This window comes from Tauraco erythrolophus, chromosome 23 (genome assembly GCF_009769465.1).
Source record: "Tauraco erythrolophus isolate bTauEry1 chromosome 23, bTauEry1.pri, whole genome shotgun sequence".
Classification (NCBI taxonomy): domain Eukaryota; kingdom Metazoa; phylum Chordata; class Aves; order Musophagiformes; family Musophagidae; genus Tauraco; species Tauraco erythrolophus.
Window position 1 is genome coordinate 1897313 of NC_141487.1, and position 137431 is coordinate 2034743.

At 51.6% G+C, this 137431-nt stretch overlaps 7 protein-coding genes across 10 annotated transcripts in view; 3 read left to right on the forward strand and 4 right to left on the reverse strand.

Annotated features, from left to right (window-relative positions):
* ATP13A2 (ATPase cation transporting 13A2) overlaps positions 1 to 3587 on the reverse strand; it is a 12788-nt gene extending 9201 nt beyond the window's left edge. The window contains 4 exon segments of the mRNA XM_086625500.1: positions 111 to 270; positions 738 to 792; positions 1636 to 1878; positions 3232 to 3587. Coding sequence (XP_086481626.1) covers positions 111 to 270; positions 738 to 792; positions 1636 to 1878; positions 3232 to 3587 — 814 coding nt within the window.
* Positions 3588 to 8290: 4703 nt separating this feature from the next.
* On the reverse strand, positions 8291 to 20106 carry SDHB (succinate dehydrogenase complex iron sulfur subunit B). Its single transcript, XM_086625630.1, has 8 exons — positions 20017 to 20106; positions 18908 to 19035; positions 17486 to 17571; positions 14154 to 14290; positions 13718 to 13834; positions 11372 to 11473; positions 11041 to 11163; positions 8291 to 8505 (listed from the first exon to the last, which is right to left on the reverse strand). The coding sequence occupies exons 1-8, from the start codon at positions 20089 to 20091 to the stop codon at positions 8428 to 8430; spliced, it is 846 nt and encodes a 281-aa protein (XP_086481756.1). The 5' UTR covers positions 20092 to 20106; the 3' UTR covers positions 8291 to 8427.
* Positions 20107 to 20589: 483 nt separating this feature from the next.
* On the reverse strand, positions 20590 to 30904 carry LOC104369686 (protein-arginine deiminase type-2). Its single transcript, XM_009980420.2, has 16 exons — positions 30813 to 30904; positions 29158 to 29344; positions 29008 to 29077; positions 28773 to 28834; positions 28573 to 28690; positions 27820 to 27945; positions 26856 to 27034; positions 26561 to 26664; positions 26280 to 26391; positions 26094 to 26201; positions 23688 to 23839; positions 23262 to 23406; positions 22405 to 22498; positions 21520 to 21605; positions 21218 to 21346; positions 20590 to 20828 (listed from the first exon to the last, which is right to left on the reverse strand). Exons 1-16 carry the CDS (start codon positions 30902 to 30904, stop codon positions 20595 to 20597), a joined length of 1998 nt encoding a protein of 665 aa, XP_009978722.2. The 3' UTR covers positions 20590 to 20594.
* A 6314-nt stretch (positions 30905 to 37218) lies between these two features.
* On the forward strand, positions 37219 to 47494 carry LOC104369623 (protein-arginine deiminase type-1). 2 transcript variants are annotated; one of them, XM_086625576.1, is made up of 16 exons: positions 37219 to 37310; positions 39208 to 39382; positions 39858 to 39927; positions 41246 to 41307; positions 42014 to 42131; positions 42253 to 42378; positions 43017 to 43192; positions 43279 to 43382; positions 43712 to 43835; positions 44568 to 44675; positions 44763 to 44914; positions 45722 to 45866; positions 46163 to 46264; positions 46360 to 46431; positions 47027 to 47152; positions 47261 to 47494. In XM_086625576.1, the coding sequence occupies exons 1-16, from the start codon at positions 37219 to 37221 to the stop codon at positions 47492 to 47494; spliced, it is 1986 nt and encodes a 661-aa protein (XP_086481702.1). The 2 variants fall into 2 exon arrangements, with proteins under 2 accessions (XP_086481702.1, XP_086481701.1); XM_086625575.1 differs by having other exon boundaries at positions 46163 to 46256; positions 46352 to 46431.
* A 1591-nt stretch (positions 47495 to 49085) lies between these two features.
* LOC104384232 (protein-arginine deiminase type-1-like) lies at positions 49086 to 54661 on the forward strand. 3 transcript variants are annotated; one of them, XM_086625584.1, is made up of 16 exons: positions 49086 to 49177; positions 50752 to 50932; positions 51003 to 51075; positions 51157 to 51218; positions 51312 to 51429; positions 51516 to 51641; positions 51930 to 52108; positions 52193 to 52296; positions 52368 to 52479; positions 52560 to 52667; positions 52883 to 53031; positions 53167 to 53311; positions 53402 to 53496; positions 53783 to 53876; positions 54209 to 54337; positions 54428 to 54661. In XM_086625584.1, exons 1-16 carry the CDS (start codon positions 49086 to 49088, stop codon positions 54659 to 54661), a joined length of 2001 nt encoding a protein of 666 aa, XP_086481710.1. The 3 variants fall into 3 exon arrangements, with proteins under 3 accessions (XP_086481710.1, XP_086481711.1, XP_086481709.1); XM_086625585.1 differs by having other exon boundaries at positions 53402 to 53495; positions 53797 to 53876; XM_086625583.1 differs by having other exon boundaries at positions 51930 to 52296; positions 53402 to 53495; positions 53797 to 53876.
* A 2523-nt stretch (positions 54662 to 57184) lies between these two features.
* Positions 57185 to 66034, reverse strand: RCC2 (regulator of chromosome condensation 2). Its single transcript, XM_086625570.1, has 12 exons — positions 65687 to 66034; positions 64031 to 64124; positions 62166 to 62309; positions 61451 to 61582; positions 61245 to 61333; positions 60861 to 60975; positions 60453 to 60619; positions 58884 to 59064; positions 58689 to 58794; positions 58490 to 58562; positions 58272 to 58349; positions 57185 to 57879 (listed from the first exon to the last, which is right to left on the reverse strand). The coding sequence occupies exons 1-12, from the start codon at positions 66032 to 66034 to the stop codon at positions 57775 to 57777; spliced, it is 1632 nt and encodes a 543-aa protein (XP_086481696.1). The 3' UTR covers positions 57185 to 57774.
* Positions 66035 to 76768: 10734 nt separating this feature from the next.
* On the forward strand, positions 76769 to 97501 carry ARHGEF10L (Rho guanine nucleotide exchange factor 10 like). The gene is given in 30 exon segments (XM_086625501.1): positions 76769 to 76789; positions 78097 to 78181; positions 78379 to 78558; positions 78665 to 78692; positions 78934 to 79019; positions 79187 to 79270; positions 79689 to 79846; positions 80602 to 80718; positions 82576 to 82684; positions 83044 to 83133; positions 84088 to 84194; positions 84426 to 84503; positions 84588 to 84767; positions 84982 to 85098; positions 85190 to 85282; positions 85532 to 85705; positions 86372 to 86482; positions 86484 to 86518; positions 87083 to 87267; positions 87365 to 87480; positions 87668 to 87795; positions 87884 to 87984; positions 89036 to 89157; positions 89426 to 89512; positions 89630 to 89859; positions 89970 to 90124; positions 91878 to 92023; positions 94905 to 95079; positions 96770 to 96892; positions 97017 to 97501. Coding segments are annotated over 30 exon segments (3906 nt in total).
* Positions 97502 to 137431: the final 39930 nt, after the last annotated feature.

Sequence of the window (137431 nt, forward strand, 5' to 3'; positions counted from 1 at the left end):
AAAAAATAAATAACCGAGCTGATCCGAGGGGTTATTTAACAGATGCCACGGTGATGGGCTCCTGGCTGCAGCGATGACGTCCCCGGGTCAATCCCAGGAGGTGGCTGGACTCGCTGTCCCCTCCGCCATCCGCGCCGGCTGCCGGCAGAGCCGCTCGGGATCACCTCCGCCGCGCAAAGCCGGGGGACGCCGCGGGTACGGGACACGCCAGCGCTGCCCGGTCACCCTCCCGTGGCACGTGACGGTCACACCAACGATGCCAACAAAACCCTGGGGAAAAAGTTGGCACAAAACTCAGCGGCCGGGGAAGGGAGTGGGAGCTGGTGCGGAGCCAGAGCCAAGTGCAGGCAGAACTTTCCCGGCCACTTTTCCCCACTTATTGGCTCCAGCGTGGCCACAAAATCTCCTTTTTTAATTTTTTTTTTCTAGTTTTAACGATGCCCAGTGCGGCTCAGCACCTCAATTCCCACTGGATTCCTCCGATGCCCAGCCTGGGAGATGGCAACAGCCGGAGCTTATCGCCGTCGTCCTCCCGGGTGGGATTTTTAATCATCACCCTCCGTCCCGTGAAGCTGAACCCGCTTCCGCCCTAAATCCACGCCGGATTACAAGCCGCAGCGTCCTGACTCCTCCGGGATTTTAAACCACCGACGAGATAAGACGTGGCACAAACACAAACCCAGGAGCCTGTTCCCACCCTTGGAACCGGGATCAAGTTTCCAGGAAGGTGCTCAGACCGGCTGGAAAAGCCACCCCCGGTTGGATTCCTGCCGCTCCGACCCCAAAACTCGTCTGCAAGGTGACAAAAAGCAATTAAGTAAAATCATCCCCTGCTTTTGATGACCACCAGACTCGGGGAGGGGGTCTCCATCCCACCGAACGACCCAGGGGTAGCCAGCTCCCAAACACGCGGCGCCGCTCTACGGGATAACTTTGGGGTTGAGGAAGAGGAGCATGAGCCCAAGGGATGGTTTATTGAAACAAAAACCCTCCCGGGAGCTCGTCGAGGAGGGCCCACGTCCCATCTCCCCGCTGCCGGCGTCAAAGCCAGCAAAATTCCAGGTTAAAGGAGGCCGGGAACGGGCGCGGGAGGGTGAGAAGGAACTTTGTGCCACCCTTTGGAAAAGCAGAAGGAAGGCGGGGGGCGAGGGGTGCCTCCCACAACGGCTTTTCCCCAGCGCTGCCTGCAGGAAGAGGGGGGGAAAAGTATCGGAAACGATCCCAAAATAACCTAAAACCAACCCGATTTTCCCTGCACCTCCCCGAAGCAGGCCGGGCAGCGCGGAGCGCAGCCCACCTCTGCCGTCGGCGACGCCGAAATTCATTCCCATTTTTTTCACCCTAATAAAGCCGCCAAATCTTTTGGACGAGCGCCCGAGCGTGGCCGCCAACCGGCTCCGTCCGGCAGAGCCGCGGCTCTTGCACAACCCCGTCCCCGTCTCCGGAGGCTTTTCTCACCTCCCGCTCCCATTCCGGTGGAAAAGGCTCGACTCACCGCGTCTCACCCTGCCGGTTGGGCGAGCGGAGCCGTCGTCGCTCGGGATGGGGGCGGTAGGGCCGACATCACCTATCCGGCGGACGCATCCGGGAAGCATCCGGCAGAGGGGAGGGCCAAGCGCCGCCGAGCTGCCTTACCGGTCGGAACCGCGGCGCTGCGGCCGCACCTCGTCGGCAAACACGGCGCGGGGGCACCCGGCCGGCCTTCCGCCGGCGCGTTTTATCCCTGAGCTCAGCCGGAGAAGCCTGGGAAGACCCAGGAGCCCCGATCCCTCGCCGATGCCAAGTTTCGCGTGGCCAAAACGCCGCGTGAAGCCCTTGCTCGGCTCCGGGAGGATTTCGGGTCCCGTCTCGCACTTTTCAGCCGACCACAGCGTGTCCCTGGGTTGAGGAGCGGGGTGGGGAGGGGGGAAATTAGGGAGAAAGGTGCTTGGGGTGCCCTGATGTCCAACACATGTCCTAGCAGGGGAGGATGTTCTACCTGGAAACCTTGAGCTTGCCCATCATGAACGTCCCTCTGCAAAGCGACCCAGCCCCGTCCGGGGACCCTTTGCCGATGCCGGTGCTGGTCCTCGCCCTCCGATTTCCCCCTGAGACGCAGCTTTTCTCCACGAGCTCCCTTTGCAGCCACGGCCCTTTCATAAGCACCTTTCTTCAAGCGATCAAACCCCAAGGGGACTTTCAGATCTCCCCCCACTCTTGTGGTCCCCTCTAGATACTCAAGGCTTCCTGAGCACTGCTCTCCATCGACCCATCTGTCCGTCCATCAATCCCAACCATCCATTCCAACCATTCATCAACCATCCATCCATCGATCCATTCCATCCCATCCCAACCATCCATTCATCAACTATGTGTACCACTCCAAACATCCATTTCATCCCAACCATTAATCCATCAACCATCCATCCATCTCAACCATCCATCCATCCCAACCATCCATCCATCCATCCATCCCAACCATCCATTCCTTCCTAACCATCCATCCCAACCATCCATTCCATCCCAACCATCCATCCATCTCAACCATCCATCCATCCATCCCAACCATCCATTCCATCCCAACCATTAATCCATCAACCATCAATCCATCTCAACCATCCATCCATCCCAATAATCCATTTCATCCCAGCCATCCCATCCATCCACCCACACGTGTTTGGCTAGAGGTTGCACACAAGAAGAGGAAGGTCCACCCAAGGAGGTTACTGCTCCAGCCAGCAAGGTCTGGTGCTGTTTGCTCAATGGGATGGGTTGGTAAAGTCAATCCAGGCCCTCAGAGATGGGGAAATGGAAAATCAGGATGAGGCAAAAGTAAGGAAGAGGAACAAGGCAAGGAAAAACGGCGACTGGGTCACATAGGACAAGATGTAACTCAGGAGAATCCTTCCCGAGCAGCATTCAGGCTCCAGTTGGGATGGGAGATGTCATGGCCAGCTGCAAGCCCCGAGCCAGTGAAGTTTTTGGGATGAGACAGCACCGATTCTCCTGCTCTTCCCACCAAACCAACATCAACTCATCCGCACCAGCAACTGGCGAGAAACGTGTCGCCCCGCTCGACCGCGCAGCCGGGAGGCGAAGTGTTCTACCAGGCGGTCTGGTCCTACCCACACGCCGGCAGCATCGGCCGGGCGAAGCGGCCAGGCCGGAAACCGCCCCAAGGCTGGAAGAAAACAAAGGACAAGATAGGTGGATACAAGGTGGGGACGTGGAAGACGGAGATTGGGGCTCTACCGTGCGGTGACCTCAGGAGAACCGCTCTCGCGCATCAAACCCTTGAGACTGGGTGAGGAAACGGTGTCCTCGTAGGTGAGGTGTCCCGCCCCCCAGCAGCACTGCACCTCAAACGGTTTCGGCTGGGATTTGTAGGGAAACGTTGTCCACGAGGAGGACGCCAGCAGCAACGGCCAACGTTTGCTTGCCACAGGCTGGTCGAACGGCACGAGGTGGTGGAACCCTTCCGGCAGAGAGAGCTTCTCCTGCCCTGACCCTCTCCTGACACCCAGTTTTGCAAGACCTCGCCCGCAACGCCGAAACCACCGGCCGAGCCGGAGATAAGCACCCGGCAGCTTCCGGGGAGCATCCTCCATTGGGCAACCGCCGGCAAGAGGAGCGAAAACAATGGCTTATACCCAAACTTCACATTTTTCCTTAACCCTTGGTTACATAAAGGGCTCCTACCTCCCTCCCTCATCCCGTTTGGTGGTTTAAGCCCGGATTTGAGCATCTTTTGCCCCTCGTGCCAGGCTGGCAGCGTCAGACCTGGGTACTCTTAAATCAGGCAGCGGAGGGGAAAGCACGGCAGCCGTCACACTCCTCCGTTCCTGCCACAAACTTCTTACTCTCTCATCCCCCGTGTCGCCTTTGAGAAACTCCTCGGCACCGACCGGGGCAAATTTGAAGGGAAAACAGGCAAAGGTTTGAGGCGGATGTTCCACTTCCGTACGCCCTGCGATGCGAAACGCTGCCGACCGGGAGGGCCGTGGGGCATCGCGGATGCTTCCTGCAGCGCCAGGTTGAACCTAAGCCGCGTTTTTCGTCTCTCTGGAGGATTTTTCCAGCAGCGACTGGCAAAGGGGCTGTTGGGTGTCGTCGGGCGGCGGGGCAATGCCACTTCAGGGCTCGCTACCCGCCGTCGCGTTGCATCCTTTACCGGCGCAAAAAAACTCCGGGAATCGCTCCGTCGTGGGGCCGGAAAGGCAACGGGGTTCTTCGCAGCCTTAAAAGCCATCCCGTCTCCACGATGCGCGAAGAAATATGCCGGAAAGGGATGCTCTGCTCCAGCTGCGGACCCTGATGGGCTCGGAAGCCCCCTGAACACCGATATCGGAGCAACCTGCTCATAGGGGATGCAGCCCCTGATGGGCCCCAGGGATTCAGTTGTCCCAGAGCATCCAAAAGTGATGCCGTGGGGTTTGGTTATCCCGACGCTCACGGGGATTAAATGGGAGAGCCGGTGTCCGACGGGACACGAAGCAAACGAGTTCCGCGGCGTTAACGAAGCACCCGGCAGCGAAAGAGCGAAGCCGGTAACCGAGGCCCTCGCGGAGCGTTTTCCGGCCCCATGGGCACCCAGGGTGGGCAGGGGCTCCCGTGGGACAGCGCTGCATCCCAGCTCTGCTCCCAAATCTGCGATGGTGGGGAGGGGGCAGCACCCCCGCTCTGCGCTGTCCCAGCGCTCCTTCTTTCGGCGAATTTTGCTGGAGGGGAGAGTGAAGTGAAAAAAAAAGGGGGAAAAAATAAAGGAAAGGGGAATAAAATAAAAGAAGAAAAAAAGTAAAAGGAAAAAAAAGAGTGAAAAAAGGGGGAAAAGAGGGGGGGAGAAAGGGGAAGGGGAAAAGGGGGGGGAGGAGGGAAGAAAGAGGGGGGAGAAGGGGGGAAAGGGGGGGAGAAAAAGGGGGGGAGAAAAGAGCAGGGAGGAAAAAGGGGTGAAAAGAGGGGGGGAAAAAAGAGGGGGGAAAAGAGGGGGGTAAAGAGGGGGTAAAGAGGGGGGAAAAGAGGGGGGGGAAAAGGGGGGGAAAAAGGGGGGGGAAGGGGGGAAAGAGGGAGGGGAAGGGGGGGGGAAAGAGGGGGGAAAAGGGGAGGAAAAGGGGGGGGAGGGGGGGGAAAGAGGGGGGGAAAGAGGGGGGTGAAGGGAGGGGGAAGGGGAGGGAAGAAGGAAAGGGGAGGGGGAAGAGGGGGAAAAGGCGAAAAGGGCAGCCGCGCTCCGTTCCGCCCCCTGCGCGCACCGCCCCCCTCACAGCGCAGCCCCTCGCACAGACACGGGGCGGGGGGGCGGGGGGGGCCACGCAAAACTCACCCGTGGGTCCGCACGATGCCGAACCCCACAGCCCCCCCACCGCCAGCCCCCCCCATCCACCCCCCGCGTGGGTGCGCTGACATGAGCTCATGGCGGGGGGCGCGGGGGGTGCGGGGGGTGAGAGGGGTGCGGGGGGTGCGCGGCCCCCGGGGCCGGAGCCCCGCGCGCACCCAGCTCCGCGGCGCGCGGCGGAAGGTCGGCGCGCGGGAGCTGCTGGGATTTGTAGTCCTCCCCCCCCGCACCCCCGGTGGTGCCCCCCCCTTTTCCACCCAAAACGGGGCTTTGCAACCCCGCCGGGCAGGGGAATGCACTGACTCTGCCTCACGCGGGGGGGGGCTGCACCCCCCCCAACATAACACCCGGAAGTCCTGCCCCGAAATGGGCTCTGCACCCCCATATACCTGCAAGGAAATTGCACCGGGGTTGCCCCAAAAAAGGGCTCTGCACCCCCATATCCTGCAAGGAAATGCACCGGGTTTGCCCCAAAAAAGGGCTCTGACCACCCCATACCCTGCAAGAAACAGCATTGGGTTTCTGCCCCAAAACTGCACCCCCATACCCTGCAAAAAAAGCATTGGGTTTTGCCCCAAAAAAGGGCTCTGCACCCCCATATCCTGCAAGGAAATGCACCGGGTTTTGCCCAAAAAAGGGCTCTGCACCCCCATATCCTGCAAGGAAATGCACCGGGTTTTGCCCCCAAAAAAAGGGCTCTGCACCCCCATATCCTGCAAGGAAATGCACCGGGGTTTGCCCAAAAAAGGGCTCTGCACCCCCATATCCTGCAAGGAAATGCGCCGGGTTTTGCCCCAAAAAAGGGCTCTGCACCCCATATCCTGCAAGGAAATGCACCGGGTTTTGCCCCAAAAAAGGGCTCTGCACCCCCATATCCTGCAAGGAAATGCGCCGGGTTTTGCCCCAAAAAAGGGCTCTGCCCCCCATATCCTGCAAGGAAATGCGCCGGGTTTTGCCCCAAAAAAGGGCTCTGCACCCCCTATCCTGCAAGGAAATGCACTGGGTTTTGCCCCAAAAAAGGGCTCTGCACCCCCATATCCTGCAAGGAAATGCACTGGGCTCTGCCCCAAGAAAGAGCTCTGCCTCCCCAAAAAAGGGCCTTGCACCCCCCATCTTGTAAGGAAATGCACCAGGTTCCACCCCAAAAAGGGGCTCTGCACCCCCACACCCTGCAAGGAAAGTCATGGGTTTTGCCCCCCAGTAGGGCTGGGCACCCCCACATCTTGCAGGGAAACGCACCAGATTTTGCCCCCAAAACAGGCTCTGCAAAGGAAATGCACCAGGTTTTTCCCCAAAAAAGGGCTTTGCACCCACCACATCTTGCAAAGAAATGCATCGGGTTTTGCCCCAAAAAGTGGTTCTGCACCCCCACATCTTGCAAGAAAACACCTCTGCCCCCAAAAGGGGCTCTGGCCCCCTTTTCTCCCCCTTGGGTTGCACCCCCTGCACCCCCAATGCAGGGGTGGGGAGTGCGCCCAGCTCCCACCACAGCAGAGCTCCCTCCTGGGAAGCTGCTCCAAGGGGGATTTTGAAGCCAAGAACCAGGTGCAGCCCCCAAACAGCACCCCTAGAGTAGGCCCCCCCCCCCAGCCAAATTTGGCTTTGGGGGGCTCCCATTGCTGCAAGAAACAGCCACAACCCGCGAGAGCTCAGCCAAAAAAGCGAATCGCTCTCCTCTCTGTACCTTGCACAAGAGAGTTTCGGGTCTTTTTCCAGGAAGGGAGATAACAATTAACTATTTTCTTTGGATGGGCCTCAGGTAGAGCCTGTGCTTCCTCCCGAAGTGAAAAAAAAGTGGATTTTGTTCTAATTGGAACAGAAAAAAAAACCCTCAGGCAGCGCAGCGACAGTCGGAAGCTCCTCCGCACCCCACTGCGTTTCCGTCCGACCCTTTTCTCCGCAAATACGCCAGCTTTTAAACAAAAAGAGGTAAAACCCACTTTGTCTTCCCCAAAAAAACATGTTCACTAAAGTGAAGGGCATAGTGGGAGAGGAGGAAGAGGATCACAAAGCTCTTTGGATTCCAGCTGCTGATGGGATCCCCTTGGATTGAAGCAGGGAGGTGGGATTTCCAAGCGCAGGGACGCAGAGGGGATGGAAATATCGGCGTCTGGGAAGCGACAACGCGTCTAACGGCGGCAGCGGGGTCTTTCCTACAGCCCACGGCTGGCTCGAGACATGGAAAATAGGGATAATTCAACGACACGGAACAGGAGCCTAAACCACGTGGATTTTATGTGTAAAAACCTCTGACTAGAGCAGTCTGGCTCGCATCAGCTCTTGGGAACAAAGTTCTTTTCCTGGAACTAAGTTATTTCTGCAAGGGAAAATGAAGGCGGCAACATCGGGTTGGCTTCTTGAGACACCCATAAGGCTCTCTCACCACAGGGTAAGTAAATATATGGAAAAAACAGTGGCATTTTTTGGGGATAAACCTTTCCAGAGCGGTACACAACTGTTTTTACACCTCCTCAAGCCACTGGCAGCATCTCGGTTACTGCCACCACGTCTCAGAAGCAGCATCATGAAAATTTCTAGTTGTTTTTACTACATCTAGACAAAAAAAAAAAAATCAATCTATTAAATAACAAAACGGAGAATCCTTCCATTCTCATCCACTTCCCTGAAGCGCAAAACAACTGCTTCAAGCAACAACCCACCGCAAACATCGCAAGTTTGAGAAATCTGGAGTTAAAAAAAATCAAATCACTTGTACTAGGGCAAAGAGAAAGCTTCAACCTCGTTCTAATAAATTTCATCTTTTGGAATAAAAATAAACATTTCAGCAGGGCAGTGGAAAACACATCGTTCCTGGTGGCACTGCCACCAGTGTTTTGCCACCTGCTTGCACCCTGTGAGCTCCAGGTCCTCACTCTGCTCCTCACCAAGGAGTCCAGGGGATTTGAGAGCAGATCCCTGGGATCCTACGATCGAGGCAGCAGATCAATATTGTTAATCAATTAACAACTCTGATGTGTTCTTTACAGTTATTTATTGGACATGCAAACCTATGGGAAAAACACCGAGCTCCCTGCTGGAATCTCCTCTTCCTAAATCAGGTGTAAATTACTTCCAGGTAAAGCACGTTTGCGGGTTGCGCTTCCAGTTTGGGAACGGCGTTACGCAGCGGTCGCCTTCTCTTTGTAAGTCGCCATCATCTTCTTGATCTCAGCAATGGCTTTGCCAGGGTTCAAACCCTAAAAGGGAAAAGTTTCAGTTAACTCCTCTGGAAATAGGCATGTTAGAGCATCCTCCCTCCCTTACCCCGATTTAAGTCACAGTAAACTCATAAATATACTGTTACTCATAAAAAAAGCTGGCAGAGGTGGTGCTCAGCATTCCTTTTCTGTTGTTTGTTTTTTTTTTTTTCCTAAAAAGCTGGTGTCCAGTCTAATAATATGCTTCCTTTCAAACGCTGGCGGGTTCCAGGACACCAAGGGACAGCCCTGCTCCAGGCAGGCCGGGCGTTATGGTACGCAGAGCCCCTCGGTTACGGTGTGCTGACGCAGGTCTGCCACGCTCCAGCCTCAATTTTTGAGGGAAGAGCAAGTCAGCCTGGAGTAAAGATGCCAACGCTCCAGCTCGGAGCTCTACCCGGAGGCTGAACCCACAGCGCTTCCCGTTGCTTGAAGAAAAACACTCCTTTGACTTTGGAGGACCAGTTTGAATCAGCAACGCGAGGATCAAAGAGAAGAACGAGCGGCTGAGCCATAGGGACTTTCAAGAAAAGCTCCAGCAGGACCGAATTCACTTTTAGGGGTGTTACGAGATGATTTTTCTTGGAGACAGCAAACTGCCTCGTAAAAGCTCGACAGCGACTGTACAGAGATGCAGTTTTTCTCCTCGTTTGAGATAAAACACGCCGCGTGTCGGAGGACACTAAAGTGAGCAAGAACACGGAGTCACAAGACGAAAGCGCTCCTCACACAAAAGCCAGCTAAGCTTCCGAAAGGTTTTTTTTTTCTACAACACAGACACAGGTCATGTGGCAAAGGCCTTAATCCTGCAGCTCTGCGACCAAACGGAGCGTGCCTAATCTCCGAACGAGAAGGGGCTCACGACCGCTCTGCTCTACTGGTGTGATCACAGCGGCGGCGCCGTGGGACAGAGGATGGAGAGGAAATCACCCGGGCGCTGAGCTCACCACGCGGTCTTTCAGAGCCGACGGAGTCGACAGCCAGGATTAGAGCACGCGAGTGGAAACGTGTGATTAACCATAAAGGTGTCTCAAACTCGAGTGCCCAAGTCTCAGCGTGCTGTTTCCCTGCGCTACGCACATTCCGGAGTATGGCCAGATCTTTGAGTCGAAGCTTCACCTTTAGCTGAACTACGGGTGACACCAGATCACGAGCTGGCTCCCTCTACAAAGAGGGAATTATCTGTAGTCAGTGAATCACTTTCGAAAAACACACCCCAAAAAAATCCTCCTCCTGACCAACACTCGTCAACCCACACCTCTCATCTCATTTTCAACCCACCCAAACATTTGCTTTCGTATTATTTCACTGCTCAAGCAGAATTACTCCAGCAAAGGCTGGCGAGGAAAACAGCACGGTTGGCAGGAAAGCAAACTTGATAATCTGCCCAACAACTGGCACGAGGTCATCGCAAGACGAGGAAGTGGCACGCTCTGATTTGGGAAAGCGTGCTCAGTTCTCCAAAGAAACACCAGAAAGCACAGACTGTCTGGGAAATGCCCTGAGGTCAGGACGTCAGCATAAAACACGTCCCTCAAAGGCGCTGAAAACTTCCCGTAGCCTTCGTTACGCAAGTGTCACGACAGATCAGAGACGGCCCGCTGCCGTCGGAGTTTAAGGTTGCGCCGTGCGCGGGTTCAGCGTGCCACTCACAGGGAGCGCACCACCGATGGCACTATGCCAGAGACACCTCCCCGATCCGTTTCTGGCAGCGCCCCTCGCACCACCAGCGCCCTACTGCATACTGCATTCAGCTCTGGAGTCCAAGAAGGACATGGAGCTGCTGGAGCGGGTCCAGAGGAGGCCATGAAGATGATGCGAGGGCTGGAGCACCTCTGCTCTGGAGACAGGCTGAGAGAGTTGGGGCTGTTCAGCCTGGAGAAGAGAAGGCTCCGGGGAGACCTTCCAGCACCTTCCAGTGCCTAAAGGGGCTACAGGAAAGCTGGAGAGGGGCTTTGGACAAGGGTGTGTAGTGATAGGACACGGCGCAATGGCTTTACACTGAAAGAGGGGAGATTTCGATTAGATATAAGGAAGAAATTCTTCGCTCTGAGGGTGGTGAGGCACTTCTCTGTTGCCCAGAGAAGTTGTGGCTGCCCCATCCCTGGAAGTGTTCAAGGCCAGGTTGGATGAGGCTTTGGGCAACCTGGTGGAGTGGAAGGTGTCCCTGCCCATGGCAGGGGGTTGGAACTGGATGATCTTTAAGTTCCCTTTCAACCCAAACCGTTCTGTGCTTCTACGATTCTATGATTCTACTGTCATAATCCTAAATCCTGGCAACAGATGGGTCCTAAAAGTCACAGCCTCGCTCACGAGGAAGAGATGTTTCTGGGATGCTCCACGCAAAGCTCGCTGCGTCCTCTTGTACAGTCACTGCTGGTAACACGCTGTTTTCCAAACAGCTAAACGAGCCGAGGCAAACTCAAGGAAAACAAAAAACTAAGTGGGTATTTTCCTCTTGGTCTGAAATTGAAACGAGGTGCTCAGAAACAAGCCAGTAACCCCAGGAGGGACACGGGCAGGACGTACACGTACCTTAGGGCAAGTCCTTGTGCAATTCATGATAGTGTGACAACGGTAGAGGGAAAACGGGTCTTGAAGCTGTGCCAGGCGTTCCTCTGTGTAGTCATCTCTGGAGTCGATCATCCAGCGGTAGGCCTGAAAGTCAGCGGCATTTGGCACACCGAACGCGCCGGCAAGGTGTGGTAATCAGCAGGAGATTTTTAAAAGCAACACCTAACTCGGGAATTCCGGTCCAGGATCTGGACTACGTAATATTATCCCACGTACGCTCGCAAGTATTTGCGCCGCTTTTAGACAGGGAGTCCCTCAGCAGCCCCACGTGAGAAACGGGATCCATCCTTACCTGCATCAGGACCGCAGGACCCAAGTACTTGTCCCCGTTCCACCAGTAACTGGGACAGCTGGTGCTGCAGCAGGCGCACAGGATGCACTCGTAGAGTCCGTCCTGCACGGGGGCGGGAGACCACAGTCAAACCACTCCAGAAAGCCACCACGAAGCCTTTTGTAAAGACGGGGTTTACACGGAACGCGTCCGTCCCTCACCAGCGACTCGCCGCAAGAGCGGCTCCGAAAAACCTTACGCTGGAAGGAAGCGATTCCTACGTGCAGGTCCTCTGAAACGACATGCGCGCAATCCTCCTAACTCGACCCATAAAATAAACCAGGGATTTGTGACAACAGGGTGGGGGAAAAAGCATAAGCCGAAGAAAAGTGCGAAAACTGCTTCATCTTCCTGCATTCCTTCCTTCCAGCCTGTCCCAATCAGCGGCTGAGGAAAGGAGCAGATCTGTAACCAATTAACAATTCAAGGCCGTGTTAAAGAGGAGAAGAAAGAGCAAAGTCTGCCCAACAGCCCAGGGGAGGAGAGCTCCGAGTTTAGCATGTGCTTGGAGGGGATTCCCAAGCACTTCCAGAAGAGGAATCGTGCGAGTCTTTAGCCATTCTGCCATTTTTCACAGAAACGAGGACCTTTTTATTTTGGGCACTGAACAATGTTAGATCTGCCCATCATCACTTCTGTGTAGAAAAGAGTTAAAAGTCTGACAAGCAGAGGTCTCCCCAGTCTCCTAGCTCAGATCAACATCCCCAGGCTAAAGACAGAGTCTAGTCTGGCTTAAACTATGTATTTCAAAGTTGGTTTTAGGGCAAGGGTCTCATTAAATTTATTTTAGAAAGATAACACGATGCCAAAAACTCCCGGGAGCTTGCAAAAGGTTTACTGCCTTAGAGGGACTGCTCTTTTGGAAAGACTCACCTAAGCTGTTTAAGTTGAAGTTACCTTCTTGCTCTGAATTTGTTTTATTTCTAATTGTAACATTTCAAACAATTGGTCATTTTTAGTAAAAGGTGGGAGTTTTTCAGCTGACGCTGTATCCAAGTTCCTCCTGCACACAGGAGGAGCAAGAGAAACCAGACATAGAGCAAGTTTAGTAGTTGTGAGACATATTCAGGCAGCTCTTGCAGCCACTTTTAGGTTTGCTTATTTCTACTTGAGCGAGAAAGAGACTTCAAGGATGCTGCTTTACGAACACCATGTGGAGGGAGAGACCCTTTAGTCCTTATATATGGATCCAAGGACATTATGAAGTGGTGCAGGAGAATTAACAGTTGTCCTTGGACAGAGACTCTGTAAAATCCTGCGCTTGTTAAGACGTCACAGCGCCAGTTCCGTGGTGCTGCCGACAGCTCGGGCACATGACGGATCTACTCATCCAATGTTAACTCCACAGCAAACACATAATGGAAAACTCTCAAGGATCGCCGCAGAGAATCAGGCTGCAGCTCACGTGTTTTCATTGAGTCCCCTTTGAACAGCCTTCCCCTTTGCTGTTCACACTCACCTCCCTCTCACCACTCACCAAAATCTAGGCTGCCTGCCCGCTTCGTGCCTACTCAGCCGCAGCTCCGCAGCGACGATTCGCAGCGGAGCCTTTAAACCGTGGAGCGAGCGATGGATCCATCAAGACAGATCAGCAGCAAAAAGAGAAACTGCTGATTTAATGATACTTAACAGTGGCAGCCAAGGAAATCCAGACAAGAACTCAGCTGCACTACAAGCTTTTTTTAAAAGCTATTATCTCCCAGTTGTTCCAACCCTTCAGCTTTATGCAGAAACTTTGGACCAATAACACTACGTTCCCAGAAAAACCCCTCCAAGTAATGCAGGGCTCAAGGCAGGTATCTGAAGACTTGCACCAACACATCGTACTTGGGTTAGTCTCCACATCCAAAAGGGTTTAGCTTTTGCCCTTAGCTTTTAGGGCTGTAAAACCAGCAAGCAGCAACACGAGAGCATTGCTTAGCGTGCTGCAGCGAGACAAGGCAGAAGGCAGACGGCGCTGAGCCTGACAGCCTACGTGCCAGCACGAACCGCAGTGCCTTATCTCCGTTGGAATATTCCAAGCCTGTAGCCTTCACGGTGTTTTTACAAACAGCACACCGTTTCGCAGCGCAGACAGTGGAAACGAGATCAGAGGCCCCATCGCAACCACGACGGCGTTTCATTAGCAAAGGTTACCCCTGGCAATGCAGGCATGCCATGACACTGCATTTCAGGGAGCAGATTCCACCCACGTCGGGTTTTGCACCAGACAGCTTTGTCATTAGAGGAACTAGAAGCTACTGCCTGTGAGCGTTTAACCCTGGTCTTATCTGGAAGGGATTTCGACGGTAGAAAAGAAGTAGTAACCAGTTTCTGACGGTCTTCTATGGACTGCAGGTACTGCTCCTTGCCCTGTTTCGACTCATCCTTCTTCTTCAGGTAAGGCTCGATGGATTTGTACTGTGCGTAGAAGTTACTCAAGTCCTAGGAGGCAGAAGGCACAGAGGTCACGTTTAGTAAGCTGAATGGATTCACGAGAGATTGAACATCCGCTGCTGCTTCAAGAGAAGGCGGCATTTTGTACCTCAGCTGGTCACGCTCCCCCAGATGAGGACAGATTTAGTCACTGCTGTGCAGCTCAGACCCACCCAACTCAGAAAACACCAGCAGGTGTTAACACGCGAATTGTGAGACCTGATCTCGTTGGCACCTCCCAACGTTATCCCTTCCAACCCAATCCGAACCCCACGCTGCCTGGAACGCCGTCACCCTTGGTCGCAAGCTGACCGAGGCAGATACTCACTGGAACAAGGTCCTTCACCACATACATGTGGGGGAGAGGGTAGATTTTAGTGATCTTGTTGAGATCGGGGTCAATTCTTTTGATACAGGCCAGCGTGTTTCCACCCGCAATGTTCATCGCACAAGAGCCGCAGATGCCTGAGTGGGAGACAAAAAATAAAGCATTAGATATTTACCCTCTCATTCCACTTGAGGAAGAAGATCCTCTTGGTCCCGAAATGCCCCCGGATTGTCTGCAAGCAGCTCTGTACGTGACAAGGAAAACGCCAGACGTTGACACCGGGCCAAACGCGTTGCTATATTTAAATAAAGAACAAACACAGGAGTCGCTTTCATTAAAGCCTAAACACATTCCTAGCGTTCAACTTCCTTCCACAGAAGAGAACAAGCGGCTTGGACACTTCATCCCTTTTGCATCATTCAGCAGTTTTGCAGGGTGGGGGAAGCACTCGGCTTTGTTCACAAGTTGGAAGCACAAGCTCGGATTGATGCAAAGCAGCTAACGCCGAGGTCACAGAATCATAGAATGGCACAGGCTGGAAGGGACCTTGGAGACCATCTAATCCAACCCCCCTGTCATGGGCAGGGACGCCTCTCAACTAGACCAGGCTACTCAAGGCTCTGTCCAACCTGGCCTTGCACACCTCCAGGGAGGGGGCATCCACAGCCTCTCTGGGCAATCTATTCCAACGTCTCACCACCTTCGTACTGAAGAATTTCTTCCCAAGATCCAATCTAAATCTGTTCTCCTTCAACTTAAACCCATTTCCCCTTGTCCTATCAGCGGAGACTCTTGTAAAAAGTCCCTCCCCATCCTTCCTGTAAGTTCCCTTCAGGTCTTGGAAGGCAGCTATTAGGTCCCCCCGAAGTCTTCTCTTTTCAAGGCTGAAGAATCCCAGCTCCCGCAACCTGTCCTCGTCGCAGAGGTGCTCCAGCCCCTGGATCATCTTTGTGACCCTCCTCTGAACACGCTCCGACAGATCTATGTCTCTCTTATGGTGGGGACACCAGAACTGGACGCAGTGTTCGAGGTGGGGTCTCACAAGAGCAGAGTAGGGGGGAGAATCACCTCTCTCGCCCTGCTGCCCACGCTTCTCTTGATACATCCCAGGACGCGGTCGGCTCTGGGCCGCACGAGCGCACTGCCGGCTCATGTTGAGCCTCTCATCTCTAAACACCCCCAAAACCTTCTCTTCAGGGCTACTCTCAACCCACTCTGTGCCCAGCTTGTATTTGTGCCTAGGATTGGCCCGACCCAGGTGAAGGACCTTGCATTTTGACTTGTTGAAGCTCATGCAGTTTGCACTGGCCCAATGGGAACCAGGCGCATCCCCCGTCGGCCCTACAGTTACGGCCAAAACCATCCCTGAAGGTCAGGAACACAAAACAAAGTCCCTAAGACAGAAGCTTCTTTCCATGCCTTCCGCAGCGGGGTAGCGTGGTGCCATCCACGGCATTCGTTAACTCCCAAAGGTGAGAGGACAGACACTCACCAGAACAAACAGCATAAAAATAGCTGAACAAACGGATTAAATGACACCACTAATGATCTCCCAGTAACAGAAGGATCAGATGAAGGCCAGGAAAGGCCAAGGTTTGCAAAACGCCATCGCTCCTCACACCGCTGAGCGGGCCCGCCTCAGCGCCCGACGCGTTGGCCTTCCCCTCGCTGCCACCTGAAGAAGGTTATTGCTCCCACGGGAGAAACGGTTACGAGTATTTTCCAGCCAGCTGGAGAGGGAACCAGGACTGAAGACACGGACCCACGAGCAGGCAGCAGGAATACGGGATGGGTTGGGTTTCTCCCTGCTCCGCGCGGTAGAAAAGGGGCAAGATTTTCAGCCCAGCTTGAAAATCCATCTTCAGGTTCTCAAAGGAAAGTATTCAGGGCAATTAATTCCAGCTGCTGGGACGAGTGTTGGCTTTCTAAATCTCAGACACCGGGAACGACCGCGCTGTATGAAATTCCTCCGCCTGCTACGCAGATCCGACAGGAAACGGCTGCGTTGAAGCTTCCTTTTCATTCTAGGACCTTTAGGTCCAAGTCAAAACTTCTTTAGGCATCGATTGCACCTAAACTTCTTGTATCTGCAAACCCACCTAATTAAAATCCAAAGTCATTCCATAAAGGCATCCTGTATTTCCACAACTATCATTTGAGGCTCAGCATCCCAACATTATCCACGGATTGGGATTTTTTTACAGGGAAAGTCACCAGGACAGGGAAGTTTTAGCGCATTTAAACAGACATGCTGGTTTGTACCTGTCTGAGAGGAGCCAGGAGCTCTGCAACATCAAACCACCAGATGGCCTTTGCCTCAATCAATCATTTTGCTTAGTCAACAGGCCAAAAAAAAAAGATTCCTGAAGCTATTCCTAGAAGTCATTAACTACTCTTCCAGTTACACCCTTTCTTATTTCCACAGCAGCACTAGATAAAGCAGCCCCTACAATTCATTCCCATGCACCATGTCTGCACCTTCAATTTTGCTGTCGTAACCTCTTCTCACTGCGTCTCCCTACGCGGTCCGGCACTGCAGGGCAGCAAGATGAGCAAGATTAGGACAGGAACAGGAACAACTGGGGCTGTTGGAGCACACTGCTCACAGCTCAGTGTTGTGCGCTTACGCCCTGTGAATGAGCTTTAACTTTACTACTTTATCCATTGAGGTATTTCCTAGGCAGCAGCTGGAAGAGGCTGGCATCTACCCTGAAGCTTTCTGGTGGTTACACATACACTGTCAGCAATAAACAGTCTTAGAATCATAGAATGGTTTGGGTTGGAAGGGACCTTCAGGATCATCTAGTTCATTGTCCTGCCATGCCACCTTCCACTACAGCAGGTTGCTCAAAGCCCCATCCAACCTGGCTTGAACACTGCCAGAGATGGGGCAGCCACAGCTTCTCTGGGCAACCTGGTCCAGTGCCTCACCACCCTCAGAGGGAACAATTTCTTCCTTAGATCTCATCGAAATCTCCCCTCTTTCAGTTTAAAGCCATTGCCCCGTATCCTGTCACTACACACCCTTATCCAAAGCCCCTCTCCAGCTTTCTTGCAGCCTCTTTAGCTACTGGGAGGCTGCTGGAAGGTCTCCCCAGAGCCTTCTCTTCTCCAGGCTGAACAGCCCCAACTCTCTCAGCCTGTCTCCAGAGCAGAGGTGCTCCAGCCCTCGCATCATCTCCATGGTCTCCTCTGGACCCACTCCAACAGCTCCATGTCCTGCTGTTGGGGACCCCAGAGCTGAACGCAGCACTGCAGGGGGGTCTCCCAAGAGCAGAGTAGGGAGGCAGAAGGGCAATCTTCAGTTTAGCAGACCAGAAAATCCTTCTTACCTTCCCTACACGATCTGCGGAAGGTCAGAGTGGAGTCCAACTCATTTTTAATCTTGATCAGAGCATCGAGCACCATGGGCCCACATCTACAACAGAAAACAAAGTCAGTGAACCTTTAACTCCGCCCTGCAGTCTCAGTGCTTGACCTCTGGCACTCCAATCAAGCAGCACCTAAAAAGACTTTGATCACTCACAATTAATGATACACTTTTTTTTGCAAATCCTGGGCAACAAGATAGAAATATCTTGATCAGCAGCATGACCCATTCGCCTCGGCACACCCCAGGGTCAAGGTGGGAGAAAAGCCTTTTCTTTTGCTCATGCCCAGGAGATCTGGCTCAGCTGGAGAGAGTTCAGACAGCACAACTGAAAACTGGGTGCCTTGCTACCAGTTATTCTCCTTTTGGGTCAGGTTTTAATGAGTCTGCCTGTTCTCACTAGTCACACGAGGCAGCGCTGCGCACAAAAACAGTCTTGGACAACTTATGTAATTTTATACATGGCAGACATGGCAACACCCAGAAATAATTAAACGGTGCAAGTCACACAAAAATTTTGAGTTCTCCATCATGTGCTTCTTAAGCAGGGAGCTGCGTGGCTCTGTACACGAAGCTTTCAGAAAGTTCTCGAGGTGAATTCCTTTGGCAAGATCACATCAGTGACTCAGGAGCACAGGGAAGTCAAGGTACACAAGCCCACGTGAAGGTTTCTGCACCGTGGGTAAGACTGCGCCCCTCCAGAACCACAGCAGAAAGCTTTCTTGGTGACAGCTACACCAAAGCACACAGGTGGTTACTACAAGTTTAACACGACCTGCAAACTGGAAGCAACTGAGTGTAAAGAAAACTATGAGAAGAGTCAATAAAGCCTTCCACCTTGTCTCTTCAGGTCTGGGACTGCAAGCTACACGTAAATCAGTTTCCTTTTGTAACGTGCCCCAAAATTTACCACGTAAATAAAGCTTATTGAAGCCGCAAACACATTCGAGTCCTCGACACAACTCAGGGACACAGGTAAAACCTCACAGAAGTCACAAAATGAAGTGACTGTTTTACTGCTGACAGCTAGTGAGACACTGGCATTCAGGGTACAGTTTTATTTGCCAAACTTGGCACCGACAGGTAAAGGAGGGGAAAATAAGCCCCCATGGTCACAGTAAGATTTGATTTCTCAGGAAATACCACTGATCTTACCTGTGCTGAGGACACAGTGCTTTGTAACACAGCTGAGGCACCACCTTCCTAGCTGCTCCAACGAGGTTTTAACAGTGCCTGAAGCTTAACGAGACTGCTGACACCGTTAGCTGTCAGCTCCAGAACTCCTCAGCCACCCTCCGTTATCACTTGGCGGATAACCTGGAGCACACGCGGCCCCAGCACACCTGCCTGGCAGCAAAGCCTCTCCCTACCCGGGCATACTCACTTATTCAAATCCACTTCGTACGTCTGCATGTGGGGCTTGTCCCCGGGCTTATCGGGATCCCATCGGTAGATGGCAAATTTCTTGATACGAGGTGTGGCCGCAGCCGCCGTCTGCGCTCCCCGACACGTCTGTACACAAATGACAGCAAAACAGCCCTCAGGTCCGTCGGGGTGGCTTCTAGCTCGGCAAAAAAATGACTTGAGGCTACATGCTTTGGGGCAGGAGGTGCAGGACCCATCGCTGCTTCACATGTGGGTACTCGTACAGTTTTTGGAAAGTCCTCCCAGGGATTTGCTACAGCACCTGCGCCCATGCAGCTACCTCTGTCCTGGGGCTCCCTCCTCCATGAGGTAGAGGAGATAATCCAAAAAATAAGGGGCAACCCCTAGGTGCTCCTGCAGTGCCTGCAGACCCTCCTTCCTCCACAGCCCTGACAACTCTCCCTGCCCCACAACCACCCTCAGAAGCTCCCAGTCATGTCCCTACCCTGCTCCAGGCTGACCACCCCCTCCTCCCAGGAGCTTTTTCCCTCTCCAGGCCACCTGTCCCTGCTCACCTCTCCCCAAATTACCCCATATCCCTATTTCTCCCGTTCCCACATTTCTTCCCAACCCCCTTCTAGACATCCCGCACCCCCAATTTCCTGTCAGTCTCCCCCTAAACCCTTTCCAGACCCCTTCCCACTCCTTTTTGCCCCGAGACGCTCTCCAGCATCCCCCTCACACACCCTATTGCCCCTCAAGCCCACTCCCCTTTCTCCTACCCACTCTGAACCCTTTTCCCATTCTGTACTGCATCCTGGACCCCCTCCTGCTCGCCCCAGCCCCCTCTGCACCCCCCAGTTCCCTCCCAGGCCCCTCTGCACCCCCCCCAGTTCCCTCCCAGGCCCCTCTGCACCCCCCCCAGTTCTCTCCCAGGCCCCTCTGCACCCCCCAGCTCCCTCCCAGCCCCCTCTGCACCCCCTCCCGCCCCCCATCTCCCCCCCTTTGCCCACTCCCGTATCTCCCACAGCCCCTCCCGCCCACCACACACCCCCCATCTCCCCCCAGGCCCTCAGCCCCTCGCCCCACGCCTCCCCCCGAGGGCTGCCCGGCTCCAGGCCGCCTCACCGGCCGCGGGCCGGGTCGCAGGAGCCGCGCGGGGACGCCGCGCCTCAAGGAGACTCCGACCACGGCCGCCGCCATCTTGGCGCTGCGCAGTTCCGACCCCGCTCCCGCCCCGGAAGCAAACCCCGCCCCCCTCGCGCGACCATAGAGCGCGGCGTTAAGCGGCGGGGCTTCGCGGCGGCCATCTTGTGTGTGGCGGCGGCCGCGGGGCGGGCGCCATCTTGAGTGTGGCGCGTCCTGTGGCACAAGGGTGAATGGCGGAGTCAGGATGCCTGAATTCCCCCTTTTTGGGGAGAGAGAAGGCCAGTGCGGCTCCTCATTAATTCCCAGCGGAATTCTTTCCACAAGGGAGGTGGCCAGGCCTTCCTGCCTGCCCCAACACCAGGTAGGGCCAAGGGCTGAAATGGCGGCCCCCCACCTCACTCTCCCTCAGGGCTTTCCCCCTTTCTCTCATGATTGTCGCCTGTTAGTATTGAATTTCCTGCCTCTTTCCTCACAGCAAATTTATTTATTAACTGAATCACAAGCAACACACGCCAAAAAAGCCACCGGGGGCGAGGTGGAGGGGGAAGGAGATGCCGCTATGGCATTACGTGCCACCATTTGAAGGCGAAGGGCCGTCGCTGGACGTTGGTGCCGCAGCGGACCTCCCCGAGCCTGCCGTGGTAGGAAGCCACGTCCTCGAGGAAGCGGCAGCGCAGTCCCAGCGGCTCCAGGAGGGAGCGGGTCCGATGCTCCAGGCAGCACTCGTCCCCCATGATGGGGCCGAAGGGTTTGGGGATGCCCAAGTCCTTGGCCAGGACGATCATGGTGACCTGTGGAGGGACACAAGAGGAGCCTGGTAGCATCAGGACAGGCTTCTCTGATTGATAAAGCTGAAGAAAAGCTGTCAGCCACCTTCCTCTGTCAGCCTCACCCCAAAATGGGGCCTCGACACCACTTTTTGCAGCTGCCCTCTCCCAGGCCTCCAAATCCAGCATCGTTTTTCCCCTTTTTTATCATTAAAATGTGCCCCACGCCTTGCAGTTTCACTCCTTTGAAAAGTTTTTACCCCAAAGCTACGTAGTTTAACCCAACTACAGGAGGTATTGTCTTTTTCTGAGTAGCTGTAAATGTTGTGCTTTTTTGGGACAACTTTGGGGACTCATCCTGGCTGAATAAGCTGTTTTTTTGGGAGGACCCAAGGAGCAGCAACATCCCTCACCATGTTGGGGAAGTACGGCACAGCTTTGCCCTGCTTATCGAGCTTGAAGAGGGCCGGCAGATCGACGATGTCCTCCTCCGTCAACCCCAGCTCCTTCTTGAGGATGTCCCTGTTCCAGTCGATGCAGCGCTGGAGAGGATCAAGAAGAGCAGGTCGAGGGAGGGGACACAGGTCGGCACGGTCCCCAAAACCATCTCACTTGGGAGGGGAGCCAAAATGCAACACCTCCCTTAAGGATTTGCACCACCCTAGGGTGGTTATTGCAAGAAATATCAATTGTTACCAGAAATATCGGTCATTACCTGGACATACTGGTTCTGTTGCACCAGGATGTCGTTGGAAAGGACCTTGTTAATGGTGACCCGTTTTGTGTCTGCCCCTGAGTATCCTGCAAATGCAAACCCCCATCAATGAAGCAGTGCTGGTAGAAGCCTGGGTTAAAACATGGCACAGAGATGGGTAAAAACCCCCAAAATACTGATGCCCTGAGCTTGGGGTTAAGACTGCTGGGAATCCCAATTCTTAGTTTATTGGGAAACTGGGTGGGAAGAAAACCTCTGCCCGTTGGAAAGGACATTGGAAAAGTCCTATCATCCATCCTCCCGCCCACAGGAGTCATTAGCTCCTAAATTTCTCCACTCAGATCCATAAAACTAGAGCTACCACTCCCACCCATTGTTTTGGGACGGCCGGGTCCCGGGTGGGTGGCAGTGACCCAGAGGGACTCATGGAGGTATGGAAATCTTTCCCCAACCCCATGATGTTCAAAATCACAATTAAAGGATGCCCAGAATGGCAGCCAAAGTGTCATTGCTGCAGGGAGGGAAGGGCAAGCGTGAAAAAAACAGTGCTAATTTGGGGTGACGTGAGAATGCCCGGTTGTCCCGCTCCGTGCTGGAGCTCTGCTGGCATTTACAGAGATGCTCCATCCCACCAAGCAAGCATCCCCACCGTGCAGAGGGCTTTATCCCTCCCGTCCCACTCGCTTTCCCAAAATAGGGCTTGAGGAGGCTGGGTATGGTGGGCAGGCATCCCGTTTGCCAGCCGTGAAGGGCATCCGGGTGGGAAAAGGTCCCCACGTCCCCCTCCCGGGCGCTGCCGCCCTCGTGCCGGCTGCTCTGTGGGGTGGCTCCGGCTGTCTCGGCCGACATCAAAGCTCGGTCGAAGCTGCCCCGCTGTCCCCTTGCCTTTGAACATGGTGGCTTCGCCCTGGCCCTCCTTCTGCTTCTCCCGAAAGAGCTTGTAGCACGCCGCCGGGCTGGCCATCAGCATCCGGAATCGCTGGGGCGAGGCAGGAGGGAGAGCAGTCACCAAAAGTGCCTTATCCAAAGCCTTGGCGGACCTCAGGGGGTTGTTTTTGCAAGGGACCTGAGCTTAAACTCTTAAAATTAGGTGGTTTTGCTGTTGTTTAGTGCCTGAGGGGATGTATCCAAATGAGGTGCGGTGATTTGCACTGTCAGCAAATACCCACCAAACTGCCCCCGAGGGGTTAAACTGGGGCAGGGAGGAAAACTGCAGCCTGGCTGCAGCTGGGCCCAATCCTGCCTGCCCCAGGTGGGGATACAAACCCCCGGGAGGGTGTTGCTGGAGGTTTGGGTGAGCTGAGATGGTGAGTGGAGGGATGTTGCTGTTGTCTGTGTGGTTTTTTGGTTTGTTTGCTTCCAGGCTGCCATTGCGATGCAAGGGGGAGGATGGACCAAGTGTTGGAAGCAGTAAAAACCATGATAAAGGGAGGAGCTAGCTTTGGAAAACATCTGGGAGATGCTGAGCAGCTGGGAGCCCTGGCAAGCCTGGATGAATCTTGAGGTTTAAATTTCTTGGACTACCTTTACAAGCATCTTTTTTCTTCTACCTGTGCTGACTACTAACTTGGTGAGTCCCTTTTTGTGTCCAGAGCCCTCATTTTGGGGACAGGGGTGAAAATCCAAGCAAATACTGGCTGGGATTGATGAAAAAATGAGCTTTGGGGTTATCCCTAGAGGTGCCCCAATGGGATTAGTGTCTCAGGAGAGAAACTGTGGAGCAGTGTGGGGTTTTGGGTTACCTTTTTGTCAGAGGTGGGCACAAAAGTGACAAATTCATCAACGTGGCCCACGGAGAGCCAGTCGGAGTAGAGCTCCACGGGAGCCTGCACTTGCTGGGCGTAGAGGAAATCCCGCACCACTCTGGTCATCCTCCTCCCTGCGGATCTGGGGGTGAAATAACCCCAAGAGGGGAAATAAGGAGAATAAATATTTATGTATCGATATGTACATACACGTAAATTGCTACCAAGGTGGAGGAAAGAAAGGAAGGTGCAAATGTGAGGGTGGAGAATTGAGCACTGGGGTTGGGTGCAACCACCCCATGGAGGACCACGTTTGCAGCTGGTTAGGAAATGGCTAATTAAGCTCGTTAACATGATTTTGGTGATGTTTAGAGGCACTTGTGGTTCCTTTGCCCCCAAACATGTGGGTTTTCCATCTCTTACGTGGGGAAGCTGCTACCGATGAGGATCCTCCCCAGGGGATACTCCTTCCCTGCCACAGTCACAGGTGGGCTGACCTCCAGGTTGCCAAAGGAGTCGAGGCTGGTGATGGCTTCAAAGAGGGGCTCTCTGCTCACGTAGCCAAAGTCAGGGCCCTGGGGAAAGAGAAACGGCTGTGGGCTTTGCCCTGAGTCCCTCCTGCCTCCATGTCTTTGCTTTTATCCTTCCTGCTGGGCTCAGACCTGCTCCAGTGGGTAAAAATACCAAGAGCGAAGCCTCTCTGAGGATGAGGAGAGGCTAAAGGAAAGGCAAGAGGATAAAGGTCTCTGGGTCATTTGGGCTCAGTAGTAAAAGGCAATTGCTGGGAGCAGAGCTGGGGTGAGATCTCTGCTATCCTGCAGCTGATGCTTAAGTGTCTGCATTAAGCTAATTAGGTGCTGGGGTAGCCTGAAGCTGAGTTTCTGGGTAGCTCTTGTTCAGCTAGATGAACTTCAACCCCTGAGGGTAAATCCACCCGGGCATAAGAGCCACCTGAAGGGCTGTACTTCACTTAAATCCTATTTAAGTGCTGATTTTCAGGACTTAATACATCTGGGGTTTAAGGCGTTGTGCGTACAGGGGTAATTAACCCTTCGTTGTGATGTGCCAGGATCAAACGCCCGTGGGAGAGATTGCAACGTTAAAAATGGGGCAAAAATGGCAGCGGGGGGGACAAAAATCCTACCTTGAACCTGTCCTTGCTCTCTGATTCAAGTCGCCAGGAGCTTAGAGCCCTTGGGACAAGATCAGGTGTCTGTTGGGTTCGCAATAAATCCCCCTCACTTATTAGTGTTGGGTTTCCTTAGTGGTAAACCAAATAGACAGGTTGGTGAAAACGAGCAGGGAGACCTGAGGGTGCACAGTTTTGATCCAGAAGCTGCTTTATTTTAATTGAGGGTGTTTGGAGAAGCTGGGATAGAGTGAGTGCAGCAGGGCTGCCTTTCCCCTAGGCTCCCCATACGTTTTTTGAGGTGCATCTCTAGAGGATGGCTGGGGGGTGGGTCAGATCCTTTCCCTGGGTGCTGCAGGAGGGACTGAGCATGAACCACCTGCTCTCGGCTTATTTCAGTTTAATAAACGACGGAGCTGGTACGGTTTCAACTGTCACTGGTTCATCCCAGGTTTGCGGGTCGCATCCAAGTCCTATCAGTTCCAGATTGATTTTGAGGGGCTAATTCCCTCTCGTCTCTTTTTTCCCTGGCCCAAGGTCCCAGGGGCTTAGGGTTTGGCCGGGGCGAGAGGAAGACTTGTGTGTGTTGTTTTTGGCTGAATATTCCTAGCTGGAAAATGAGATTGGAAAGATAAGAGTGGGGATTAGGGGAGGCTTCAAAACAGAAATTGGAGTATAATGTTTAGCAGCTCCAAAGGCTGAAATTGCTTCTCTAAATATGAGGCAAAGCAATTCCTAAAGAGGGCAGAGAGCGGTTGCCCGGCTTATTTGCGAAGGAGCGGATCAGGGCGCTATTCCCATCCCATCTGAAGAATCCAGGACTGTGTGTACTCATTTCAGGCATGAGAAACGATGTATTTCAATGCTTTCAAAAGCGCTTAACCTTCCCCAAAGTGACGTGCAGCAATAAAAAGTGAGCTGTCCTCTTCTCCCGTTACTGATGGAGAAAAGACCAGGGCTGAGGCTGCTGCCAGGGCCTGGTTTGGATGCATGGACAGGGATTTCATGGCTACTTGGGGATGTCCTGCCCTTTCTGCGTGGTGATATCTCAGAGGGATCATTCAAGCCATCTTTTTTCCTATATTTGTCTTTTCTGGGCTCTCCCAAAATGCCCTGGCCAGGGTCACTGCTCTCCCAGGGAGCTTTCTTTGCATGCCTTGCCCGTGGCTGGCCCTCTGCCGTGGCAGGGGTGTTTTTGGCAGCTGGCTGCATCATGCTGTCTTCCGAGGAAGTAAATTGACCCCTCTCACACTTTCCTTTCCTGCTTGGGAGCTGCTGCGTATTCACAGGAGGAAAGGAAAAACCAGCCCATTGCTTGGATATTCAGAGGGAAGAAATCCACCCCTGTCCCAGAGCTTGTCAGGAGTCCTTTGTTCCCAGAGGCATGAGGTCCTCCTTGCCCCTCTCATCCAGCACCTTCTGGATAAAGAGTTTTCCAGATGGCTGGGATGTGGATTAGGCTCTGATCCTTGCTTTGAGGGGGGTCAGGCTGTTGGTGGCCTCCCAGCTGGAAGTGGATGGGGTGGTATCTCCATGCAGTTGCATGCAGAGGTGTTAAAGTCTCGTTTTTTTCAGGCAATTCATTGCAGGGCTTCTAAGGAGCCATGTGCAAGTGGGATTTTTAGGAAAAGTTAAACAGGTTAAGTGTAAAAACCTTCAAGCTGCTCCTTGAGCGATGCAAGCGACTGTCCTGCTCTTACCAGCAGCTCCTTGATGGGGCATTGCTCCAGCCCTCCATTTCGGGGGGAATCTAGCACCACCGGGAAGCTTTTGTGGGGAGCATGGGTGTAGCCAAACTCAATCTCATCCTAAAGAAGGGAGGAAAACCTGCATGGGGTACATCAGCAGGGAGGGAAAGCTTTGCCCACCCTCTGGTGCCCACCTACCTGCATCCAGCGGTCCCCACGGTTGATGTAGCCGGAGCAAACCTTCAGCTCGCAGCCGGCCTTGTTAACCAGGTTTTTTATCTCCTTGATGAAGAGGTAGTTTTCCTTCATGCTGGGAAAGTGGATGGCAGGAGGGAAGGAGATGAAAGGCTGCTGGAAGATGGATATCCCATCTACCTTTCCCTCTACCCATCACCTCCCCAGCCTGTCTTGGAGACCTCCAGGGAAACCGTGGGGCTGATGCCGGTTTGGCTGGGAAGGCATCGTCCTTTGGCCTTTACCTGCTGACGAAGACGTTCACCGGTGCCAAAGTGTTGGGAGTCATGATCCATGGTGCTATCCTGAACACTACTGTGTCGGTGAAGATTGGTGTGTGGGGAATACCCTGGGGGAGGCAAGCAGAAATCGGGGACTTTCTGCACCCTGTTTACCTCTATTCCGCCCAAGTATCCTACCCTTGAGATCATTTTGGGGTAAATTAATGGGCACTGCTCTCCATTCAATCCCCATCCCCTTCTCCATGCCCCTTGGGTTGTTGCACCTCCCATCTATGCCCCTTCCCCGGAGCTTCCAGACCTCAGCCGCGGTCTCCAGGAGGCTGACATGGATGGAGACCAGCCCAGAGAAAGTGTCATCAGGAAAGCGGAGCCCCTCGACGAAGAAGCCGAGCTCAGCGGCCCCACCGGTGTACTGCACAGTGTGGTACAGCTTCCTCCGGCCCAGCACATGGACGTAGCGCTGCCCAAAGAAGGGATCTGCAAGAAGAGAAAGGGAAAAGTGGGAAATTTCCAAAACTTCAGTGGTGGTTTCAAGCCTCTTTTGCTTGTGTGCAAGGAGGTACCAAAATCCCTCTGTGCTGGAGCTTCCCTGCCTCTGTGGGTGGATACAACTGACAGAAGTACTTTAAAATGGGAGTTAAGGGGCTTGGAGTTTTTGCAGCCATGCACAGGAAGGGTGGGGAAAGATGTCTCAGCCTTTCTTTGGGTGGAACCATTGTTGGGAAGGTGATTTCATGGGGTTTCTGCCCTTGCAACCCCCTTTGACCTGTTGTGGGACAGCAATGTCACCAAACCACCCTGCCAACACCTCTGTACTGGAGGGCAAGACCAAGCTACTTAATGGCACATTTCTGGGCTGGATGAGGGCTTTTGGACCCAGGGAATAAACCACTGTGCCCAAAACAAGGAACAAGGAGAGAAAATGTGTTGTAGAACATGTTGCCATCATGGATAAAGCATCTGGGTGTCAGGACACCTGTGTTTTTTTGCTACTCCTTTGCTGGATGACCTTGGATAAATGGATTTATGGTCCTGTGCCTCTGCTTGTTCTCTCTAAAGTTTTCCAGTTGATTGAGAAGAGAGAATATTCAATGTTGGGAAAATCTGGAGAAGCTGAGGGCATGATTTGCTTCAGAAGTGCCATTTGAAGAGCATGGAGAGGACAGGTCAGAGATGGGAAGAGAAGAGCTTGTCAGGATCTCAAAATGGATCCAGAAATGAGGAGGGAAGGGTGGAGGAGGAGGAGGTGAGGAAGGACTTACTCTGCACATAAAAGACCCCAACTTTGTCAGCGTCGGAGACGGGAATATAGAGAACGATTTCATACCCACGGGGCAGGCGCTGTGGCCCTTCGGTCCTCAAGACCATCTGAGACATGTCCAGCAAGTCTGGGGTGCAAAGAAAAAAAAAAAATTGGGCGATGGCTGATTGCACAGTGCAGCTCTGGCTGGCTTGTGTGCTCCCTCCTGGAGTTTGCATCCCAAGAAATCCCTTTTCCCTTGCTGCCAGCCTTTACAAGCTGGAAAAACAACCTACGGTCCTGCTGGCAAAGCTTGTGGCTTGTGATTTGAAACAAATGCCCTTTATTTTTTTTTTTCTCTTCTCCCAACAGCGCTGGCACAGCTGATCCCCGGCCTCAAGAAGTCGATGGGCGCTGGCTCTGTGTGGTTTTAGTTTTCCAGGAACAGGCAGGTATTCCTGGATGCCATCCTCACGCCTTGCCCCGAGCTCCTTTTGCCTGCGTGAAGCATTCCTGGGCCGAGCTCTGCTGTCGGTGGCACCTCTGCTATTTTTCTGGCCGTGCTTCACGCCCTGCTTGACCACAATTAGTTTGTGTGGCATTAAAAAAATAATAATTCCCATTTTGGAAGCTTACTCAGCAGCTTGGTGGAGAGCAGCTCATGGGCACCTGGTTCCCAAGCAAAATTTAATCTCCAAAAAGGTTAAAGAGGGGGAACAACGGAGCATTTTTTGCTGTAAATGAGTTTGTTTTTTTTTTTTTGAAGCTGTGTTACCTTCTTTGCTGAACACCCTTTCCTCGTTGCTGTCAGATGCTGGAGTGAAGGGGCTCTCCTTGTCGCAGCTGACGAGCAGGATGGCCCCGTGTCCCTCGGGACCCCAGGTCCAGCTTGCCTGAAACATCCCGCTGGGGCTTAGCGAGCTCAGGCTTTTGCAAGCCTATGGACTTTCTGTGCAGTGGAAGAGGCTGAGTTACCTTGTTGGGGTTGTTCTTTTCCACCACGCCGTCCTGATCCGCGTCGACGTCCAGAGAGATGCCTGGATGGACAGACCCCACCATCATCCCAGGGCACGGCAAGGTTGGGTGGGTGCAAAATCCCCCCAGACCCAGCAAACCTGGGTCCATCTCTACGCCCACGTCAAAACACCCCACTCCGAGTGATCAAAGGGTTGAGGAGGGAGTGCTGTGTCGCAGAAGCCTTCGTACTCACCGATGCCGGTGAGGAAGACCCCAGCTTGGTTGATGGGCTGCCCTCCCTCTGCGTAAAAGCTGACCGTTACCTGCAAACCCCCAAATCCCTGGTTGGGGAAGGATGTTCTCCCTTCGTGGAGGTCCCACACCCCAGCACCCCACTTCTTACCTTGTTATCGTTGACCTCAGTGCTGGCCCGGCTCATGCTGAACCTCAGGACCGTCCCCTCATCCAGCGGCCACCGCGTCCCACTGCCAAGGGCTGACCCGGCCTCCGCTCGGCCCTGGCACACCACCTCCACGCTCACCCCCTCCGTGTGTTTCACGCCGAAGGAGACCGCCCCGGCCGGGGCCGCCCTGCCCAAAACACTCCGTATTTTCAGAGTTTTGCACAGAAAACACCCGCTTCTCACTGCAATTAACTTCACTGCCCAAAACACAGCCAAGACCGGGCACGCTGGCGTCTCCACGCTCACCGCCGGCACCTCTATGCCCTTTGCTCCCTGCCTGGGAATGCTTGAAGTCCCTTTGTTTTTTAGGGCAGAACATGCTATTTCAGCCAAATGAGTCCATTTTGTAGCCATTGGTGCAGATGACAATCTATAATAATCACAGCCAAAGCACTCAGTGCTGCTGGAACCAAACTTGGGTGGTTTGCACTTCAGTGGAGAAATCGGTGTTTATTTTCCAGCTGAGGCAAACCCGGTACTTAACAGCTCATCGGAATGGCGTGGAAACCCAACTGAGAGGCTTTACCATGGGAAACTCTAATTTTTGGGGTGATTTTATCCAACCCCAAAGCAGCTGATGTTGCGCTGCTCCCAGGCCGACGTGCCCTTGCTTTTCTCCTTCCACTCCATGCATCCCCTTCCCCTCTCCTGGCTCCTTGTCCTTAATTTCCCCGTCTTTCCAGGGTTGTTATTATTTTTGGGCAGCTTGCAGCTCCTGAGGTGCAGGCTCCTGACACCCGAGAGCTTGCACCGTATCACCGTTACAGCATCATTTATTAGATTTCTGGATGCCGGCGGCCCCGCCAAACCTGCACCGGGGAGGGCTGGGGGGAGAGAGGAAACCTGAGCCCTCGTTTGCTGCTGCCTGAGTGTTTCTTAAATTGTTAAATTACATTTAATTATGCACGGAAAAACTGGTTTGGTTTCGTCATTTCTGGGTTTGGGGAATCCCACTGGGAGCGGAATTGACCCGGAGACATGCCGGATGAGTTGTAACTGTGCTGCTTGGCTTGTATATCGAGGGTGAAATTTGCAAAAGCAGCAAAAACCAGAATTAACCATTAAACTTTTTCCTTCGGGAGCGATAATTATCTTGAAGTACGGTGCTAGGTTTGGTTTAGGGGAGCAGGGTTGGTGTCATGGGGGCTCACATGCTTTCCCAGGACACTGCTTGGTCATTAAATCTTGTTTTCCTCCCCTCTCCCAGCTGCATCCCCTCCTTTGCAGTCCATCCCGTGGCTCCTGCTCATCCCACTCATCCCTCTGCTCTCCAGCAGCTTTTTGAGATGACGCTGGATCTGTTGACCGCAAACGGATCAAACCCATCGCCGTTGCAGACCGGGGGTAAATACCACATCGTGCAAACGTGGGTGCTCAAAGCTTTCCTGGGACTTGTGCAGATTTGCAAAACCCAGGGAAGGTTTTGCCCACAAATTGCATTAAATCACGCTGTCAGGGCAGTGGGTTTTGAGGGAGCAGAAGGGAAAATGAGGAGGGGGGATTTGCAGAAGGATAAATAGGGGGTAAAGGGGAGGAGAAAAAGTGGAGGTGCAGAAATGGAGGGAGGAAGGGGAGCGTTGGAGTGTCCCACTCACCCGTAGACGTCGGCGGAGATGCGGGTGCCCAGCACGCACAGGGCCTCGATGCGGTTCCCGTGCTGCAGCCGGAGCGTGCGGTCCCCCGGCATCTCCCTGTGCAGCAGCCCGGATGCCTCAACGATGGGCACACTCACCCTTCCCCACCCGTTCCGGGTGGCACTGAGCTCCCTGACAGCACTCAGCTGCTTCTCTCCTTCCTCCCCAGCACTCCTCCCTCCTCCTCCTCGACTGATCCCGGGAGCAAATCAATCAGCTTTTGGAGCTTGCAAAGTTTGGGATGACAACTCCCCTGGTCCGAAAGGAGGGGGTGGTTGGATTGGACCCTCTAAAGCCCCATGAAAATGATCTCTGAGGGGAGGGGTGGAGAGGGAGGGCTGCTGGCCCGAAGCCCAGCTGCCTCCCAGCCCTATGCCAGGAGCTCCCCCAGCTGTCCCCACCTCCCCGTCCCTCCGGCATCTCCCCGACCCCAAACGGGGATGAGCAGCCCAAGGAGGAGGCGATTTCGCAGCGCTTTGGGTTTCAGCTGGCGTTTGCATCCATGGGGTATCCGCTCTTTCCTACTCTCTAGGGAACAGCTCTGGCTGCTCTTGGGAGGAAGAAATACAAATGCCAGCGCTTAGGCTGGAGGACACTCCTTTTTTTTCTTTTTTTTTTCCCCCTGCTTATTTTCAAAGGAAAACTGGGAAGCGAGTTGCCAACGAGGGGAAATCGGAGGTGGTTTCGCACAGGCAACTTGCTGCTTGCCACCCTGTGCCACAGCAGAGCATGTCAGGAGCAATTGCTGCCCACACAGGAGTTTGCATTATTTATTAACATCAAACTAAATATTCATTTAAAAAAAACAAGCTTCTGCCCCAGATTTTGGAAGCCACAAGCAATTAGTAATGAGGAGAAACGTTCAGGTTGATGTTTCCTATTTATATCCCTTTTGGGATTTTCTTTTTTAGCTCTCTCTTCCCTCTGTGGCCAGGGTGTAGGAAACAAGCTTAAACCCAGTTTCCCACCCGAAGCAGATCCTGTTTTATTTTATTGTGACCTGAGCAAATGTGAGAGAGGGTTTTGTGTTGCTGAGCAAACTCCTGGGAAGAAAAAACCTGCAGTTTTGCTGCTTTTCTGCATACGCAAAAATGAAGTTCGTGGCGAGAGGGAGGGATTTTATTTAAGGCTGTAGATGTTCTCCTCTAAGAATATAAGAAAGTTTAAACCACTTTGCTCCCAGACTGTGCCTTTTGTAGAGCACCGTGGGCTGGGCAGCACCGCTGCGGTGCAAAATGGGATGGGGATTTAGGTTAAATGACCTCTGGTTTAGACACTCTGACCTGGGAGCTGACCTACCAGCAGCTGGAAAATACTCCTTCTTCTGAGAAGCATCATGATTTATCTGTTTAACTTCTGTCTAGTTAAACCATCAGTAGTAAGAAATACTAGTGAAAGAGGAACCAGAAGGAGAAATAAAGGAAAAAAAAGAAACCAAAACTGCATTATGTTTGCATAAACGGGCTCTGTTCATCAGCTTTGCATTGTGTGAGACTTATTTTCCCTCTTTTTACCCCAGAGCAGAGCCAGCAGCTGGTGTTGCATGGGATGAGGTGGCCTCTCCTCCCTCCTGGGCTGGGGAAATAGAGGTATAAACCCACTGGTTTGGAAGAAAATGAGCAAAAAGCAGCTTCTCCTTTATCACTTTCACTTCCCAATTCCTGCACCTAAGGATTTGGCATTCCAGTTGTCAGAAAGGAAAACACATGCTGTTTATATCTTTTTTTTTTTTTCTTCAAAAATACTCCAAATCCTTCTAATCTTACAGAAAGATCCCAAGGTCACAACATCACTTGTGATTTTTAAAATCAGCAGGAGCGTTTCTAGCTGGTCATGGGTTTGTTTTATACATCTATATATAAATATAGAAGTATTTGTATCGCCCCTGGTCCGGCTGGTGTGATGGTGCTGGCATTGTAAAAGCCCCCAGCACTTGCCAGGCAGAAGGAAACCTGTGGCCTCTTAGAAACAGGTGTCCCACTAGAAAATAGGGGATTGAAATCCTGGTGGCTGTGGGGATTTTGGAATAGTCCCAAAAGGGTTTTTTTTTTGGGTAGCCCTGGTTGCCCAAGGGGCTGGCAAAACCCAATTCCCCACCGCTGCACCGGTCCTTGTCTTTGAGGCGTTGGCATGGAAGAAGGATGAGGTCTTTGCGAGCTTCCTGGTGTTTTTGGAAACCAGGTTTGGTCTTTGCAAGCTGTGCAGGGTCTTTCAAAGCTTCTTCAAGTCTTTGCAAGCTTTTTGGGGTCTTTCAAAGCTTCTTGAAGTCTTTGCAAGCCTTCTGGGTTCTTTGCAAGCTTCCTGGAGACTTTACAAACCTTTGCAAAGCCATGCAGGGTCTTTGTAACCTTTCTGGGGTCTTGAAAAGCATTGGGGGGGGGGGTCTTTCAAAGCTTCTTGGGGTCTTTGCAAAAGAATAGAACCAGTTTCTTTGCTAAAGAAACTGGTTTATGCTGCAAGAATGGGATTTTTCAGGAGGTGGAAGACTGTTCGTGATGCAGGCTCTGCTCTGTGCTATCAGGTGAGAGATCAGACATGGTAAATCATCACAGGATGTATATATAGGTACATATATATCATCGCAGGACGTATATATAGATAGATATACACACACACACGTGTAGGTGTCTGGAGGCTCGTGGTTTCATGGCTATAGTCAGTCTTGTCAGAGGAGTTCCCGTTTGTGTGTTGTTTTTTTTTTTTAGAAATCAGATCTGCCAGATTAGGAGCTGCTCTGCATAAACTTCCGCACCACCGATGGATCTCTGCCTGCCCTAATTTCAAGGAGCTGGGAACAGATCCCAGCGCTGGAGCTTGCAAACAACCCTGGCGAGCTGAATCCTGAGGGTTTTCATGTGCCTGGTGCCAGCATCTCTGCCCTGAGGAGGACTGAGCCGGTGGGTGCGAGGAGGTTTTAGGTTCTGTGGGTGCTCAGTGAGGGGTTTCGGGGTCATTTTGCGGCTCCCTTCTTGCAGGCACGTGCCTTATTGCAAAGAGTAGGAGGGAAACGTTCCTCCTTTGCGGCATCCTTTCAAGCTGACCTTTCGCCTTTAGGAGGTGCAAACAGGTGCTTGTCCCAATCGAACCACGAGGCACTGCCCATTCCTGCCCGTGCTGCCTTTGTTTTGGAAGAGGCAGGCAGCTTTGAGGAGGCGAAACCAGCCCACCGGTGAGGATGAAGGAGCTTGGGTGAAGCTCAGCCCACTCGTGGCTTTATTGCTTTCCCAGTGATGGGGATATTTATAGGGCCGCGAATTTAATGCAAAGCTGGGGAGAGTGTGGGGTGCGTGCGTGGCTCCAGCCCTGGGGGCAAAAAGCAGTTTGGTGGGGTGCTTTGCTATTGGATTGCCAGATGTGAAGTCTCCCAGCTGGCAGATGCCTTTATTTTGGGGAGAAGAAAGGATGGAGGGGAATTTTTGGTGTTTTCTCACCTAGGAGAAAGTGATTGCAAAGCCAGGATGTTTTACTGGCACCAACCTCTGAGTTTTACCATCTTTAAAGCATTTTTTTGCTGGTCCAAACTGGCCTTCCACCCTTTTTTCCTGGCTTCCGACTGGAATGGGGAAGGCAGGTCCTCAAGAGGGGCCTTGGTGCCTCCCTGGGATGCTCCTGCCCTGCAGTTACAGCTACACACCTAAAAAAAACCCAAAACTCTAATGGAGACTCAAGCGGGACTTGGTAACTGGTTTGATGCTTTGCCCTGTTGTAAGTAATTAGGCTGACATGGCTCTTAAAAGTTCCTGCCTGCAATTACACATGCAGAGTAATAAATAAGATGTAATTATCGGCTTAAGGAGATTGTCAAACTTTCCTTGACAGAGTGGTGGTGCAGGATGGGTGAGAAGAAACACCTCGAGGGCGTCTGGGGTATTAGTGGGGTTCCTGGGGGGAGCACAGTGGTGTCAGGTCTTGCTCCGTCATGGCTAGAAACAGGCTGAAATTGGGAAAAAGATGAAGTGAGCCCCAAAAAAACAGGCTGACTGAGCTCACTCCATCTGATGGAGAGGTGGGATCCCATCCATTGTGTACCAGGGATCTTAATGGCGTCTTTTAGTCCTCCTTAGTCCTAATTTCTCGGGACAAGGTGTTATTAGGGAGAAACACTCAGCTCTGAATGGGCCAATTGACTTAAAATCCTCATTCTCCCTGTGCACGGACATGTCGGTGCTAATAGCAGGTGGAGGAGGAAGAAGAGGTGAGTGTAGGTACCACCCAACAAAGACGAGGTGTTTTGGGTTTGAGCGAGCATCCGCAGTGACTGTGACGGCTCAAAATGCGCCGTGACTAAACTCACCGGCAAAAATAACCACCCCAAACCCAAAACGAAGACGAGGATTTAGCACCGTGTCTCCCTCCTTTCTGGATGGGTGTGATCTGGGGTGGCTTTGGAGAAGCACATCCTCCCAAACCCTCTGCTGAAGTCCTCAACCCTCTCTGAGAGCCTGAAACCACCATCCTCCTCCTCCCTCCAGATTACAGACCACACCAGCCTGACCCCGTGGGGATTAAGGTGTGTTCTCTGTCCAGCACAGGCCTCAAACCAGCCGAGCAGGATGCGATGCTAAAATCACAGCAGGTGGCAAGCTCAGCACCGTGCCCAGTTCAAACCAGTGCGACCAGCAGCTGCAAGTGGGAAATCCAACTCGCAGCTCCTTTCTGTAGAGATGCTGCTATGGCCAAGACTCCTCGGAGGTTGGAGCGAGCTCCTTGCCTGCCGTGTTGGCTCTGTTTGCCCCAGCTCGAAGGGTGTTAGGAATGTGTGAAGGCTCGTGCTCCCCCAGAAGGGTTTGAGAACCAACAAAATCCACAAATCCATGAACATCAGGAATCTGGCTCATCCTGGGTTTTGGGAAATGGGGATTTATCTAAAATCTCAAGTGAGGTGAGGTCCTGGAGAGCCGGGAAATGCCACTGGCATTCCCCACTCGAGCATCTTGGCCATCCTGGCAGGCTCCCATGATCTTATTAAAGCCGTGCTCACGTACGAGACATGGTGCTGTTGGGTTTTTTTGTTCCCTCCTGCAATTAAAGTGGGAAGGAGCCCTTTAATGTAGACTGGCTGGGAGATGTTTAAAGTAGCTGGTTTGATCTTGCAGGGGAAGGTGTGCGCAGGTCACTGCTGCTCCGGCTGAGGACGTGCGGCTCGGTGCAGTGGTGGGGACCGGTCCTTCTAGCTCCACCGAGCTTGCTTTGACCTTTTTGGCTTTGCGAGGGGTCCTGCCACTCGCAAAACCGGGTTTCTCTTGGCTCCAGCCCTCTCCTGCCCATTGCATCGCAAACTCCCTGTGGGAACGGGGACCACGTCACCCCATGGCCCCGTTGCTATGAGGATAAACCTTATGGCAACGGGGCCAGCGGCGTGCTCTCCGTCCCGGCGCTGCCTTTTTCCTCCATCTTAGCTACCGCCTCTATCCCTGAGCGTGGTGGAGACCTCCTTCCTGGCTTCAGCAAGGTTAATCTCACCTGCTTTCCCTCCTCGCAGGCAGGCAAAGCCTCCTGGGATGGCCCGGAGAGAGATGGCTATCTCCGGTAGATGACATCTTCCAGCGACGGCGATGTTTCCCGTGGGAGCTTTGCTGCGTGCCTAAAAAACCCCAAATCCACCGAAACCCGAGGTCCAAGCAAAACACCCAGAACTTTTAATTTCCATTGAAAGCTTCTTGTTGTTTTGTTGTTGTTTCGGGTTGGTGTGTGTTTTTTTTTTTTTCCCTTCCCTGCCTGCCAAATAACCAGTTTTCCCTGCACTCGTTTCTACCCGTCGCGCTCCTCGGGAGTTGTTATGATGGGAAGGACCGACGTGAACAAACATTTCCTTTTGTTAGGCTTTATTCGGGCATTGCCCTAATGGGGTAGCCGAGGCCGTGAGTCACCTATGGAGAGGCTAGATGGAAAATTCGGGTCTTTTTTAAAGAAAATGCTTTATTTGAATGATACCACGTATTGTAATAACCCTAAACAACCACGTTGCGCAACAGGAGGAGTTAAAATGTTTAATGCATTAAGCTTTGGAGTCCTTATATGGAGCTATAAGGGACGAAAAAAGGGGAGAATAAACCCCGAAAGAGCTCGCTGCCGAGCATCCCGGGGCAGGGCTGAGTGTTGCCCACCCCATCCTGCCCCTCGACCCCATATTCCCTCCCCGGAGCCGCCCGTTCTCCCCCGGGGGCTGCCTTATCGCCTCCATCTCCCCGAATGGGGCGGCAGCTTGCTGGGTGGTGGAGGTGGAGACGGCAGGGTCCCCTGGCTAAACCCCGTCATCGAGGGAAGGAGGAGTTAAATTCCTCTGCCTTTTAATCCAGTCGTGCTGGTTTACCTGCAGAGTCTGGCAGCAGCTTCTTTCACATGTGACCGTCGTCCCCGGCACATCATGCCCCAACGTCACGTCGTGCAGATGTCCACCAGCCACGCCAGCTACGGCGTCTGCGTGTTGGGTACTGAGGTCTTCCTCGATACGCACGGGTAAGGCTTGGGATTGGGGTGTCCCCGTCGTTTTCCATAGGGCTGATGGGTTTTGGGGGTGCGCAACAGTGGTTTTGCTCTTTGTTTGGAGGAGAAATGGGTGCTGGAGGGAAAATCGGGACTCATTTTGAGCCCACATCATGAGTTCATCCAAGGATTTGACAAGCTCGTTCGGTGCACGGGGAACACGTCCCGCTGGGTCTGTTTTAGGGGCTGATGTCCCGTGGGGAGCTGCACCCAAAGGAGGGACGTTGGCTCCGGCAAAAACGCGAGGTGTCGAAGCGTAGCTGAACCGTGACGATTTGCAGGCAAAGCCCATGCACACCCGGCCAAGCGGGGTCTATTTCTGGCTGTGAAAACATTGGGCAAGAGCAATTCAAGACGAGCAACTCGGCCGGAGCTAAAAAGGGGGAAAGAATAAAATGTGTGGCTCAGGCAGAAAAAATCCACCAGCAGGTTTGCACGGGCGATTTCACAAAAAGAGATTTTTCCGGCATTAAATTTGGGGGTTGCTTTTATTAGCCAGATAGGAGGCTGTATTTACCCTGCTGTTAACGCTGTCATTATTTAATAAATCACGTTGATAATGACAGAGACTACAGGACAAGCCAGTCGGCATCGCATCCGGGGCAATTATTGGGGTTGTGTGTTGGAGCCAGGCCAGGATGTGCTGTCGTCCCCCCTGGAAGGGCTTGGGATTGAGCTTTAGCTGCCTTAAAAGAGTATTATTTTTCCTCTCAGCCAGATGGAAATATATAAAACCTATTATCTACCATTTGTTTTTCCTGAATTTGGACTCAAAGCAAGCTCAGTCCCGTTTAAACATGGAGAGTGAGCTCCAAAAATGGGCTGATTTGGCTCCTTGGTAGCATATTTGAGCTTTCGTCTGAAAAAGCAGATGGCAGATGCTCTTTCAGATAAAAAAATGGGATCACTTTGTTCCTGGAGAGCACTGGCTGGGGAGAACTTAGTGATGGATGCATCAAACTTTGACTGTGGTTTGGGCTGTTTTGGGGCAGAAAATGGAGTGCGGTGGGAATCTGGTGGCGATGCTGATGCGTGAAGGCTGTAAAATGAGGGCAAATGGACCCAAATTTGAGAAGCCACGGCCTGCAACAGCGTGCAGGTGGATTTATGACTTTGCATGATGTTAAATTTGAGGAGTGACAAGCGAGATGATGCTTTAATCTCTCTTTACAAGCCACTGCAGGCACCAGGGATGTCATGCCAAGAGCTACACCAGGAATAAATCTCTTCTGTGTTTATTTTTTTTTGTTGTTGTTGTTCTCGCTGTTAAAATTTGCCATCCTGTCCCTTTTCACGTGTGGCTGGGGAGGCTGGCTCCCAACGGCAGACAGGTCAGAGCACTTGTGCTCCTGGGATGGAGGTGCTGGAGCTGTAATGATCGGGTAGGCAGCACTTCAAAGGCAAAGGATGTCATGCAGGTGGGGTGCAGGTTCTCCATGCTCGGATTCAGACTCCGCTCCGGTTTGGGCATCTCTCAGGTTCAGGGTATGGTCCCATGATAACCATCTCCCTGGGTGGCTGACGTCAAAAAGATTGACGTCAAAAATTGTCCTGGCTCTTTGTTGGGGTTTTGTCCTGTGATGCTGAATTGGGGGTTTTCTCGATGTTGTGGAATGAGGTTGGATGCCCAAACTTCAGCGATTTGCCATCTAGTCGTAACCACACACGCTGCTCCATTAGCAGCTCTGCTTGCTCAACACCACCACAGAGGTAATACGCATAAAATTCAGATGACGTCCTTTGTCGCCCAAAGATGGTTTCTGAGTCCTTTCCACCCAGTTATGGCTGGATTTTAATTCCAGGTTCAAGTATTTGGTTCCATAGAGGAGAACAGGAGGGACAACTTGGTCTATGCTGTTCTTTGTTTCAGATCTATCCCTAAAGGTGCCACGTCATTTGATGTCCATGCCACCTCCGCGGTTACGGTCCACGTCATCCACAGCCCCATGACAAGACCCATGAGTAACTCCAGATGGCCCATGGATCTTGATATAGAGGTTGTAGTGACCATTGATGTCACCAGCAGGACCGTCAATGACAATAAGGTTAGTTGCTTTTTATGCACCAAAACTGGAAAAATAAGTCATTTTCCAGGAAAGAAGGGAGGATTATGGGCAGGCTCAAGCATTTCTAGGCAGTGCTGACACTGGGTTCATTTCCATGGAGAAAACTCAAACTTAAAAGGAATTGTGTAATTATTGTGTACAAAAAATGAAACCAGAAAGGAGAAGGAGATCATGTTTCGTGCCCTAAGTATAAGATAGCAGTGGTTGCAAAAGCTGGTGTCAGGAACTCCATGCCAGGCAGCAGAAATACTCCAAGCTTGGCTTTTTTCATGCTTGTTTTTGCGTCGAAGCAGGCAGAAATATTTCGGCTGAAGTATGATTAATGGAGAATGGCTTGGATGAACCCTCCAAGAGCTTGTTGTATAGCGTTGCTTGGCCAACCCAATGAGTGGAAAGACCTACTCAGCAAGCCGGGACGCAGAATTTGGGTCATGATCTGGTACTGTCTTCGCAGGTTAAGATTTCGTACTACGGACTGGAAGGCAACGAGCTTTCGGTGGCTTGGTTGTATCTCACCTGCGTAGGTAGGTGTTACAGCAACGCTTGTTCAAACCCGGCCAACCCTTTCTGATGCCAAGATGTAGTTGGGTTAATGGGCAGGAGTTAAGTGGGGGGCACAGGCTGCCCATCTGCTATGTGCAATGAAGGTTTGGGTGTTGACTGATGCTGACAAGCAAGAGGGAAATAATTAAAATGTTATTATGCTGCCTTATATGGTGCAAAAAAGACACAGGCTGGGCTGCGTCCCCACCCAACGCACGCACCAAGCATCCTCCTCTGCTTGCCAAGATCATTGCGTTGGCAGAAGAGGATCCAAAGGAGACCATCTCACCCGACTTTGGCCGGTGTCCTCCTCCTTGATGTCCGTTGCAGCTAGTGGAGAGGAATGGGCACCAAAGTGTAGTTGCCTGACCTATTTTAGAAGTTTAGGATGAGATGAATCATTCCCTTGAAATGCCTATTTTCCTCTGCTGACTACAAAGGGAGTCTAGACAACCAGTCTGGATGCAGAGCCTTCCACTTGGATGGATTAATTACCCTAAATTTGGGATTTTCTAAAGTGTTCACAGGACAGTTGGACCTGTGTCCTTAAGACATGCATATGCCTCCCGAAATTGCCCCTGAAGAGATTGTTGATTTCCCACAATCCATGGCTGATGGACTATGCTGGAGCTATCTGAGGCCAGTGCTGTCAGCAGGGCTTTTGCCTTACAAATGCTCTTCACTTGCTTAGATTTAGATCTTTATTTCCAGCTTCTCCATGTCCTCTTCTCTGCATCGAGGAGGACATTCTCTGTTTCAGTGCCTGTGTTTTCCACACGCCGTATATCCGATCCAGAGGAGTTTCTGTATTAAGACAGGCTTAATACAGATTTAGGTAGGGTTTAGATGAGGCCTTTTGCAAAGATTTGGGCCAAGAAGAGCTGTGTAAGGGAAAGCCCTTCTCAAACGTTGCATCAAGCCTAGTAATTATTTAGGTGTCCACTCATCCATGACAAAAACACTTTTGTGCCTCCACCGTGTTTCGCCTTCATCAAAAACGCTACAGTCAATGTGAAACCGGTGAAGACACAAAATATGCCATGAAGTGGGTACGTCCCTGGTGAGGGAGCCAAGGTGGGAGAAGATAGCTGGAGACCGAAGGAGGAAAGCCATGAAAAAGCCATCAGGCTGGCTTTTCTAGCAGCATTTTGTTGGGGATGTTGGGTCTGGAGCAGCTTTGGGGCATGAAGGTGAGGCTGATGTTAGATGACTCATGGCTAGTGCCAAGGATGAGCCCAAAATGCCACTGAGAGCTTGTTCCCCTGCCAGCAGCGGTTTCCTTCTCTCTTGATGTTTCAGATTTATCCCTGGACGTGGACTTGAACCGTAATGGCAGAGTGAAGAGCAAAGGGAAGGACAAGGTAATGAGAAGCTTTGCTGTAGGCAACGTATGGAAGGTCAATGCAGGGTGTACCTGTTTGCAGTCTCTTCCCTGAAAATCTCCAGGAGGGAGAGGGACTTGGCTGGCGTCGCTGGTGTCTGAATTAGGGCAAAAAACCTGGCAAATTCTCAACCTACTAATTGAGGTGGAGAAGACTTTATTTCCTTATTCTGTGCCAAAATCTACCTTTCCAGTCCAGCCCAGAGGATCACATAGGAGAAAACACTCTGGTTGGTTTTTTTTTCCCTCTTTTTTGGACTTGAAACATGCCACTAAATGAGTCAGTTGAGAGTTTAGCAAACAGCAAGAGATTTACCCCTTTGGCAACAAATCTGCATATGGCCAAGCACTTACGCCTGGGTAATTCGCTGCAGCACAAATTGTACTTCGAGATGAGATGTGTTTCTAGAAACAGCGTAGCGTTGTTCAGATGAGGCCTGGCAGGTACTTTCTGGCTTGTTAGAAGATAAGATCTGTTTAAAATAGTCTTCTGCTGGTCCTGCTAGAAGCTGAGGTTAGGAAATCTAGTGGCTTGAGAGCATTGCTGCTGTGTCTCCACCAGCCTTGACTGCATGTTGTGGGTTGTCCTCCAAGTGTGGTCGTGGCTGTGGGGTTTTACCTGGTCTGGGAGGAGACTGGGATGGGGGAAATCTTGTTCCCATCCCCTTTGGGTACTTCTCCTCCAGGCCGAGTGGACGTGGGGTCCGGATGGGCAAGGCGCAGTGCTGCTGGTCAACTGCGACCGGGACAGCCCCGGTGCACAGGGGATGGACAGCGGTCAGGTGGACATACGGACCCCTGCAGGTAGGGTGTCATCCGCAGCGCGAGGAGACCCTAAAGGTCTCACTGGGGTGTTTCCCACTTGCAACACGTCCATCTCCTCTCTCCACATCCCCTCTCTCTGTCTTTGTCTGCCCCCCCGCAGACCTTCAGGACATGTCCATCATGCTGCTGAGGACTCAAGGTCCCAGTGCTATCTTTGCTGAGTACCAGGTGGTCCTGCACGTCCCCGAGTCGGATGCGGATAAAGTGCGAGTTTTCCATGCTATCCGTGAGTATTTCTTCCTTCCTAGAGATCTGTATGTGACCCCGAGGTGGGCAAACCCTGAATTTTTTGCTCACAGTGGCTAAGGGCTGGGCACCTCGGATTGCTGGAAACACTCATTTGTCCTCAAAGCTCCTCTGCTGTTGTAGAAGATGAGTTTATATGGGAAAAAAAAAAAAAAATCAAGGAAAAAAGGATTTTTTAAAAAAAGGCTTTTCTCAACGAGGTTGCTGAAATTTTGACATTCTCACGGGGCCGATAACCCCTGCTTGGCTCCCGGCACCTTTTTGGCCTGGGTGATGGCCCAACTGCCAAAGCAGCCCATCTCGTCGGGCAGCGCCTTTTGCCTTTGAACACCCCGGCAGCGAGATCCCCAGCAGCTCCCTGCTGAAAAATCAGGTCAGGGAACCTGAATGTATCATTAGATGCTTAACTCGAGCCGTGCACCTTGAAAGGATTGGACCTGAGGGTATAGAGTCCTCTTTGTAGGAGGAAGATCAAGTGTCTTCCTCAGAGAAGAGGAGGCACGCCCACTCCTCTAAAAACCACGCTGGTATCAGCACCCTCCTCGCTGGTGCCTCCTTCCAGCTCGGTGGACAGGTTGGTCACCTCATCTTGGGTTGGGTATTTCGGTGTTTCTCCAGGGAGTGACTCACGCCCCTACTACAAACCCGTGTTGGGGCCGGATAAGCTCTCCTACGTGCTGGACCCTGTCAGCAGCGGAGAAAACACCTTCTACGTTGAAGGGTTGTCTTTCCCCGACGCGGGCTTCTCTGGGCTGGTTTCCTTCAGCGCCAGCTTGCTGGAGGCCCCCCATAAGGTACGTGAGGTTTGCCCCGTCCTCTGCAAAATCCCTCAACGGTGGGTTTTTCAACCGCTGCTCTCCACCGTTTTCACCCCTCACAGAGTTCGCCGGGCACCCCGATTTTCACGGATACGGTGGTATTCCGCGTGGCACCCTGGATAATGACGCCCAACACCCAGCAGCCTGTGGAGGTTTTTGTCTGCAGGTAGGAAGGACATCACCCCATTTCTCTCCTGCTTTGGGGAACTCTCCAAGGAGGAGTTTTCGACCCCTCTTTGCTATGTAGTGGCTATAGGGTGAGCCAGGCGTTATGTCTGCTATACTGGAGGCAATATTTGGACAGGGAGCATGCTGGCATTGCTGTACTCATTGCAACCCCAAGGAGAAAGGCTGGAGGACCTTCTCCAGGGTCTAACCTCATGCAGGACTATTGCCCAACGCGTTTAGGAATGAGGAATGGGCTGCACAGTTGGGGTTGGGGGAGGTTATTGTGATTTCCCCCTTTTCAGCCTTCACTCCTTCCTCTCCCTCCAGCATCCAGTGTGGCTCAGGCTCCAATGAAGTCTTTCTGGAAGGGCTCCAGGTCCTGCTGAAGAAAGCCAACTGCAAACTGACTATCTGCTCGGAAGTGGACACCCGGAGCGACCGCTGGATCCAGGTCATCAATCGATGCTTGTAATACGTGGCTCTTTTGGTCCCGTACAGGCTCCTGGGGCATGTAAGGTGTCACCCCTGGTGCTGGCACCTCTGGGAGGGACTAGCTGAGTTGCTTGTGGAAGCATCTAGATGCTAAGAGGTGAACCAGGCAACTGTGAAGTAAAGCAGAAGGAAACGCTGCTGGTGATGGCCACCAGCACAGACAGGGATGTTGCCCAGGGACCCTGATGTTGCAAGAGGGGACTCCATGGGGTGTTGCAAGAGGAACCCTATGGGACATTGCATGAGGGACTCCATCACAAGAGAGGACCCCATTGCAAGAGGGACCCAATGGGGCATTGCAAGAGGGACCCCACTGCAACAGGGACCTCGTGAGGCTTTGCAAGAAGGACCTCATTGCAAGAGGGACCTCACAGCGTCGCCAGGAGGACATGGTGTGTGCCAGCTGGATGTGCCACGTGCTCCCCGCAGTGTGCCCAAGCCCTGCTGTCCCTGCCCCACTTCCCTGCCTGTTGTGGCCACGTGTGACCACAGGGGTGACCTGTTCTGGGTGGGGTGTCACCTCCCAGGAGAGCAAAGCAGCTGCCTCCCTTGGGCCTAAGGGCAAAACGTGAGCTTTGCCAGGTTTGCCCCATTTCCCGCTCCATCCTCACTGCATGCTTCATGAAGGATGACTATCACCCTGCCAGGAGCCTTCCACATCTTCCTCCTCCTCTTCTTCTTCCCATAACAGGACGAGCTGGAGTTCGGCTACGTGGAAGCACCACACAAGACCTTCCCTGTCGTCTTTGACTCGCCCAGAAACAGAGGCTTGAAGGATTTTGCTTTTAAAAAGATCCTGGTGTGTCATTGCGTTGCCAGCCCCCCCCCTTTTTCCCCACAAAATCCCCCACCCCAGGGTCCCTGTCACCATTTCCCTCTTCCCCAGGGCCCCGATTTTGGCTATGTGACCCGTGAGCCCCCCGGGAAAGGCGTCACCAGCCTCGACTCCTTCGGCAACCTGGACGTCAGCCCACCGGTGACGGTGCGAGGGAAGGAGTATCCCCTGGGCCGGATCCTGATCGGCAGCACCCTGCCTTGGTGAGATGCAGGAGGGGCTCGAGCCTTCCCTCCGGGATGTGGGGAAGCACCGCAAATCCTTGCATGAGAAAGAGTTGCACCCTTTGGAGCAGGAATTTGGGGCCAGTTCTCGTCAAAATGGAAATTTGGAGCCAGTTCTCATCAAATCCCAGATTTAATGTGCCCGACTGCATCATTATTCCTTTATCCCTTACAAAATCCTGCCACTACTCCTATTTTTTTTACCCCCTCCCAAAACCATTGGGGCTTTTGCTCCCATCCTACAGCGCCGTAAGCATCCAGGCTATTTTTCCCACCACTCTGTTGAAAGGAAAAGCAGGGGAATCCAGGAAAGGGTAAAATCCTGAATAACTGGAAACTGTTTGGCTCCAGGCAGGCGGTGCTAGGCAGCCCCGCGGGAACAACAGCGCCCTGAAAAATCCTCCACAAAGGAGATTTGTTGTGTTTTTCCTGGAAAAATAACAACTGGGACGAATCTAGATGGGGCTTGATCCGGAATAACAAACGGGATGCTCCGACGCCAGCCCCGCTGCAAGCTGGGGGGTTGCTTCGGTTCTGGCAGCGGATAAATGGCCTTTTCCCAGCCTCACCGGGACCATAATTATCCCTTATTACCAAAAGTTTAATTAATGTTTTCCCAGCCTGCTGCTGTCTGTCTAAGAAAACTTCACCCCCGCACAAAGCGCTGCGTAAGGAGGGATTTAAGATTCACAAGGACGGGGGAAATTAAAGTTTGGGGGAAGGATGGGGGTGAATCTTGGGGAGGGGTGTGATGGTCACCTACTTTCTCCTTCTCCTGCTCCCCAGGGCCTCCGGCCGGCGGATGTCCAAGGTGGTCAGGGATTTTCTTTACGCCCAGAAAGTGCAGGCGCCGGTGGAGGTTTACTCGGAGTGGCTGACCGTGGGCCACGTGGATGAATTCCTCACCTTCGTCCCCACTTACGACAGGAAGGTACCGATCCCTGGAGCCATCCCTGCTCCTGCACAGGGTGTCTTCTGCAAATGCTAAAAAAAAAAAGCCCTTTTTGGGATTTCTCGTCATCTCCACAGGGGCTGGGTAATGCACCTTCTTTTGAGGTGGATTTCTGGAAAACCGCAAGTCCCTGGGTAGCACCCTATGATGGTGGCATCCCACGTGCCTTGTGATGCCTGGGGCTGGGTTTGGAGTCAGCATGGTGTCTCTCAGGACAGCAGGATAAAATATCCCACCACACCAGTAAAGCATGACTCCCTGGCTCTCTCCTGCAGGGTTTCCGGCTTCTCTTGGCCAGCCCCAACGCCTGCTACCAGCTCTTCAAGGAGAAGCAGAGGCAGGGCCATGGTGAAGCTACGCAGCTCGTCGGTAAGAGAGTGGGCGAGGGCATCTCTGCAGCGTGGTGGGGACCACCGGCATCCCTTGCTGGTGTCCCTTACTGCTCTGCTCCTGTCCTCACGCAGGGCTGAAGGGCACCGAGAGTTTAAGCATCGATGAGATCCTCGCAGACGAGTCGTTGAAGAACGACAACAGGCACGTGCAGGTGGGTCTTTGCAGCCATGGGTTTGGGTGGACTTGCTCTCCTTGCTTGCGTGTCGCTGCCGGGTGATTTCTGGGTACAGGGAGCATTTTTAGAGAGCGAATCCTAGAATGGTTTGAGTTGGAAGAGAGCTTCAAGATCATCTAGTTCCAACCCCCCTGCCATGGGCAGGGACACCCTCCACTACACCAGGTTGCTCAAAGCCTCATCCGACCTGGCCTTGAACACTGCCAGGGATGGGGCAGCCACAGATCCTGGGGAAGAGCAAGAAACCATGGCATGAGTTGCACCATGCAGTGTGAAAACAGACAGGCAAGAAGAGCAGCCATGAAAGACCTAGCACCCTTGGGTGCTGGGTCACCCCAGCCTGTTGTCCTGCTGGGAGATGACTGCAGAGGTGTCAAAACCAAAGGAAAGAGGTTGCTTGGGTTGGGGATGGGATGACGTGCAGCAACGGAGTGGGTGAGGATCGGGGCAGGATGCGGTGGAGCAGGTGAGGATCTGAGCAGGATGCAACGGGGCACACAGGGGTCCGTGCATGGGATGTGGGGGTCCGGGGTGGCCTGGGGTGGCAATATCAGGTCCCCTCTCTCCGCAGCGCTGCATCGACTGGAACCGTGACCTCCTGAAGCAGGAGCTCGGCCTGAACGAGCAGGACATCATTGACATCCCCCAGCTCTTCATCCTGAAAAGCTCCCGCGCCGACGCCCTCTTCCCAAACATGGTGAGACCTCCGGCACCTCCTCCCCTTCCTACCCTTCTTTTTTCATCCACACCTGATGCAAACACCTCTTTTGGGTGGAAAACACTCATTTTTTTGATCCGGCTGCAGGTGAACATGCTGGTGCTGGGCAGACACTTGGGCATCCCCAAACCCTTCGGACCGCGGGTGGGTGGGCAGTGCTGCCTGGAGGAGCGGGTGCGGGCGCTGCTGGAGCCCCTGGGCCTCACCTGCACCTTCATCAACGACTATTTCTCCTACCATGCCCTCTTCGGTGACGTCCACTGTGGCACCAACGTCCGCCGGAAGCCCTTCACCTTCAAATGGTGGCACATGGTGCCTTGAAAGCACCCGGGGACGGGCTTGGGTCCTTGCAACCGGAGGATGAAGGTGCATTTGGTGCATCAGAAGATGCATCAAACCCAAGGGATTTGCCAATAAAGCTGCATTAACGCTGAGGGCGCAGCTCTTCCCCGTCTCCCGGCCTTTCTTCCTCATCTTTTAGGTTGAAAACATCACTTGAAACCTTTTTTTTTTTTTTTTTTTGAGCACATGGTTTGTTATGGGAACGGTGGTTTTATGGCGTCGGGGACAAGTCAGGGTGTCTCTGGGAGAGTGTGGTGCACACAAGGCGTGCTTTGAGGCCCCATCCCACTGCTAAAGGGTCTTATATCCATTATCCCAGGTTTGTAGCTAATAATTCCCCCTCCAAAATTCCCTCTATCAGCCAAAATCCCACCTCCTGCTGATGAGAACCGGCTCATCGGCCCGGCACGGCGTGGAGGCAGAGCCCTGTCCTCATGCAAATCATTTTACACCTTCCCCAAGGAGTAAATTTCCTTTGCCCTTTGCAGCTGCTCCGGCTGCTGCTTTTCTCCCTCTTTTCACGGCAAACAAAGCGCGGCATTTCCCCATACCGACCTGGCACCCCTGCCCGGCTCTCCTGCCCTCGCCCAGCAGGAACTGGCACCAGGAACCGAAACCGGTCCCTGCCCCAGGCGTCGCTCAGCCCTGTGCAGCCCCGGGAGCTATTATGGGACTAAACCCACTTTTTTTGGGCAATTCGCTTTTCTAGCGGGACTTTCGAGGTGTGAAAGCTGCGACGCTGCGTTTGCAAGTGGTGCTGGAAAATCGAGGCGGCTGCTCCCCAAAAGGGTCCTGCATCCCTCTTGGCACCCCTTTTTTTTACCAAAAAAGATGATTTCTAACCCCAGAACTCCCTTTTTCCCCTCGCAGTTACAGCTCTGCTGAGTTTTTCCGGCCCCCAGGAGCGATATTAAATTCCAGCGGCGCGTGACCCTGCAGGGAGTTGGTGGGGGGACAGCTGCAACGGCAAAGGGCTCTCCCACGCCGGGACGAGGATTTAATTAAAACAAAGACGATTAAAGCAGCGGCGGGCTCTGCTCTCCCCACCACAGGTGACATACCGACCCCCTGACCCATGCAGCACCCAGGGGATGGGGCGAGCACCCGACTTGCACCTCCAACCCCCTCCCACCCCACTCCTCAAAATAAGAATTAAAGCCAATTTTTTGCCAGCTGGGCAAATAAAAAACCCTTTAGGAGGAGAAATAAAACCCCGCGGAGCCCGGCGTTGGCACGTCCCCAGCTCGGCTCTGGTGTCATGCTGAATATTTTACAGCGTGGGTTTAAGGGCGACCGGTCACATCGGCGTCTAAGAGGGGAGAAAACCACCCTGAGCTTCTTAAAAAGAAAAAAAAAAAACCACCAACAACTCGTGGGTGTCTCGGGGTGCTTCCCCCCCCACCGCTGATTCATGCTCCATCGCCTGGAAGCCCGGTCGGGCACCGTGCGCACCCAGCCCGGAGGTGGGATTAAACTGGGCTTTGCTTAATCCCCTCCCAGCAGTCAGGCTTTATAAATCCCCTCGCGCCACCCATCGCAGCACCCAAGGGTGCCTCGGGGGCCCACCGGCATGGCCCAGCAGCGCCGCGTCCAGCTCTCCACCCAGCGCCCCACCAGCACCGTCTGCGTGCTGGGCACCGAGCTCTCCCTGGACGTCTGCGGGTAAGTGACTGCGACGCTGCGGGGCGGGGTGGGGGGGAATCAATCTGCTTTATTTTAGTCTTTTTTTGGCTTTTATTCCATTAATTAATTAATGGAATAGCTCGGGGGGTGGGGTGGGGGGGCGATGCCGCTGCTCGGGGATGCTTTTCCCAGGGGATGCTCCAAATCGTGATGCTGCAACCGGGCCGGGACCCCTCCACGAGGGATTTTGCAGGTTTTTGGGGATGGAATAAGCCCCCCACGCCGGGAGCTTTAAGCGATGCGCCGAGCTGAGTTCCACATCCCAGCCAGGGGCTGCTGCGTCCTCCCAGCAAAACGGAAATATTTCGAAGGAACGGGGAGAGCGAAACCGCGGCAGCGCTGCTGGCCGGGGCGTCACCTCCCGGCACCGGCTGCTCCGCTGGCCCCAGCCCAAGTTCAAGTGCTTTTCAGCAGCACGTTTTGCTTTTTGCTTCCTTAAAGCCCAGCTCCAGCTGCGATTCAGGGGGTTTTATTTTCCTTAATGCATCCAAACCCACTGCACCATCACTGCCGACCGCATCCCATCCTCTCCCCGTGGCCCCGGGGTGGTGTTTTGTTTTTTTTTTCCCCTCCACCCTGGGGATGGCACCATGTTTCCCCCCTTGAGGGTCAGGATTTGTGCTCCTTGGCCCATCGCCCGTGGCTTCTCGCACCCAGGCAGAGCACCACGAGCCGCAGCCTGCCCCGTCGCCCGACCGTCGCGCCTTCGCTTCGCTCTTAAGGGGATGCAACTGGTCAGGGCTCGCCGCCTCTGGGTGAAATGCAAATATTTGGGCAGCCTCATGCCAAAATACACCCCACACACCCATTCCGGGGTTTTGCTGCGATGGGATATCGCAGGATTCATTGCAATTGCGTTTTGCAGGAATTTATTTGCGGGATTTGTTGCCATTGCACGTTGCAGGGCTTGTGTTTTTTTGCCGGGTTCGTTGCGATTGAATATTGCAAAATTCGGTGCGCGTTTGGGGTTTACTGCAATTAATATCGCAGGATTTGTTGCATTTTGCATCGTTTGATGCAACGGAATGCTGCAAAACTCAGTGCCTGTTGCAGGATTTGTTGCAATGAACATTGTGAGATTTATTGCCGTTGCCTTTTGCAGGATTCATTGCCTTGTGCAGGATTCGTTGCCTCTGGCAGGATTTGTTGTAATCGGCTTTTGCGGGATTCGTCGCAATTGCCTTTCGTGGGATTTGTTATAATCGCGCTTTGCAGGATTCCTTGCGGATCGAAGGACTTGTGGCAATTGCCTTTTGCAGAACTTGTTGCCTATTAAACTACTGGTTGCAGTTGCATGTTGCAGGATTCATTGCATTTTGCAGGATTTACTGCAATTGCATCTTGCAGGACTTGTTGCAGTCACGTTTTGCAGGCTTCGCTGCCTTTTGCACGACTTGTTGCCGATGCACCTCGCGGGATTCCTTGCGTATTGCAAGACTTCTTGCACGTGGCAGGATTTGCATCACCTGCGGGTGGCCGCACGCTATATTATTCCAGCAATGCCCCAAACCCAGGGCTCTCACTGGGCTTTTTCCCCCCCCTGCACCCTCCAGATCTGCACCCAAAGATGCCGTCACCTTCCACGTGCAAGGGACGCCGGGCGTGAAGCTCTACGTGGTGCACGAGACGCAGAGCGTCAAGTTGCCCTCCAGCGTGTGCCGCTGGCCCCTGGCCGCCGGCGCCGAGGTGCTGTTGGCCATGGATGCTCTCAGCAAGGACGTGGGTGATGAAAAGGTGGGTGCTGGCACGTCAGCAGGATCTGGCCCTTCTTTGCACGCCGGTGAACGCCCTCTCCTTGTTGCAGGTCAGGATTTCTTATTTCGGGGAGGCCGGCGGGGTACCTGTGGGCAGAGCCATGCTGTACCTCACCTGCGTGGGTAAGTGGAGGGGGGGGACACCCCCAAATTGTGGTGCTGGTAGGGATGGCCCCCCTCCCCCCAGCATCCTTCTCCCTGCAGAGGTCTCGCTGGATGCTGACACCAGCCGCAGCGGAGCGGTGAGCAGGACGCTGCTGGACAAGGTATAACGGGGGGTGGGAGTCCCCTGGGACCACCGTGGAGTGGCGGGGGCTGATGGTTGGCTGTCACCAGCCTTGTTTTACTGCCCACCCCAGGCAACATGGACGTGGGGTCCTGATGGACACGGAGCCATCCTGCTGGTGAACTGCGACCGCGACGACCCCGAAGCCAAAACGCTGGATAACGACGACACCACCATCCGCTCCTACGCTGGTACTGGCACATCCCACACAAGAAACTCTCATTTTCCTATATTTTTCCCCCAGATTTTCCTTCCTGATGCTCCTTTCCCACCCTAGACCTGAAGGACATGTCACAGATGGTGCTGAGGACCCGAGGTCCCCGCACCATCTTCACCGGCCACCGCCTCCTCCTCCACGTGGACTTTGGCGACGCAGATAAAGTCGGCGTTTTCTACGGTGGCAGTGAGTGCCCAGCACTGGGATTTTGGGGTGGGGGGACACACACAGACACCCCAAATTATCGAGGTTCAAGCAAAATGCTCACAGCAGAGCGGATACCGCTTCTGCAGCATGCAACCTACATCCCAACGGCGGGGTTTTTACCTGATGCACCGGGTGATTTTGCTCCCCCCTGCCCCGTGCATGCTCCACGGGATTAAATATGCCTTTTTTGCAAGGTTTTAGCAAAAAATACAGAGCTGAAACGGTGCAGAAGAGGGGTGGGTTGATTAAAGGGGCTTGTGCCCGCAGACAGCGTTGCGCTGGAGGAGTACAAGCACGTGCTGGGGGGCTCGAAGCTCGTCTACGCCGTCAAACCCAGCCGGCATCAAGAGGAGAGCGTCTTCTACGTGGAAGGACTCGCCTTCCCCGATGCCGGCTTTTCGGGGCTGGTGGCTTTCCATGTCACGCTGCTGGAGAGCCCTGAGAAGGTACCAGGCACGGGGCTGGGGGGTTCTGGGGTGAGCCGTAACGAGGGGCAGCTGAATCCAAACGCTGTCCCCTCCCCACCCCAGGGTTTACTGGAGACACCGATTTTCACCGACACGGTGGTTTTCCGCGTGGCTCCGTGGATCATGACTCCCAACACTTTGGCACCGCTGGAGGTCTTTGTCTGCAGGTGGGTGCTGGGTGAGCGGCCGCATCCTGCCCGGTGCTGGATCAGCCCCAATATCCTATTTTTCTTTCAAGTGTGGACGATAATGAGGATTTCGTGGCTGCCGTGGGCGCGTTGGCTGAGAAAGCCAAGTGCCCGCTCACCGTCTGCCCGCTGCCGGAGAACCGCCTGGACCGCTGGATCCAGGTGGGGGCAGGATGATGCCCAACCCCATCCTTGCTGCAGCAGCTCCAAGTGGGCTTCCATCTTCTCCATCTCTTCTCCAGGACGAGGTTGAATTCGGCTATGTGCAAGCCCCCCACAAGACCTTCCCCGTTGTCTTCGACTCGCCCCGCGACCGGGGGCTCAAGGATTTCCCCGTCAAGAGCATCCTGGTACCCGACCTTTTCCTCCTCCATCCCCCAGCAAGGCATAAAGCTTTGCAAACCCATAAAAAACCAGAATAAATCTAGGCTTTTTCTTGCATTTTTGGGAAGGGAAGAGCCAGCATGAGGGTTGGTTTGGGAGTGCTGCATTTTGGGTTCTTATAACTCTTTTTTTTAACCATTATCGTCTTTGAACCGTTATCACCTTTTTTTCCCCTGTCCAGGGCCCTGATTTCGGTTACGTGGCCCGGCAAGCGCCGGAGGGTGCTTCCAGCCTCGATTCCTTTGGGAATTTGGAGGTGAGCCCCCCCGTGACAGTGCAGGGCAAAGAGTATCCCTTGGGCCGCATCCTGATCGGCAGCAGCTTCCCCAGGTGAGATGCAAGCTTGGAGAGAAAACCAAAAATAATCAAAAAAAAAAAATTTTTATGCACCGTTCGAGGTCGGTTGCAAGCAGAGCATCACCTTGGGCACCCCGAAATGACAGCAACCCCCTTGTGCCCCCCCAGATTCGGCGGCCGACGGATGGCAAAATCTGTCAAGGATTTTCTCGTTGCCCAACAAGTGCAGGCGCCTGTGGAGCTGTTTTCGGACTGGCTCCACGTCGGCCACGTAGATGAATTTCTCAGCTTCGTCCCCGCGCCCGATCGGAAGGTAACGAGTCCTGTGGGGTGGAAAAAGTGGGGTGCCACCTTTATAACCCCCACTACCCCCCAAAAAAATCATTCCCTTCTCCCTTCCCAGGGTTTTCGGTTGCTCCTGGCCAGCCCCAGCGCCTGCTACCAGCTCCTCAAGGAGAAGCAGGAGGAGGGGTTCGGCGAGGCGGCGATGTTCCAGGGTAGGGGGAAGGATGAAAAACGGGGTTCAATGAGTTGGTTTTCCCTTTTTCCTGCAAAATGTAACGGGGTGGGGGAACGCACGGCACCGTGAAACCCAGCTAACGGCTGGGAAGCGCTGCCAGCAGCAAGGACGTGGGGCAGAAATCGGCAGAATTAATTAAAAAGCCGCATAGATTTGATTTCCCGGGGTGGGATCTCACTGCCGCTGTCTTCTGAAATGGGGGAGCCCCTGGCTCAGAGCCGGATTCTCGTCCCAAATGTTTTGGGTGAAGAATTCCTGCCTGGTTATTTGTGCTGCAGGTCTGGAGAAGGTGCCCAAGCCGACGATAAACGAGATTCTGGCGAACGAAACCCTGCGGAAATTCAATAATTACGTCCAGGTGAGGAATGGCTTATGCCTCCATCTGTCCACCTGTCCTTCTGTCTATCTGTCCATCCATCCACCTACCCATTCCTCTTTCTCTCTGTCCCTTCTCTCCGTCCCTTTGTCCCTCCATCAATTGACCCGTCCCTCTGTCCATCCATCTCTCTATGTCTCTATCTGTCCACCTCTCCACCCATCTGTGCCTCTGTCCATCCCATCTGGCCACCCATCACTCCATCCCTCCCTCCCTCTGTCCATCCATTTGTCCTGTGTCTGTCCATCCCTCCCTCTATACCATCCCTCCTCTCTTCCCTCCCCTCGCTGACCCCCTCCCCTCCCTCCCATCAGAGCTGCATCAGCTGGAACAGGGACATCCTGAAGCGGATGCTGGGACTGACGGAGCCGGACATCCTCGACATCCCGCAGCTCTTCCGTGGCGACGTGGCCACTGGTGCCGAAGCCTTCTTCCCCGACATGGTAACACCCACCACCCTCCTGCTTTCCCCTGACCCTTGGCTGTGAATTTAGGGTGGGATTTGCACCCTCACCCCCACCCTCGTGCTGCAGGTGAACATGCTGGTGCTGGGCAGACACTTGGGCATCCCCAAACCCTTCGGACCGCGGGTGGGTGGGCAGTGCTGCCTGGAGGAGCGGGTGCGGGCGCTGCTGGAGCCCCTGGGCCTCACCTGCACCTTCATCGACGACTATTTCTCCTACCACGTCCTCTCCGGCGAGGTCCACTGTGGCACCAACGTCCGCCGGAAGCCCTTCGCCTTCAAATGGTGGCACATGGTGCCTTGACGCGGCCCCAGCACCGACGTTCCTCCTCTTCCTCCTCCAACCCCACTCCCCGTCCCTGCAAAAGTGCCTTTGGTGGCGGCAGCCGCCCTCGGCCCGAGTTTGAAATAAAAAAGGGGCTGGAGGTTTCTCCTGGCCTCCCTCTGGCTGGGTGCAAGGTCGGAAGCTTTAAAACAGGGTGATGGTTTGGTTTGGCGCTGGGTGACGCTCCGTGGTGCGAAGGCAGCAGCACACTCCCCGCCCAGTGTTTAAAATTAATATGGTTAAATGGGGGCAAAAAAATAGTGGGGAGGGGGATCATGCAGCCCTCTGTCTTGTTGGGGTGATGCACGTGTAAAAATGCACGGGATAACACACACGTGTGTCTGCACGGATATCCGTGCTCCAGAAAGGGGGGGTGTGCACAAAAACCCATGTGTGCACAAAAATCCACACTCACATGTGCATAAAAGCAGAGGAATGCACAAAAACACGTGTGTGCACAAAAATACACACTCACATGGGCATAAAAGCAGAGGCATGCACAAAAATACATGTGTGTGCACAAAAATGCACATATACATGGGCACAGAAATGTACACATGCACAGAAACACACATGCATGTGTGCACTGAAATGCATGTTGTGTGCACGGGAGTACAGGCCCACAGAAAAATACACCTGTGTGCAAACCCACCATGCATGCATGCAGAAAAGCAAGCACACAGGCTTCTACAGATGTGTGCATGCAAACTCATGCATGCCCAAAAAGCAACATGCACGCACACATACATGCAAAAAAAGCATGCGCATGCACGCAGAACGCCACATGCATGCACAAACCCATGCAAAAAAGGCACATGCATGCACAAAAAGCACATGCCTGCAGGCACCAAATTCCACATCCATGCTCGAAACGTGTGAAAAAGCACACAGGTGCACAAAAATCCACGTGCATGCAGAAACCCAGGCGTGCACATGCATGCATGCCCAAAAAGCCACGTGCATGCACAAACCTCTGCACACACGTGCAAAAAGGCACATGTATGCACAAACCCACACGTGCATGCAGTAAAATACAGCAATATGGGTGTCTGCACCCTGACTGCAAAATATGAAAGGGAAATATTGGGGTGGGGGGGAATATTTTGGGATGGAGGATGCTGCCACCAGGAGGATTATGCCCTTTAATGCCCGTGGATTTGCTTTTGGGGACGCTGAGTATGAAAAGAAATTTAAATTTTTTAAAAAATGAAGCAATCAGGGCAGATAAAGCAAGCAGAGCACGAGGGGTACACAATGACGTCGTTTATTTAAACATTTATTCCAAGAAATATAAAAAACCCCACCCCATGAAGACGACGACGGCGCTAACCCAGGACCTGCGCAGCTCAAGGACGTCGTTATCCCAAAATCCTCCAGGTTTAGGATTATTTTCTTCCTCCTTCCTCAAGCAGCTGAGGGGGAGAACTTTAATCATGCTAAAAAATATCTTGCTGGCAACCAGATGAACCAAAAACGTGGGTTTTTTGGGGGGTAAAAGTGGGGTTTTCGCTGATTTCTCCCCTCGGTTTTATCAGAGCTGTGGCATTCGCTCGTGCCGCGACTCCCAAAAAACCCAAATATTGCTAAAAAAAGCGGAATATTTGCCTTTTCCCGCTCAGCTGCTCTCCCTGTCCTGGATATTTTACCTCTAAAACACCCCTCTTCCAAAAAAATTAAAATAAAATAAAAATCCCCTAAAATAACCCCCCCAACCCCAAAGCAAATGAAAAAAAATACTTAAAAACCCCCTTTTACAATTTTTTTTTTTTGCTTTTTAAACTGCAAAATTCCCCACACGGACACGAACGCCGCCCCCGAGCACTCAGTGCGACCCGTCGGGGCGAGCGGAAAGGGCTTAAAAAAAGGAAAAAAAACTACCCCAAATTAATTAATTCCAAAGAAATCCTACAAATTAAAGATCCAAAAAAAAAAAAAATCACCCTTGGGTTACGCGGAGGCAGAGCTGGGCTCCGCTCGAAAAAGGCACCTCGTTTCTCCAGCACAGTGCACAGCGTCATAGGAAGGACTTTGGGCTGATCCCAGGCGGGAATAATTAATAATAATTAAAAAAAAAAATATTAATAATAATTAAAAATTCCAAGAAAAAGCTTTAGGGTTCCCCTCTTCATCCCTGAGATCTCCCCGGGGTGGGCGAGGGCTGCGACAGTGGGGAGGGGAGCCCTAAAACGGTGCTGGGGATGGGGTTTAACCCTTGGGGTGGGGGGACACCCCGAAATTCCAGCACTTAAAGCAGGGGGGGAGTGGGGAAAAAAGCTGAAAAATTGGAATAGTAGGGAAAAACGCCCCAAAAATGGAATGTTGGGGGGAAAAAACACCTAAAAATTGAAAGATTGGGGGGGAAAAAACGCCCAAAAAATTGGAATGTTGGGGAAAAAATGGCAAAAATTTGAAATATTGGGGGAAAAAAAGCCACACAATTGGAATATTGGGAGAAAAATATTTTTTAAAAATGGAAAATTGGGAAAAAAAGGAAAAAAAAAAAAAAGGATATTGGGGCAAAAAATGCCAAGAAATTAGAATATTGGGGGAAAATGCCATAAAACTGGTATATTTGGGGAAAAAGCACCAAATATTTGGAATATTGGGGAAAAAAAGGCCAAAAAGTTGGATTATTGGGGGAAAAAAAAGGCAAAAAATATGGGATATTGGGGAAAAAAAACACCAAACAACTGGAATATTGGGAGAAAAACCACAAAAGTGGACTATTAGGGAAAAAAAGCTGGTTTGCAATTGCTCTTCAGGTCCCCAATTTTATCCCGAGCCAGCGGCCAGGGATAAAAAATTCCAAGAAAAAGCTTTAGGGTTCCCCTCTTTGTGGCTGGGAAAAGGGGAAAGAATAAGAAGTGATGGAGAAAAATGGAAATAAACCCAAAATAACTCAAAAACCAACACGCACCCCCCAAAAAAAAGAAGCCTGGATGGGCCGAAAGATCCCGCTACGGTCGGGAACTCAAAAAGCCGGAGGGGGGGTGTGGAAATAACCCCCCCCCCGGCCCTGGAAATGGGAGGACGGGGAGTTAAAATGGCGGCTGGCGTGGAAAAGCGGGGGTGGGGGGGCCCGGGGGGGCCCCTCAGATGGTGCGGGGGTTGTACTCGGGCAGCTTGCGGAGCTTCTCCTTCTCCGTGTCCGTCTCGTCGCGGGCGATCACCAGGGAGTGGGCGTAGCCCATGGCCACCTGGGGGGAAGGCAGAGTGGGGGAAACTGAGGCACGGCGGGGGGCGGGGGGCCACATCTCGTTCCGTTTTCTCCCCCCTCCCTGCTTTTAGCCAGGACCGTGTTTGAGCAGCCCATGGGTGTGATGAGTTGGGTACGGCCTCAGCCACCATATTTATTTATGGGGGGGGGGGTCCCACGCACCCCCCTTCACCATCCCATGGGTGTGATGAGTTGGGTACGGCCTCAGCCACCATATTTATTTATGGGGGGGGGGGTCCCACGCACCCCCCTTCACCATCCCATGGGTGTGATGAGTTTGGTACAGCCTCAGCCACCATATTTATTTAAATGGGGGGGGGTCCCACACACCCCCCCTCCAGCATCCTCCAGCAGGGTCCCCCCCGCCCTCACCTGCTCCGTGTAGATCCCATCCAGGGTCTTCACCTCTTGGGCGGCCGTCGAGGATTTGGGCTTGTGGTCCCCGTAGCCCTGCCAAGCGCATCCCACAGAGAGGGAGGAAAAAATCAACGTGGGGGGGGTGGAATGTAGCTGGTGCCCCCCGTAGTGATTGCGGAGGGGGCTGTTTTGGGGTGCCAAGGGGTTGGGGGTCCCCAGTAAACCCTCCTTACCAGTTCCCCGAAGGTGGGTGAGGGACCCCAACTGATGGTGCTCTCATCTGCCGCCACAATGATGCTGCTCTTCCTGCAGCGGGGTGCAAGGCAGGATGACACCCCCCCCGCCCCAAACCACCCCGCAGGCAGCTGCACCCCAAAAACCCAAGAAATTGGGGTGTTTTTTTTTTTTGAGGAGAGGGGAACTTGGACTTACCCACAGGCCAGGCTGCGGATTTTCCAGCCGCAGAGGTCCTGCACCGCTTTGGGGTACATGGTGGACTCCCGGGAGGTGTTGGTGGCACCCCAAAAAAACAAACCGCCTGCAAAACCCCGCACCCGGGTATCACCCCATCAAGCTACAGCACCCCCAAACCCCCCAAATTTTCTCTTAAAACACCCAAGCACCCACCTGTCTCGCTGACGGCGAAGGAGCAGGTGTAGCCGGCGTAGATCTGCGCCGCCCCGCGCCCCGGGAAGTCGAAGAGCTTCACCAACCGGGGCACCATCTCGTCCTTCTGCTCGGCGTGGCCCAGCCGCCCGTAGCCCCCGAAACCCCAGGAGAAAACGCGCTTCTGCGAGTCCAGCACCAGCTGGGGATGGAGGAACATCACCAGCACCGTCAGCCACCGACACCCCGCCCGCTCGGTGCAGGGACAGCAGCCGCGGTAAGTCGCATCGCCCGCAGCGCGTGTTGCAAACGTTAAGTGCTGCAAATCTTTAGCGCTAAATGCACCCCGCGAATCTGTCCTTAAATGCACGCTGCAAGTATTTAGCCTTAAATGCAAGAATTTAGCCTTAAATGCACCCTGCAGATCTCTATCCTTACATGCACACTGCAGGAATTCAGCCTTAATGCACGCTGCAAGTTTTTATCCTTAAAACGCACGCTGCAAATCTCTACCCTTAAATGCACGCTGCAAGGATTCAGCCTTAAATGCACGCTGCAAATCTCTATCCTTACACGCACGCTGCAGATCTCTGTCCTTACACGCACGCTGCAGATCTCTGTCCTTACACGCACGCTGCAGATCTCTGTCCTTACACGCACGCTGCAGATCTCTGTCCTTACACGCACGCTGCAGATCTCTGTCCTTACACGCACGCTGCAGATCTCTGTCCTTACACGCACGCTGCAGATCTCTGTCCTTACACGCACGCTGCAGATCTCTGTCCTTACACGCACGCTGCAAATCTCTGTCCTTACATGCACGCTGCAAGGATTCAGCCTTAAATGCACGCTGCAAATCTCTATCCTTAAATGCACGCTGCAGATCTCTGTCCTTACACGCACGCTGCAGATCTCTGTCCTTAAATGCACGCTGCAAATCTCTGTCCTTAAATGCACGCTGCAAATCTCTGTCCTTACATGCATGCTGCAAATCTCTGTCCTTGCACGCACGCTGCAAATCTCTGTCCTTACATGCACGCTGCAAATGTTTAGCCTTAGTTGCTCCTGCAAACATTTACCTGTAGATGCACGCTGCAAATCTTTAGCAATTAATGCCCGATGCAGGTTATTTATGGTTAAACGCACTCTGCAAATATCCTTAAACGCACCCTGCAAATCTCTACCTTCATATGCACCCTGCAAGTTTTTATCCTGAAATACACACTGCAAATATTTATCCTGATATGCGTGCTGCAAATCTCTATACTTACATGCACAAAACTTGACCCCTTAAATGCACGCTGCAAATCTTGACCCCTTAAATGCATGCTGCAAATCTTTATCCTTAAATGCATGCTGCAAATTTCAATCCATAAATGCACGCTGCAAATCTCCAACCCTAAATGCATGCTGCAAATCTTTATCCTTACATGCACACTGCAAACATTTACCCTAAAATGCATGCTACAACTCTCTAGCCTTAAATGCACCTGCAAAACTTTATCCTGAAACACTCCTGCAAGCGTTTCCCCCGAGACGCACGCTGCAGGTTACGGCCGTGCAATGCACCCTGCGAACGTCGGTGCCTACCGTGTGGTTGGCCCCGCACGCCACGTCCCGCACCACCACGTTGGGGACGGGCAGGATCTGCCCATCCTTGGTCTTCTCGATGAAGATGGCCACACGGCGCGGCACCAGCTCGCAGTCGTACTCGATCCGCTGTGCCCGGGCGATGAATTTCCCGTCCGAATTATGCCCTGCGGATGGACACCGGCATCAAAACGGGGCGTTCCGCCCCTGGCACCCCGTTATTTCCAACCCAGCTGCCCAAATCCCCTGTCCTTTTGCAACCCCCTTTTTCTTTGCAGCTCCCACCCCGCTAGTTTTGCTGGTTAGCCAGATGGGGAAACTGAGGCAGGGATTTTATTTTATTTTTTTTCCCCCCCAACACTGTAATAGCTCCAAATTTTACCAGATCACCCCAAAACAGCACCGTACCCAACTGCCCATACTCGGGGCACCCGAAGGAGTAGAGGTTTCCTTTGCAATCCATGATCATGCTGAACTCGGCTCCGCAGGCCAGTTTGGTGATGGGCTGCCCGTTGTACATGATCTGTGCCGGAAAAGCAGAAATGGAGGTGAAAAAAAAAAAGAAAAAAAGAGAGAAAAAAAGGCAAAACCCCCCAAATTTCCCCAAATCCTCAAAATCTGCTTTCATTTCAAATCCCTCTTTGTATTTACATGCACCGAAGCCACAAACAACTCTCCTGCATCCACAAGTGGTTTGAGCTCTGCCAGGGATTTTTTTTCCCCTTTTTTCAACGAGAAAGCCCCAAATGGGCTGTTTTTTCACCCAAAACCAACGATGAGAAGCGGCCATACCTGCGTAGGACTGGGCACGGCGTCCGTCTGGTTCCCCAACCCCAACTGCCCCATTTTATTCTCCCCGAAGGCGAACACCGACCCGCTCTCTGCAAAGCAAAAAAAAAACCAAAAACCACCAACAAAAAACGGGGTGTTTTGGGGCAAACCAGCCTGATTTGAGATAAATTTGCCCAAAATATGAATTTTTACCCCCGTCGACGTACCTGTAAGTGCCAGGGTGTGGTTGCGGCCGCAGGCTGCCAGCACGATGGCTTCGCCCCCCAACACCTCGATGAGCTTCGGGGCTTCCACCCGCTTCGTGTCCCCGTGTCCCAACTGGCCTTTTTCATTGCGACCTCGACGGCAAAAAAATCACTTTTTTTTTAGGTTTTTTGCAGCGAAACGGGAGGTGCACAGAATCACAGCATCACAGAATGGTTTGGGTTGGAAGGGACCTCCAAGACCATCCAGTTCCAACCCCCCTGCCATGGGCAGGGACACCCTCCACTACACCAGGTTGCCCAAAGCCTCATCCAGCCTGGCCTTGAACACTTCCAGGGATGGGGCAGCCACAGCTTCTCTGGGCAACCTGTGCCAGTGCCTCACCAGCCTCAGAGGGAAGAATTTCTTCCTCAGATCCCATCAAAATCTCCCCTCTTCCAGTTCAAAGCCATCACCCCGTGTCCTGTCACTCCACACCCTTGTCCAAAGCCCCTCTCCAGCTTTCTTGGAGCCCCTTTAGGTACTGGGAGGTGCTGGAAGGTCTCCCTGCAGCCTTCTCTTCTCCAGGCTCAACAGCCCCAACTCTCCCAGTCTGTCTCCAGAGCAGAGGTGCTCCAGCCCTTGCATCATCTCCATGGTCCCCCTCCATGTCATGATGCTGCCAGGGTGGTTGGGTTGTTTTTGGGGGTGTCCCGTGGTGCCCCCCCCAGCGCTCACCCCAGCTCCAGAGCTTTCCCTCGGCGGTGATGAGGAGGCTGTGAGCGGCGCAGGGTCCCGAAACCACGCTGCGGACCTGAACGCCGGCCAGGCACCCGTAGCGGTGCGGCCCCCACAAGTTCTGGCCCAGATTCCGATAGGCAACTGTATTCCCCCCCAAAAAAAAAAAATAAAAATTAATTAATCACAAAAGTCACCTGAAATAAATTCAAAATTTATTTCGAATTTATTTCACGCGTGCAAAATAAAAGCAGGTGGAATATAAAGGCATCAAAAGTCAAGCGGAGCGTTTGTTTTGCTGCGCAGGAGGATCCGGTGCAATCCCAAATTCTGGCCCAGATCAGGATATGGAACTGCAACTCCTCCCCAGATTAATTAATTAATAATAATCATCATCATAAAATATAAATGCGTTAAAATTAGCTGAAAGATTAATGAAATATAAAGGCCTCAAAAGTAAGAAGCGTGTTTATTTTGCTCGCAGATCTGGTGCACCCCAAATTCTGGCTCTGCAATTGTAAACACTTCTCCCCACCCCCAAACCATTAATTAATAAAAAATAATAATTGAACATAAATGCATTCAAAATTAGCTGAAAAATCAATGAAATATAAAGGCATCGAAAGGAAGCAGCACTTTCATTTTGCTGTGCAAAAAAATGATCTGGTGCACCCCAAGTTCTGGCTCAGATTAGGATATGGAACCGTTAACTCCTCCCCAAATTAATTAATAATAATAATTAAATATAAATGCATTAAAAATAAGCACATTTAATATAAAGGCATCCAAGTAAGCAGCGTGTTTATTTGGCTTTGCAGGAAATCCGGCGCCCCCCAAGTTCTGGCTCTGATTACAATATGAAACTGTAATAAAAAACCCTCCACAACCATTAATTAATAAAAATAGTAATGAAATATAAATGCAAAAAAAATTAGCTGAAAAATTAATGAAATATAAAGGCATCAAAAGCGAGCAGCGTGTTTATTTTGCTTTGAGGGAGATCTGGCGCACCCCAAGATGATGCTCTGCAACTGTAATAAAACCCATCCAAACCCATTAATTAATAAAAATAATAATTAAATGTAAATGCATCAAAATACACACACAAAAAAATAACGAAATATAAATGCATCAAAAATAAGCAGTGCATTTACTTTGCTGTGCAGGAGATCCGGTGCATCTCGCACCCCAAGCTCTGGCCCAGACGACGCTATGTAGCTGTAAGAAAACCCCTCCACAAATATTAATTAATAAAAATAATAATTAAACATAAATGCATAAAAATAACCAGGAAAAAATAATGAAATATTAAGGCATCAACAGCAACCAGCGTGTTTATTTCGCTTTGCGGAGGATCTGGTGCACCCCAAGTTCTGGCTCTGATTACAATATGCGACTGTAAAAAAACCCCTCCGCAACCATTAATTAATAAAAATAGTAATTAAATATAGATGCATTAAAAATTAGCAGAAAAAAATAATGAAATATAAATGCATTGAAAATAAAAAACGCTTTTATTGTGCTTTGCAGGAGACCCAGCGCACCCCAAGTTCTGGCCCAGATTACGCTCTGCAACTGTAAAAAACCAAAAACCCTCCACAAATATTAATTAATAGAAATAATAATTAAAGACAAGTGCAGAAAAATAAGCAGAAAAATTAATTCAAATATAAACACACAAACAGTAAGTGCTGCGTTTCTTTTCGCTTTGCAGGACACTCGGCGCGCCCCAGATCACCATATGCAACTGGTTTGCAAAATTTAATTAATTAAACATTAATTAAATATTAATGAAATAAAAATTCAAGAAAACCACTTAATAATAAGGTGAAAAAAATGAATTCAGTGTGTTTTGCTCCCCTCACCTTGCTGCTTAGGCACTTCTTTGCGGCCGATCAAGTCCCAGTTGGTGGCACCGAAGATGAGGAGCTGCCCCCGGCACCGCGAGCCCTCGAGTTTCTGCGGGAACGGGGACAGGGTCAGTGACTGGGGGACACTGGGGGGACACGGGGGTTGTGGGGGACCCCAGGGATACTGGGGACACCAGGGACATGGGGGATGTGGAGGACACTGGGATCTAGGGAGACATGGGGGACGTGGGTGACATGGGGGACCCCAGGGATACTGGGGACACCAGGGACGTGGGGGATGTGGAGGACACTGGGATCTAGGGGGACATGGGGACACATGGGAGACCCCAGGGATACTGGGGCCACCAGGGACATGGGGGATGTGGAGGACATTGGGGACACTACGGATATTGGGAACGTGGCAGGACATCAGGGATGTGGGGGACATGGGGGATGGAGAGGATGTGGAGGATATTGGGGACATGGGTGACACTGGGGACATGGGGATACGAGGGATATGGGGGACATCAGGGACGTGGGGGACACTGGAGACATTGGGGATACAAGGGACGTGGGGAAACATGGGGGACATCAAGGATGTGGGGGACACAAGGGACATTGGGAATATGGGAGACAGGAGGGACGCGGGGGCCAGGGGGGACACCAGGGACACGGGGGAGCGATGCAAAGGGGGTGCAGGGAGGGGGGGCTCCCCAATTTGGGGGTGTCTCATGGGGTTCGGGGAGCAATTCAGGGGTGAAGCTTTGGGGGGGGCAATGCGGGGGCACCGTTATGGGGTGACTTTGGGGGTGCATTTAAGGGGTATAATTTGGGGGCACCCCTGGAGGGAGGCGTTAAAGGGGGGTGCGTGCAGTGACGCGCTGCGTTATTGGGGGGCAATGAAGGGGAGCGGTGGGAGGGTGAAGGGGGTGAAGTGGGGGGGTTAAAGGGGTGCAGTGACGGGGTGTATTGGGGGCCACATGAATGGGGGGCACTGAGGGGGGGCACTGAGGGGGTGCAGTAAGGGTGGTGATGGGGGGGTCACTAAGGGGTGCAATGGGGGGGTGCAACTGGGGTGGGTGTTGGAGGTGCAATGCAGGGGTGCAATAGGGAGTGCAGTTAGGGGGTGCATTTGGGGTGCAATGGGGGGGTGCACCAGGGGATGCAATGGGGGGCGCAACACAGGTGTGCACCGGGGGGTGCGTTAAGGGGTGCAACGAGGGTGCAGTGGGGGTTCGATGGGGGATGCAACATGGGCGTGCAATGGAGGGGTGCAAGGGGGGGTGCGTTAGGGGATGCAACAAGGGGGTGCAAGGAGGGGTGCGCTGAAGGGGTGCTTTGGGAGGGGTGTGCCAGGGAGGTTGCATTAGGGGGTGCAATGCAGGGGCTGCGTTAGGGGGGTGCAATGCGGGGGCTGCAATGCAGGGGTCGCAGTAGGGGGGTGCAATGCAGGGGTCGCAGTCGGGGGGTGCAATGCAGGGGTCACAGCAGGGGGTGCAATACAGGGGCTAAAATGCAGGGGTTGCAGTCGGGGGGTGCAATGCGGGGGTTGCAGTCAGGGCGTGCAATGCGGGGGCTGCAATGCAGGGGTCGCAGTCGGGGGGTGCAATGCAGGGGTCGCAGCAGGGGGGTGCAATGCGGGGGTGGCCGCCCTCCCGCCGCCCCGCTCACGATGCGCTCCTTGCTGTGCTCGGGCTCGCAGATAACGACGCTCTGTCCTCTCGCCGCACCTCCTCCTCCTCCTCCTCCTCCTCCTCCAGCACCGGCCCCCCCGGGCCGGCCGGGCCTCCTCCCGCCGGGGCTGCCGTCCCGCGGCCGCCGCTCTCGGGGCGCTTCTTCCTCGCTGCTCCCTCCGCTGCTCCCTCCGCCGCGTTCCCTTCGCGGCCGCCGCCTCCCTCCTCCTCCTCCTCCTCCTCCCGCCGCCGTGCCCGGCCCGGGCCGCCTCCTCCCCGCCGCCGCCGCCGCCCCGTTGCCCGGACCCGCGTCCCAGGGCGGCCCCGTCACTTTCCTGCGGGGCATCGCGCCTGCGCACGGGCGCGCGCCGCCGTCAGCGCGCGAGCAGGGTGGGGGGGGGGGCCACAATGTGGGGGGGGGGGGGGGGGGGGGGGGTGACACACAGACCCCCCCCTCGGCATCGGCTGGGGGATTGGGAAAGGGGGAAGATTGGGAAAAGGGGGTTGGAAAGGGGGGGATTGGGAAAGGGAAGATTGGAAATGGGGGGGGGGGGGGATTAGGAAAGGGGGTGCAAGGGGGGGGTTGGAAAAGGGGAGTTGGAAAAGGGGGGGATTAGGGAAGGGGGTTGGAAAGAGGGGAGATTAGGAAAGAGGGGTGCAATGCGGGGGGGTGGAAAGTGGGATTAGGAGGAGGGGGATTGGAAAAGGGGATTAGGAAAGGGGGGTGTAAAAGGGGGAGTTAGAAAAGGGGGGGATTAGGAAAGGGGGGTGCAAAGGAGGAGGATTAGGAAAGGGGGGGTTGAAAAAGGGGGTGCAAAGGGGGGGGATTGGAAAAGAGGGGTGCAGAGAGCCGGGATTAGGAACCGGGGGTGCAAAGGGGAGTTGGAAGGGGGGGGGGGGGGGAATGGAATAGGGGGGTTTGCAAACGGGGGGGTCGGGGGGGGGGGGGGGGGAGTTGCGGAAGGGGAATTCACAAACCGGAGGGGGGGGTGTAAACGGCAAGAAAACGGCCCGGAGACAAAAATCCCCCCCCCGCACCCCCCCACCTGCTCTGGGGGGGCCCGCGCTCCTCCTGCCTCTGCCCTGCTGTATTTGGGGATGGGGGGGGCAGAGAGTTGCAGAAAATAACCCCAGCCCCCCCTTCCATTTGCCCCCCCCCCCTTTTTTTTTTTGTTTTAATTTCCCCTTTATTATTGCCGCTGAACAATGGGATCTCTGTCTGGCCCCATTAAACCACGTGGATCCGCTTTTTTTTTTTTGGGGGGGGGGGAAGCCCTTTTTAAGCCCCCCCCATCCCCTTTCCCCTCCTCCTCCCCCCCCCAATTCCTCCCCCCCCCCCCCCCCCCCAAAATCGCAAACCTGATTTTTTAGGGCGAAGGGCGCAGCATAAAGAAAGCAACAACTCGGGGCCTTTGCAATATTTTTTGCTGCTGTTTCCTGTTGCAGGAGGGAAAAAAAAAAAAAAAAAAGAAAAAGGAAAAAAAAAAAGGTAATTTTTTTTTTCTGCGTTTTTTCTTTTTTTTTTTTTTTTTCTTCCTCCCCCCCCCCCTTCCCTCTCAGCGCCCACCCACCAGATGCGCTTTAAAATGTAAATACGAGGCGGCGGAAGGGGAAAAAAAAAAAAAATAAAAAAAAAATGCAACGCGGTACAAAACAGAAACACATGGACGGGGCAGGAAAGAGGGGGGGGGGAATTTAAAAAAAAAAAATAAAAAAATAAATAACTCTTTGCTTTGCAGAGGAAGAGGCTGCAAAAGTCCGGCCGGGTTCGCACAGCTCCATCTTTAGGACAGGAAGACTCGGGGAGGGTGAGAGTGAAAAAATAGTGCAAAGGGGGGGTCACCCCCCCCCCCCCCCCGGTTTTGCAGCTGCGAAGGTGCTGCCTCGCTAAAGGCTTCGGTTTTTTATTTTGTTTTGTTTTGTTTTTTCAAAGGGAAACGTGCGTTTTTTTGCGAAGAATAATTTAAATATTTTTTTTTTTGCAAAAAAATGCACGTGCTCCCCTTGTTGCAAAGGGTTTGATTTTTGGTGTGTTCCCCCCCCCCCCCAAAATAAATGAAAATAATGCCTTTATTGCAAATAATTTTTCCCCCCAATAAATGCACATATTGCCTTTTTTCAATTTTTTTTCCCCAAGAAATAAATGCAAATATTCCCTTTATTGCAAATAATTTTTTTCCCCAATAAATGCACATATTGCTTTTATTGCAAAGTTTTTCCCCCCAATAAAGGCATATATTGTCTTAACTGCCTTAGTTTCTCCCAATAAATAAATGCAAATATTGCCTTTATTGCAAAGAAGTTTTTCCCTAATAAATGCACATACTGCCTTTATTGCAAAGTTCTCACGTATTCCCTTTTTTGCAAAGTTTTCCCTCAATAAATAAATGCACATATTGCCTTTATTGCAAAGCATTTTTTGCCTTCCCCTGAATGCAAAGCACGATTTTTGCAAAGGCTTCTTGCAAAGCAACTTTTCTCGCGGAGGGAAGACGCGCTCCATCCCCAAAAATGAGATTTTAATTTTTTTTTTTTTTTTTTCAGGAGGGAAGACGCTCTTGCTCTCCTTATTGCAGAATTTTTTACCGGTGGAAGATTCCCTTTATTGCAGAGAGAGATGTGCAGGAGGGGAAGACACGTGCAACGGCCCCGACGCTCCTTTGCACCTTCATTTTTGCTGTCCCCGTGCCGTCCTGTGCAGGCGCACCGGTGCGTGATACATTTGCAATATGTGATGCAGCTGCACGTTATGATGCAGTTGCAATTTATGAGGCATTTGCAACTCGTGATGCGTTTGCAGTAGGGGATGCATTTGCGGTTTGTGATGCAATTTGTGATGCGTTTACCATTTGTGGTGTATTTGCAATATATGATGTGTTTGCAAACATGATGCAATTTGTGATGCAGTTGCAATACGAGATACGTTTGCAATTTGTGATGCATTTGCAATTTGTGATGTGATTTGTGGTGCATTTGCAATTTGTGATGCATTTGCAATGGGATGCATTTGTAATTTATAATGCACTTGCAATTTGTGATGCAATATGCCATGCATTTGCACTATGCGATGCAATTTGTGATGCAGTTGCAATGAGAGACATTTGCAATATGTGATGCAGTCGCAATATGTGATGCAGTCGCAATTCGTGATGCAACATGCGATGCAATTTGTGATGCATTTGTACTTTATGATACGTTTGCAATATGCGATGCAATTTGCGATGCATTTGCAATCGGTGATGCATTTGCAATCTGTGATGCATTTGCAATCTGTGATGCAATTGCAGTCCAGGGACCTGGGCCCGCAGGACACTGGTGGGCCCCGTTTCCCAAAACACCGGAAAAATGCCAAACTGCTGGCAAAACCCTGGCGCTCCCGAAGAAAAATAACCTTAAAGGGGATAAAAAAGCAAAAAAAAAAAAAAAAAAAGGACTTATATTACTTACCAAATCATCCGCGAAGCATCTCGGCGCCGCGACCTGTTGTCCGCGCCGACGCTCCGGCAGGATCCGGGAGATGGAAGGTTGGACGGAGAAAAACCTCCGGCGCGATGGGTTGGCTGGGGGAAGGCGGGAGAGAAACGCCGCGGCCTCAAACCCGGAAAAAAATCCAAAAAAAAAAAAACCCAACCCCACCAAAAAACCGACCCACAACCCCCCGGTGCAACGTTGGGGTTTCCAAAGGACTTTTGCTGAGCAGGAATAATTTGGTGGTGATGATTCCCCGCGCCGCCGGGATGGGTTCCGGCGTGCCGCCCGCGTGCCCGTGCCAAATTCCCCCTCCCCTTTGCTCGTCCCCGGCGCTGGTGGGTTTTTCCCTCAAAATTTGGGGTATTCTGGGGGTGGTTCTGCAGCGTTTTGCCCTAAATCTGGTAAAACCCACCCAATTAACACATCACTTCCAACAGCCCGGGGCGGGAATTAGGTGATTTGGGGTTTTTCCATGATATGGATAACGACGTGATGTCATTAAAACACTGCCAGCTCTGGAAGCCGGTGGGTTATCCCTAAAAATAGACTTTTTTTCCAAAAAAAAAGGGTTACGGGGGGTGGATGGGAAGATTCGGAGAAGACCTCGGGTTGCGTCAGGCCGTGGGTTAAACTGGTTTTTCCCGGGATATGGTAAAACTGGTTTTACCTGTTAATTCCCACGGGAGCCTGGGATGGGGGAGGGGTGGGGTAGGAGCGAGTCACCTTGGATAACCTTGGCCTTGCTTCGTCCTTCCCACCCCCCAATCCGGCCGTATCCCCGCCAACGGTATCCGGGGTATCCCTGGGGATGCTGATAATTCCGTAGCAACTGGAAAAGTGGAGTTTGCAGCGAGATCCCCTGCAAAAACTCACCCCCGCGGGGAGGGGGCGGATTTGGGTGCAGCGTGGGAACGGGCGCGGGGTGGGGGGGGATTTGCATCCTCCGCCTGCGGCAAGGGAGCAAAAAATCGGCCGGTGCATCCGGCAAGAACCCAAAAAGGCTGGATTTTCCCAAGGGTTTGGCGTGAGCGAGGAGGGAATTTAAGGTCTGGCTTGTCTCCGACCAGTGGGAATTGCACGATTCCATTCCTGGATGGAATCTTGGGGGGGTTTTGCTGGGAATGGCGTGGCCGAGGGGTGCGGAGGGAGCAAGGGATGAGCTGAAATAACGAGTGGGAGCTTCGCAAACTTGGAATTCCGCCCCTCCGACGGGTTTTCCGTTGGGAGATGGGCGAGCGGAACCTCCCCAGCCGCTCTCTTGCACCGGGAGCTCCGGTGTTTCCCGCGACGCGGTGCCACGGGTGGCAGCTTCCGCCGCCTCCTTGGAAGGTCTTTCCTAAAAAAAATCCCTAAAATTGTTTGGAGAAGTCAGGACACTTCTCGCTGAAGGTATCCCCCAAAATTCCCCCTGGGCACGGCCACCCTGGCTCCGTCACCTCGATTGTTGAAATAAAAATATCTATTTTTGGGGATTTTTTATCCGTGTGGGATGGTTGTGCCCGGACAAACACCCGCCCTCCACGGGTGCCCTGTCTGCCCCGGGTGGTGCATTTTTTTCCTATTTTTTTTAATTTTACTTTTTCTGGGGTTTTTTGTTTGGTTTTGGGGGGCTTTATTTGACTATTTTAATTTTTTTTTTTTTTTTCTTGAGAAGGGGTTGCATTTTAAACCAGGTGCCGGGGGCTCTTGCAGGGGGTGGGTGCAGGATGAGGCCAGCTGGGTCCCATCAGCCTCTTAAGGGCTGAGCACCCACGTGAGCCCTTTGCTCACCCAAATCTCCGGTGGCTCCTTTCCCTGGAGGAGACCAAGGTTTGGCTCCTCGATGGGAAATTAATAAATCCCTCCAGCAGGTGGGATTAAATCGCCAGGACTGTGGGTGGGTGACCTCCACCCTGCCATGTGCATCCCCCCCTCATCTTTTTTGGGTGAATAAAACCCTATTGCTGGAATTTGGGTGGTTTTTGGGCTCAGGGGAGGTGGTGCCTGAAGTTGTTTGGGAGGGAGAAACCGGAAAAGCAGCTTTAACTCTCGCAGGTGTTTGCAAAAATGCAGCTCAGCACCTTGCAAAAGGGGGGGGGTTGGGTGGGGTGTGGGTGGGGGGGGCTCTGGGTCAGTTGCTGCAGCGGGGACCCCCCCCTTGGTTGGCAGAGGTCTCCAGGGTGAATAATTTCTTAACTTATTAATAAATTAGAAATGATTTAATTTATAAAATGATGTCTTTTTTTCAATTATTGTTTTTTGGGGGGGGTGTTTCAGCTCCCAGCACCCCGGGGTGACCCAGCCCTCCTGACGCCAGCACCCAGGCCCGGCTGAGTCAGCGCCGCCGGCACCCACCGATGCCAACGCTCCGGCTGCCATCGAGCCGACCTCTTGTCGCTGGGGTGAGTTGGTTTTTTTTTTGGGGGGGGTGGGTGTCACCCCATGGGTGCAAATCTGCTCGACTGGTGCAAATGAGCACGTGAGCAGCTTGCAAAAGGGTGTGTTGGGGGGTGCTTTGGGTGCTCTTTGCTCCCGTTCTCTCTTTGCCTGCAGAGCAGGTTTTGGGGTGCAGTACCTCTTCTCCCCTTCTCCTTTGGGGGGGTTTTAAGTCCTTGGTGTGAAGTTTTTGGGATGAGGGATGGAAGGTTGATATGCAATCTGAAAAACTAGGAGGGGAAAAAAGATAAAAACACTAAAAACTTGAATTTCTGCAGAGATGCTTTAGCTGCTCCTCAGCCCCCCTAAAAATGGGCTATGAAAGGTCTTTACTCAAAAAAAAAAAAGTGTGGGTTTTTTTTTTTTTTAAGGCTGCCTGTGAGTCATCCAAAGGGCACTGAGATATAAATATATTTTATTCTTTTTATTGCCAGGCTTGTTTGGCTGGTTTCGAGCTGGAATAAAACCTGGCAGCAATTTAATTTGTTTGCAAAAGGTGTTTTCCAGCGGGGCCGGGCAACGGCAACTGGGGTGTGCCGGGCGTAACGCCGGCACCGCGGCGGCGGCGGCAAACTCCGTCCCGGCCGGAAAAACCCTGAAACACGGATGAAATAGGTAAGAGGGGGCCGATTCGCAGCGAGGATGCTTGAAATTGTCTTTTTTTTTTTTTTTTTTAACTGTGGAGTGTGGTTTTGGGGGGGTGTTTTAGGGCCTGAGATGGCTGCGGGGGGAATAAATGAAATACCCCCTAAATTAAATGCATATTCCTTAAATTAAAGAAGTACCCCCTGAATTAAAGAAGTACCCCCTACATGAATACACCACCCTCTAAATTAATGGTGTACCCCCTAAATTAAATGCATACCCTTTAAAGAAATGAAGTACCCCCTAAATTGAAGAAATACCCCCTAAATTGAAGAAAAAAAAGCCCCTACATAAATAAAATATCCCCTAAATTAAAGGAGTACCCTATCAATTAAAAGAGTATCCCCTAAATAAATGAAATACCCCCTAAATTAAATATTCCTTAAAGTAGCACCCCCTAAATTAAAAAAGTGTCTCCTAAATTAAAGAAAAAGCCCCTACATAAATACAATACCCCCTAAATTAAAGGAGTACCCCCTAAATAAATGAAATACCCCCTATATTATATGCATACCCTTTAAATTAAAGAAGTAGCCCCTACATAAATACATTACCTCCTACATAAGGGAAGTGTCCCCCTACATAAAATACCTTCCCTTTAAATAAATGAGATATCCCCTAAATAAATACAGTACTCCCCAATTAAAGTAGTACCCCCCCAATTCAAGTACCCCCTTAAATTAGTACTATATCCACTGAATTATAGAAAAAGTTACTGTATATACACAATACCCCCCAAATTAAATAGAATACCCCGTAAAGAAGTTCCCCCTAAATAAAAGAATTCTTCTCCTAAATGAAATTCCCACCCTTTAAGTAAATAAAATACCCCCTAAATAAATAAAATACCCCCTAAAGCAAAGAAGTACCCCCTAAATTAAATACCCCCCTAAACATGGAGCCATATTTAGGGCTCAGCCCCGTAGCCGGTATCTCAGATGTAAAATATTCCAGAGAAAAACCCTCTTTACTTGGGAATTTCAAAAGTTCCCACTGCGAACCCGCGGGCTGTTTTATCGCGGTTGACGGTATCGGCGGTGAGAGAGTTAACAGGTCTCGCCGGCACAGAGGGGGTTAAAAAGCAAAGAAGGGGCCAAATCCTGCAGGGAGAGGGTGTTGTTATTTATTGGGATTGGGAACACCGAGGGGTGTAAATCAAAGCTGCTTGGGAAGAAGAAGAAGAGGAGGAGGAGGGGGGGAGATGCCCAAAATCCCGACATCCCTCGGTGCAGCCGCTGGACCGCGGTTCCCATCCGGCCACCGGCCCTTGGCCGCCGCGATCCGGGGGTGTCGGGGTGGGGTGGGTGGGTGCCAGTTGGGTGTCCCCACCCTTGGCCACCCCATTACACTCCGGGGTGGGATTCAACCCCGGCGCTTTCCCTTTTTCCACCCCTTTTTTCCGACGTCGCCTCCTCGCCGGGGGCCTGCGCGGCCGATGCGGACACAAAGCCGGAGGAGACGCGGCCTTCCCAGGTCAGCCAAAAAAAAAAAACCCACCTCCCTTCCCCAAATCGCCCCTAAATCCCTACAAAAATACTATATACAACGCCTAGCTATAGGTTATCGCCTCTATACGGAAAATAAATAACGTATCCATAGGTTATCGCGGCCTCTCGCAGCGGGAGACCGTCGCCTCCCCGCTGCCGCCGGCGCTTTTGTTAGATATATTTTTATTTTTTTTTAATATATTTTTAATTATTTTTACACGAGGGAGGCAACAGCCTTATTCCATACCCAATTCCCGAGCTTTTTGTGGTTTTTTTCCCCCCTTGTTTTTCTTGCAAATTCCACTTCTCGGCTTGTTTTTTGGGGGATTTTGCAGCACCTGCTGGAAAATGGGATTTCAGGGAGGGGGCTGAACGCTTCCTCCGGGATAATTTAATAATAAATACTGGCAATTTTCCCCCTTTTTAGGGTTTTTTTTTTCCGGCCACGGCTGCGTTGGGGTGCAAGGTTGCGTCGTGCACCGCGAGGGTTGCAAAGTTGCTGTGATATTCCAACCCCCCCCTCCCCAATTTTGCACCAATTTATTGATTTTTAATGTATTAAATGCGTTTTAGCAAGAGATTGGGTTGCAAAAAAGCGGGTTTCGCCCCAAAATCCCAGCAAAAAAGAGAAGAAATGCATTCATAGGGTGGAAAAAATCTGATATTTTATGGGGTGCTTGAATAGGGGTTTGTGAAATGGGGGAAAAATTCAGAATATGGGGGGGGGGTGTCTCGAATCCATCGGTGTCACCACCTACTGCTGATTTTTGGGGCGTTTTCGGCCAAAATAAGGCGATCCCAGAGCGCTGGCAGGAGGAAAAATCGCTGCGAAGGGTGGGACAGGTTTGAATTCGGAGCTTTGCAATATGACAAACCCCCAAATTGTTGGGAATTTTGAGTTGGAAACACTAATAGAGGGAAAAAAATCCCATTTTTTTTGCTTATTTATTATTTTTTCCGGTTCAAATCCTTCTCCCTTCAAACAGTTTCGCAATGGGGCAACTTTGCAATTGCAATTGAAAGGTCAAAGCACCAAATTGGGGAGATTTTTGGTGATAAAAAAGGCTTTTTCGTCACTTTTTGGGTCTCTTTGCAAGAAATCTATGTGGAAAACTCCTTTTTTGAAAAAAAAATTCAAGTGCTATAATTCTGATTTTTTTTTTTTTTTTTTTTTTTTCCCGTTTTGCTCCTACATTTACACTTCTCACGGCGCAAGCTGGATAAGGGATGGATTTTTTTCCGGTTCGCCGGTGATGTTGAAAAGGAAAATAACCAGGAAAATGGTGGCAGTTTTCCAAGTCTTGGGTTTTTAGCTGGAATATTTATCCAGAAGTGCTGTTTTGAGGTTAAAAAAGGAAACACCATGTTCAGGAAGAGATTTTTTTATAAAACGATGCCTTTTGGCAAGAGTTTATTTGAAATAGAATCACAAAATTGCCTTGAACCTTGAATTTTCATGGGATTTTTTTCAAGGGAAAACCTCTCTTTTGGCTTTTTTTTTTTCTGGGAAAATCCATTTTTTGTGGATTTTTTCCATCTTAGGGCTTTTTTTTTAGGGGGAACACCCCATCTTTTCGTTATCGTTCCGTTCCCACCGCTCGCCGAGCCGCCCCTCGTTGCCACCTCCACCAACCTCAATCGCGTCCAAACACCCGATTTGGGGGAATTTTGAAGATATGGGATAAATTTCCTTCACCAGACCCTTCATTCCCATGCCGACGCCTTCAAATCTCCACAATTAATTCCTCGGAAAACTGGGAAATAAACCGCTTGGCCCTTAAAAAACCAATAATGTGCCGCACCGACCTCCGATTGGGGCTGGGGAAAAAAAATTCATTTTGCAGCGAATATTTGCTGGGTTTTTTAAAATTATTATTTTAAAAAATTTGGGTTTTTTTTTTTTTTTTAATATCCCTGCGTTGCTCTGGGGACCACGCCGCTCTCCCCGGTGTCCCGCGATGGAAATAATCTGAATTAATTCTATTATTTTTTTTTTTTTTTGGAAAAATCATCCGGGTGGTGAAATTTTGAAACGGCGGTTGGGCTGCAGGACTGTCGGCATAAGGAGTCGGAAGAAACTCTTGGGAGACAAAAGCCAATTCTTGATTTCTATTCCACCCCTCTCCCATCCCTTATAAATAGCTCCGGGGTTATTTATAAAGAGGGATTAACGTGGAGAGGAGCCGGAGGGCAAATCCCAGCTGCGATATTATGGATTTATTTCCATTTTTGCTTTCGCAAACCTTTATATTTAAGGAAAATAAAATAAAATAAGGGAGGTTGGCGGGACGGGGCGGAGGATGCTTTAACTGGGGACCAGTCCTGCTGGCAGCCGATCCCGCCAGCTGCGACCTGTCGCTCCGCCGCGGCGGCTAAAAATAAACCAAATGGAGCCAAAATAGTGGCCAGGCGAAGGGGCAGGCTGGGTGCCGCGGGTGGCTCTGCTTTTCCACCTTTATTTAGATCCAGCTCCGTTTATTTACTTTTCTTTGGGAGACGGGGGCTGAACGGCGGCTCGTGCCGCTACCGCCAGCTCCTCCAGCCTTTAAATCCCTATTTCCGAGGATGGTGTCGGATCCCGACGCCCTTCTCGGGTTCTATCGCATCCCTACGTCGGATTATTCTGCATCCCACTTTTTTTTTTTGCTATCCCAGTCTGATTTGGGAGCATCTCCCTGCTAAGACAGCGCATTCCCACTGATTTTTTTTTTTTCCCCCCATCCATGGGATGCTCGTGGCCCCCGCTAGTGCTTTTGCTCTGAAAAATGATGTGAAATAACCTTTTTTTAAAAATTATTATTATTTTTTTTTAATTTAATTTGGCAAGACCCAATGAAAAGTCGGAGCGGGTCGTTTCGGAGAGCTGGGAATTCCTCTCGGCGGTGGCTCGTGCTCGTGGCTGGGAAAAATAACCAGGCGCCGGGATAAATTGGGTTGACGGGAGCTTATGTCAACTGTCAAAATGGGAAGTGACCTTCTCCGTGTGCCGTTAGTGGGATAAACTGGGGACCGAGCTGCCGGGTCCGGCTCCGTGTCGTCCGCCCGCAGACACCATCGGGTTAATGGGAGAGCGGCGCAAACCAGTAAGCCAACTGGTTTCTGGATAAAACCATCAGCAGTTGTTTTTCTGGGTTTATTTTACCTCGTTTTTGTTATTTTCTCCTCAATTTGCTTTTTTTTAAAGTTTGTTTCGGAGGCGTCGCTGCAGAAATACGGCGCTTTTTTTTGATTTCCCTTTGGCTCCGTCGCATCTCCTGGTCAGGGCTGGTTTATCGTGGATTTATGGCTCGGTTGGCGTTGCATCCGTAGGGATAAAAGCCTTCTGGAGCTTGTGAAAGCTGGGGAGAGAAGGGAAAAAGTTAGGAGAAGAGAAGGGAAAAAGTTAGGAGAAGGGAAAAAGGAGAAGAGGAGGGAAGAAGTTAGGAAAAAGTTAAATTCAAAATTAAACATTCAAAAATTTAAATATACAAACTTTTTTTTTTGTGGGAAAGGGCCGGGTGGGTTTAACTCGGTATTTTGGGGGATATTTTGGGGTTTTTGGGGGTATTTTGGGTTTTGCTGTGGGGTTTAGAGCTCCTTTTCCAGGGGTAAAGGTGAATTCGGGGGGATGGTCCTGGACTTCAGCTCCCTCCTGCTGTGCTCCAGCCCTAGAGAGAGAGATTTTTATGTAGATTTTTATATTTATTTAATTTATATATTTATTTATAGGTGGCCCTGGAGCCGTACGGCTCCGTGTGTGGCGGCTCGGAGGAGTTTTGGCACAGAAGGAATAAATCCATCCCTTTTTTTTTGGGGGCGATGAGGGGATCGATGATGCCCTTTATCCCCCCTCCCAGGAGAAACGAGGGATCCAGGCGAGGGACAAACGGTCACCGGGATATTATGGGGGGTCACTTCTTTTGAGAGCAGGGTGGTGGCATTCCTTGTGCTCCAGCAGGACCAAAATAGTGGATTTTGGTCCCATTTTCCTCTTTTTGTCGGCCCTCGAGCACCGGGGGTCCCCGCTTCGTCCTTCCTCTTCCTCTCGGTGACCTTTCGTGGTGGCGCGTCGGGAGTCTCCGGTTACCGGAGCGGATGAACCATCGATCTCCAGGAGGATGCTCGGCGCTTCCCAGCCTCCGACACCTTCCAGTTGGCTGCTCGGAGCTGGGAAGGGGCTGGATTTGCTGTGAACGGGATAAAATTTGCCGTGAACAGGATAATTCGCCGGGTGGATTCACCACGCGTGGGGTTGGATTTGCCACAAACTTGGGACCCTGGAGCAACGTTTCTGCTTCCTGACGAGGTTTTGGAGCGACTGGAGCTGCATCGGTCACGCTTATCCCAAGGATGGACTTGGAGGGGGGGGGCTGATCTCCCCACTCAACCCATTTCTCCTCCTTTCCCGCAGGAAAACCTCAGGGAAGGGCCCAGACGGAGCATCCGGACCCCTGGTGCCATGGCTTCGTCTGAGCTGCCCCCCCACCCCGCAATAGGTACCCTCAACTGGCCAGAACTGGGGTGTTGTTTTTTTTTTGGGGAGGGGACACATCCAGCCTTGGGCAGGAAGGGGGGGACCATCCCCATCAGAGCCTTCCGGAGTCGCGAACCCCCCCGGGGCTGTTGGATCTTGTGTGTTTTTGGGGGGGTTGATGCTTTCTCACACCCCAAGTGACAAAGTTTCTGCTCACAGGTGACCATCTGGCCCCGGAGTCCCCCAGCCCCCCCCTCCACGGAGAGGAGGATCTCGGCGAAGCCTTCGACTTCGAGGATAGCGAGGAAGAGGAGGAGGAAGAAGACGACTCGGCGGCTGAGCCCAGTGGCGAAGCGGTTCTCCGGGCCCCCCCTCGCAGGCGGCGTACCCTCAGCTCCGGCACTGGTGACGGGGGACGGGCAGGGGGTCCCCAGTGTCCCCCCCAGCTCCCCTTTGGGTGTCCTGGGTGCTGACGCCGTTTCTCTTCGCTTTTCCACTTCCGCAGACGGGCCGGTGCCGGAGACTCAGGAAGGGTACGTGGGGTTTTGAGGGGGATTTTTTTTGGGGGGGTTGAGTCCCTTGAAAGAGAAAGTGCTGCTCTGGGGTTTCCCCCCACCCCTTTTTTGGCATGTCACAGTGTGGTGCCGTGCCTCAGTTTCCCCAACTTCTCTGCTGGGAGCAGGAGCGCACCGGGGTTTTGGGGTGCACTGGGGATGGGTGTTGGAGGGGGCTGGGGGAGCACCCCGGGGTGCTCCCTGACCCCCTTCCCCGCAGGCTGCCGCTGGGGGTGAGCAATGGGGAGGCTGGAGGAGCCCCCCACGTCGGTACCCAGACCTGGAAGAGGAAAAGCGGCCGCCGAGGTGGGTTAAAATGCTGGAAAAAAAACAGAACAACCCCGAAAAAACTCAAAACAACCCCTAAAAACCCAAAACAACCCCCCAAAAAAAACCCTGCTGAGGCTGGGGAAGGATTTTTCCATCTTGGCTGACCTGAGGTCCTGGGGTGGGGGTGTGTGTCCCCCCCAAAGGTGAGCGCTTCGAGTTCCCGGCGGTGGAGGACGATGTGATCTACGATGACGTCCCCTGCGAAGCCCTTGATGCCGAGCAGGACGGTAAGGATGGAACCTTCCTCTTCCCCCTTCCTCCTCTTCCCCCTTCCTCCTCTTCCCCCTTCCTCCTCTTCCCCCTTCCTCCTCTTCCCCCTTCCTCCTCTTCCCCCTTCCTCCTCTTCCCCCTTCCTCCTCTTCCCCCTTCCTCCTCTTCCCCCTTCCTCCTCTTCCCCCTTCCTCCTCTTCCCCCTTCCTCCTCTTCCCCCTTCCTCCTCTTCCCCCACGACCGCACACCCATTTTCCAGCTGGGTAAACTGAGGCCGCTCCGGGAAGGAGCCAGGAATGCAGAAAGGGGATAACCCTGGGAAAATCACTGGGATGTGGGAAGGATGAAGGCAGCCGTGTCCCCAGATGGGTTGTAAGACCCTGAGGATTTGGGGCATCTCCCAGAGAGGGGAAAATTCCCTTTTTGGCTCGGCAGGCGCGGGGCCGGAGCGCAGCGCGATGGGCGAGGGGCCGCGGGCCGGCGACGATTTGGGCTGGAGCTCCAGCGAGTTCGAGAGCTACAGCGAGGATTCGGGCGAGGAAACCAAACTGGAGGCCGAGCCGGCCAAGCACCGGGCGTCCTTCCAGCCCAAGGTAGTGTAGTAGTAGTATTAGTTATTAATATTAACAATTCTTAATCATCGTTTATTAATTTTGATTGTTATTCTATTATTTGTTACTTTATTGGAATTATTTATTAGGATTTAGTATTGATTAGTATCCATTCGTACTATTATTTATTTATTTATTATCCTTATTTTCCTTTTCATCATTATTTTTATTCCTCGGGTGTGAGGGATAAAAGGGACGGGAGCCCCCCCAGCCCCACCGCCGCAGACACCGTTGCCGGGGCCACGCGGTGCAAAACCGACCCGAAACTTCCAGAATTTCAGTTCCTTCTTTTTCTTTTTTTTTTTTGTTTTCTTTTTTTTTGGTTTGTTTTCTTCCTTTTTTTTTTCCCCCCTCTTTCCCCTCTTTTCCTTTCGCATCCTGGCATCTCCAGAGTGTGGCTGCCGCTTTCCCCTGCGCTTTATATATAAAAAATTATATATATAAATATATATATAAATATATATATAATTTTATATATAAATAAATACAAAAATATAAATATATATATAAAAATATATATATATTTGCTCCCTCCCTTGCTGGAGCAACACTGAGTTTTATTTTATTTCGGGAGAGGAGGTGGGGGGAAAACACGCGATGCTGCCTGTACGGTGCTGCTTTGGGATGATTTCTCCTCTTTTTGTGTGTTTTTTGGTGGTTTTGGCTGCTTTCCTTGGATCTCTGCCTCCTCTTCCTCCTCTTCCTCCTCCTCCCGCCCGGTTTGCTTTTGGGCTCAGCTTTCTCCAGACCTGAATAGACTAAAGGAGAGATACGCCAGGACTAAGCGGGACATCCTGGCTTTAAGAGTTGGGGGGCGAGACATGCAGGAGCTGAAGCAGAAGTACGATTGGAAGGTACCGTCCCTCCTCCATCCCTCCCATCCCCTTCCCTAAATTTCCCCGAGGTGTGGGAAGGGCAAAAAAAAAAAAAAACAAAAAAAACCCAAACCCCAAACCCTCTAATCCAGCTTCAATTCATCCCAATTTATCCCCTCGATTAAAAAAAAAAAAAAAAAAAAATCTGAATTTATTAGCGGCTCCAGCTGCTCAAACCCAATTTGCTTTTGGGTGCAAACGGAGATTTTTTGGGGGGCGATTTATATATTTATTTTTACTTCCAACTTGCTTTTGGGTGATTTATATATTTGGTTTTAATTCCCGTTTGCTTTTTGGGTGCAAACAGGGATCTATTTGGGCGATTTATATATTTATTTTAAATTTCGATTTGCCTTTGGGCAATTTATATATTTATTTTTAATTCCCATTTGCTTTTTGGGTACAAACGGGGATTTTTTCAGGTGATCTATTTATTTATTGATTGATTTTTATTCCGAAGGGGCGTTGGGATGAAGCAGGATCACCCCTTCCAGAAGTTGAGGTTTTTTGGTTTAGGATTTTTTTGCCCCATATCAAGTGGAAATCAAGTGGGAAAAGGAAATTTTTTTTTTTTTTCCCCTGTATTGATTGGAAATCAAGTGGCAAAAGGAAATTTTAGGGAGGTGTAAAAAAAATTTAGCGGAAAAGCCCTTCCCAGCCCTAAAGCATCCAGGTCCAGGGGGGTTCAGGATGGGTTCGGGGTAGGAAGGAGATGCCGACACCAGTTTGGACTGGAGTGGTGGCGGTTGGACTGGAGTGGTGGCGGTTGGAGGTGTGAAGGTCGGCGCCCCCCACCCTTCGCGCTCCCGCTTGGGTCCCTCCTTCCCTCTCCGCTTTCGCTGCGTGTTCCCGCTTCGCCTGCGCCCGCAGCCGGGTCCCCGCGGAGCAGGGAGAGATGCCGGAGCGTCCTTCTTCCTCAGCCGTGGGGCTCCTCTTCATCGTCATGGGGCTGCGTGGGGAAACGGGGACAGGGCTCGGAGGGGGTGTCCCCAAAGGCACCCCAAATGGGGGATGATGTCCCCAAGGAGGTGGCACCACTGCATCCAGATCCAAACTGGGGAATGATGTCCCCAAAGGAGATGGTACCGCTGTGTCTAGAGCCGAAAAGGGGAATGATGTCCCCAAAGAGGTGGCATCAGTGTATCCAGATCCGAAATAGGGGATGGTGTCCCCAGAGGAGATGGTACTGCTGCATTCAGACCTGAAATGGGGGATGATGTCCCCAAGAAGGTGGCACCACTGTAATGAGACCCCACATGGGGGATGATGTCCCCAGGGAGGTGGCACCACTGCATCCAGACCTGAAAAGGGGGATGATGTCCCCAAGGAAGTGGCATCACTGCAACGAGACCCAAAATGAGGGATGGTGTCCCCAAAGGAGATGGTACTGCTGCATCCAGACCCAAAATGGGGAATGATGTCCCCAAGGAGGTGGCACCACTGCATCTAGATCTGAAAAGGGAGATGATGTCCCCAAAGAGGTGACACTGCTGCATCCAGACCGAATATGGGGGATGACGTCCCCAAGGAGGTGATGCTCAGAGAAGGTGTCCCCAAGGAGGTGGCACCACTGCATCCAGACCTGAAAAGGGGGATGATGTCCCCAAGGAGGTGATGCTCAGAGGGGATGCCCTCAAGGAAGTGGCACCACTGCATCCAGACCTGAAAAGGGGGATGATGTCCCCAAGGAGGTAGCACCACTGCATCCAGACCCGAAAAGGGGGATGATGCTTGGAGGAGATGTCCCCAAGGAGATGGCACTGCTGTATCTGGACCTGAAATGGGGTCCTGGTGCCACCTCAAGCCTCTCCTGGTCCCTCTTGTCCCCCTGCCCAGATGACCCAGCTGATGAAAGCGGCCAAAAGCGGCACCAAGGACGGTTTGGAGAAGACCAAGATCGCGGTGATGCGGAAGGTGACGTTCCTGCACCGGAAAGAAGCACCAGGTAAGCGGGGGGAAACCCCCGTCCTTGCTTTTAACAGCCAAAAAAAACCCTTTTTGAGAGTATTTTTGGAAAAAAATCATTATGAATCCTCACAGCTTCCAGCTCTTCCTTTGCCATTTTATTTTCTGTGCTTTACGCTCTTATTTCATATTTTTTTCACTTTTTGCATCCCCGTGCAAGCTCGGTCGGTTCACCTCGCTTCTTGCTCCAAACACCCATCTCCTTTCGAGAGCAGGACAGTGTCCCCACCACGCCAGCACCCATGGGTGCTCCCCTCGAATATAGAGCTGAATCTACCCTGAAATACCAATTTTGGGGGGGTGGGGGTCGTTTTTCCTAATTTTGCCGCTGTCGCGTAGGGGATGGGGAGCGGAGGAGGAGGAGGGCGGCGGAAAACCAACCGCTCGCCCGTTGGAGCTCCAGGGTCTCCCCGGAACGTCACGGGGGAGGTAGGATCCCGGCCAGGCGACCTCCCGGCTCGGCCGGGGCTGTCCGGAGGGGATCCGGTGTGTGTGTCCCAGCTTTGCTGCACGGCCCCGCCGTGGCTTAACCTCACCGGGATCACGGCTTGGATGCTTTCGGGGTGCCATAGAGCATCCCATCCCATCCCATCCCATCCCATCCCATCCCATCCCATCCATCCCATCCCATCCCATCCCATCCCATCCCATCCCATCCCGGATCCGCGGAGATGGAGGGAGAGAGGAGCCAGGCGGCCAAGCGCGGCGATGTTCCCTGCCAAAATTAGGGAAGGAAAAAGGTCACTCGGCCGCCAGTGCCCTCCCCTCCACCGCGCCGGTCCTCCCCAGTAGCGGCTATTTATAGGTGCCGGGGATGGGGCCGGGGCGGTCGGCGCGGGGCGGTGCGGCCATGTGGAAGAAACGGCCGTCGCTGCATCGCGACGCCGCCGCCACCGCCGCCGCCGCCTTGGCTCGCTCACCCTCCTCCTCCTCCGCTGCTTCGGCCTCGGGTAAGGGACCCGCCGCGGCGGGCGTCAGCCTCTTGCCTTCCCTGTTTTTTTTCTGATCCGTGCGTTGCTTTCAGAGCCTTTTCCTTCCCGCTTTGTCCCTGCTCGTGCCCACCCTTGGGGCGAGGATGATGATGGGGGGGAGGGGGGGCTTTTCCATCAACCAGGGGGGCTTTTGGGGGCCGGGGACACCCTTTTTGTCCCCTCTCGGTGGGGTCTTGGCTCACTCCCAGCTCGCCACCTGACTCATGCTGGTGTCCGGTGACAGCGGCTCCGGGAGGACGTTGGGGTCCACCTCCGCTCCCGGCTCCCGACCCAACCGCGTCCCCAGCCAAGCAGCTGGGGGGGGCTCCAGAGTCTTCTCGAGGCCCAAAAAAATCTAATTTTTTTTTTTTTTTTTGGCATTTGGTTGGTTTTTATTATTTTGTCCCCGCAGGGGACTCGGAGGAGGAGGACATGGGGTTCCTGGAGGTCACTGTCTCTGACATGAAGCACCCACCGCCGGAGCTGGGCCCCATGCCCGAGGGGCTGAGCCCACAGCAGGTGGGCGTGGGGTGGGTTGGGGTCCGGGGTAGGTGGTTGGGGGGGGGTGGGAGTACGCGGCTTCCCCTCCATCCTGTGATTGAGCAACCAGGGGAAGGGCGAGTCAGCAGAAAGCGAAGTCAACGAGTCAGCACTTCTGCAATGCGCTGTGCCTGCGTGTCCCCCCACCCCAATCTCAATTTTTTTTTGGGGGGGGGGGGACACGGCGGCTGAGCCCCGGTGTCATCACAGGTGGTTCGGAGACACATCCTGGGCTCCATCGTGCAGAGCGAGCGGAGCTACGTCGACTCCCTGAAACGCATCCTGCAGGTGAGGGACCCCATTTTTTTTTTTTTTTGGAGTGGGGGGAGCTGCAGGGATACAGGGATGCTGATGCACCGGCATCTCCCACAGGATTACAGGAACCCGCTGATGGAGATGGAGCCGAAGGTGCTGAGCGCCAGGAAGTGCCAGGTGGTGTTTTTCCGGCTGAAGGAGATCCTGCAGTGCCACTCCATGTTCCAGATCGCTCTCGCCTCCCGCGTGGCCGAGTGGGACTCGGCGGAGAAGATCGGGGACCTCTTCGTGGCCTCGGTAGGAGGAAAAGTCGGGCAATGGCTGCGAAACCCTCCCCTTGGACCCCTCTCAATGACAGTAGATGGGGTGTGGAGCGTTGAAGTGATGCATCCTCAACTCGGGGTACCACCAGCATCACTCTGAAAGTATCCGAGCACCCACGTCGCTTTGCCGACACCCCTTTCCGGAGGAGCCCCGTGCCATCGCGGCTCTCCTCCCACCTTCTCCCCAGTTCTCCAAGTCAATGGTGCTGGACGTCTACAGCGACTACGTCAACAACTTCACCACTGCCATGTCCCTCATCAAGAAGGCTTGTCTCACCAAACCTGCCTTTCTCGACTTCCTCAAGGTCAGCAGGACCCAAACGTGGGTGTGTGGTGCTGCCGGTCACCGTTATGGATGAAAACTTTTTTTTTTTTGCTTCCCCCCTCCGTTTGTAGAAGAGGCAGATGGCCAGCGCTGACCGCGTCACGCTCTACGGGCTGATGGTGAAGCCCATCCAGAGGTTCCCCCAGTTCATCCTGCTCCTGCAGGTACGGGTGAAGGGGCTGCCAACACCTACCTCGCTTTGCAGCCTGGGTGCTGCGGGAAAGGTTTAGCAAGTCACGGCAGTTTTGGGTGGGCAGCTTGGTTGCAGCTTTGGGGACCTTCCCCAAGGATCATCTTCTAAGCTTTGATTTCAGAGGTGCTGGAAGTGCTTCCAAATTGTAGCGTCCCCAACAGGACTGACTTTTGCCGGGGTGGCTCTTTGTTCCTCTCCCCCATCCTTTTCCTCACCCCAGGACATGCTGAAGAACACCCCCAAGGGCCACGCGGACCGCCTGTCCCTCCAGCTGGCCCTCACCGAGCTGGAGACGTTGGCCGAGAAGCTCAACGAGCAGAAGCGCTTGGCCGACCAAGTCGCCGAAATCCAGCAGCTCTGCAAGAGCATCAGTGACCGCAGCAGCCTCAACAAGGTGGGTTCCTTCAGCCTCACCCTCCTCATCCTCATGACAGGTGGGTTTCAGAGCTGACGGTTGAGCTTTGCAAGCCCCAACCTTCCTCTTTGTATCATGGGACGGGGTTTCGGGAATGTGGGATCCCTGTTTTTTCTTGAAGGACATTTTGCAAAACCAAATCTAGAGGCTGGCACGGGGAAATTCCTCTCTGGGGAAAAGCAAGAATGAGCTGATGTCTCATCTGCCTGATGTTGCAACCGGTGGTGGGAAAGACAAAAAAAACCCAACCCAAAACCAAACCCTAAATGAAGATATTGCGACACATCCCGGGCTGAGGATGGCTGTGGTGGCCAAAACTGCAGCAAGGCACCCACCAGCTCAGCCTTGGGATCAGGATTTAGGGCTGGGGGGTGAAGAGAAGACCCCAAAAGGGGCTGTGGAAGGGTCACGTTGGTCTTTCGGGGCTCTGCTCTCTTGGTGGTTGGATGTACAGGGTGCAAAGGGGTTTTGCACTGCGCGGCCTCGGAGCACGGTGCGCGTCCGTCTCTGCAGAGCTCGGGGCCGTGCGTGCTCCCGGCTGGAGGAGAATCCTTGCAAAAAGGGAAAAGCAACCCAAATTTGGGGGCAGGAGGTTTGCAAGAGCCCTCCAGGCTGAGCTCCCCACCTGCTCCATCCCCTCCACAGCTGCTGAGCTCGGGGCAGCGGCAGCTCCTGCTCTGCGAGACGCTGACGGAGACGGTGTACGGCGACCGGGGGCAGCTCATCAAGTCCAAGGAACGGAAGGTTTTCCTCCTCAACTGACATGCTGGTCTGCGCCAACATCAACTTCAAGTACGTGCCGGTGGCCCTAGGCCCCAAAATCGTTTCGCAAAGCCTCAACATAGCCACCATCCCCCACCTCGATTTTGGGCTTGGTGGGTTCCGTTGGCTCTAACCCAAGGGCTTTTCGACCCACCCCGCCTTGTTTTCGGAGAGGGAACCCAACTGGTTTGGGGTTGCTTCATTCCCAACTTTTGGCATGCCTCCATGCAAAGCCTCCATCCCTGGGTGCCACAGGGTCCCTGAGCCGGTGTGGGGTTCGGGAACCTGCTGGGGCCTCTTGGCTTGATAGAAGTTGATGATGCAAAAGGGAAAAACCCTCCTTGAGCGCCCCATAATACCTCTTTATTCATCGTTTTTCCCCTTTTCTAGGCCGGTGAACCCAGGGTAGGTGCCGAGTGTGGTCTGCTGTGGTCGCGTGCCCCACGTTTGGGGGTTGCAGGCATGGGCTGCTGCATGGTGTGGGGTTGCAAACGGGGGCTTGGCTTGCAAAACCCACCTTTTCCAGGGGCTTGTGGGTGAGCTGCGGCACCCGCCGATGTATTTACGTATCGTTTTTGCGTCTTCCCTCGGCAGAGGCCAGCTGGAAATTAGCAGCCTGGTGCCCCTGGGTCCCAAATACGTGGTGAAGTGGAGCACGGCCCTCCCGCAGGTCCAGGTGGTGGAGGTGGGGCAGGAGAGCGGCGCCTACGACAAGGACAACGTCGTCATCCACAACGCCGGCGCCAAGAAGCACATGCCGGCCGGGCAGGCTTCGCACAGTGAGCACCCGTCCCTTGATCGGGTATTTGGGCTGGTTACGGTGGGGTGGGATGGAGCATCCTCCATGGACCTTGTTTCTCCGTTTCCCCACCCAAGATAAAGTCTACCTGGGGCCACCGCGGCTCTTCCAGGAGCTGCAGGACCTGCAGAAGGACCTAGCGGTGGTGGAGCAGATCACCCTTCTCATCAGCACCTTGCACGGCACCTACCAGGTACCGACGTACCAAAGCATGGTCAAACTCATGGTTTGGGTAGAACCAAGCTTGGGCGCTTCGCAATAACCATGCAGTTCCTCAGAGACCACTGGGCACCTTATCCTCCTGAGCCTCGTGGATGAAATTTGGGGATGATTCAGTCTTATTTTGGAGGCACTTCCACGACTGATGACTTTTCCCTCAGAACCTGAACATGACAGTGGCCCAGGACTGGTGCTTGGCCCTGCAGAGGATGATGAAGGTGAAGGAGGAGGAGATCCACTCTGCCAACAAGTGCCGTCTCCGTCTCCTGCTGCCCGGGAAGCCGGACAAGTGAGTTTGTGGATCATGGGTGGGCTCTTCCCACCACAGGGAGGAGGAGGAGGCTGAAGACCAACTTGGTGATGCTTTCCCTATGCAGGTCTGGCCGCCCCATCAGCGTCATGGTGGTCTTCATCACTCCGAACCCCTTGAGCAAGATCTCCTGGGTGAACCGCTTGCACTTGGCCAAGATAGGACTACGTGAGTAGCCCCACGGCGTGTTGCTTGCCGTCATCTTTGCTTTGAAAAACCAAATTTGGGAGCAGAAAGGGGGTTTTGTTTCACCCTGGGCATCCTGACATGAAACGGGGCCGGGGAAAAAATTCAGAGCAAGGTGATGGAGAAGGTTTCGGGGGTTTGCACACTGGAAGTGAAGGAAATTGGTAATTCTGGCTCAAAACGCTTTGCGTTGTGCTGCTCTTGGGTGGCATCTCCGGGTTGGCATCGCGTGGTGGTGGGTTTCCCTTAGGGCGTGTGCCCATGGTCTCAGGACCGACCCGTTATCCATGGAACAGGATGAATAAGCAAGGGAGGAGCGGCCCCTCCTGCTGCTTCCTTATCCCTATTCCTATTTATTCCTATTTAACTCCAACAGCCACTGCAGGAAAAAAAAATATTGTTTAATAGAAGAAAGAAAGAAAAAAAAAAAAAACCCAACATTTGAAATTCTATTTAAGCGCTCGGATTCCCCCAGGCTGGAAGGATTTTTGATTCTCTTGTTTTTAACAGTTTCTGTAGGTTGTTTGTTGTGTTTTTTTTATTTTTTTTGTGGCTTGTTTTTATTTTTGATTAATCTGGGATGCCTGGGGGATAATCCTGTATCTGCGAGGTAGAAATGAAAACGCATGAAAGCCTAATGTGAAGAAACACATTAGGGTGTTGGGTTTTTTTCCCCGGGAGGAAAAGGGTGAGATGTGCCCCAGGTCCACAGATGGTCATAGAATCAACCATAGAACGGTTTGGGTTGGAAGGGACCTTCAAGACCATCCAGTTCCAACCCCCCTGCCATGGGCAGGGACACCTTCCACTACACCAGGTTGCCCAAAGCCTCATCCAACCTGGCCTGGAACACTGCCAGGGATGGGGCAGCCACAGCTTCTCTGGGCAACCTGGCCCAGTGTGTTGTGGTTTGGGGTTGAAGATGAGTCCTGCACCCCAAATTACTCATTTTGGGGTCCCATTGGGGAGGGAGAGTTGCTGGGGGGGTGGTATCTCAGCCATCCTTCTCAGCCATCTCTTCTGCTCTCCACAGGGGAGGAGAACCAGCCGGGCTGGCTCTGTCCCGACGAAGACAAGAAGAGCAAAGCTCCTTTCTGGTGCCCCATCCTCTCCTGCCACATGCCCGCCTTTTCCTCCAAGGCCCTTGATCTCCAGGTAAGAGCGATGGCCAGCCTCTTCTCCAGACCTCCTCCCTGATACCTCCTTCCCCTTTACATCTATCATTTTTGGGGAATCAAGACAGAAAGCCCACAGTGTATGGGCTGGCTGGGTTGACCAAGCTGGTTGCCAAGGCAGAAATTGAAAATACAACCTGAGCTTTGGCCAGATCCTGATTTTTTAGGGGCACGTGCTGATACCCTGCAGACGTTGGGGGTAAGCTGGGGGTGTTACGGACCCCCCCATACCCTGGTCTCTCCCCCAGCTCGGCGCCGCGGTGCACAACCCCGTGCAGTCCTCTCTGCTGGGCTTCTCCGCCGTCAGCACCTCGTTGCCTCAAGGCTACCTCTGGGTGAGCGAAACAGCCTGGAAACGGGGCAAAACCCACCGGGTTTGGGTCACGTTGACTCCAGACCCCCTCTCCGGTGCTCACGGCTGGTGCCAACACCCGTTTCTCCGGTGCCCGCAGGTTGGGGGTGGCCAGGAAGGCGCAGGGGGGCAAGTGGAGATCTTCTCCCTCAACCGTGCCGTGCCACGGACGGTGAAGTCCTTCCCGGTGGCTTCTCCGGTGCTGTGCATGGAATACATCCCTGAGGTGGGCGAGGGGGAACCGACGGCTACCCAGGAACCCCGAACCCCCACCGAACAGCCCCCCGCAGCCCCCCATCCCACCGTCTGCTTGGGCTTACGGGATGGCAGGTGAGCCCCTACCTCCCACCTCCTCCCTTTCGGTGCGGATCGCCGGCACCCAACCTGGATCTGGCACCCAACCTCCATCCGGCACGATCCTCCTCCGTCTTCTCCCGCAGCATCGCGGTCTACGGCAGCGTGGACACGGGGACTCAGTGCTTGTTGACCTGCAAAAGCCCCGGCGTGCAGCCCGTCCTCTGCTTGAAGCACAGCGCCCAGTACCTCTTCGCCGGGTTGCAGGATGGGACCGTGGCCGCCTACCCCCGAGCCAACGGTGAGGGCACCTACATGGGCTTTCGGGTTGGCTTTTTGGTGGGAAATCCCAAAAAAACCCCACAGGAGCGGGATGTTCTTTGAGCCAGCGAGACGTTCTGGTTGCTAAAATGTTGCTTAAAAGATTAAAATAGTTTTTAATTTTTTTCCCCCCATTATGTCAGCCCCATTCTTGTAGCCCAGAGAAGGGAAAAAAAAAAAAAAAAAAATTTTTTTTAAAAAAAGCTATTTTTGCATTGGTAGGGTGATGGTGAGGGGCTTGATTTGGGGGAAAACACATGGAAAACAGTCCCTGGAAGGGATGCACAAAGACCCCTTAGAGATATTGACTTGAAAAAAAAACCCCAAAACCTAAAAAAAAAAAAAAAAAAATCTCCTTTTTGGTGCTCTAATCCCTTCCAAACCCCCTTCCCACAAGATCCCACCCCCACTTTTTTATAAACTTGATTTTTGGGGGATTTCTTGTCCCTGGTTCCAGCTGAGGCTGCGGCATTCCGAGAGCCTTCCTCCCCGGGGAACTCCTCGCCTGGGCTGTTGAATCCCTTCATCACTAGATGGTAGGAAAGAGCCTCAAATAACGCATCGTTTTGGCCTATTTTTGGACAAAAAAAAAAACCCATTTTCTGCGAGAAAACCTGCAGCCAGCAGCAGCCGCGCGGCGGAGCCAGAAAAAAAAACCACTTAAATTGGGTTATTTTTGGGACACCGCGTGTCCCGTTCCCAGTCTTAGCGCAACCAGGACAATTAATATCAATTAAATATAAATTGATTTAATCTCAATCAGCTGGAAGGCAACGAGCCGCCGTTGGGGCTGCGGGTTTTAATCTTAACACCCTTTTTTTTGGGAGGGAGGAAAAAGCTTTCCTGAAACAGTGCGTTTTTAAACGGGAAAAAATTCGGATTTGCCGAAAAAGCGGCTCAGTGTCCAACTCCTGCTGCTGGGAGCGGAGGTTTGAGAGATAAAAGGGATGATTTAGCCCGATGTCCCTTGGAAAAAAGATTTAAAAAAGGAAAAAAAAGCCACAAAAATAGGGGATTGGAAATAAAAAAATGAGAATAATTAGTTATGGAAGCGGCTCAGCCGTCGCTGGTGGGGAATTTATTGAAATCCAGGTTGGATGTTGTTCATTGAGATGCTCCGGATTGGCTCGGGATGAATCGGCTCTGGAGTGTTGTTTTAAGAGGAAATAAATTGCAAATTGATTGCAACCTGAAAAAAAAAAACAAACACAAAAACAGAAGAAAAATGAAAATAAAAAGTCAAAAAAACCCCAAACAAAACCAGAAAAAAAACCCCAAACAAACAAAAAAAGAAGGAAAAAAAACCACAAAGCAAAACCACCACCCCCCCCCCCCAAAAAACACCCCAAATAAACAAAAACAACAACAACAAAAAAAAAACACCAAAAAAAAAAAGAAAAAAAAAAAAAAAAAATCCCAATTTTGGGGATATTTGGGGGGAATTTTTGCCTTTTGCACCAGGGAACGTGCCCGAGCGTTGCAGGTGGCTGGTTGTTCGCATGGGGGCAATGGGTTTTTTGGGGCATGGGGGCAACGGGTTTTTTTTGGGGAGGGGGGTTGGTGTTGGAACGGGGGGGTGCGACCCCCCCCCTTTCCCCCCATCCCTTTAGTTGGTGACGTCACCAGGGGGGTGACTTTGGGGTGATTTCAGCTCTGGCGAAAGCCGCTTTTTTCTTTCCGCTGAGCATCTTCTCCCCCCCCCCATCACTTTTATCCCCCCCTCCGTGGTTTAGGGGGGCTGTGGGACCCCACGGCGCTGCCCACCTGCCTCTCCGTGGGTCCCGGCCCCGTCCGGACCCTCCTGACGCTGGACGAGACCCTCTGGGCCAGTTGTGCCAACCGTGTCACTGTCCTCGATGCCACCCACCTCCGTGCCCAGGTAGGGACCGTCGCCGCGACCCCCCGTGCCACGGTGGGGACACACACCCCCCCCAGTGGCTTTTTTTTTTGGGGGGGTCCCACTGGTTTGAGCCCCCGCAGACGCACACGCGGGGCACATCCTTTGCCCGTGCAACGCCCCAAAAGATCTTTTATTCCTTTTTTTTATTGCGCTTTTCATCACTTTTTGGGTCCTTTTTCGCCACGACGTGGAATGCTAAATAGTTACTGTCCTTTTTTTTTTTTTTTTGGAAAAAAACCCAAACCCCACCTTTTTCCTACCTTCAATTTTCACGTTTAGTTCTCAAACGGAGTTTGCATGGATCAGGCGTCGTAAATCCGACCTCACGGCGATGAATAATGCATCGGGGACTGGATTCATTTTCTGTCTCTGATTTTATTTTTTTTTTATTTATCTATGACAGGAGCCAGGTGGGATTTCTTAATTTTTTTTCTCTCCAGAAGAAAAAGTGATGGAGGAAGGGGAAAAAGAAAAAAATATAAAAATAGGGTGGGGGCTGCTGGGGAATGGTATAAATAGGGGCTGATGGAAAAGGTCTGGGGTCTGCTGGGGTGGGATGGGAGATTTGGGAATAAACCGTCGGGGAATAAATCTGTGTGGGGTGGGAAACAACGGGAGGATCACCTAAAAGGCTCCATTCACCCCAATTTTTTGCAAGCTTTTTTTTTTGGGGGGGGGGGGGGGACGGGGAATGCTCTATGCCAGTCATCTTTGGGAAGGGGATCAATACCCGCTCCTCCTTTTCCCCCCTTCCTCCTCCTCCTCCTCCTCCTTTTCCCCTTCCTCCTCCTCCTCCTCCTCCTCCTTTTTCCCCCTTCCTCCTCCTCCTCCTCCTCTTTTTCCCCCTTCCTCCTCCTCCTCCTCTTATTCCCCCTTCCTCCTCCTCCTCCTCTTTTTCCCCCTTCCTCCTCCTCCTCCTCTTTTTCCCACTTCCTCCTCCTCCTCCTCCTCTTTTTCCCCCTTCCTCCTCCTCCTCCTCTTTTTCCCCCTTCCTCCTCCTCCTCCTCTTTTTCCCCCTTCCTCCTCCTCCTCCTTTTCCCCCTTCCTCCTCCTCCTCCTCCTCTTTTTCCCCCTTCCTCCTCCTCCTCCTCCTCTTTTTCCCCCTTCCTCCTTCTCCTCCTCTTTTTCCCCCTTCCTCCTCCTCCTCTTTTCCCCCTTCCTCCTCCTCCTCTTTTCCCCCTTCCTCCTCCTCCTCTTTTCCCCCTTCCTCCTCCTCCTCTTTTCCCCCCTTCCTCCTCCTCCTCTTTTCCCCCTTCCTCCTCCTCCTCTTTCCCCCTTCCTCCTCCTCCTCTTTTCCCCCTTCCTCCTCCTCCTCTTTTTCCCCCTTCCTCCTCCTCCTCCCCTCCTTTTCCCCCTTCCTCCTCCTCCTCCTCCTCTTTTTCCCCCTTCCTCCTCCTCCTCCTCCTCTTTTTCCCCCTTCCTCCTCCTCCTCCCTTTCCCCCTTCCTCCTCCTCCTCCTCCTCTTTTTCCCCCTTCCTCCTCCTCCTCCTCCTCTCTTTCCCCCTTCCTCCTCCTCCTCCTCCTCTTTTCCCCCTTCCTCCTCCTCCTCCTCTTTTTCCCCCTTCCTCCTCCTCCTCTTTTTCCCCCTTCCTCCTCCTCCTCTTTTTCCCCCTTCCTCCTCCTCCTCTTTTTCCCCCCTTCCTCCTCCTCCTCTTTTCCCCCTTCCTCCTCCTCCTCTCTTCCCCCCTCCTCCTCCTCCTCTTGTCCCCCTTCCTCCTCCTCCTCTTTTCCCCCTTCCTCCTCCTCCTCCTTTTCCCCCTTCCTCCTCCTCCTCCTTTTCCCCCTTCCTCCTCCTCCTCCTCCTCCTCCCCTCCCTTTGCCCCCTTCCTCCTGCCTCCTCCTCCTCTTTTTCCCCCTTCCCCTCCTCCTCCTCCTCCTCCTCTCTTTTCCCCGTTCCTCCTCCTCCGCCTCAGATCTTCCTTTCCCCCCCTTCCTCCTCTCCTCTTTTTTCACCCCTTCCTCCTCCTCTTTTTCCCCCTTCCTCCTCCCCTTTTTCCCCTACCTCCTCCTCCCCTTTTTCCCCCCCGTCCTCCTCCTCCCCTTTTTCCCCCTTCCTCCTCCTCCCCTTTTTCCCCCCTTCCTCCTCCTCCCCTTTTTTCCCCCCTTCCTCCTCCCTCCCCTTTTTCCCCTTCCTCCTCCTCCCCTTTTTCCCCCTTCCTCCTCCTCCCCTTTTTCCCTTCTCTCTTTTTTAATAAAGCAAATTTTCAAGCAAAAAACCATTTCAAAGCCATAGGAGAAAGGAAGGCAAAGTTGCTGCCTGCAGGTTCTGCCCCCCCTCCCCCCCCCCCCCAAAAAATTCAATCCTTTGGTTCTAATATGGAGGCTTTTTTGGAAAATGGGCAGCAGGGGGCGATTTTTTTTTTTTTTTTAATGTTAGAAAAAAAAGGATTGGTTTTCCTGCCGTTCGCACCCTGGGTCTGAGAAGGGAAATGCTCCAACGAGGAGGTTGGGAAAGCAGATGGCCCCACCCGTGATGCCCAAATAGCTCTTGCAAGGGGGTTGCTGAGCCTTTAATCACTGATTTTGGGGCTTGGAGGGAACAGGAAGGTCTCATCTCAGCTTAGGATGGGTTTTGCAGATGTGTCTGAGTCTTTTGAAGAAGAAAATAACCCTGGAAGGATGGGAAAAGCTGTTCTTCACCCAAAATAAACCTAAGAAGGGCTTGGTTTTGGTGTTCTCTGCCCAAGCCAGAGCTGGTGAGGAGGGGTGGGACCTCAAGGTCGCTTCGATTCCCTCCTCATCCAGCTTTGCAGCCCCTAAAGCTGGAAAGGAGCCCAGGGCAGCAGTGATTTTAGGGAACAACCCTTCGATTTCCTTATTATTTTTTTTGTTTTGTTTTCCATTTCCCCCTTTTTGGCAGCAAACCTTCGAGGCCCACCCAGACACGGAGGCCAGCGTCACGCACATGATCAAGGCGGGCAGCGGGGTCTGGATGGCCTTTTCCTCGGGTTCCTCCATCCGCCTCTTCCACACCGAGACGCTGGAGCATCTGCAGGAGATCAACATTGCCACCAGGACCACCTTTGTCCTGCCGGGTGAGCCCCTCTTGGCCCTTCCTGGCTCTTAATTGCAATTAACGGGCAAGTTGAGGTGTCGCCCTGTGGACACGTTGCGTTGCAGCCGTGCTGATTTGCAGAGAAACTGGGCGAGGAATTTATCTGGCTGATGCTGATGGTGTGAAGGTTCAGGCTTGGACCTCTGGGGTCTCTTGGACAGAGCTGGTGGTGTCTGTGCACCTGCGTGTGCCGTCTTTGCACCTGCACTCCCATGTGTGTGCCTTATCCGTGCACCACAGCCTTGCACATGTGTGTGCATCTGTGCACCTCGTGCTTGCACGTGTGTGTGCATTCACTCACCTCATCTGTGCGTCTCATCTTTGCACTGTGCGTGCCTTCTTGCACCCATGTGCATCCCCACACATGCATCCTTGCATCCATGGGCATCCCCATGTGTGCATCCCAACCTTGCACCCATCTTCATCCCCACGCGTGCATCCTTGCACCCCCTCCTTGCACCCATCCTTTATACCGATGTGTGCATTCTTGCACCTGTGTGCATCCCCACATGTGCATCCTTGCACACCATCCTTGCACCCATCTTCATCCCCACGCGTGCATCCCTGCACCCCATCCTTGCACCCATCTTCATCCCCACGCGTGCATCCCCGCACCCATCTTCATCCCCGCACCCATCTTCATCCCCGCACCCATCTTCATCCCCGCACCCATCTTCATCCCCGCACCCATCTTCATCCCCACGCGTGCATCCCCGCACCCATCTTCATCCTTGCACCCATCTTCATCCTTATGCGTGCATCCTTGCACCCCATCCTTGCACCCATCTTCATTCCCACGCGTGCATCCCCGCACCCATCTTCATTCCCACGCGTGCATCCCCGCACCCATCTTCATTCCCACGCGTGCATCCCCGCACCCATCTTCATCCTTGCACCCATCTTCATCCTTATGCGTGCATCCTTGCACCCCATCCTTGCACCCATCTTCATCCCCACGCGTGCATCCCCGCACCCATCTTCATCCCCGCACCCATCTTCATCCCCGCACCCATCTTCATCCCCGCACCCATCTTCATCCCCGCACCCATCTTCATCCTTGCACCCATCTTCATCTTTATGTGTGCATCCTTGCACCCCATCCTTGCACCCATCTTCATCCCCACGTGTGCATCCTGGCACCCCATCCTTGCACCCAAGCACGCACCCCACTGCCGTCGCCCCGTATGCCCCTTTTCCCCCCAACTTCACTGTCCAGCCCCACCTCCCCGCCGTGGCCTCCCACCCACCTCCCACCCGCCCGGGTCCGCGACGTCGTCGTCTCCCTCCTCGTTCCAGCTGCTGAGCGACACAATTGTGTAATTAGTTCGAAGCGCGATGCTCATGTAAGTCACTCGTTCTTTTTTTTTTTCCCCTTTTTTAGGGCATGTTAAAATATTTATCACTAAGTCCCGCCGATAAAATATTCATCTGCCGTTAGAACTCTCACTTTTTCTTTTTTTTTTTTTTTTTTGGCTCCTCTTTTTATTTATTTATATTTGCAGCGCGGAGACCTTCGTGCAACAATGCTGCTTGGTTTTGGGGGGGCTCTGGAGTGTCCCCCCGGTGAAAAAATCCCCTTGCGATGGGTTATTTGGGAAGAGGCTGTTGCAAAATCACCCTTCAGCCTCTTTATTTTTATTTTTCTTTCTTTCCCCCCCCCGTTTTCACAGGTCAAAAACACGTCCGTGTCACCAGCCTCCTCATCTGCCAGGGTTCGCTCTGGGTAGGCACCGACCAGGGCATCATCGTGCTGCTGCCTGTGCCCCGGTTGGAAGGAATCCCCAAAATCACCGGTGAGCACCCCCCCTAAAAAAAAAAATCACCCACAAAACACCTTCCTGAGTGGACACAACCTCATCTTTGGGCTCGTTTTTACCAAAAATCCTTTTTTTTGGTGGTTTTTTTTCTCGGTGGCAGGAAAAGGCATGGTGTCCCTCAACGGGCACGGTGGCCCCGTGGAGTTTTTGGCAGTGGCGCTGAGCACCTTGGCCCCCGACGTGCTAAAGGGCGACCAGGAGGAGGAAGAGGAGGGTGAAGAAGAGAAACCCCCGGAGCTAGATGGCCCCCCGCCTCGGGAACTGCGAAAAAAAGGGATTTTATTACAATATCGCCTTCGATCCACCTCCCACCTCCCCGGGCAACTGTTATCGGTGCGGGAAGCGCCGGCGGGCGGCGCGCCGGCGCACACCGAGGAAGACGGTTCCATCTACGAGATGGCCGATGACCCCGACGTCTGGGTGCGGAGCCGACCCTGCGCCCGCGACGCCCCTCGCAAGGAGATTTCCTCGGTGGCCATCGTTTCGGGAGGTCGCGGGTACCGTAACTTCAACGCCGAATCGCCGCGCCGCGCCGGCGACGCCGACAGCACCCTGCTCATCTGGCAGGTCCCGCTGATGCTATAGCACCCTGAGGACCTCCCCCACCTGGCACCTACCTCAAAAAGCCACCCGAAAGCTGCCGGGGGTGGTCCTGCTCTGGGTGCATCACCCTTTATTATCATTTTTAAGGAGGAAAAAAATTGGAAAAACGGGGTTTTTCCCAAAAAAAAACAGCTTTGTGCATGGGGAGAGGGAGTTTTTTAACGGCAGGAACGGTGACCTCCCTGCGGGCTTTGGAGGTGCTGGTTCTTTGGCCGAAGGTGTCTGCGTGTGAATATCTATATATATATATAAAAAAATATATATATAAATATGATGTATATTATTACCTGTATAAAGAAGGAATTTGTATATATTGGGGCACTTGGAGATGCAGAAGTAGCAGCGGGAGCGCTCAGAGGGTGCCAGCTGGTGCTGAAACGAGGATTTTTGCCGAAATAGCCGGTTTTTGTCATTGGTTGGTTGTTTTTTTTTTGGACTGTGAATCGAGGATATTTGGTACAAAAAAAAAAAAAAAAAAAAAATCCCCTGGTGTTTTCTTGGGAGCTCAGTATGCATGGTTTCCCTTGGAAAGGAGATTTGGGGAGCATGGAAATAAATCCTAGAGGAATCAGCATGTTTCCTTGCAGTTTGTAACCTGGTTGGGCTTCGGGTGCAACGATGGCATCTCAAGGGGTTAATCCACCTTCTTGGACCTGCCCAATCCTCAAAATCAAGAAGAAGCCCCAAAATGCCCTTTTTTTTTTTCTTTTTTTTTCCCCTTCAGAAATGGCGTGGGATGGAGGGAACATGGGCAGAAGGATGTTACCCCATCACCTGTGTCTCCCAAAGCTCCTCCACGGAGAAACCCGAGGGCCAAGGAGGTGGAAACGTGTCCGAGGATTAAATCAATTTATAACGCCATCTTCTAAATCAATTTATAATGCCGTCTTCTAACCGCCTGCGATTTGATTTTCATTTGTAGTGCAACAATTATCTTGATGTTCCTGTTTGCTCAACCTTGAAATAGGACGGTGTGGTTCCCGCTGCCAGATTGTGCCAAATTCCGAATATTTTTTCTAATTAGCCGTTGAATGTTCTCTTTGTTGGGTTTTCCATTCTTTGTTGGGTTTTCCGTTCTTTTACCCTTCAAGTCTTTTCCAATTAAGTTTTTCTCCCCGTCTCAGCCACATGAAACATCACGAAGACGGTGATGAAGTCTCTGGACCAGCCTTGCAGCGTGTCGCAGCCGATGGACCACAAGCCTCATCCTCGCGTCCATCAATGATGCTGGTGGAGAGGGTGTCAAGGAGCTCGTGGCTTTTTTCCCCACCTTGTTTTTCCTATTTTCCTTTGAAATTTTGCCACCTTTGGGGTCGGCATGTGCTCCTCGAGGGCCATCACGCCGTGGCATGGTAGGGTGCTCCCACGTGATGCGATTGCCAACCGCACAGTTCAAAATAGACACGTATCTATTTATTGTGATGCTGTATGGAATGCCAACCACCGAGTTTCCACTTTATTCAGCAGGAGGACATTCCAAAAAACAATTTCTGGCACCCCAGACACTGTCTTTTCAGGTTCTCCAACCCACGCCGGCCACCTCGGCTACAATTTCATTTAAAATACCCCAAAATGTTGACACAGCGTTGAGCCACGCTGCTGCTTTCGAAGCGTGGAGAAAATGCTGCTGGAGATGTTTTCCCCTGCCATGTGTGGACCCAAGTGGAATTTCCTCTGCCGTGCCGAACCCAGCCGCCAGCACGGCCGTGAGCGAAGGCGGATGAATTTTTCAGAGGCAAAGCATCCCTCGTGGCTTCTAAAGCAAAAAGGAACTGGCCACCCACTGGTATCAAAGCCCGACTACACGGCTCCGGCACGGAGAGGAGCCGCCTCGATCCTGAGAATGATGATAAAAAAAGAAAACCTCCAGAAATTCGTGTTCGTTCGAGTTTTCCTCTGGATTCCGCCCTTGGGGAGCCGAGAGACAGCAAATAAAGCAGCGGAGAGGAGCCACGCAGAGGAAATCAGCTCTTGCAAAGCTTGAAGCTGAGCTTGGGTTCAGGCTTAACAAAGCACCACAGACAGAGCGAGCAGCTCCAGGGGCTAAATCCTTATTTTTTTTATTCCCTCCCCATTTTTCAGCTAGGTGCTCTGCAGCTGAGCAAAACAAACACCATCTGCTAATTGCCTCTGCAGTGCAACGCTCGTGTCTAAACCTTAACGAGGCAACTAACGCTGGAGCAGCGCTTCGGACCCGACCTCCTCTCCCAGTTGACTCAAGCCATGACTAAAGCGTTGAAGGAGCATCTTCCACCCAACCTGATGGCTCTGGTTTTATCACTTACCATTTATTTTTTTTGAGACACCCCTGACCACCCATAATAACCCCTTCCCAGCTCTTACGCCTTCAGCTATTCTTAATTTAATTAATGCCTTAACGAGTGCAGAGCAGAGGTAGAAACCAGTTTCCATCCAGAGCGCTGGTGGTTTGCTCCTCTGCTTCTCCTGGCCCAGGTAACAGGGGTTTTGCAGCCCCACAAGGGACTCCAAGGGAGGGATGGAGATGGGGGAATGAGGGGTGATGGAGTTGTCCCCCTCCCCATCATTTTTTGGTGCCTCGACCAGCTGCTTTGCGAAGCGAGCGGAAGCCAAGCTCCAAAGCTCTTATTTTGCTCTTGGCCGAGCGTTGGAGCTTGGAAACAGTCACCTTGAGTCGGGCGGAAGGGAAGGAAAACCACTTGAGAAATGTCAAAACACGGGCTGTTGGAAAGTAATTTGCTAAACTAACAATTTGGGCTGCGAGAAGAGCCGTGATTGCCCTCTTCAGATATCTTGGATGGGTTTGTTTTTCCTCCTGGCTCTGCACCCTCCAAGCAGGATTTCGGTTTCTACCTCCTCTTCCTCCCAAACTGAGGAGCTGATGGCAGGGAAGGGACCCCAATTTACTCCCTTTTTATTTTTATAGATTGGCTACAAGCTAATAAAGATGCCAAAGCCTCCGTGACCATCTCAGATGCTCATCAGGGATATTTCACCCAGCTTTAGCCCCTGCACGGCTGGGGAAAGCCTCTCGCAGCGTCCTTGGGACGGAGCAACTACGAAGAATTGGAGCAATCGCAACCCCAGTGCGGGTGATCCAGCCCTAGGGGCTTAAATTATCCTAAAAAAGAGGTTTTTCTGCTCCTGTGCTTGCTTGTGACATCCCAGTTTGCTGGACTGGGCGCTGAGCTGGTTGTATTTCGCTCCGGGGACAGCGCTGCCTTTCCTATAGCTGCTATATAGGGCAGAATGGCTGTAGGGGCCATGCCAGGCTCTGAATTTGGGTTGGCAGGTTAATTTTAGGGCACTGCTCGTCCTGCCTCGACCAGGGGCTACAGGAGCTGGCCGCCGAGGCCTCCGTTTAATACCGGCACGTCCTTCCGAGCGCCATCAGGCGCCGTTAAACGGCACTTAAACGCTTTTAACATTTCGCCCTGGCGCTGCTCGGCTGCTCGTTTGCCCGTTCACGCTGACGAACACGACTGCTCCGCATCCAGGCGATTTCATGGTCTGATTCCCGCGCACAAGCACCGTACGGCAGCGTCCCCGGCTCCAGATCATCCAACCTCCGCTGTATGAAAGGCGGATTCCCGACGGCTCCGCAACGCGGGTGCGGCGGTACCTTCCGCGCAAGGAGGACGGTGCGATAGGCGAAGCGTCTGCAACTCGTCTGGTCTCATCCTGGGTTGTTTTGGGCTTTTATAGCAACGATACTGGGATGCAGAGCAGAGCCCAAGGGTCATCCCGCGCCCGGTTGCTCTTTTGGAGGATGCGCTTTCTCACACAAACCCCTTTCTGCTGCCGTGCACTGCACTGGGAAGGGAAAGTTGGACCTGAGGCTCTTCTCATCCTGTTTCAATGGGAGCTGGAGCTGCTGGGAAGAGTTTCCCCTCCCTGGGGTAGGATATTAGGCAGCTGTCTTAATCAGGCATCATTGTTTGCAAGAGCTGGACCTCCGCGCCTGTTGCTATTCCTGGTGAACAGGCTTCTGCCAGCAAAGGTTGCCAAGAGGAGAAGTTGGGTGAGTTGAGAAGTAGCTGCTTCCTTTGAGGAGCTTCGCTACAGGCGGAGGTTTTAGAAAGGGAGGCAACGGTGGGAGGTGGGAGGGTGAAGTCAACTCTTGCCTTTAGCACGGCTCTCGGTGAGCTCTGGTATCGCTGGAGGGGTGAGGATGCGACCCGGGTTCCTGGCAGCTTCACCCAAAGAGGTGGAAAGACGTTGGGTGACGTGGGGCAGGGCTGGTTGGGTCCTACGCAGGACCAGCTCCCGCGTTTCAACCCTGTGTGGGTCATTGCGCTCGTGGATGGTTGCGACTGGGCCCAGTAAGGCTGGAGAACTGGGGACACCCTAGTGATAACACCCTGTTTGCTGAGCTTGAGACCCCAAAACACCCCAGAATTTATTAGTCTAATGACGTTTTCCTGATGCGGTTGATCCCAAAGGGTTTATAAACACTGCAATCTCCTGGAGATTATTGGGCTCTTCATAAGAGTCAACTGGTTGCTGTTCCTTGTTGGGTTGGATGTGACCATCCCCTGGGATCGTGGTGGCAGTGGCTTTGCTTCTGCATCACGGGGCCAATGCCAAAGGGCTGTGGGGGTTTGTGGGGAGAGGGGATGGAGACGCTCCTGATCGGGTGGGATGGGGAGCGCAATGGTTTGTGTGGTGAGTGTAACCCCTGCGGGTGAGGATTTGGGGGGTCCTGGGTCGCTCACTGGGGTCTTATCCCCAGCTCAGAGATGTAAACCATCCTAATAGGATTGCAGCCAGCGGGCAGCGAGGGAAAAAACACTCTTGCAGGAGCTTCTCGCGGAAACGAGGCTTAAACATCCTTTGTGGCAGAGCTTTTTGAAGTCCTCGTCAAAAAATGACAATTTGCAGGTTGTTCGCCAACATCCCTCTCCGACAAACCCCAATCTGTCAAGTGGACACGTCCTTTCCCATCTGCTTTGACAAAGCCGTTTTGATCCGCTGCCGGTGCCGGAACCCGAACGCCTTCGCTGGAGCAAGACGCCGCCGGCGATGGCGGGTCATGCCGCGCAGTGGGAATTATTTTTTTTATTTATTTTTTTTTTTAGGAGGGAAGAAAGAGGGTTTGAAAGGCTTTGGGGTGGGAGGACACAAAACAGCAATCCCCAGGAGAGGACAGAGAGGTGAGGGTGAGGTGGTGGCCGGGCTGAGTTGGGATGCAGCAGGGCGGGCACTGCCTTGGCAGCGATCTGAAGCCTTGGGAAGGTCAAATCCTGCTCGAGGTGGTGAAAAACCCCATGTTTGAGAGCAGCCACATCCTTTGTCCTTGGCTAACCGGGATGGTCTGCCCACATTTGGGGTCGAAGAGCTCCTGAGTTGCACCCCTGATGTTTTCTTCCGCTTCTTATTAACCCACGTTCAAGCCAGATGTTCATGGGAATTTGAACCCAGGGCCGAGCTCCGTGGCTTTGCCTCCTTCCAGCAATTAAAGCCGGAGGAGCAAACAAAAACATTAAAGCAATAGGGGAAAAAAAAAAATCCACTCGTCAAGGCTGGCGTTGATTCCCCAGCACGGGGACGATGGAAGCGGTGTTGGGTTTGGGGCTGCGTCTCCCTCTTCTCTGCAGCCCAAAAAAGTGCGTTTTTTTAATTATTTATTTTGTATTATAGCTACTTTTTTTAGTCTGCGGACTCGTTTTTAGGGGTTTAAGACTGCAAAAGATCCCGCCTGGCTCGGATTCAGGTTGCCTGACAGGCTATAATCTCCTCTTCTCCAAACAATCAACAATCTCCGGAACGGCACAAAATGGCCATCTGCGACTTTCAGGGGGTGTTTTTCTCCTCTGCCAGCCGCCGCCGGTGCTGGGGTGGGGAAATTTTCCCCTTTTTCCCCCCAAAAAAGGGTGTTTTCTGGGGGGTCCTGCTGTGCGCTGAAGCCTGGGGAAGGCGGATGCCTCTGCTGCCCCATGGATGGGTTCAACTGGTTTATACTGGGGGTATTGGTTAGTAGATGCCACCTCCAAGCCCTGCTTTGGGTTGTGGGATCCAACCACATCTCCTTTGGCTTGCTGAGAAAGGTTCTCCTGCCCCAAAATACCTCTCCCAAAGGACGCTCTGGATGTGGTCCTGGCATAGCTCCGCAGAGCAGGATGCGGCCCGTTGGGTTGGAGGATGAGCACGGATGCTCCCACCCCACACCCAGCCGCTTCCTTGGGCTTTGCAGGGGATGCAACAACGCGGTGGTGGGGACAACGAGCGGCTGGTTTGGCCTTTCTGGACTATTTTTGTCTCATTTCTTAAGCCGAAGGGCCATGGAATAAGACGTTATTGAATTTGCTTCCTCCGGGCTGTTTTCCTCCCGTCTTTATTTCCCTGTCGCTCTGATCTCCCTTGAAACCAGCTTTAAGGCCGGTGGCTGTCCGAGCTTAAACTCTCACAAAGGCTTATCCCTCCCATACTCCCGTTTTTGACAACCCTTTCAAGGCACGCAACTGCTCCGCGTCTCTCTCTTTCCTGGATAATGAGATTAATTACAGCCAGATTTGTGTTCTCTGCGCTGGTTTTGGAGGAACTGGTTATATATGTTGACGGCTTTGTGTTCCTCCTCCTTTGGAGGAGCTTTGGGCTCCTTAATAGCTTTGCTTGAAGCTAATTAGTGACCGGGGGTGGGAGATGACGGTGTAAATCTGCAAGGCTGGGAGGGTTTGGAGGGTATTTTTGCAAACCATGCTGAGCAAAAAGCTCTTACCGTGCTGTTAGGGGACGTTGGAGTGATGGCCATGCTGCTGAGCAAAGCCAACCATAACGGTGGTGACCCCATGGCAAACCCATAACAATGGTGACCTCAACCACGCCAATGGGGTATGGGATTATGTGCTGCAGCAAACCCTCATCCCAAGCCTCGGAGATGTTGGATCGATGGCCATGCTGCTGAGTAAAGCCAACCCATAATAATGGTGACCCCATGGCAAGCCCATAACAACGCTGACCTCAACCACCCCATGGGGTACAGGACTATGTGCTGCAGCAAACCCTCATCCCAAGTCTTGGAGATGTTGGATTGAAGGTCATGCTGCTGGGTAAAGCCAACCCATAACGATGGTGACCCCATGGCAAACCCATAACAACGCTGACCTCAACCACCCCATGGGGTACAGGACTATGTGCTGCAGCAAACCCTCACCCCAAGCCTTGGAGATATAGGATCTATGGCTGTGTTGCTGGGCAAAGCCAACTCATAACGATGCTGACCCCATGCCAGCCCCAGAATGATGTTGAACCCAATCATCCTATCATGGTACATGACCACACACTGCAGCAGCCAGTAGGACAATGTTGTCCCCACCACCCCCTTGACCTTCAGGATGTTCAGGTCCACCTTCAGTCTCATCCTTGCACGCCTTTGTGCGCTAATTACGATGGCTGTGTTCTCGTTAAGACTCGAGCCCGGGCTATTTCTCAGCACCGGCGTCCCAACCGCGTGCAGCTGGGGAGAAGGTTGGCCAGGCCACTCGTAATTACAGGGCCAGAGCCCGCGTGAACATCAAACCATTAGTCTAATTTGACTATCTAACGAGGAGCTGTGATGTTTTATGCATGGTGCCTAATTTTACCCTCGCAATCTCTTGCTATATTTAACATCATTAATCATTGATTCCCATGGGGCCGGAACCCTGATTAGTGTCAGATGTATTATGGGAGGAAAGGGATTTAAAATAAAACCCTTCGCCTTGCTCCCGTGGGAGACGAAGCCGGTTGAGCTGCCGGTCCTTGGCTTGGTTGAGTCTACGGACGTGGCTGGAAGCCATCGGTCCTTTTCTGGGCTTTTTGATGCTGTTTTGAAGGTGATGACGGGGAAACATGGGTGATGCAGGACCGTTTCGCCCCTCTCCGCTCCTTACCCCGGTCTTATTAGCCGTGTTTACACGGCGGGGATGTCAAGCGATTAATTTTTAATGGCTTGGTTTACAGCGAGTTGGAACGGTTTATTGAGTAATTCCCACATTTAAGTGATTCATTCCCCAGGGTTGGAAGTGACTGGTTAGTTTTCCATTAATCAAGCCATCCGGATGCCAAAGGAAGGACAATCGATCAATCCCCCACCGCCGGCAACACGGATGTTAAAATACCTCGAGGTGCAACGAGGTTAAAAGAAAGGAGTAATTAAGGCTCCGAGTCCCCTTTGGAAAGCTGGTTCTCAGCCAGCAGCCGCCTGCTCCTGCTTCCTTCCCGTTCCCCAAGCAAAACGAGCCTCCCTAATTAATTTGGAGACCCAGCTCTTGCAGCTTGATGGGGTTTTGGAGGGTTGGTAGCAAGACGGGGGGTTTTACGTGCACATGGGAAACGTTGCCGCTCTCAACTCCTCCAACGCCTGAGCTGAGATCGATGCGAAACCTCCTCAAGGTCGAGCATTTTAGGAAAACGACGCTAATTACGGCGAGATGACTTCTTCTTCTGGTGCTAATTGCTGCTCCGGGGTGATGTGCCAGAGGGATGGAGGAGACGCCGTGATGGTTTAGGGGGGCAACCAGTTTCTCCAGGGTCCTCACCCCACCACTGTCTTCTCGAGGCGACTGCCCGTGAGGATGTTCTCTGCCCAAATTGTCCCTGTGATAAATAAATAGTTCGCAACGTGGGATGGTGGATGGCTCGGGGAGACGCCCAAGACTGGTCTGGTCCACCCAATCCCAACATTTTGTCCCTTTGCATGTGGAGACGGGGAGTTTGGTGTCTCCCAGCCTCTCCCAGCTTGCAGAGCTCCTGTTTTTCCACCACCCCACTGCCTTTTAAGAGGTTTATTTCCCCTTGCTTCGCTCCATCCCTTACTATTTTTCCATGTAGACCTCTCTCTCCTCTCCAACACCCTCTTTTTTCCCTCCCTGAGCTGTATAAAACCCACCGGCCATGGTAGGCGGGAAAGCACCCGCAGGTTCATTGATTTTATTTTTTATATATATATATATAATATATATATTTTTTTATTTTTAACAGAAAAAGAGCTGTTTGCTGCCAGCCAGCCTTTTGCCATGGGGAGCTGCTGTCTCCGGCTTCGTTAAAGCAGGCGGAGGTATTTTTAACGAAGGCGTCGCGACTCGGAGCAGCGTCTTTGGAGCGAGAGAAGGGTCTGGCTTCCCCCTCTTCCTCCCCCAAATTCTTTTTGCAAAGGATATTCAGAAATAAATCCTTGAAAAGGATGAAAAAAAGTGAGTTTTGAGGTCTTAACTGCACCATCGTTTTGCCACCGCGGGCTGTGTGTGACGGGGGACAGAGATGCTTTTTTGTCTCCTCCAGCAAGGATTTAATCAATGTTTTTGGGACCACCAGCTCTTCCGAGTGCGGCAAAGCTCCCCCGACTCCTCCTTCTTCAAATCATCATCATTGGGAGCCAACGTGTGTCCAGCCAGCATCAGATGTCACCTCCTTGCCTCAAATTTGCTGTTTCTGTCCCCGTTTTGGTACCGTAGCTTGGAAGCATCATGGTCTTGGGAATTTTTGGGTGGAGACATCCCTATGGGTCTGTGGGCCTGTCCTGATGTGCGTAGGAGGGGAGAACATGGTGTAACAGGGGCCTGTTGGGTACCTGTTACGTGTTTCACGCTAAACTACCCCAAAATGGGAGGCTTGGGACTGGTGGGGCTGACAATTCAAGACTGGGGGGATATTGGGACCTGGGGGCGGGGAGGGGGGGCGGTCTGAGAATCCAAATCCTGGGCTGGGGGGATATTGGGACCTGGGGGGGCATCTGAGCACCCAAATCCCGGACTGGGGGGATATTGGGACCTGGAGGGGGGATCTGAGCATCCAAATCCCAGACTGGAGGGATACTGGGCCCTGGGAGGGGTCTGAGAATCCAAATCCTGGGCTGGGGGATATTGGGACCTGCAATTATGGAGTTTTTCTCTAAAGTAGGGAAAAAAAAAAAAAAAAAGAGGGGGAGGAAAAAAAATGAGCCAAAACCAGGGATCCAAACACATCTTCCCAAGGCACAGCTGATGCAATTAGAGGAGAAATCCTTTGCGCGAGACGATACCGCTCCGAGACAGCACACCATTTCGTGGGGGGGTCTTTTCCCCAGTTTAAAAATCCACCAGCAGCGTGTTCACTCCACGATGGAAATTGTCTGTTGAAGGTTTGGGGTGCTGGAGGAGAGGGGTGAACCCCACACCGAGAATTTCCAGAGGGTAAAAATCCCAGGAAAAGAAAAAAGAGGATCCTGACGGCTGCCGGTGGATTTGGGGTTTGGCAAATCTCCCTTCTTGCTTCCCTCCGTCTTCTCGGGTCACTGGAGACCAGAAACGATTTCCCAACGCTTGAAATTAAGTGCTTCCTATATGAGAGTTTAATTAGCACATTATAGGACAGTTACTGGGCGTTAGGATTTTTTTTTTTCATTTTTTTTTGGGGGGGAATAATTATTAATAGCGTCTTAAACAATGAGTTATCACCGACGATTAAAATTAATTACATTTCTCCAAGTTAATTAAATTATTCCTATAATAGGAGCATGCTCCACCATAAAAATTAGTGTCCCTCGTGGGAAAATCGAATAACGCATCACCGGCGGGAGCGGGGAGGGGGGATCAGCGCTCCCAAATTTCACGTCGTGCTCCGTTTCCCTTATTTCCCTGCTCACCCCATCCCGTCTCCACGTCCTCCCCGTCATCTTGCTCCGCAGGCTCGGTCAACGCCGGGTTTTTCAGATATTTCTCCAAGAAAAGGTGAAAAACGGATGTCGTCGCTGAGTTTTTCTGTAGGAAAAAGAGATTTTATTTAAAAGAAATGATGATTTTTAGCGAAGCGGCTGGAGACAGGCCTCGAGGCTAAGGGCCATGCCCAGGGGCACTCAGGGAATGCTGTAGTGGAGCATCAGCTCACATTTCCAGCGCTGCAAGACCCCCAACACCCCTAATTCGGGCAATTTCCCCCTTTTCCATGACCCAGGCTTAGTTATTCCCGCCCTGACGTGGGTTTAGAAAATTATTTTCCACTGCAGGTATATTTTTAGAGGCTCAAAATTCCCTGTTTTTCAGGAAAATGGCCCCACAGCTGCCTTGCACCAGGATCAGGCCGTTTGACCTTCCCCATTCTTGCCCGTAATAACAGTTATCTCCATAATCGCTCGGAAATAACTCGGGGTCATTTTACAGCTTCTTGCAATTTTCCCCCATTTATCCGACGGTGGCTCATCCAGGCCGGGCAGGGATGGGATGAAATGGCTTTATTGGCTTTATTTTTAGTTTTTTCCCTCACCTTTTATTCAATGGATTAACCCTTTGTGGGTTAAAAAAAAAAAAAAGGAACATTGAGGGTTTTTTTCCACTCTGCTCACGAGTTGGCCAGTCCTCTGCAAAAAAAAAAAAAAATAACCTTGGTGATAATTGGTGATAATTCCTATATGGGAACAGCTCCTGTGCCTTTTTTTTTTCTCTTTTCAGAGTAAATTTGCAATGAGACCTTAACAGGGAAGGAGAGAAAGATAAAAACCACAAGGAATGGGGAAAAAAAATGCAAGGAATGGGGAAAAAACCGCAAGGAATGGGGAAAAAAGCCACTTTTCTCTCTCTCTAAATCTCTGATACCCCAAGATGGAGCAGCACAAATTCTGATCGGACGGCGTGCTGCAATGGGATGAAACAAGCACTTTTTTGGGGTGCATTTAGTAGCTGGGGGGTATCTCAGCCCCTGAGCTTTTCCTACTGCTGGATTCATCCCCCTGCCCTGGATTTATTTACTTCAAGGACTTTTCTGCTTAAAGTCTTGCTTTAAATTGCCACTATATTTACCCCAGCTGTAGCATTCCCATTACACAAGACAAACACACACACACACACAAAAAAGTAGATTCCCAAAAGACACAAAAATGCAGAAAAAAAATCCCCCCTGTCCTTGTTTTACCGCCTGACCTTTTTGTTTCCAAGCAAGCATCCTTCTCCTGTCTCCATGGATGTCACCGAGGGGTGACACGAGTCGGAGCCAGCCCAGGGAAACAAAAAGAAATATTTTTATTAATAAAGCACCAGGAGCGCTGAGGATGGCCCGGGCTCTGCTAAAACCTCACTTTTATTTCAGCAAAACGGTGCAACGTGGTACATTTTGCTTCGCAATCGAGTTGAAATGCGAGGAGAGAAATCTGTTTATGGCAAGAATAGCCTTTATTTTCCCTGCTCGCTTTTATGATACTGAGGTTTTTATAACGCTGAGATTTTTATAATATTGAGGTTCTTATAACACTGAGATTTTTAGGATACTGAGATTTGTCCCTTTCAGAGCTGCCACGGGCACCTCAAACACGTGCACCCAGTCAAGCTGTCCCTCTCCCACCTCCCCAACTTTTTAATTTTAAACTTTTTAAAAGGCATAAAGGGAGTTTTACACCAGGGGATGAGGGTGAAGAGTGGGGCAAGGAGCTCAGCTCAGCTTAGGTTGGGTTTAGGTGCTGGATTTGACCTCGGCAGAGCTGGAATCCTTCCCCAAGGGGCGTTTGCAAAAGCGGGGGCTTGATCCTGCTAAGCAGCAGGTGGGTTTTGCAGTTTCCCCTTGATTTTTGCAACTTCCTCCTTGATTTTTTGCAACTTTCCCCTCCATTTTTGCAACTTCCCCCTCCATTTTTGCAACTTCCCCCTTCATTTTTGCAACTTCCCCCCTATTTTTGCAGCTTCCCCCTTCATTTTTGCAGCTTCCCCCTTCATTTTTGCAACTTTCCCCTCCATTTTTGCAGCTTCCCCCTTCATTTTTGCATCATTCCCCTTCATTTTTGCAACTTCCCCCTCCATTTTTGCAACTTCCCCCTCCATTTTTGCAACTTCCTCCTTCATTTTTGCAACCTTCCCCTCCATGTTTGCAACCTTCCTCTCCATTTTTGCAACCTTCCCCTTCATTTTTGCAACTTTCCCCTCCATTTTTTGACTTCCTCCTCCATTTTTTGACTTCCCCCTCCATTTTTGCAACGTCCCCCTTCATTTTTGCAACGTCCCCCTTCCATTTTTGCAACGTCCCCCTTCCATTTTTGCAACTTTCCCCTCCATTTTTGCAACTTTCTCCTCCGTTTTTGTAACTTTCCCCTTCATTTTTGCACCTTCCCCCTTCATTTTTTGACTTTCCCCTCCATTTGTGCACGGCGGGCTGAGGGCACCCCTCGCTCCGGCACCCCCCCCCCCCCCCCCGGCGGCCCGCGGCCCGTTTCTCCCCGCTCTCAGCCCCCTCCGGACGAACTCGGCCCAGCGGCTCCCCGCACCGGGCGCTGACCGGCCGCCGCGGCCATCTGCAGGCGGGAGGCCGCGGAGGGGCAGGGGCAGCCCCCGCCTCCCCCCTCGCCCCCTGCAGCTCCAGAGCCGCCTGTCGGGCTCCTCAGTCCTTAAACCGGGCCCTGGCGGAGCCGCCGGTGGCCCCACGGGCTCAGGGGAGGCGGGTCCGACCGCGCTTGGAGCCGGGGACAGGGGCGCGGGGGGGGCCCCTCTGCCGCCGCCGGAACGGAAGCGCAGCGCGCCCCGGCGGTTTGGCGCTTTCCCCTCAGGGTTTTGCAGCTTCTCCTCAGTTTTTTGCAGTTTCTCCTCAGTTTTTTGCAGTTTCTCCTGAGTTTTTTGCAGTTTTTCCTCAGTTTTTTTCAGTTTCTCCTTAGTTTTTGCAGTTTCCCCTTAGTTTTTTTGCAGTTTCCCCTCAGGTTTTTTGCAGTTTCCCCTTAGTTTTTTTTTTTGCAGCTTCCCCTTAGTTTTTTTTTTTTGCAGTTTCCCCTTAGTTTTTTTTTTTTGCAGTTTCCCCTTAGTTTTTTTTTTTTGCAGTTTCCCCTTAGGTTTTTTTTTTGCAGTTTCCCCTTAGTTTTTTTTTTTTGCAGTTTCCCTTTTTTTTTTTTTTGCAGTTTCCTTTTTTTTTTTTGCAGTTTCCCCTTAGTTTTGTTTTTTTTTTTTTTGCAGTTTCCCCTTAGGTTTTTTTTTTTTTGCAGTTTCCCCTTAGGTTTTTTTTGCAGTTTCCCCTCAGTTTTTCTGTAGTTTCCCCTTATTATTTTTGCAGTTTCCCCTCAGGTTTTGTGCAGTTTCCCCTTAGGTTTGTGGGTTTTGGGTTTTTTTGCAGTTTCCCCTTAATTTTTTGCACTTTCCCCTTAGGTTTTTCACCTTCCCCTTAGTTTTTTTGCACTTTGTGAGAGAGAGAGGGGATAAACAAGCTCCTGCCTTTCAGCGAGGTAGGAGCTTATTTGTCTCAGCTGGGGCATCATCTGCAGCTCATCAGGAGCAGGTGGTACCTGTGATGGTTCTTGGGCTGGAGAGGCTGTGCGGGTTCTTGTTGCTCGTCCTTTTGGTCTTTTTTTCCCCCAAAATTGGGGGAAAATGTAATTCTATGAAGCCTAGTCCTCACCAGTTTGCTTTGTCCAGTTTTGGGCTCATGCCTGGAGCAGCTGAGATACTGGTTTTGGAGAAGGAAAGCTGGGACTCGTCTTGCAGCTCTTCATGGATCTCCGAAAGAAGCACGGTATGTTCCTAATGTGATTTAAAACTGGGCTTTTTTTTGGTAAATGGTGATTTTTAAGAAGGAGGTATTTTGATGAAGTCTTTTAGCACAGGTGGGGCTGTGCTTTGTAGGGTTTTTTTTTAAAAAAGTTGGGCTTCAGAAAGGGATTTTTTGACCTTGTCTGATGGGTTTTGCACTAGCTGTGTGTCCCACCAAGGAGGGATTCACATTGTCTATTTGAGATGCTCCATATATCCCAACCTCATCAGGAGCTTTTCTGAGCTGTTGGGATAAACGCCTCGGCTGTGGTACCTGGGATGGGGGACACATCCCTGGGGGCATGATTGACGTCCAGACCTGCTTTTTAGGGTCCCCTTATGGCACCAGTGTCCTGGTTTTTGGGTTCTGCTGTACTTTGCCCTTCCTCTGGTCCAAGGAGCTGTTTAATTAGCAGGCTCTGTAATTAGGGCGTTTGTCGGGGAGATGGGAAGCGCCGCTTGGCATCCGCTCTCCGAGGATGTATCGCATCCCGGGGCTGCACATCCATTCGGCCGCATCCTGCGTCCAGCATCCCACCCTCTGGTTGGGCTACGTGCAAAAACCCCTAAGTTTTGGGAGGAAAAAAAATTAAAACCAGCCCTTTTTTTCCCCCCTCATTTCCACCACCTTGAACACAAGTGAAACACCAATGCTGAGTGAGGTTCAGTGGAGCAAAACTGAATTTTTCCTGAAGCTCATTCAAGGGCAAGGAAAGAGATTCCCTTCAATTTTTAGAATGGAAGCTTGAATCGGGCTGCAAAGGAGGAGGAATGGTGCATTCTGCAAATTTAGGTGCCTCCTAAATGCAAAACATCCCCGGGAATAGACTAACAGGAGCCGGTCGTGCCATTTAGAGCCGTTGCTAAAAGCTTAATTCGTTTTGCTAATGGGCATGAAGGTAAATGGAAAGCGCCGTGGTGGTGTGGGTTTGCAGCAGAAAAGTCACGGGGCTCCTATAAATGGGGAGGAAGGAGTAATTAATGGGATCATTTCGAGGGATTTGTAAGCTGGCTAATGGAGGTGTTACGGTGGGATGTGCTCGTTTAGGATGTGAGTGAAATTGGGCTTTTTTTTTTTTTTTTTTTCCTAAAATGGCTGCAAAGTTGGTATATTGAATAGCAGGATGCTGGTGTGGAACTGGGTGTACTGGGGACCCGCCTCCAAACACGCCAAAACTACACAGCCTGGCTTAGGGGCGATATTTTGAGATAAAAACCTGTTGTTTGTTTTTTTTTTCCTAAAAGGATAACAATCCTTTTTTGATATTATCCATGTGTTCTTCATTGACGTCTCACTCTGACATGCTGCAACTTGGCTTTTCGATGCAATTTTCCTTCTTCCAAGACCTGAGAGGGGATGCCATGGGGATGTCTGTCTTATGCTCAAGCTTCCCAGCTCCAGAGCTGGATATTTGTCACCGCCAAGGGTGTCACAGACCCCAAATTTACTCTGTGCATGGAAACTGTGTAGGTTAGCAGGGATTTTATTGCTCTGGGAGACCTTCTGCCTCTTGTGCCCGAAGCACCTACCCATCTACTCCACCTGCTAAAGCTGCTTTTGCAATTCTGCTTTGTGTAGCTGTTTTCTCACTCTTATTTCATATAATCACAGAATGGTTTGAGTTGGAAGGGACCTTCAAGACCATCTGGTTCCAACCCCCCTGCCATGGGCAGGGACACCCTCCACTACACCAGGTTGCTCAAAGCCTCATCCAGCCTGACCTTGAACACTGCCAGGGATGAGGCAGCCACAACTTCTCTGGACAACCCATCCTTGCACCGAGTCAAGGGGCTGGGAGATGCAGGAATTGCTGTTGGACCTGTTTCCATCTCGTTTATACCCTCTGCGCTTTTCTTTTCTCCTCTTCTCTTTCATTTTGCCAGAACACCGTGTACTTTGCTCGCTGCTGGATCAGCACAGGTATATATAGACACAGGTGGAGTTAATTTATAGACACCCTTGACTGGGAACACTTCTATCGGCACTCCCTTGCTCGTACCATACAACTTGCAATCCTCTATTATTGTCTGTTTTGTTTTGTTTTTTTCCCTAACCTATCGTTGAAGTGTTTTATACTAATGTCCTCAGTTCCCAGGTTGAATTGCTCGCTTCAAGTGTTACCAGGCGATGGCAGGAAATAAATGCAAGAACCAGGCTTTTAAGGTTTTAAGGGAAGGGGGGAAGGAAGCGTCGTTTCATTAAATTAAAATCCGCCAATGTAAACACATTTTCTTTATCAGTAGGAAAAGTGCAGACAAGGCAAAGGAGGCTATTTTTAAGTATGAAAATGTCTTTATCTAGAAGTGTGCCCGTGCCTGGGGCGGGGGAATGGGAATTGCAGTAGACGGGGCTGTGTACTTTGGGATTTGGGAAAAGATGGGTATTTCCACACCGCTCCACCTTGCCGGACCCTCGATGGGGTTTTCCTGGTGCTTTGCAAAAGGAGTAAGGAATTAAAGTTTTTTCAAGGGACCGAGGGCTTTGGAGGTGTTGAACCCAAGTGGTGGACACCATGACTTTGTCTTCTGTCCATCTGGCTGAGGAAATGGGGATCGGGACGGGGGTCAGGAAGGGGTTTTGGGTGCCCTCGTGAATATATTGCAAAGCTCCTCTTGGCTTCGGTGCTCAGAGCTGGGGATGCGTGGGGTTTTTTTTCTTAACCTTAAATATGTCTTTCTGAAACTGGAGTGAGTCCTCAACTGTGTGTCACCGGCTTGGCACAGGAGGTGCTGGCCCTGGCGAATGCCAGCTGGGATTACCGGTGTGCCCCAGGATGGCTTTGCCTAATCTGGTTAGAGGGGAAAGAACTAACCAGTCCCTTTGGACGCGCCGTTTCACGCAGTAAATGGTTTAGCGGTGGCTTGGTGGGAATTAGCTGGGCTTGGAGATAGCCGAGAGGGATCACAGCACGTGGAGGGTCTCCCTGTTTTATCTTCCAGCTCAGGCACGTTTTGGTTGAATTCCCAAGATTTTCTGTGCAATCACAAGGGGGAGAAATTTGCGTTTCTCTTCCCAAAGCCTGAGCTGCTTGTATGATGATGAGATGCCGGGAGCCTTAAAACTACAGTAATCAGGAGAGCTGTCAAACAGCACATTAAAGTAAGTAATTACAAGCGTGGAGGGTTCCCAATTCTGCGCAAATTTTAGCTTAACGTAATTTTTCATTTTAAAAAAAAAAGAGATTGAATAGATTGCGACTGGCTCCACTTGCAGCCTGTTTTACACCTGCGTGCCTGGTGCTCCAGGGACCAGTGTTTCCCGTCCCCCTTCCTCCATCCCCAGATCCTATGACACATGGTCAAGAGGGGGGAAAAAAAATAGATTTTGGGAGATTTTTTAAGCCGTAGGGATTTTTTTCTAACCTTTGTGGTCACGAGAAGTTTGGCTACAGAGCCAAATGATCTCATGAGATTAAAAAAACTCTCAAATATAGACTTATAACTGGTTCAGTTTTTCATAAAAGATCTTTTGATTTGGGAGAGAGAAGAGCAGCTTAAATTTTGTCAGCGGTTTCGGATGAGCCTTTTTTTTTTTTTCCTGCGGAGTGCCTTTGTGGAGGTAGGAAAGGGTGATTGACTGACAGCAGCGCTGCTTTGAAGACGTTTCGGAGTGATTGCAATAGGTTTTTATGTTCTGAAATTGTCAAAATGGAGCAGCTTTGTAGTTGCAAATGATTTGCTTTGGAAAGCGAAGCCGGTGATGGGAGGAAATTGAAATGGGGAATGAGCAGAAACACTCCTGGGAGCCGGCGCGCCGATGCGAATCCATCACCTGTCGTGGTCCTTTGGTGCAAGTCGGTGTTTACCTGTTGGCTCAGGAGCAACCCCCGCCCTCTTTTTGGGGACACTTCAGGTGACAATGGGGTTTTCATGACCCCAAAAGCCGTGACGTAGCTTGTGTGTGGCCACCTGGTCTCCCTTGGTGGCAACGTTGGTGGTGAACATCCTGGTGAGGCTGCAGGGAGGTGCTGGCTCCTGGTTGTACACCCAGCACTGTTATTTGTGTCCCAATTTGGGGACACTTCTGCTCATGGCAAGGAGGTAGCCTTACACTTACCTCCTCCACCAGGATTTTGCCCACAGAACTCTTTCTTCTTTCCTTTTTTCCCAGCAGAAAGAGGTTTACTGGTGCTCAGAGAGCAGAAACCGTGGGCTTTATGATGTTGCAGGCACTGGAAAAGATGCAGTTGGGTATCACAATGATCTACCAGCTTGTGTGTTGCCCAAAGATTCCAGCATCCCAAAAAATCTTTGTGCAACTGAGCTCAAGAGCGGTGATGTAGCGTTCAACTCTTGGAAAGGCTCCTGGGTGACCTTGCTCGTCTCCTTCTCCTGCTCGGCCTCTTATTTGGCATCTGGGCAGGAAAGGAGGAGAGAAATAATCCTCAGTAGTTTGAGGATAAACCCACTTATGGAGTCGGAGGCTTCAGGAGGACCAAGTACCTCCCAGGATGCTTGCAGGATGTGATGCAGGCTCCATCCCTGCCTGTGCCGAGGTCATTAATGGCACTTTATATTCATCCTTCCTAGTTGCATATGCTGAAGAAATAGGGAAAATAAATTAAAATGAAATTGGGAGGCTCTTGAGTATGAGCAGAGCAAGGCAAAGCCCTGTTCGAGGCTGTTTTCCTCCTGTCTCAAGTGTGTAGGATTTGCATGGCTGTTTGCTTTACCTGCTCTGTCACGTGGATTTAAATGGTTTTGGGGACAGGAAATATTTGAGGTGAAATGTTGTATTTTTGGACAATAATTACTTGATATGATGCTTGTGCTGCCTGGGGTCCTGCCCCATCACACGCTGAGTCTCTCCTCTCTGCAGCATCCCTTGTTTCTGATTTGTTGGCGGGTTTGTTTTTTTTTTTTTTCCAAGCCACCTAATGCTCATAATTCTACAAAAATAAGAGCAATTTCCTTTGCGTGTCCCGGAGCATCGCGCCGAGCCATGAGGATGCACCTCTGGGAACCAGAGCTAATACTTTCCCCCAGCCAAAAGCTGCTTTATTATATACATTTATTAATTTATCATTATTTAACCTTTTTCTTCGGCAACTCAGCTGTTTCCCAAAAGCTTTTCCCCCCGCTTCGCTCAGACGCTACTGCCCGACCTCATGGGACCCGTTGGCGGGCGGCCTCGTGCACCCTGGAGTCATCCCACCGTTGATCTTAAGGCGTCGTGACAGGTCGAGGGCCGGATCGGTCGTGTTCATACGCGGGCGCGGAGCGCGGCGGAGCAGATGTCGTGTGAGTCACAGCGTGTTAACGCCGCAATGAAGCATCGCGGTGACGCTGCAAAGATGATACCACCCTGGAGAGTAAACGGGGCGTAGCAGTAGTTAGAATCAGGGAATGGTTTGGGTTGGAAGGGACCTCAAAGCTCATCCAGTTCCAACCCTCCTGCCATGGGCAGGGACACCCTCCACTACACCAGGTTGGCCAAAGCCTCATCCAACCTGGCCTTGAACACTGCCAGGGATGGGGCAGCCACAACTTCTCTGGGCAACCTGTGCCAGTGCCTCACCACCCTCAGAGGGAAGAATTTCTTCCTTAGATCTAATCTACATCTCCCCTCTTTCAGTTTAAATCCATTGTCCCATGTCCTGTCACTACACACCCTTGTAAAAAGTCCCTCTCCAGCTTTCCTGTAGCCCCCTTTAGGTACTGACAGGCTGCAATAAGATCACCCCAGAGCTTTCTCTTCTCCAGGCTGAACAGCCCCAACTCTCTCAGCCTGTCTTCATAGCAGAGGTGCTCCAGCCCTTGGATCATCTTCGTGGCCTCCTCTGGACCCGCTCCAGCAGCTCCATGTCCTTCTGCTGTTGGGATTAAGGATACTCTGCGCCGCGAGCATCTCCAACAGCCGCGCTCTGTTAAATCCTGATGAGGACCCGATCCCTGAAGCTTTGGGAGACTTGATGGTGCGGGAGGAGGATGTGCTTTGCCTGGGTTTAGGTACCCAAGGTGAAGATACTGGTACCAGCGCAGGTTGCACACCTTCTCTTAAGGATCAGCAGAGAGAAATAAGTGTGTTTAGTGTTATCTTTGGCTGATGTCCTTTTTTCTTTGCTTTCTTGCTCCGTATGTCTCCTTTTCCCCCCCACCCTGGTTGACTATTAAAAGCGTGAAGGTCATGGTCGAGATGTGAATATCTAAAAGACATGTCAGGTGGTGAAGGTGAAGCCTACCTTGGGTTTCTGTTTTGGTTGGACACCAGAATGGCCAAAAAAGTCAGTGCAGGAAAAGTCTGCTCTCCTTACTGCTTGCAAACTGCCTGTATCCCACTGGCATCTGCATGAGGAGTGAGTCAATTGGAAGGAAACAAAATCTTAAACTTGGATTCAAAGTAGAAACCAAGCTCCGTTGGTGCCAGGCTTGGAAACGCTCGCTTCTGCTGCAGCGGGGGTGGGGGGTTGTCTTTGCAGCCTTCCCTGCCAAAAAAAACCCAACCCAGGATTACTAGAAACCTCAAGCACGATGGCTCATGTTATTTCCAGCTCCTTCGCAGGAGGATGGGATCCCATCCAACGTCCTCACCAGCATCCAAGATCCCATTGAGTATCTCCAGTTGGGCTTGGGGAGTCTCTTGGAGCCAGGTGAGCTCCGTACCTGGCAGAGAGGGCTCTGAGAAGACGGCGTGTGGTTTTGCTCCAGCTCAGCTGTCTTGCCAAAACCCTCATTAAAATTGCATGAGCTTGGCAGTATATAAATATGGAACTTGGACAAAACCGTGGTTTTTCCCCCCAAAGTACAATCAATTCCTTCAGTGGGAGTAAAAGCATCTATATATAGCGATAGGAAGATGCTTAAGTGGTGCGAAAGGCTCTGCTCAGGGGGGTGGCTGCATCCCCCAGGCGTGAAGAACAGCCTCCAAGGGCTGGAAATTTGGGGCTAAGACCCCTTTTTTCACACTGGCTCTGCAAAGGTGCCTGTGCATCCTTTAGTACCCACGGTGATGCCTCTTCCCTTCGCTGTGACAGGCTAAAGGAGCCCGGCAGCTCCCAGTTTGGAGGAAGAGTTTAGAGTTTATGAAAAAAGCTTTTTTTTTTTTTTTATTCAAAAGAGGCATCTCTGAGAAGCAAAGTCCATAATGGGGTTAACGACTCAGTCACTGGCTCCCCGCGAGCTGGCAATAACCTGATAAATTGCTGAGTACACTCGAGCTGGCTTCGCCCGAGTCCCAGCTCAGGTTATTTCCTGCACGGTAGAGCCCTCCAAGTAGGTCATTACTGCCTAATTACTACCTAAACGCTCTCATTTGTCCTCCCCTTGTCAGCCCAGGAGGAGGACTGTGCAGCCAGCGCCGTGGAGATCCCTCCTGGCCTCATCCTTCTGCGTTTCCCAGGCCAACGTAGAACAGGGAAAGGAAAAGCGAAGCAAGTTGTTGGGGTTTGGGTTTTCTCTTCTACTTCACAAACAAAATTCATTCCGTCCCAGCACGTGCTGGAGCCTGACTTGGCTTTTTCTTTTCGACACGAGCTGAGCGTGTCGTGGCTTGTCCCGTCTTCTCGCTCGCCTCTCCTCTTGGGTGCGAGCAGCCACCATTGGCTCCTCCAGCCAAAAACGATTTCGGAATCTCTTCCCAGGTTTCATGTTATTGGGATGGATCATCAAGCTTTGAGTGGATTTATATTATTTTTAAATTTTTTTTCCCCTCTTTTTACTGACAGATTTTTTTTTTTTCCACATTGTGCTCGCAGCCCGGCTTGTTGTCGCTGGGTGACAAGTTGATGAAAGCTGCTCCGAAAAGAGGGCGAGGAGATGGATTCGTGCAGGAAAAAAAAAAAGAAAAGGGAAGGGGAGGGAGGGGAGGAGGTCATGGAAGGAATAACAAGACGTTGAGATGCCACTTTGCTGCCAGCGCTTGCCTTGATTATCCGATTGCGGCTCTTCGGAGCTGGAGTGTGCGTTGCCTCCCTCCTCCTCCTTGCACGACGTGATTAATCCTCTCCTCCATTTCTGGTGGCTTTTCCTATCTTTCTACGTATATTTCTATTTTTAATATATATTTTTATATACAAGTGATATTTATATTTTTTATATATATATATACACACACATAAGTAAGAGCCATCTCAGTGCCAGCTGCATCCATGTGATGTGGGGATAGGGAAGGACAGATGTGGGTCTGGGATGGTCCTTTTCCCCACATCAAACCTGTGGCACAAATATCTCCAGGAGAGCTGCTGCTGGCAAAATCCCAGGCAAAAATAGGAAAGGAGCTTTGTAGGAGAAGTTAATAAAGTTTTTTTTTATTAATAATACAGGATTTAGCAGAAGTTCAGCTGCAGAAAATGGTTTTAGGACTCGGGTTTCCATCCATGGGGTGAAGTGTGCAGGGAATTGTGGTTGGATCCAGACGGTTATTTTCCCTGCCCTTCCCTTGGGAATTAGTCGGTGGTTGTGTTCTGTGCCTAGTCCTTCATCTGGATTTCGGGGAGCTCTTGGCTCCCCAAAACCTGGACCAGCAGCATCGGTGCACCCCAATTTTACAGCAAGTCCATAAAGTCCAACCTCCGATTTTATGGCACGACGGTTTTGCGAAGGACGGGGTTTCTCTGCATAGGTGAGAGATGATGCAGAGAAATGCAAATCTCTTCTTTTATTATTATTATTTTGTTATATTTTTCCCCCTTTTTCTTCTTACCTTGCACTTCCCCCAAGCTGTTGCTGGCAGCAGCCGCCTCCCCAAGGCAGCAGCACCTGTCTCCGGGATTATTTTTACCATCTCTTTTTGGCATCGCTATCTCCTCCCGCACAAAACCCACGTCCTATAAATAACTCCAGCCTGCGCTCGCTCCCCCCTCCCGCTTCCCCCTCCTATCGCTCCATCTTCCTTTCTCCTTGCCTTGTCTGTCCCTTCGCCTGCGGAGGAGAGATGCTTTGAGAGCCCGGAGCGGGGGCTCGTCTTATCCAACACCCTCGGGAGCCCTTAAATCGGCTGCATCTAAGGGGCACCCTGTAATTGGATTATCTATGGAATAACCCATCCTAGTTTTCTCCCCAAACCCCCATAATGATCGATTTGTACACAGGATTGACTTGAATTTCTATCCTCCCTAAAGCTCCCAAACCCAGGCAGCTCCTCCCTTAAGATTTCCCCTTGTCGCTGTAACTGCCTGGGTTTTCCACCCAAAAAAAAAACCCAACAAAGTGAGCTTTTCCCGAAGGAAAATGCTTATAATGATGTTTTTCAGCCCTTTCTGTATACAATGAAGCCAGGTCCAAATAGCTTAGATGGGGGGGGGAAAAGCTGCAGAGGGGTTGTGAATGGGGTCCCTTGCCCCATGGGAATAATAAGTTTTCCAGAAATAATTGCTGAATCCAGATGAACACATAAAGCTTCAAGAAGTACAAATTACTCCCATGAAAAAGTGTCAATTTTTGGACCTGTTGGGAAAAGCTAAAATGAGCTTTAACTCAGGGACCGCAAACAAACGTGGGTCTGGGTAGTGGCAACTTTGCACCCTCCGCAACTAAAAATCTGTTTGAGGAAATCATTCAGATCCCTGGGGATTGCAAAGTCGGCTTTTATTTTGGATTTTTCCAAAGGGAAATTGGCTGCGGATGGTGGCGGGGGGTTGCGGTAATGAAATGCTGCTCACGTGCCCTAATGAAGTGCTGAAAGACTCGGCGCCGGGCTCCCGGCAAATTAGATCGGGATTATTGGAGCAATGAGAATTGAACGATCCGAGATGTTATCGGAGGGGGTGGGAACTCCTCGCAGCGCGGGGCGGTGTGTATTTAATTACCTGGAAGAAAAGAAAAGGTAAAAACTCCTCCAAAAAAAGTCCAGACTCGAGGAGGATGAGAGGGGAGGGACCGTTGTCCACGGAGGTGCTGCTGGGTGAGCAGGGATGCGGCAACCGACAGGCGTAAACGGGGGTCTCTGGAGCATCTCCAGCATTTCATGGGCTGCATCTCTCCAAATTTACTGGAGAAGGAGGTTTTTTTTCTCCAATTCCTGGTTGGATTTGACTCCTTGCGCCTTTCCAAGAGTTCCTCAGGGATGTTCGCAACCCGGTGCGTGGTCCAAAGGTGACGTGTTTGGGAAACATGATGCTCAACCATGTGCATTGCTTGAGTTTCCCAGCAAAAAATGCTCCTTTGTCCAATTTGCACCTGATTTGGCTCCTTTCACGTATGGGTGCTCACCCATGTGATAGCAACAAGCAGGATCTGGCTGGCATGTCCCCCCTTCTCCCTTGCAACCATGGTCCATGGGGAAGGAGGGCACATTGGAGCATCCTCCCCCTCTCCACCCAACAACAGGCTCAAAGCTCGTTTAAAAGCAGAGAATAAGCAGATTTAATTAAACATAACCTTCCCTTTAGCAAGAAAATAAACCGCCTGCTCCTCATAGAACAATTAGTATTTACAGCCCCCCCTACTTTGTGCTTTCCCCTCCTTAATACCTCTCCTTTATTATCCCTGGCTGGGAACAGGCGCCGTTTGATTTCCGTAAATTAGCATGAGGAATTGAGGGAGGGGGAGGAAAGAAGCCAAAAAAGCTGGAAAAAATGGGCTTTTTTTTTTTTTAAGCAATGGACTTGCTACAGAGAAAGAAACAGCAACGCTCTCCAGCTGGAGGAGGGAGATGGCGGGAGGAGGTGGGAAATGATGTTGCGGTGGGTTGTGGTTTGTTTTTTTTTTTTTTCAAAGTTCACCCAGTCCCTGGTGTTTCTCGGGAGATAAAAGCTTTTGCTGGCCTGGGCAGGGAGCCAAAATCCCTGTTTATCTGAACACAAATATAAAATATGATCTGCACGACAGCCGCTAATTCCTTGGGTTGGGTTTTGTTGTTCATTGGGGAGGATCCGCCGCTCTCCAGCTTTTCCACACTAGGAAAACGTCAACTCAAAGCTCTTGGGTGTTTCGAGGTGAGGAAAACCCCTCCAGTGCCCCCGAGGTCAAGCTTTGAGGATGGGATGCAATGAGACTTGGGGTTTTGGAGGCTCATCTTGCTTCCAGACTGGCTTGTACCGGGGATTTTCAGTGAAGCCCCATCATACGAGCACCACTCAGGAGGATGCTGAGCATTGAGGGTCATGATGGTCCCATCTCAGACGTGCGTTTGGGTGATGCGAGTTCCACAAGTCATATTTCCCCAATGTGGATAAATCTTGTTTAAAAATGACTAAATATCTAAGTTTGGAGGGGTGGGAAGGCTGAATCCCAAACCTGCTCCATCCTGACCTTGAAAAATGCTATTTAATATCATCGCGAAGGTGACCTGCTTTGCTGGAAGATTTCACAGCTAATTGCTGGTGACAGAGGACTATCAAGATCTGGGAATTTTGCTTTTTATTCTTGGTTTCTGAAGCAGCTATGTTGTAATTACAGAGCGAGGACACGCTGTCCTCATCCCCATGGCTTCATTGAGCCCCTCGGTCCACAGTTTCTGGACCTTGGGATGGAGCTGGTGCATCAGCAGCTGACACTCCTCTGGAAGGACGCCGTTGCGTTCACGTGCAACACGTTTGCAATCGCAAAAAATATTCCCAATTGCTGCTTTTATAAGTCCTTCCAGCCACTTTGCAACCCAGCACTGGAGAACTGTGCAAGGCAGAGCTGGATGTGTGTGCTTTTTTGGCTAGTCTTCCTCCTGATGATGCTTTCTAGGGGTTAAGAGCTGGGAAAGAGGGCTTGGTGGTAAGGAGATGTTGGGTTGATGCTTGTCCCTTGGAGCCTCCAGCTCCATTGGAGCTGGGAAAGAGGGCTTGGTGGTAAGGAGATGTTGGGTTGATGCTTGTCCCTTGGAGCCTCCAGTTCCATTGCCACCAGCTGCCTGTAGATGATGCATCTTTGCATATCTAAAGGCTTGATGGTGAAGGATCATAGCGCACCTCTAAATCCCATGTTTAAATCCCCTGTGATGCTTCTGAGATACTTCACCCGTTGTTATTGGGAGACCTTGCTGAAAAGCCACTTGCAGAAGAGCAACTCATCGGGTTTTCCATCCCCGATGAGAAATTGGTCCTTCAACCCAACTCATTGCCAAAATCCAGTTGGTTTTTGGGCAGAAGTGGACGCGGAGCAGGTTTGGGAGGGAGATTGCACCAAATAAGCCCTTTCCCTGTTTGCTGCACCTTCAAACCATTGTGTTATTTTTCTCTTATATCTAAAATAACCCACTTTAGGGGTAGACAGCACTATCTGCGGCATATCTGTTTACTCTTTTCTCCTGAGCCGTCAATCACCTGTCCTGATTATGTAGGTGTGATTGATGGGTGCGCGGAGGTGACATCACATCTGCTCACAATATTTGGGGGGGGGATAACGAAGGGCTTGCGGTGATTTATGACGCCGCCGCTCGAGGCGCGTGGTCACGTCGGAAACACGCGGGCGGTTGATTGCTCAGCCCCCATCTCAGCAACGTCCTTCAGCCAAATTTAAATCTACGCGATTACCGGAGTTATGGTTTATGTATTTTGGTCTATTTTGAGGATGAGGAACGTGTAAAACAGCTGAAACGTGTCACTGGATTTGAGGAGTTATTATAGGAAGACGAGGACTCGATCTGCTCTCACAGAAGAGGAAGAAATTCCCAGAAAGCCAATTTAACTGACACATCAGAGTGAGGTTTGTAGTTAAAATCCCATGTAAATGCCATTTTCTTCTTTTAAATGTTCTCGGTGAGAGATGGTTGACCTGAAGTTGGGTTTTTGCTGCCCGGTCAGGCCCTTGCCTGTGGACATTTAGAGACAGCAATTACTGAAGTTGATTTCCTCCAGTGCTTGCTCATCCCGTGATGGAAGGATGTCCTTTGGGGACAAGGATAGGAATTTTTTTTGAGGGGAGGGGAATTTCTGGTCTTCCTCCCCCTCCAAGGCATTTTATGGGGCACTGGAGCATTTTCCCTCCTTTCCTTTTGGTCTTGCAGGCTAAATTTTTCTCCTTCCCTAGGAAATTTTAATTTGAGTTGCCAATTTGGAGGTGTTTATAGAGATTTTAATTCTTTTTTTCCTTTTTTATCTGGGCTTCGGTTTGCTTTTCCCTGTGGAAGCCCCGTCCTCAGGGGGGACAGTAGAGAGAAAATGAGATTTTTAGAGAGATACTCCCCCCCTCCCCAATTCCCCATGGTCCCCTGGGCACACGCACCACCCCGACACGGAGAAGAGCGTCCCATGGGGAGAAAAAACAGGAGAAAAACATCGCCTTCAGCCAAGAGAGAGAAAAGAAGAGGTGACGAGCTGAAAGCTGGAAAATGCCCTTTTTAGTTGGTTTTTTTTATGTGTCACTGTGCTCAGCATCCCTAAAACTGCCCCATTTGCCCCCTTTTTGTAGGATTCTGGATCATTCCTGAACTTGGCCTCCCTGTTTTGCTTTTGGCCCCTATCTTTTTATATATATACATAAAAATATAGATAAATAGACATAAAATATGTAGCTACATATAAAAATAAATATATATATTAAAAATATATATACACACATCTCTCCATGTGTGCCTGCAATTTCTCCAACCCTCTCATTTTCTTTTATATATATATATATTTTTTTTTTTTTAAAAATGAGTTGGTGGGGGTTTTTTTTTCACTTGATAATCCTTTGAATGTCGCCTCTCTTCCCCACACAAATCCCTGCAGCTGTTAGGACTTCAAATCCTTCATCCATCAAGAGAGGCAAGGAAAAAGAGGGGGGACCAGGGGGAAGGGAATGAAAGAGCCGCCCGGCACGCACAAAAACACCAGAGCCTGGAAAAAGGCGCCGGCGACGCGGTCGCTGCATAAACCGGGGAAAATTTCTGGCACTCGTCTTATCATTAATCTGTCTAAAGTGGCTTTGATCTCTTCTGCTTTAATTAACTTCCAATTATAATGTGATTCTGTTATTTTTTCTGGTGTGGGTGAAGTGGTTTTACGGTGGGGGCGGGCTCTGCCCGTCACCGTCCCCATGGGGATGGGTGACCCTTCCATGCACGAGTCCCTTTGGACTTGGTGCATCTTGAGGGGACCTGGTTTAAGATTCATTTTTTGTTGAGCATCCCTTGGGAACTCGAGCTCCAAAACACCTTCAAAAAAGGCTATTTAGCAAGAAAACATGACAGTTTTGAGTTTTGGGGTCACCTATCTTCAACTCTGGGCACCAGCAGCCATCACCCTGGTGTCTCCCATACCCAGGAGTGGTTGAATTTGTGATTTTGGGCTAGTTTGCTGAAAAAAATGGCTTTCTGCAGTGATGAAACGATTTGTGAATTGGCCAAATTTCTAAAATAAGGGAGGGGAAAAAAGAAGTTGAGGTGAAGTGCATGGGGCTGCTCCAAAAACCCTGCCCCATACTCCTGGGGACCTGGCCCACAAATAGCCCTTTATGGGAGCAACTGGGATGGGGTCAGGGACCAGCTCGTGCTCATCACTAGCTTGGTGGCGTTTTTAAACCTTATTTTGTGGTCTGTTTGCCTCCTTTAGCGTCTCTCCGTCTTCCGATTGCTTTATAAGCCTGAAGGAGGATATTTGGCTTTTCCAAATGGGACACCTCTGCAAATTGGTTCCCTGTAGGAAGAAATAATAGGGATTAAGAGGTTAGAGGGACAAGAGACAACCCCAAATCATCCTTTTTGCAGGTGCTGATGAAGTGTGTTTGCCCTGGGAAGGGGAGAGAGGCAGGATGATAGCGGACGATATCCCTTTGGGCGACACATATTCCTCCAAAATTGCTGTCGAGTGCTGCTTTGCACCAGCATCTGGGGTTTGGTGCTGTGGGGAACACAGAAAATACAGTAAAAGGGGATTTTTCACACTGGTTTTGCCCGTGATGCTGCTTTATCCTGAGTTTTTCCTTGATCGTTTTCCGCGTTGTGCTGAACCGATGGGTATTCATAGAATCATAGAATCATAGAATGGTTAGGGCTGGAAGGGACCTTCAAAGGTCATCTAGTCCAACCCCCCCGCAAGGAACAGGGATATCTCCAACTAGATCAGGTTGCTCAGGGCCTCGTCCAACCTGGCCTTGAACGTCTCCAGGGATGGAGCATCCACCACCTCTCTGGGCAACCTGTTCCAGTGTTCTACAACTCTTATGGTAAAAAATTTTTTCCTAATATCCAACCTGAATCTACCTCCCTCTATTTTAAAACCATTACCCCTTGTCCTATCACATTACCCCATGTCCTATCACTGCTTCGAGCAGGGAGGGAAGGATGCAGAGCTGTGTCGCCTTCCTACCAAATATGGGGGCATTTAGTAGCCCCTGCTAAATCCAGAGCCCAAATTAAGGGTGGGTTTGGTTGGAGTCTCATCTTCCCTGACAGCACACACAGCTCTCCAGCCCTCCCCGAACCCTCGAAGCCCCAGGGGCCGCTCCCCGCCTGCTTTCTACTCCTATTTTTTTTTTTTTTTTCCGATGCGCGAGCGGTTTCTGCATCCAAATTGCAAATTAAGGCGGGCGGTCGAACGAGCCGGTATCGATCTACTTTGTGCATCTGAAATTCCGCGTGCTGGTCCGCGGAGGCAGATGGAGGCAGGAAAATTAGGAGATTTAGTCGGTAATATCTTCAGCAATGATGTCTGGGCATGCCGATGGATGCTCTGTACGAGGAAAGCAAAAATACATCCCTCCAAAAATGTCTTTGACATCACTGAGGACTGCTGCCTTGGAAACTTTTGGAGCCAAGAGCCAGCGATGGTGGTTATTTAAGGGCTATACCACTGGCTGGAGCCTCCTGGGTCACCTGCATCCATTGCATCATGTGATCCCCACCCTTCTGTCTTACAAAATCAGATTATAACTCATGGGTTGCCTCAGCTCGCTCTCTTCTTGCAACTAGTGCCTGGATCCTTTGGATGCGCCCAAAGCTGGTGGCAACAGCAAGAGGATGCGGCTTGGATGGGGTAGGAGAAGAAAAGTGAGGTTTGGGTGATTCCAAGCTATTCTCGTTGATAAAAGAATCTTGCCATCAAGTCCATGGGCTGTTACGCTGACCAGAGACTGGTCTGACCTGAATCTTTGACTCGTCTGACCGCCACGGAACGGTCCGTTTGTCTGTCTGCACCGCAGCCCCTGTGCAAGAAGAGGCGGAAGCAGCTCCGGCTTTCCTGCCTGGCTCAGAAATTCAATTAAGATGTAACGCCTATTGATTTTGCAATCAACATTTCAGGAGGACTCTTCTGCTTGCTCACCCTGAGATAATCAGCCCCATAGGAAACCTGGTGCTGTGCGGCCGGGGAGATGTAGCGAAAAGCAGTTGCACGTCTCCGTTGAGTGCATGGAGTTGTTCAAGATGAGGAGCATGGCCAAGACACATGTCTTGGCATCTCCTGGGGATATTTGATGGTATTATTGCCTTTGGACCATGGAAAATTTAGCAGTTCCCCTCTCATAAAGGACCTTGTGGTGCGATGGTGTCCTGTCCCCAAACCCCAGGTCATGGAGGAGACTAGTTGGTTAAAGCTTGAGGAGTTTGGGGTTGTCCCCAAGAGTTTGGAAGGCACCAGCGTCAGCACTGGGGCGGCTGTGAGACCTGGTGGAACTATTCCAGCTGTGAATATTGGCAACTGGGGAGAGCGTGGGACTCTCAACCAGGAGAAATGTGGCTGTCACAGCAGCATGGCGCCCATTTCCAAGGCCATGACATCTTGCCAGGAGATGGTCATGGAGAAGGTTGCGATGAAGATCTCATTTGCGCCTGACAGGCTGGGAAATAGGCACCTGCCTGTTTCCATATCTCACCCCAAAATTGTATTTGTTGGTGGCAGACAGAACTGGGGGCCACTGCCAGGTGACACGAGTGAGACCAAAAATCAAGGGACAGAGCTTGTCCCCATCGTTGGACCCACCCCTACTTCTGCACATGCTGCGAGAAGGAACCGTTTCTAAAAAGCGTCACTTGGGTGCGTCAACATATTAGAATTATGTTTTGCAAAATCAAGGAGCTGGTTCCTAAAGATGCCTTTGGGTCCCTGGACAATTCGTGTCAAATCCAGCCTTGGAGACAGGCTGCCACGAAGGTGGCAGAGGGTTGGGACGTCTAACAGGAGGCATCTGGGTTGAATCCTAATCTATAAAAAATAAAATAAATCCAAATGCGTCGCATAAATGCTGCTGCTTTTACTAGACTCCTATTTGGGGAAGAAAGTCCAGAGAGAGCAGAAGTGTTTTGTTTCATCTTTTTTTCAAAACCTGAACACTTTATTTATTTATTTCCCCCACTTTGAAGCGTTTGGGTTTCAATTTGGTTTTGAAATGCATAAACCGACGTTTCAGAAAAGTCTAAACCGACGCTTTCGGAGGAGTTTTCCTCTGGAGAGATGGGGAAATCTGGGTGTGGTTTTTTTTTTCTTTGATTGTTTTTCTTTGAGGACATCAGTGAAATCCAATTTTCACGTTTGTGGGGTGCGAGTTTCTGGACTTGGGGGTTATCTGCCTGGGATAGGTGTTGCTCATCGTTCAAAAAAAAAGAAAAATGCACCCGGATTTCTTTGTGCTACCTCCTGCACCCAGGAGATTACAGGTACCCCAAGGAATTTGTAGCAATACAGATCACTCTGCAAGGGGAAAGTGGAAAAAATCCTCCCTAGAGAAAAGATAACCAGCTCCTGAGCTTTTTTCCCCCCTTTTCCTGGCCTTAATGTGTTTGGGTTTTTTTTTTATGAGATAAATTCACATGTTTTTGGGTCATATTTTGCTTTTGCTTGCGGAGCAGCTCCCAGGTGGGTTTGCACCATGAAGAACAACTTTAAGCCGTTGCGTCGCGATCCAGAATTAAATTAAAGCAAGTCTCTGCTCGTCTTCTTGGGACTTATGCCCACGTTGATTTATGGGGGATTTGGGATTTATCGATATTTATTGACGAATTGTGATCTGCCAAAGGCAGGTGGCAAATAGACAGGGACCGTTCCCCCAGCGGGTGTAAATTGGTGTTGCTCCTTGTCAGTCAATGGGACTTGGGGGGGGATTTACACCAACTGCTGCGGACAACTATAGCAGACCAAAATTGATTGATTTTGTAATATTTTACATGGATTTTTGCACCCTGCTCCGTAGCGGCGTCAGGGGGGATAGGGAAAATGAGTATTTTCTTGTGTTGCCCGAAACCGTTGGTTCTTGGTCAATTTGGCCAACATGCCCCATCCGTGGCAGTGTTCAAGGCCAGGTTTGATGAGGCTTTGGGCAACCTGGTGTAGTGGAGGGTGTCCCTGCCCATGGCAGGGGGGTTGGAACTAGATGATCTTTAAGGTCCCTTCCAACCCAAACCATTCCATGATTCTATGATTCTATGGATGGATGTTGCATTAAGCTGTCCTTCTCCTAAGGGTACCAACGAGTAGAGGAACCACCAGATCCCAGTAAAAAATCAAGTTACTGGGGTGGTTGAGCCTGAAATAAGGGCCTGAATGATGCTATTTGGGATAAAAAGGCTCCACAATGCCTTTTTTTTTGGAGGTACAAGAAAAAAAACAAAGCCACCTATTCCAAGGCCAGGAGAGGTGGGAGCTCCCAACCTCAGCAGCAACTTTGATTACAAAATAATTTTCAAAAGGCTGAAAAAAAAAGAAAATCACATGAAAAGGCTGAGCTTTTGCAACCTCAGCGTTAAGTCCTGGGGTGAGCCAATACGGGATCTTGCAGTTGAATTAAGAAGCAGATCAATGTTATTTATTTTTTATTACTTTTTTTGTGTGCCCCTCCCCAAGCAGAATTCATAACATTTTGTAGCAAAATCGATGCAAATCTCTAGGAATAAAGCAACGGCATAGTGTAGAAAAGTAAGTAGGGCACCAAAGCCATCCAAAGGCACGTCATGCTTAGAGAAAGGGGTTTTGGGGATCAACCTGGGGATGGAGCATGATGTTCAGCCCTGAAATCACATCCCCACCTTGGCTTATGCCTGAGGAATTGGGACCAAACTCAGCAGATGGGACTTTTTTTTTTAGGTGAAACAGCTCCTGCAGCTTTCAGCCCTGATTTCCTGCTTTTTAGCCCCAAAATACATCATGTGATGCTTATTTCCTGCTCTTGGGATGGAGCTCCTGGATACTGGGCTCCTTTGTGAAGATACTAGGAAAGTGTTGTGTCCTTTTGCCTGGAAATGGCCAAAATAACCTGAATAGTCCTAAATCTGGCCACAGTTGGCAAGTGGGCGTGGGGTGTTGCCACGCATGAGGGGAGGCTGCCACGAGCTTCCAAAAAAGCTTATTTTTAGGAAATCCATCCTGAATCTATGCAGAGTATTGGTTACATGAGGTTTAGCTCCTGGGAATAGTGACGCGTTGCATTTTTTCCATTAAAAACACCCCAAAGCGCCAAAATGACCCAATGAGGCATGGGAACGTTGGGATTTGGGGTCAAATAAAGACCAAGGATGGAGCCTTTTGCGATGTCCTGCCTGGTGCTTGCTCGGCGGAATCTTCTGAGACTTGTTAAAAATAAATATTAAAAAAAAAAAAAAAAGTTTTTCAGTCTGCAAAGGCACTCGCAGGCTTCGGCTCATGTCCGGCGGGATATCGCCTTCCCCGGGAGCAAAATACTGTGGTAGATAAAAGGCGCCAACGGAAACGTGGGAAATTAGGATGGAGGGGGGATGCTCCCATCCCGCCGCCTCCTCCCACACCCCGGCACCCGCTCGGCCTTCGTCTCCTTCTTATTCATCACGATTAAGCCTCGAAATTGGCCAAAGACAGGGAAAAAGGTGCCAATTAGAAGCTTTATTTCGGCTATCCGTCTTCCTTTCAGGCCCTGGGCTCGCTGGAGAGGGACCGGCGGCAAATGAAGAAAGACTTAAACGCCCCCAAATGACTTCCAAAATGTTTAAATAAGATTTCCATCAGTCTTTTCCCCTTTTTTTGACCAGGCGTTTCAGCGAGCTGGAAACGGGATGATTTACAGCCTACGGCTCCCTAATGGGATCAGCATCAACCCCGGCAGCTGCTTGGGGGGGGGGGAAGAGGAGGAGCTGCGGGGGTGATGAAGGCTGAAGGTCGAGGGAGGGGTTTTTCAAACTTAGGGAAAAAAAGAAAAAAAAAAAAAACAGCTTAAGTTTTTTTTATTATTTTTCTTTTTTGGGCGCTCGTGTTTAAAATTTGCGGTCGTCTTCTTTGGAAAAATTAAAGAGAAAAGGTGGGTGGAGAAGGGAAGTGTGAAATGCTTAAAGCTGTGGTGAAACACATTGATTGAACCGATCGTTTTTGAAAAGCTTTCCCTTTCTAGAGATTGTATATATATATTTTTACATTTATTTTTTTCCCCCTGATTTGGGGCAGGAACTTATCAATATCATGCGGAGAAACCGCTCCCCTGATCTCATCCTCCTGGGGCAGAGCTGGGCTTTAGGAAGCAGAAACCAGTGGCATTTTGCAACATGGGGACACATTTGTCCCAAAATTTGGATTAAATGCAGTATTTACACCACCCAATTAATTTCTCTCTATCATCTATATGTTTTTTCCCCATTTTCTTTTATTATCCTATTAAAGTCAAAGTTGAATCTCTATTAACAGGACTTACCAGGGCTGGGTATGTTTGAACCCCCGTCCTTGCCTTAATGCTTTGCCTTTAAAATGTGAATTTTTATGAATTTTTACCCCAAATTGCTACTCATTAGCAGCTTTTGCTGCTCTTCCGTCGCCAGAAACAATATGCGAAAGCAAATATTGGGGGAAAATTAGGAAAATCACTGTATGGTGGATGACTGCAACCACCTCCAAGGTCTTGGTGATGGGTGAGCGGTGGGAATTTGTGGAAAGATGGGATTTTTATTTTTTTAAAAAAAAACTGAAGGATTTCTTCGCCTCTACCAGCCTCTTTTGCCCGTTGCGCTCATGGAGCAGTGAAAGGAGAACAAATCCTCCAGCGACCGATTCCTGAGCCAGGATCATCAGTAACAAGAGCCAAAGTAGCCGGAATAAATCATGTTGGGACATTAAAGCAGCTTAGGAAGAGACAGGAAGGGTCGGGGGAGAGAAAAAGGCCATTTACAGATTTCAACCTTAAATGACTGAAGCCCAAAAAAATGCAAAGAGGGGATGAGATAAATGCAATTTTACTGTCTGGAATGTTGGCACATGCTGCAGAGCGATAGTTGAGCGAGTCCCTACGGATTTGGTTCATCTCGGCCCCGATTTATGCCAAATTTAGCTTTGAAGCTTTCCCCAGCATCCTCCTCCCATCTCCCCTTACCCTCCCTGAGCCCAAATCCATCTTTTTCATCCCAAATTCATCTTTTTTTCCCTCCTCAAATCCACGTGTTCTGTCCTGTGGGCTCTCCGCTAACTTGCACATCAACGTTGGGGTGGTTTTGGGTTGGGAGTGCGGGGTGTTTTGGCTCTGGAGGCAAAAATTTGGGAGGGATAAGGAGATTCGGTGTGGGATTTTTTTTCTCTGCTCATCATCAGATTGATCTCCAGAGCTGGGTGGGCATCACGATGTCATGTCGGGGAGCGGAAAGGCAGCTGACCCCAAGCTTGTAGAGTTTGTGGGGACTGCTCCATACCCGGATCCATAGTGATGAAATCCTGAGGGGGCTTTTTTTTTAGGTGCTGGGCTGAATTTAAGCCAAGTGTGGACTCCTTTCCCTCTTCCCCCTGGGAGTTTTAGCTGCACGTGGGTGCTCGAGGTGCGTTTATCCATCACCGGGTTCTTGCGGGACTGGTTCTCCATGTCTTTGCCTTATTTATAGGCAGCCTACGGGGGCTGGAAAATCTTCATCTCGTGGCGTTATATAATGCCTTGCTGTACCAAAGTGCTCGATAAGGTGGGAAGAGCTTCACCCACCAGCGCAAAGGAATTGCTGCAGGAGTGGGAAGCATCTCAGTGCGCAGCTGGGATGCAGCAAACCAGCATTTTGGGGAAATTTCTGCCCATTTGGGGTGTGTTGTGTGGTGCGGGGTTGGCTTGCCAAGGCGTGGAGTGATCCCTTCTGATCCATCCCCGGCAAAGCTGGGTCAAGGAGTAGGGTTAATGGTGTTGACATGGAAGAGCAGGAGGGGAGAAATTTTGCAGAAAATTCCGGGTTTTTTTGGATTTTGCAAGAGGAAAACAACTGATTTACGTTGGAGTGATGGAGCTCTTGTGTTGCTGTAAATTCGAGACCACCAAAGATGGGATCTTCTCCCTCCTTTAATTAACCTGAGCGAAATTGAGAGTGAACATTGCAGGGCAGAGGCGTCCAGCTGACTCATCATCCTCAGGAGCTGTGCTTTGGGCTCTCTGGGTTTCCAGGTTTCCATTTTTTTTCAACGTCGACCACTTGGCAGCGATGATGCTCTGCCAGGAGTAAAGGGCAGTGATGCAGAGCCGGAGGGATGGCAGCGCTGAGCCCCGACGCCTTCATTGCAGGGATGGGCTGCAGAGAGCTGCCGGTAACGGGAAGATTTCCAAGAGCGGAGAAATTATATTAACCCACCGGGGGCTCGAATTAGTTATTCAGAGATTGAGGGATCGATGGGCCCTGATCCTAAATGGAGCATTAATGCATTAGCAGCAGTTCTGCGGAGCGGCAGCCGCCCTAATACGATTTCCCAGGGCTGTGGCCAGCAGCCAGCGGGCACCGGCGCTGCTGCCCATCCTGCCCGCGTCCCATCCCTGCCTGCTTTCAGATACCCAAGTCCAGATTCCCTCTAACTCCATGCTCTCATGCAATTTAAGAGGCATGTCTTAGATTTTTGGAGTCTCCCGCACCAGTTGGGTTTTTTCCTTCTCCTTCATGTTGGGATGTGTGTAAAAAAAAAAAAAAGGCATTTACCTAAAATATTTTCCCTCCTCATAAATCAGATGGATGTGTCCTCACCCAAGCAACGCTGAGCTAATTAGAGAATTACTGCATGATGGATTCTTTAAAAAAATACTCAAAATCCGCAGCGATGTCTAGCAGAGGAATTAATTTGGCAAACGTTTGACTTGGGCACTGTCATCCTCCCCTTTCCTTCTCAGTGTCAAAACTGGCACTTGGCTAAAAGGACTTTTGAGTAATTTCCTATTAATCAATCTCTTTTTAAGAGGAGCTCAAAGGACGTTCAAGGCCAAGGATGGAAACGAAGGCGCGGGGCCAAATTAATCCCCGGTGCAACGTTAGGGACTCCAGCGACGGAAAGGCAGCAAGACACTGAAGTCGCAGGGAGGAGCTGGGATTCCCACATTCCCCCGCAGCACAGTTTGCATGGAAATATTTCCAGGAGAAACAACAAGAGATGCTCGGCCACGGTGCTTTGATGCTGCTCCCGTCGGCTGCGGTCCAGCCGCAGAGGTGGGGGTACCCTGGTTTTAGGGATGCTGGTGCAATCAGCATCCAAACTAAAGAGGGTTTTAATTGCGATGACGGCGTCTCCCTTGCGGGGAGGCACAGCCCGAGCCGGGAATAAGGCTGTGAAGGATGGAGACAGCAAAATGAAGCTGAAAGAAGGCCAACCGCATCCTGGGCTGCATCAAGAGGAGCGTGGCCAGCAGGTCGAGGGAGGTGATTCTCCCTCTCTACTCTGCTCTCGTGAGACCTCACCTGGAGTACTGCGTCCAGTTCTGGAGCCCCCAACATAAGAAGGACATGGACCAGTTGGAGAGGGTCCAGAGGAGGGCCACGAAGATGATAAGAGGGCTGGAGCACCTTTCCTATGAGGACAGGCTGAAAGAGTTGGGGCTGTTCAGCCTGGAGAAGAGGAGGCTCCGGGGTGACCTTATAGCGGTCTTCCAGTACCTCAAGGGGGCCTACAAGAAAGATGGGGAGAGGCTGTTCAGGAGGGCCAGTTGTGATAGGACAAGGGGTAATGGTTTTAAAATAGAGGGAGGTAGATTCAGGTTGGATATTAGGAAAAAATTTTTTACCATGAGAGTTGTAGAACACTGGAACAGGTTGCCCAGAGAGGTGGTGGATGCTCCATCCCTGGAGACGTTCAAGGCCAGGTTGGACGAGGCCCTGAGCAACCTGATCTAGTTGGAGATATCCCTGTTCCTTGCGGGGGGGTTGGACTAGATGACCTTTGAAGGTCTCTTCCAGCCCTAACCATGCTATGATTCTATGATTCTAAATAGCCAAGAGAATGATGAATCGAGGAAATAAAAGGTCGGAGCCGGCGGCACTCGCGCTGTGCGAGAGGCGACGAGAAAACCCCGCTGCAAGGGATCCCTCTGCATGGGGTGCTGTTGCACTATTGCACTGATTTCGGGGACACGCAGAGGGGGCCGGGGAGCACTCTTGCAAACCCCACTTTTCCAGGGAATGAAACCAAACCCCTTGGCTTTCATGCTGCTGCCTCCAGCAACCTTTGCTGCCGGCACGGGACTGCGGAGAGTCGAGTCGCAAAGGAAGCGCCGAAACGCGGAGCGACCCTGAGTGACGGGGAAACGGGGCGAGCGTGCGGCACGCTGGGGTACCCGGTGCACGTGGGGGAGAGCAGCTAAATCGGGCTGTCGGGTGAGTCACGGCACGAGGGTTTTGCTCAGTCACCTCGGAGAAGTTTACTTTCTCCGGTTTACCGAAGCTCAAGCGGAGAAGAAAAGCACCGGCCCTCTCCCGACGGAGATGTGCAAAAGGATGGAGTTGCCCAGCCCGTGCAGCTGCGCGTCGGTTATTTCTGTTTGGTTTTTGGGTTTAATTTTACTTTGTTGTGAAGTTTCTCGGAGCTGGAAACGAGAGTTGAAATGAGCCGTGATTGGCACCCTCAAGCACTTAAAAACCAGCGTTTAGGTGAGGTCACTGCTCGTGGCTCGATGCCCTTTCTGTTATCGAGTCATGAAGCATTTCGGCCGGGCGGGATGGAGAAACGCAAAGTTGGATACAATGCTTACGGAGAGAGCTGGATTATAGGGAGAAGAGGAGAGATTCTGCTGGATATCTGATTTTTCTTGGCGACGCCATCGCCCAGCTCTGCCCTCTCCCAGGGGAGGGAGGGAGAAGTTCTCCAACAACAAGGAAAACAGTCGGCTTTTGTGCCCGGCCCTTTCTTTTCCTTGGCTGCCAGAGCATTTACCAATTAAATGGTTGTTTAGGGCTCTAAAACCACTAATCAGATCTGCCAAAAGCCTTAATGAGAGCTTTTCACTTCCCTTCCTCTTTGTTTTTGGGGTTGGTTTTATTTTTTTCTGGCGTGTTTAAAGGTTCATTAAAGATCCACAAAGGATGGCAACGAGTTTCTCCAGCCACGCTCCTCTCCCCAAAATAATTGCACCGGTGGCTCTTGCCCAGTCTTTGCCATTGCTGCTCACTAACCTGCTCGCTGCCGTACTGGTGGGAACTGGGGATGGGATGCTTTTCCCTGGGAAGTGTTTTGCTTTTCTCTTCCCTTCTGCATTTCCCCCTTTTTCTTTTTTTTTTTTTTTTTTGGGGTCTTTTCCCCTCTTTTTCTCTTTGTCTTTGCTATTATGCATGCAAAAGTTACGGCGAGCCCTTAGGAAAAAGGTGTTTGGAGAACATTGGGTTGGCTCCATCCTTGACCTCTGTATTCCTCCTGGACTTTTTGCTGTTCTCCTTCCAGCTCCTCTCGTTATTTTCCAGCCTTGGAAACTAAACTTCTCCCCAAAGAGCACGAGCCCTTCAAGGGTAGCAGATGGCTGATGAGGA

Excerpts from the sequence above, each read along its gene's own strand:
- SDHB (XM_086625630.1), bottom strand. The coding sequence starts at position 20,091 with ATGGCGGCGGCCGTGGTCGGAGTCTCCTTGAGGCGCGGCGTCCCCGCG. Across the intron at positions 19,036-20,016 it reads TGCGACCCGGCCCGCGGCCG|ACGTGTCGGGGAGCGCAGAC; the intron begins GTGAGGCGGCCT and ends ATTTGTGTACAG. Across the intron at positions 11,164-11,371 it reads GTCCTGCGGTCCTGATGCAG|GCCTACCGCTGGATGATCGA; the intron begins GTAAGGATGGAT and ends GCTGACTTTCAG.
- LOC104369686 (XM_009980420.2), bottom strand. The coding sequence starts at position 30,904 with ATGCCGGGGGACCGCACGCTCCGGCTGCAGCACGGGAACCGCATCGAG. Across the intron at positions 21,347-21,519 it reads AACAGAACCAGTATGTCCAG|CGCTGCATCGACTGGAACAG; the intron begins GTAATGACCGAT and ends GATCCTCTCCAG. Across the intron at positions 20,829-21,217 it reads TGCCGTACTTCCCCAACATG|GTCACCATGATCGTCCTGGC; the intron begins GTGAGGGATGTT and ends GTCCCTCCACAG.
- LOC104369623 (XM_086625576.1), top strand. The coding sequence starts at position 37,219 with ATGCCCCAACGTCACGTCGTGCAGATGTCCACCAGCCACGCCAGCTAC. Across the intron at positions 45,867-46,162 it reads TCCCCACTTACGACAGGAAG|GGTTTCCGGCTTCTCTTGGC; the intron begins GTACCGATCCCT and ends TCTCTCCTGCAG. Across the intron at positions 46,432-47,026 it reads ACGACAACAGGCACGTGCAG|CGCTGCATCGACTGGAACCG; the intron begins GTGGGTCTTTGC and ends CTCTCTCCGCAG.
- LOC104384232 (XM_086625583.1), top strand. The coding sequence starts at position 49,086 with ATGGCCCAGCAGCGCCGCGTCCAGCTCTCCACCCAGCGCCCCACCAGC. Across the intron at positions 51,642-51,929 it reads CGGCGTTTTCTACGGTGGCA|ACAGCGTTGCGCTGGAGGAG; the intron begins GTGAGTGCCCAG and ends TTGTGCCCGCAG. Across the intron at positions 53,312-53,401 it reads TCCCCGCGCCCGATCGGAAG|GGTTTTCGGTTGCTCCTGGC; the intron begins GTAACGAGTCCT and ends CTCCCTTCCCAG.
- RCC2 (XM_086625570.1), bottom strand. The coding sequence starts at position 66,034 with ATGCCCCGCAGGAAAGTGACGGGGCCGCCCTGGGACGCGGGTCCGGGC. Across the intron at positions 58,350-58,489 it reads CACCCACCTTCGGGGAACTG|GGCTACGGGGACCACAAGCC; the intron begins GTAAGGAGGGTT and ends TGCGCTTGGCAG. Across the intron at positions 57,880-58,271 it reads ATGGGATCTACACGGAGCAG|GTGGCCATGGGCTACGCCCA; the intron begins GTGAGGGCGGGG and ends CCTTCCCCCCAG.